This window comes from Mus musculus, chromosome 2 (genome assembly GCF_000001635.26).
Source record: "Mus musculus strain C57BL/6J chromosome 2, GRCm38.p6 C57BL/6J".
NCBI lineage: Eukaryota > Metazoa > Chordata > Mammalia > Rodentia > Muridae > Mus > Mus musculus.
The window spans coordinates 168,170,432-168,312,709 of NC_000068.7; the positions used below are offsets into that span (position 1 = coordinate 168,170,432).

A 142,278-nucleotide genomic window follows, 5' to 3' on the forward strand; every position below is an offset into this window, starting at 1 on the left:
TGTTAGAGAGTTGGGCAAGACCAGCCTGACCAAAAGAAACCGGGATACTATCCCGGAAGCGAAGTGCACACAGACCAGGCCAGCCCTCGGCCGCATCTTCTGCAGGAGGGCTGTCAGGAGAGTGTTAGGGGCTGAAGATGATAGAGCAAAGCCCTCTGGCTGTTCCACGGTGGGTTCTCTAGTCATGTAACATGGAGATAACTCCAGTTATCACACACACATACACACACCCACACCCATACATGCACGAGCCCAAGATGATGCCCAGGACCTTGGTTCTGGTGGAATGAACCTATACCAGCTCTACAGACTTCCCTCCCTCCCTTCTTTCTTTCTTTCTTTCTTTCTTTCTTTCTTTCTTTCTTTCTTTCTTTCTTTCTTTCTTTCTTTCTTTCTTTCTTTCTTTCTTTCTTTCTTTCTCTCTCTCTTTCTTTTCTTTCTTTCTTTCTTTCTTCTCTTTCTTTTTCTTTGTTCTTTTTCTTTCTTTTTCTTTGTTCTTTCTTCCTTCCTTCCTTCCTTCCTTCCTTCCTTCCTTCCTTCCTTTCTTTCTTTCTTTCTTTCTTTCTTTCTTTCTTTCTTTCTTTCTTTCTTTCTTTCTTTCTTTCTTTCTTTCTTTCTTTCTTTCTTTCTTTCTTTCTCGTTTTTTAAGACAGGGTTTCTCTGTGTAGCCCTGGCTGTCCTGGAACTCACTCTGTAGATCAGACTGGCCTCGAACTCAGAAATCCACCTGCCTCTGCTGAGTTAGCTCAGTAGACTTGGAGTTGGATCCTGGCAGAAGCTGCCAGGGCCTCCCAAGTGCTGGGATTAAAGGGGTGCACCACCACACCCGGCCAGATTTCCTTAGGGTCCAGGGTGGGGACACTTTTAGGAAAGAAAAGCCAGCCTGGTTGAAGGGGCTTGTTTCTGGGGAGCCCTTGGAATTCGTAGTTAGATCCCCCTTTCTAAACTCACAAGCTCCAGTGTGTAATATTCCTTGGTGGTAAAGCTTCCCCCACACCCCCAATCCCTCTTTTCCTGGCTACCCGAAGCCAGCAGTAGGATTTCTTCCCATCACCAAGAGAAAGGCCTGGTGCCAGTCTGCTGCTGAGTTAGCTCAGTAGACTTGGAGTTGGATCCTGGCAGAAGCTGCCAGGGCCTCTCATTGCTTCTGGATTCTAGCAGAGTTGGGTTCAACTCTCTTTTCTTTTGGAAATCTGTCTTGGTGTTGGTAGAACCATTCACAAGGGAACAGAGGATGTGGGTGGGGTGTGGTAGTGCTGGCCTTTGGCTAGCACTCAGAAGGTGGAGGCTGGAGGATCAGAATTCAAAGTCAGCTTCTGTTAGGGAGTTCAAGACCAACCCTGGATACATGTGACCCTGTTTCAGTCCTGCCCCAAACCTCCCCTAAAAGTTTTGGGAGGGTCTCTGTGGACCTCATCTGGAGCTAGGATACTGACATTGGCCTGGTCTTGGCACTCATATTCTGTTAGCGTCCACCAACCAGCTAAGTAGAAGTGCCTGATGGGAAATCTCCCTCCCAAAGTTACACTCAGCACAAGCCAGAAACTGGGTGTGTGGGGTTTCCTAAGGGTTTCATGTTTTGAAAAGGAGTATGTAAGTGAGTAGGCCACAGCCTTGAGCACGGGGAGTGGGGGGTGGGGGTGGGGTATTCCAGGGAAGAGATGCCAAAGACAGCACAATGCCTGTCCCAGCACAGCAAAGGTGCCTATTATGTACATGTATGCTAGTGTACGCACACACATACACATACACGCATGTACACATGAATACACACACAATACACTCATACTCACACATTCTCTCTTGCTCTCTCTCTCTCTCGCTCACTCTCTCTCTCTCTCTCTCTCACACACACACACACACACACACACACACACACACACACACCCGCACACACCCCAAAGACTGCAAACAGGAGCACGAGGCTTCTGCTCTCTCCCCAGCTCCTTCTCCATCAGACCCTGGGATTCTGGTTCTGGCCCGTACCCTCGGAATCTCCTGCTGCTGTGGTGTGGTCTGGCCCCCCACCTAGGTAGCTTCAGCTCTGGGCATGTTGGTGATTGGCCTGGTCAGGTAGAGACTCTCCATTGGTGGTGGGTAACTCCTGGCACCGGAGCCCGTGGATCCCTGTTGTGACATGACATCTTGGCTTTTCTCATTCCAGGAGCCAGCAGTGCCAGCACCCATGACAGACGGGCTGCCCAAGCTGTACAGGACGAAGGGCTATCTTCCCATGGGTGCTTGGAGGGGCAAAGCCTGAGAGCCCCTTGACTGTTAGCATGCCAGGGTGCAGAGGGACTGCACAGGAGCTGCTGGGTTGGTTCTCTTGCTCCCTTGAGCTGTGCAAAGCAGCCATGAGATCTCACGAAGGAGCAGTGCCAGAATCAGCCTGCAAGGCACCTTCTGCCAGTCCCTAAGGCCTGCAGGGAGGGGTGTTGCAGGCAGATCTCAGCTTGACCCTGCCATGTTAGTCACCCCAATAAAGGTGTCAAGAGCTCTCTAGTGGTCCAGCTGGGACTCGTGCAGACTAAGTGTCCCTTTTCTCCCGTGTTAGTGTTTCTTGCAGGCCACTCTTCCTGGCCAAGGCAGGCTGGGCCTTCACAGGTCCCTGTCCCTAGGTGTTAGGCCATCTCTTCTGCAGATGGCCTTCTTGTTCTTATCCCTGCCTTCCAGGTCCCCTTACAAAGCTTCCACCTGGGCTAGGCATCTGGAATTCCTTTTAAAGCAAGGATGCTCATGCATATACAGTATTACTTTCATAGAGGGTCTCACTGGGCAGCCCTGGCTGTCCTGGAGCTCACTATGTAGACCAGGCTGGCCTCAAACTCACAAAGCCTGCCTGTCTCTACATCCATAGTGGTGTACTCCACCACACTGACTGCTCCTTTTTTAAGTTTATTTTTGTGAGCACGAGTGTTTTGTCTGCATATAGTTCTGTGTGTCACACATGGAAGACAAAAGGTGCTGCCAGATGCCCCGGGACGAGGGTTACAGGCAGTTATGAGCCTCCATGTGGGTACGGGGAGCTGACCGCAGCTTCTCTGGAGGAGTAGCCAGTGCTCTCACCTGCTCAGCGACCCCTCCAGCCTGTAAGCGAGTTCTTCGTTTCTCTTGTGCATACAGGGCTTTTGTTTGTATGTATGTCTATGTCTGGGCACTGTGTGTTTGTCTGGTACCAGAGGAGGTCAGAAGAGGCCATCAGAACTGGAGTTGCCAGCAGCTATGTGGGTGCTGGAAATCAAAACTGAAACTAGTCCCTCTGAAGAGCAGCTAATGCTCTCATCTGCTCAGTATCTCTTCAGCTCCCCGAATGTGCTTTCTACACACACACACACACACACACACACACACACACACACACACACACACACACACATTGAAGGATAAAATTAAAACTCCAAAATAATGAACCTGTTGGGAGGGCAGTAGAAAGGTGTCTTAATTAAGGGTTGATACAATGAAACACTCGGACAGAAAGCAACTTGGAGAGGAGAGGGTTTATATAATGGCTTACACATCCACACCATTGTTCAGCATTGGAGGAAGTCAGGACAGGAACTCAAGCAGGGCAGGAACCTGGAGGCAGGAGCTGGTGCAGAGGCCACAGAGGAGGGCTGCTTACTGGCTTCCTCCCCATGAAGGTGCTCAGCCTGCTTTCTTATAGAACCCAGGACCACCAGCCAGGAGAGGAGGTAGTACAACCCACAGTGGGCTGGGCCCTTCCCCATCAATCACTAAGGAAATCTACAGGTTTGCCTGTATTGAGCATCTTAAGTTCAGTGCAGGGAAGTCCTGTATGTAGAAGAACTGCCATGTCCAGAGGACATAAGTTTATAGTTCTCTGCCCCAGCTTCCAAGATGTTCTCTGAGCTCTGGGGCTATAATTTGCCTTTAATTGTACTCTTTTTTTTTTTAAATTTATTTATTATATGTAAGCACTCTGTAGCTGTCTTCAGACACTCCGAAAGAGGGCATCAGATCTCATTATGGATGGTTGTGAGCCACCATGTGGTTGCTGGGATTTGAACTCAGGACCTCTGGAAGAGCAGTCAGTGCTCTTAACCGCTGAGCCATCTCTCCAGCCCCTAATTGTACTCTTTTGTTGCCGTTACTATTGTTTTGGCGATAGGTTCTTACTGGCTATGTAAGCCAGGCTGGCCCGGAACTCACAGAGATCCACCTTCTGCTTCCTTGTAAGAGTTGAGATTAAAGACTTGGGCCACCATGCCAGGTCTCAATTGGACTCTTAAAGTAGTAAACACTGGAGGGCTTAGCTATTACTCTTGTGGAGGACCTGGGTTTGATTCCCGGCATACAGATGGTGGCTCACAACCGTTTGCAACTCCAGTTTTGGAAGATCCAACACCCTCTTCTGACGTCCGTGGATACCAGGCACACACATACATGCAGGCAAAACACTCATCTAGATTAAATAATTTAATATAAATTCTAAAGTAGTAAATAATCTTGAACTTGAACTTTGGGTATTAGGAGCCTGGCAAATGGGTCCCTGAGTTTGAAACCAGTTCGGTCTACATGCTGAGTTCTAAGCCACTCAGAGCTACATAGTCTATTAAAACAAACAAACAAACAAACAAAAATAAACACAAAAATCAACCAACCAACCAATCCAACCCGTCCTGAGGGATGGTTCAGCAGTTAGGAATTCCTACTGCTCTTGGATAGGTCATTAGCATGCTCCTCAACACCTATGTCAGGTGGCTCACAACTGTCCGTAGCTCCTGGGTATCCCACACTGTGCTGTGCTACAGACGTTTCCTGGGAAGACACAACACACGTCTACTCACCCCAGAAAGGGAGACTTGATAGACCAAAGTAACAATTGCACCAATGCCCAACTTGATACGGCAATGAGTTTTATTGGGGTTATTTACAAGATTATGGGATAGGGGCTACTTACCCTATCAGAAATGACACCAAGTCACAGCAGCAAGTGTCTACGCCAGCACAGGTGACAGCTCATCAAAGCGGGAACGGGAAGCATGCCACAGGCTGCAGGCATCGCAGCAGGTCAGTGTCCTTTTCCTGGTGCCCTGTTCTGATGATCGTCTAGGCAGCTCAGCTGGTCTCTAAGAGTCATTGTAGCTTGGCTGGTCTGGGATCATCTCTCAGAAGCCTTTATTTTTGTAACAGCTACACACTACACTTTAAAAAGAAATCTTTAACTTGGGAGGCAGAGGCGGTGGATTTCTAAGTTCGAGGCCAGCCCGGTCTACAGAGTGAGTTCCAGGACAGCCAGGGCTACACAGAGAAACCCTGTCTCAAAAAAAAAAAAAAAAAAAAAAAACTTTATGTCTACAATCACACATATTGTATGTGTGTGTGTGGTGCGCCATAGCTTAAGTATGGAAGTCACAAGACTGTGGGAATCAGTGCCCTATTGCTACCATACGGGCCCTGAGGGGATGAACTTAGCTAATCAGCGTTGGTGGCACCTTTCCCTCTGCACTATCTCCCTGACCCCAACAAAATATTAAGCAAATTCAAGACAAATATTACAGTAGAAAAATGCATTCACTAATCATGCTGCAAAGGGATAATATGTAAAAAGCATCTAGAAATAAAACTTGGGAAAACCGGCAAAGGGTACATAAGCAGGCATTCCACAAAAACACTAATTACGGGACTTAGCCACAGGGACTCTGAGAAGCCTCTGCGGTTCCATCCTTTGTTTCTCCGTGCGAGTGTGGGTGTGGCATGGAGCGTGTGCAGAGGTCAGAGGTCAGGTTCCAGTATCAGTCCTTACCTTGCATTTTGTCTGAGAGAGGGGCTTTTTTGTGACTCTCATTTGCCACTGTATATGCTGGCCATGAACTGTATTCTTCTGCTCCCAGTTCCATCTCACCATAGGAGCCCTGGGGCCACGTGGGACTTCAGAGTCCTTGCATCCAAAGGACAAGCTCTCTACCCATTGAGCAACCTTACCGGTTCTCTTTTAAGTTGGGTCTCCTGTGTGGCTCTGGCTAGCCTGAACTCAAAGATCTGCCTGACTGGATTATAGGTGCATACTACTACTTGTGCTGGGTTTTTTGTTTTTGCTTTTTTAAAAAGACAGTCTCCAGTGTAGCCCAGGCTGGCCAAGGATCTGCAGTTCTTCTACCTGGGATTTCAGGCCTGCACTTGGCTAGTATGTGACAATACCGAAACCACTGTGATGAGCCTAGAATGTGGCTCAATGGTTGGGTGCTTGCCTATAATTTCTGTAGATAGTTCAGATGTTTGGCATTTCAGGCTGAAAAGATTAACCATTGATGACACTTAGGAATCACAGGAACCATGCCCCTGTTCCCTGATGATGGATACCATTCTGTGGACAACTGGCAGTATCTGCCAGAATGTGGACTGTGTGGAATTTCACCTCTAGAAATCCAGCCCACCCATATGACAAACAAGGGACAAACACCAGCTGTGCATGGTGGCTCAACACCTGACCCCAGCTACTTGAGAGGCTCAGGTAGGAGTATTGTGAGTTCAAAGCCAGCCTCAACTACCGGGTGATTTCAAAGCCAGCCTCAACTACAGGGTGATTTCAAAGCCAGCTACGTATTAAATTCCGGGCCAATTTTGGCTACATGGTAAGACCTTAAATAAAACTGGAAGAACCAAGCATAGCCTGGGCTACACAGTGCAACTGTCTCAGAAAAACCAAGGGCACTTGCCTAGTCTGTTCAATGCCCTCAATTCAGCTGTGCATCTGTGGAACTGAAATAATATAAGCTTATCCACCATGTGTTGAATAGCAATAGGCAAGACAGGGCCCAAGTGTTTATTATTATATTATTATTATTATTTTGAGACACCCTCATGTAGCCCAGGCTGGCCTCAGATTTAATATATAGCAAAAGATGGCCTTGACTTGGTCCCCACACCTCCTCTCAACTACAAGCATGACAGGTTTGAACCAGCATACCCAGTTCACTTGGTGCTGTGGCTGGAACCTGGGGCTTCCTGCATGCTAGACAAGCACCCTGACAGCCAGTCACATCCCAAGCCCTAGTGTTCTTTGCAGGGGAATGCTCTTGTCCTAGTTGGCCCACAGGATGCTGTGCTATAACGTGGAGATGATGGACCAGGAGTCCCAAGATATAAAAATCAAGCACAGGGAGACACTGAGCATGTGTGTGTGTGGAGAGAGACAGAGACACACTTTGAGGATAAAACTTCGCATAATAGTTCTGTTCCATGAGGAGTCTTTTTCATGGCTACCTCCCTCCTTTCCTTTCTTTTTGATATTTTGGTGTGTTTTACTATTCAAAAACTTCACTCAAAACCAGCTGCCCCCCTCCCCCCAATGGTACCTATGGGGCTGGAGAGATGGCTCAGCGTTTCTTGTGCCTGGGCGGTGGTGGTGCACACACTTAATCCCAGCACTCGGGAGGCAGAGGCCGGCAGATTTCTGAGTTTGAGGCCAGCCTGGTCTACAGAGTGAGTTCCAGGATAGCTGGGGCTACACAGGGAAACTATGCCTTAAAAACAAAACAAACAAAACAAACAAACAAACAAACAAACAAACAAAAAAAAATAAAACCAAAAACAAAAAGGAAGAAAAAAAAAGTGATTGTTGCTCTTCCAGAGGAGCAGAGCCCTTCTCAGCAGCCTCACTAGGCAGCTCACAACTGCCTCTACCTGCAGCTCTAGGGGATGTGAGGCTGCCTTCTGACTTCCTCCTCTCCGTGGGAAGCTGCATGTGTGGAACACACATTCATGTATGTATGTATGTATGTATGTATGTATATATGTATATACACACACACACACACACACACATACATATATATACATATCGGTCATTAGGCAGTTTTTTTCTTAAAGCTTTTATTTCCATGCATATATCTATTGGCTTAAATTTACTTTTAACTTATTCACTTTATATCCTGCTCCCTCCCTCCCACAATCCTTCCCCTCTTTCGTTTCTCCTGAGTGGTGGGCCACTGTGGGTATCCCCCCACCCTCCACCCCTGCATTTAAAAGTCACTGGGAGGCTAAGTGCTTCCTCTCTTTATTGAGGCCAGAAAAGGCATCCCAACTAGAACACATCCTACGTATAGGCAATAGCTGTTAGCTGTTGGTTTTCCTGGAGAGTTCCTATTCCCTTCAGGACCCATAGCAAGCACTCTATGCCATCTCCATAACCCCAGCAACGCACACTTAGGACAACTGTGGAGATCTCTCTTCAGCCTTCCTCCTCCTGCCTGGCCCCTGTGGGTGCTGGTTTCAGCATCCTCAGCCCTGGGACCTTACTTGGGCAGTCTCTGGAGTGGGATCTGAACACATGCTCTCTGCAATTCCAGGTGCTGGCAGTCTGGCTGGTACCTGTCTATTCTGGTCCTTACTGCACCCCACCCAACTCCATAGGCTCTCTGGAAGGGTCCCATAACAGTCATTAGGCTGCCCAGGAGACCTACTTCCAGCAGGCAAGGGATGAAAGACTGCAACTAAAAGTCTTTTCACTTATTTTCTCGGGACTCACAAGGAGCTGGCTCACACTTGTTTCTGATTTGTGTCAATACATTCTCCCTTAGCTTTGAAGAAGCTACCCAGGAGACACAAGCAGTCAGGAGGGTCTGCTACAGGCTCTTGGCTTTAGAGAAACTCATCCTACCAACCCAGAGAATGAGTCAATCTAGGTATTTTTCTCAGTACCCTTCTCAGGCTAGTGAATGAGAGGCACCTTACAAACAGGTGTCTGTCTGTCTGTCTAGAATGACGGTGTCCCTGAGCTGCTGCTGACAGCATCACCTATCAGCCCCTCTGGTACTGCCAACTGATGTTTCCTTGACCATGAGTTACTTGCAGGGAGGCTCCTGGATATCCCTAAGAGATCCAGGGGTTAGGAAGAGGACTCAGTGGATAAAGGCACTTCCGGAGCAAGCCTAGTAACCCGAAGTTGCTCTCTGGCACCCAGGAAAAGGACATCAGTTATCCTCAAGGACCAGCTTTGAACAGTGACGTAAGACCATCAGCAAGTACAACAAACCATGGCTTGACATATTCCTAAGTTCAGTGAACATTAGGAAATTTCTCATGATCTCAGGTTGAGGGCATATTCTGGGCCCCATTTTAAGAGGTCAGCATACAGCAGTGAGGAAGAGGCACAGGCAGGGCTCTCTCGTGGGTGGGAAGAATCACTTCACAAGTAACCATAATACTTCTTGGAATGCTTCAGCTGGTGAGTTCCCTTCTTTAAATACTTGGACACTCACTCTGCCAACAAGCACTGAGATCAAATGGACACTTAGGTAAGCAAAGAAGTTCGACCCTACCTGGATTTGAGAAACATTTGGACTACTCTTCTATGCCCAATGGCAAGGGGAGATGTGCAGAGGAGAGGCAATCAATCAATCATGAAGTAGAATTTTCAGCCACACAAAATCTCAAGTGCAAGAAGACAAGGACCTTTGGGATTAAGACTTTCTTTGAAAACTCTATAGAACCTTTAAGCTTAGAGCTCCAGGTAGGTAGTTTCTGAAGTGCAAGGTGGCAGTGTGCATGGCTCTTAATTGAATGTCTGTTAGATTCAGCCAAAAGCAAATGGGTGCTTCTTTCAAAATGGCTTTTATTGAGAGCTTCAGCATGACTTCCAGGTGGAAACTCAATTTCTACAGTGGCTAAACCCCCTTTAGTGCTGAGGTTTCACACCCATCCGGTTGGCAGGGGAGCACCTAGACTCTGCACAGATGTCCAGGGAGGACCACAACTCACTTTGATTCTACCTGTACCAGTCTCATTAGTGGTCCTTGTAGATCTTAATTCCCATAAATGGGAGGTGGCTTTAAAAAAAAAAATCAGGTGTTTCTGATAGGGTGACTTTAGCATATGGACATGGAGAAAACCCTCCAGGGACCAGAGGTGCTGCACACATTTATAATATATCCTGGCAACTGATTAGAAAAGCTCCAAGCCAGCCCACAACAATAGCAGCTCATGCTAGAATTGTACTTCTCCTTTACTGTTACGCCAGGAATCAGGTCTTTCTTGAAAGAGGCTCAGGAATCCTGAAGGCAGCCACTTCTGACTTCTCTAAGGCAATGTAGCTGAGAAGTGGCTGACCTCCCCCAGCACGGAGAAGCCTCACCCTTGTTCTGCCGCTTCTGTCCCCTTACTGTAGTCTGCATTTAGCCTGTTCTTGTGCCCCAAATGTGCGCTCTTCAGTCTTTCTCTTCAGGGCAAAATAGTTAATGCCTGTTTGGTACAAGTGTTGCCATAGGAGGGAATAAACAGTACACAGGGAAGAAAGACCACCAGGGGCCAACATAGTTCCATCCTTCACCATGTCTACATACAGAGGCAATGCTCCTTATCAAAAGGGGAATTGAAAACCTCAAGGATGTTTACTTTTGCAGCAAAAAGGAAACATATACACAAAATTGTAGCAGGTGCCTGGAGAGAAAGCATGCTTTAAGCAAATGATAGATTGTGATTTCCCACAGTATTCTTTGTGAGTGTGTCTTCCATCTCTTCTCAGGGTGCTGTGGCATCAAACAGCAAAAGATGTAATAGACACAGGACTGTCGTGTGTAATAAAAGCAAATATTTACATTAAGCACAATACAGCAATTTATTTAGATGCTTAAAATGAATACAAAGAGAAATAAAGACCACAAAATCATACAGACTACAACAGTGTGTCATATATTAGATGGTATAAATGAATACACCCAGTGGTGCTCAACTAAAGAGGAAACTAAATATCCCAAACGCAGCACTCAACTGTGCTTGTTGCTCTGATACAACACTCTTACAGGTCTAAAAGGTGTCAAAATTAGTAGCTGTAAAATCAATTCTTGCATGTTATTTTAGCTTAAAAGGTCTCAGAAAGAGATCTGAAATACCATTTTTGACAATTGTAATGTCAAGGATACTCAGAACAAGAAAAAAATTCTATAATACAGGAGAGTCCAGATATATATCTTATGTTGCTGGCCTCTTTTGCAAGATTGTACAAGGTTATGTGCAAAAACTAAGTCTGTCCAAAGGTCCATACTATCGCAGGGTCAAGCTTCTGCTAGGTAAACTAGATATAGCATTTATCACACAGCAAGGGCAACACTAAAAACCAATCTATGACGGGCACACAGTAACAGTGTCATAAGCATCACTTTAGGTCTAAAAGACTGTACAAATATACATTTCAACTATTCAGAAGATACATGAAAAAACGGTCCATGTTCCCAAGTCTACTAGACACATTTGACTGGTAGTGTGTATGCCCGCCCTGCACTACTATGTGAATCAGGATAAGGCTTTCCCAGGACATCCAACCAAACATCTGAGGGGAAGAAATGCTGAGAAGGCAGGTAGGTAAGGAACTACTTCTCCCTGTGTGCATTCATGAGCTACCAGCTTACTGGTTTTTCACACTTCATCACCGAGTCTACCAGAGAAGAGTCTGAACAAAGATCAACCAGTCATCTATCATAGACTTGGAAATAACCACTGAGACTACAGTGGTCACACATCCCCACAGCCTGCTGACTGACCAGTCCTTGCAAGGTAGTGCCAGTTAGAAGACAGCTTTGCAGTCAGACTGGAAGGAGAGCAGAAGTCCAGGATGCAACACGGCCCATATGCATATGCTATGGCACGCCAGGGCCTCAGGCTTGCTGGCTGCTCAGCTTCACTCCAGTTAAGCTGCCATGCATGGGATCAGCAACTCCGTCAGTCATGCTGTCAAACTGCTCCCCGTCCTCACTGTCAATTGTGCTATTCTGCCACTCAATCTGTGGGTTTGGTAAGCGCTCTGCATTCTCAGATGCATTTTCCCACTGTGACTGGTCCTTGGACCAAAACCCTTCAACTTTTCCATAGGAACTATTCTTCCATTTTAACTGCTCTGTGTCATCTTGCACTGTAGCCTTTTTTTTGGCAGCTGGCTTACTGCTCCTTGCATCTTCACTCTGGGAAGACTCATCAGACCAGGTTCCTGGTTTCATTTCACATGTATTATCCTCAAAGTCTGAGATTTGTTGGGAACCAGGCCCACTCTCAGATGGTGAAGCACCATCTTTCCACTCAACTACATCATCTTGGTCTACCTCACTATCAGAGGCATCATGCATTAATTTGGCTGGTTCCTCAGTCAAATGGATAGTTTCATATTTTGAACCATCCTCCTCCTCCTCCTCCTCCTCCTCCTCTTTTTGGTCTAGCTTCTCAGATTCCAAAGCACCTTCCGGAATAACCTTCGGTACAGGCTCCTCTAAATTATCACTGGGAATTTTAGGCTCAACTTCAAAGACAGGGTCAAAAGGACTCCCGCTTCCATTGGATTCTTCTTCCAAATGTTCAAAACTATCTGAGAAGCTATCATCTTCTTTCCCAAGGTTATGCTTTTTGTCAACAGTCTTGCTAGCATTGACTCTTGAGTCTTTCTCATCGTGATTTTCAAACAGCCACTCAGCATCAAAATCCATCTCGTGTTTGACTTTATTTAATTCTTTCATGTTAAAACCTAGCAGCACACCAGGCTTGTACTTTTCACAGTCGCGGACACACTTCTTCCTCTTGTTACTGAAATGGGAGGCAATGTCACTCTTCCATAGCCATAGACTGGCAGCTAACTTCTCAATTTCTCTCCTGGTGGGATAGGGCTGTTTGTTGAAGTACTTTGTGAGAAAGCTTTTCCTAGCCTCATAAGAATCATCTTCATGACCCTTGGGGTCTAAAGCTAAAACAACAGGCTCTTCTGGCTTCTCTTCAAAGCAGCTAGGGGAATCAGCATCCTCCTCCAGCTTCCGCTTTTTTAGCAGTGGAAACTCCATCTGCTCATACGTGCGCTTCACAGGGGCCAGGCCTGGAGACTGATTGAGCCGAGAAGGTGCGTTTGTCTTGTCCTGGCCATTCTGGGTTTTTCCAACACCCCTGCAGTGGACTAGATGCAGAGTGATGGTTGAGGCTGTCATGTTGCTAGTATACACACCAAGGCAATGGATACATTTGTAAGTTAGCTTTTTCTCAACCGGATGAACTGTCTGAATAACTTGGTGTCTTTCTCGTAAATGATGTGCAAGTGCATCAGATATGGGTCCTTTTAGTATTGAAAAGCAAAGAGGGCAAAGGGTCTTCCCAACATCTTTTTTATAGGGCACTGCAGCTTGAGGTGAACTTTTAACCGGGACATCTGCTTTTTCCTGAACTTTTGGTTGTGGCTTTGGAGGAACTGGGGCATTATTTTGGGCATGGTAAGCAACTGATTCAGCCGGGGCATCCCTCAGGTTGTATGTGGTCACCAGGAGATGAATGTTGGTGTGACTGCCCTGTTGCAATGTCAAATCAAAGCTCAAAGTAGAATCCGTTTTAGGCCCCATCTCTTCATCAATATGAACCATTCGCATGTGTGCTGCCATCTTCTCTACATCATTGAAGGTGGAACGGCAATACGGACAAGACAGACCATGAATTAACATATGGTTGAGTAGGGTATCTGTAGGCAAATAGCGATTACAGTAGAGGCATTTGCTAGTAAAATTGTGTATTTTCATAATGTAGTTAGCTACGGCTGGGACTTTCTCAGCTTTATGCTCCTTTTCGAAGTGAACGCTATAGACATTCTCAGGGAAAAGCTCGTTACAGATTGTACAGATTTTCCACTTCTGAGTGGCACAGTGGTTGCTTGGAGGAGGGCCTGTGGCGGCTGGTGGAGGTTTAGAACTGGACTGACCTAATACTCTAGATGCCTGTGACTGAGACACAGAGGGAGACTTCACTTGGCCTGGGGGTAGAGAGGTGTTGGCAGTCTGCAGGGAGTACCTGGCTGCTGCTGGGGGCCTCTGCTCAGCACCTAGCCCAAAAGACCTCCCATTCCCACTTGGAAGTAACTGTTTCACGGACTGAGACTGTTGAGGGATGGAAACTGGAGCATTGCCACCTAGTCCCAGCCTCACTGACTGGCCAACACCATAGCTCTGGCCCACAGATTTGACTCCATAGTTGTTTTGCTGCAGGTGAACATTGGACATCATGTTGACTCCCGTTGAATTTAAGTTGGGCTTTGGTATTGACAATCGGTTTACCATCTGCTGTGATGGCAACGACCGGACATTTCCAGAAGCAAGGGAGCTGATTCGTGGTGGGAGTCCCATGCCCTTTTTGTCTTGAGGTTTGGGAGCTATCAGCATCAAGGGCTTGGCTCGGGGAACTACAACATTTGTGTGTCCGATCATGGCAGTGACCTGATAGCCTATCCGTTCATGGTCCTCAATGACATGCTGTACCAAAGCTTCATAGGACTTGGGCATGAAAAGGCATCGCTTGCAGTGGATGTTACACTCCTCTCGGGCATTTGTGCCCAGGGAGACTGCACCATTGAGTGATTTTTCTCCTGCTTTTGCTATGTAGGGTGCTGCCACGTGTTGAAAATGTTCCCTGTAGATGTGCTTCCTGACGATCTCGTAGAGAGGGTCTCGGTAAGTGCACTTCTTGCAGTAATACACGGCTTGCTCTACATTGTCAGCCTGCTTAGGTTTAAGGCCATCGTTTTTGTTTTTATCTTTGAAAGTGCTGAGGCTGCTACTTGGTGCGCTGGAGTTTGGAGCATGAAATATTTTAATGTGTGTTTCCAAAGTCTTTTTATCTGCATTGAAGGTACAGTAAGGGCAGTTAAGGAGAATCCTATTTTCAAAGTCTTCACTATGGACATTCCGGAAATGACTTTTGTAGGCAGAGAAGAATTTTGAGGAAAACGGACAAGCACTGCAGCAAAAAGGTTTTGTCCGATAGTCCTAAAAAACAAACGAAACAAAACAGAACAGAAACCAGAGTGAGAAGGCCACTCAAGGCAAGCAGTTACAAGTTCCAGGCTCCTCCCCCAGGCATTCCCAGAAACTCTGCAAGGCAATGACTTTTAGAGGTTTCTCCTGCAGGAAAAATTAAAAGAACTCAGATGCATTTTTGAATCAAATATTTTTATTTGTGCTCCTGTAAATGAAAACTCAGTGCAAGTTCTTGCTAAATCTTTAAAAATTGCTAGTTGTACTTGTTGGCTGGTTTCAGAGAGAAGTCAGAGGCAAAAAAACAAAAACAAAAACAAACAAAAAGCCTCTCCATTTTCTTGTTAAAAACACAAACCAACTATGGAAAAGCCTCATTTTGTGGATCTTCTCGGCTTCAGACACAGGAACTCACAGGTGACACTGTTGCAATGCACGCAGACCTTGATGACCAACACGGAAGGCAAACAGCTCTCTTTCTCATCACCCAACAATTTGCATAGAAAAAAGAAAATCTCAAAAGAAGTTTCTTCCTCACTCTAACAGCAGTATTTATTTAGACTTCGCTGTGGATCAAAAGGTTCCGGGGGGAACATTGGTCTCTTTCTGTTTCTTCTCTGGCAAAACAGTTTCACAAAAGGTCAATGAAGGCTGGAGAGATGGCTCAGTAGTTGAGCACTGGTTGTATTTAAAGAGGATCTGGGTTTGGTTCCCAGCAACTGCAAGGCAGCTTATGACTATCCACAGTGCAGTTCCAGGGCATCTTGTGCTTTCTTCTGACCTCAGAGGGCACCAAGCATGCACAGAGCACAAACACCCACTCAAGTAAAACATTCATTATACATCTCCCCCTCCCTCCCCCAAACTGCCAATTAAAAGCCAGGCATGGTGGTGCACATCTTTTCTCTGGGTAGCCAGGACTACATAGAGAAAGTATCTCAAAAAAAAAAAAAAAAAAAAAAAAAATCGACCAACCAACCAACCAACCAACCAACCAGTAAATGGCCTTTGAAGTTGCAGCTGTTTTAATCCAGCTAAGAAGTTAACTATGACTGCCTTATAGACAGAGGGCAAAGTGTTTAGAAGCCACTGTGCACTACTGCACAATGATAATAGAGATCAGCTTTCAGAACTGACCAAGAACAGGTAAATATATACATGATAAACCATCATCTTTTCTCTAGTTTTTCATGAACTATTTGGAACCAAAAGTAGTTTTGGTTGCCTGTGTCCCCTTCAAGCTCCTCAGATGGTATGGTAGTGCACACCTTTAATCTCAGTGCAAGGGAGGCAGAGACAAGTGGATCTCTAAGTTCTAGTACAGCCAAGGTTAGAGACCTTATCTTCAGAACCAAACTTTTCTAGGAAAGCCTTCAGATGTAAGAATGCTGCTTAACACCTCTTCCTAGGACATTAAGTAGAGTTCAAAAATACAAACACAGCATTAGAATAGGAGCTGAGAATCTCTTCTCCCTACGAGAAGAGGTACCACTTACAGTGTAATCTTCACATCTTAATCAGGGAGACTCAACGGCATCCATGCCCATCCTTCTGAACGAAGAGGTGCAAGACATGGTCAGCCATTGCCCTTCTAGAGCTTATCAACCACACCCTCTCACAAACATCACATGTGATGGAAGGTGGTGGGGTGGGGCACACCTTTTAATCCCAGTACTTGGGAGGCAGAGGCAGGTAGATCTCTCTGAGTTCCAGGCTAGTCTGGTCTACTGAGTGAGTTCTAGGACATCCAGGACTACACAGAGAAACCCTGTCTCAAACAACGATGACAACAGTGTGGCTTTTCTCTAGAAAACAAGAGCAGTAACAAAGACAGGACAGTAGGCGGGTAGCCACACACAATTCTGGAGAGCACTCCTTAGAAATAGGAGCAAGACGGCTGAAGATATGGCTTCTCAGTTCAGAGCACTGACTGCTCTTCCAGATCTTGAGTTCAATTCCCAGCAACCACATGGTGGCTCACATGTGTAACAGGATCTGATGCCCTCTTCTGGTGTGTGTCTGAGGATAGTTACAGTGCACTCACTTATAAAGGACACTCCTGGCCTTTTGATCTTGCCTCCACCTCCCAAGCTTTGGAACTGCAGATGTATGTGCAACCATGTCTGGTGTATGTGGTACTGGAGATCAAACCCAGAGCTTTGTGCAAGAGGAGGAGTATTCCAACTACTGAGCTGCAGTCTTAGTTTCAACTTCAGAAATTTTAAGAAACAAAATTTCTGTTTGTTCTGTTAACTTGGAAGTTTCAGTCCAGAACAACCTGGTTTTCCTACCACTGAGGAAAATTGAGACATGTAGTTATATTCTTTCCACATTAGGCCACTGCCCAGACAAGAGTTGTCACTATGCAAGGCTTGCAGGTGTGCTGGGCATTTCTGTGAGACTTACCTGATTTTTCGTAAGAGAAGGGTCCCACAGTCCTACATCCTCCCATGTAGTGTTTTTCAAATAAAAGTCATTAGGTTCAAACTGTTTAAAATCCTAGAAAACAGTGAGAGAAATTTACAAAAACACAGTGACACCAACCCCAGAAGCCCCGGTACACAAATTCTACCTCCTTAGCCAGTATGAAAGGCTCCAAGAGAATCAACCCACCGAGAACTAATGCACTAGTGCTGAGGCTCTCAGCAAATATAAAAGGCACACGGCCAGCTTTCCAAAGTAAGTGCTGCAAGTGCGGATGGGGAAGGCTCCAGGTCCACAGCAGCTCCATTAACCACATAACTCACCAGTCACAACACTGGCTGGAGAAGGGATGTGTGCTAGTAGCTTTGTAGGAGGAAGAGTCTAGTTTGGGTGCATAAACAAACATACAAACAAACAAACAAACAGACAGACGGAAGGAGGGGTGGATCTGGAATAAAACTCAGACTTTTAAACCCATAAAGAAAGTAAGCAACATGCCGTCCAGTTTCTATTCTATGATGTGAAACTGTAATGCTCCCTTCCCAACTGAGAAGAAAGTAGGGTGAATGGTTTACAGCTGTAGGTGGAAAGCTAAATGTGCGACACTTCAGAGTATGTAATGGGTCTGGGGGGGGGAGGAGCAAACCCAGCACAGGCTAGAAAGACACTTGACTATTTGTGTATTTACTTGGTAAGGATCACCCGCCTCCCACACCACCAAGTACAGATCCGTATGAATCTGAGGGTCAGAAGAGTTACCTCCACCCTGTGAACAAACCACCAGAAGTCCACTTCTGAGAAACTTTGGTTTCCAGGGTACATCCCTGACTACTTTGAGTGGGACTCAGAAGAGAACTTGCTCCACGAATAAAATATACATCAATGCCACCCCTGACCTGTGTTCTCAGCATCTGTTTTGTGCCAAGCACTGTGCCAGGTAGGTAGTGGGATAGATAAGTGGCCAACCAAGGCCAATTGTGGCCTGATCAGCAGGAACTTAAAAGTGTGTCAGGGAAGTAGCTGTAAGCACTTCAATGGGAGGTTGTGTCTAACTAACTGTAAGATTGGGAACAAGGAGATCTGGAAAAGGAGGAGACGTCTCTATCTAGCTTATGGGGCTTGAAAGGCTCAGAATAAAAAGGATAGGAAACAGTCTGAAAGGCCAAACTGTTACACAAGGGCAAGATAAGTCTTTGATAGTTCAGAAGGCTGACAAGTGCTCAAATCCTAAGGAAAGAGATGACAAACACTCAGACGACTGTGCCTCAACAGGTCAACAGAAACACCCAGGCCTATCAGAAGGAGAACAGGCCCTACAGTCCTCACTGCCCCTTCCCTAGCTGAGAGCCTGGCATCTCTGCTTTCCCAATTCTTCTTTCATAGACTGGAGACAAGAATTCCTAGAGCCCCTAAAGGTTATTTCAAGGAGAAAGCTCATAGACAGTTTTAAAGCACCATGTGCACTGTCTGACTTGTGTACATTCTCTGTGCTGTAATTAGTTTTGCCTCAGGTTACCAAGATGAACAGGCTTTCAGGGAAAATGAAGTAAGCTATCCTACGTGAGAAGGTTTTGGTGAAGCTGAAGGTCTAGTTAAAATTTACTACCACACCTATTAGTGAACCATCTTTGCCCATGGACACAGTAATGGATCAGGAGCTGAGTCACATTAAAATTTAAAAATGGCATGCTACTTACTTCTATATGTTCTTTACAGTATTCCAACCCAATGTCACTAAGTATTTTTTTCACAGTTTTCCGGGCTTTTCTTAAACTGCCAAGATTGTTGACAGGAAGTTGGAACATAGTTTCTATTGGAAAAAAAAATTTAAGTCAAAGTCAAAACATGTACAACTTGTAAAAGTTACTAATTCCACTGATGATAGGATCCCAAACCCTGGCTCCCTCAGTTGAGAATTCCTCGCCTAGTATGGAACACTTAAGAGTAGCAGGCAAATAGGTGAGTGCTTGTTAGCCTTCCTTCCTTCCCTATTTCAAAAAAGGATATTTTAGACCACAAGTCGAGGCACACAAGTCTCAGCAAGCTGTAAAAATCTGTTCAGAGATGAACCTGAGGTTGGAAAATGAGGGCAACAATATCACCCAGCTATCTCAAAGCCAAATCGAGTGCGCATGTCTCCTCTCGATGAAGCTGGACCTACGAAGCTGGAGCCACTCCGAGCTTCACAGCATCACTCAGCTTTCAGTGCTGAGGGGAGGATTCTGCCATCTGAAATGTCCTGATCAAGGCCATGACACTCACAGAAGCCACATGTCATTCAGTGACTGTTTCGGTCTCCTCCTCAAACCAAAGTCCCAAATGGTGGTGGGACTGGCTCCCTGGGTGGAAACACATCAGGGCAAAGGCCTCACATAGGCCACAGAATAAACACATAGATGGGAAAAAGCATGTTTGTGGCATCAGAACATACAGTGAATCCTGTCTTTCTGGGATCCTTTAAAAAAAAAAAAAACAAAAACCCTGTGAACATTCGTGCACTTGTGCCTAAGGGAATCAAAAAGGCACCTGACTGTGCCAAATGCATTCAAAGTAGAAATGTAGATCAATTTTCCAAGTTTCTTAAAACTCAAGGCACTTTGCTTATTTAAGAAAACTGATTAGTAAAAATTGAGGCGACATTTTTAAGGCTTTGAATGTAACCTTATTTTTTATAATAATGTAAGTCCAACAAAATTCTGGAGAATAAAAATAGCTCTAAGACCAAAGCCACAAAAAAACACCAATCGACTCCAAAGCACCAGCACCTGGGGCCTGACAAACCTCCACTCTCACTGTAACCAACACCTTCACTGACTGCAAGCCTCAATCTGGGCATGTTCCGGTAAGTCACAGGTCTCAGAATAACCCATTAAGAAGTACCAACGTTTGGCTGGGTCTCCCAACATCAAAACATTCACTGAAAACTCAGCACTTCCCAGCCTCATCATTCGCTAGATAAACTCCTATGAGTTAAGACCTCTGGGGAGTGCTTTCTCTCCCCAGAAGAGCAACCATTACCATTTCTCCTTCATACTCCCTGGGCCTTACACCAAACCAAGCAAGAAGGTTTTAATAAAACACCAGTCCATGTCTGAATTACTACACATGACATGAAGAAGGACTCAAAGGCCTCCATGCTTTTCCTCAGGCCGCTACCTGTTAAAGTACTTAATTAAGGGTCAGGCGGGGCTGGGTGGTAACACATTTAGAATCCCAGTGCTTGAGAGGATCATGAGCTGAGCTAAGGGCACCTATACTCTCAATGACAGAAGCCCTGCACAGTGAGTGACACCTTGACCCCAAACTGTAAGTTCAAGTCAGTAACTAGTTCCAGGATTTATTATTGTTACCCATCGGGTTTTTTGCTTAAGTTTTAAGAACCACCCCCACCCCCGAAAGTCTCAAAACCCTTCTGAACTAGAAATCTCAACAGACCTTATTTTGAAAACAAAGAGAGAGAAAACAAAACCGTGTAGAGGTAGGGGCAGGCTGTGTGTTCCTTTCCTCCAATCCATCCTTTGGTCACCAATCTCCTCTGCCCAGCCTCTGCTCCTTACACTAGCAGTTCCTAATGGATTCTTGCCGAGGAGAACCTCCTTTCAGCACTTGGCACAAAAGAGGCCAATTGTCTAACTTAATGGAACTGTCCTCTTGTTCACAATCACTTCCAAACCACCTAAACTTTGCAGGTCATGGTGCTGGGAACATAAAGGAAGCCCTTAGGCAACAGGTTTTACACAAAGCTTTGCTGTCCAGCTTCAGTTGGAAACCACTCCTGCCACAAATGATGGATGTGCTGCCAGTGAGGACTCAGGTGAGCAACAGGTTTCATCTCCGCAGATACTGATCAGTACACAAAATTGTTCATGTGCTCAAAACATGGCTGTCAGGTGTGCTGGAGAGCAGAGAGGGAAAGATGCCTGAGGCAGCACTCTCCTTCCTGTGCCCACATATCTCCCCTCTCCCTCTTTTTCAAGACAGGGTTTCTCTGTATAGCCCTGGCTGTCCTGGAACTCACTCTGTAGACCAGGCTGGCCTCGAATTCAGAGGTCTGCCTGCCTCTGCCTCCCGATTGCTGGGATTAAAGGCGTGCACCACCACGCCCAGCTTGCCCACATCTCTTTCTGACAAGCATGTGCTCAAGCTCTGTTGCAACCACAAGTCTTTGTAGATACAATGGGCAGCAGGACATACGAAAGTGAGTCAAAAGCTAAATTCTAAAATAATTGTGGGGGCAGGCCAATAAGCTCAGTTGGTTAGAAACATGGTGCAAATAAAATAATTTTGGGAACGGCCAATCTAAGTGTCTTATTCACAGCTATGTAATAACTGGAAAAGCTACCTTGTATAAGCCAGTTTGATCTCCAGCTCAAAGAGACCCACCTTTGCCTCTGCTCCTGCCTCCTGAGTGGCAGACTAAAGGCATGTGTCATCAATTCTGGCTCATAATCACCTTTTGAGAATGTCTTAAAAATTCATTTGGAATGAATGAGTCACACCCTTTCTCAAGCTCACTTACACTAAAGAGGAGTTTAACGCAGGCCAAACTCTTACTTTTGTGTTTTATTAGAAAGCAAGAGTCCAATAGCTGCAATGAAAATCAGAGTCACAGATAAATTAAAACTATGTAATATAGTATAGTATGTCAATCCTCTATGCCCTTCAGATCCAAAAGTAATTATTTCAAACACCAAGAGGGTAAACAGAATACAGCCCAGTTGTAGGCCAAAGCCATACAGAGGCAAGGGCCATAATCATTGTCAGGTACCTGGCAATACAGAGCAGAACTCCACCTCAAGTTCTGCATTCACCCAGAGGTGGAGCAGGTTCTCAGGAAGATGAAGGAGGACACAATAATGACAGTGACAGTTTAGCAGCTCACGGAAAGGTCTGCAGGACATGAAGCACCAGCGAGGCTATATCAGTGTCCTTGTAGAGCTACCAAGTCAGGGTGACACCACCGACTCCTACTTTAGAACTACAAAAGATCAATGAAACAGTGGAGAGAGGAGCTGTCGTCTTGTGTCCAGGGAGCCATGGGTTTGAGTCCCTGCATCTCAAACAAATGGAACACAGATATTTCCATCAAGTAAAAGAGACAGAAAGGAAGGACATTTTCAGCCAGCTGGAAACTTTTTGTTCAGGTTACGCTGAAGCCACTCAGAGAAGACAGCTGTATCTTTAAAGGTAAAACCACCTTGCTTCAGTATGCACCATTACCTGACCTTTCTAGACCATTCATGAGTGTCTAGGCTAATTAAACACATTGACAGTACAAGAGTAAATATGATAGCCAGCCAACCACAGGCATCTATCTCTGCCACTTTCCTAAACACTTTGAACATGTCTAAGTTGACAGTTAGTGAAGGAGAGATGTAGTTTCTGAGTTTACAAGACTCTGCATGAAGAGCAAACAAGGACAGTTACTTCTCCATATAACAGAAGCGAGTGGGTCTAAATCAGTGGTTTTTAAACAATTATGTTCTTGAGACAGGGCCACATATACCCAAAGCTGAACTTGAACTTGCTTCTATGTCCGAAGTAGGAGGATCACAGGCCTAAGCCACCCTCCCTCTACTCTCCATCTACTTTTCTTTATGCCACAGTGGTTGGCGATCCTCCTGTATCTGTATTTGCACCTTGGGTTTATTTTATTTTTACTTTTTGCAAATAAGCCTTAAACAAGCCTTTCCTCCATAAGGCACCATATCTAGAGGCTCCCTTCAGGTTAGAAGTCATCACTTACACGCTGCTGCCACCAGGAAATAGGTTCACTCTTTCTTCTCGTCAGTGTGAGAAAGAGTCCTCCATGAGTCCCAACAGAAGAGCTACTCTAACATGTCTCTTCTTTTCTATCTCAAACACCACAACAGCTAATTCTGGCTACCCAGAGACAAAATGTTCTGGATTAGATAAAACTGCAACAAGTCAGAAGAATAAGAGACATGGCTCAGACAGGTTAAGAGCACTGACTGCTTTTCAAGAGGATCCAGCCCAGACTGGCTTCTCAGTACCCACAAGGCAGTTCACAGCGGTCTGTAACTCCAGTTCAAGGGGCTCTGAAACCCTCTTTGGGTCTCTGAGGGCACTAGGTATGGTACAGACAAAACATCCACAGACATAAATTAAAAAGAAAACTGTTGACTTGAGCTCAAAACTTGGGATTCCACATGATGGGGGAAAAAAACAGAACTGATTCCTGTAGTCAATTCTCTGACTTCCACACACATACCAAAGCACCTCCCAGAAAATAAACACATGTATATAAGCAAATGACACAAAACTGTGATCAATTATTTTTGCCATCTCAGCGATTTTCAAGTCATTCCTCAACAGTTAGGCTACAGTTTGTCTTTCTCCCTGGCTGGCCCTGTTTGAATTAGTTATTCTGGATATGAGAAATGCAGGAGACAGAGAGCTGTACTAATTCTGGACACTTTTTAAATTAATACTAAAACGTCCATTGGTTGGTAGAAACCACTTCATACATCAAGAAGAGAGACAATGCCACACTCGAGGTGGTATGCCAGAATGCTACTGCCACAGCTTAATCAGTCAAGCTTGTGGGTGCACACACGGAGATTAACATCTGCACACATCTAAGGTCAGCCAGAGGATCCTAAAACATCCAGAAGAGAAACAAGGATTCAGCAGAGGAAAAGGCATGCTCCCCTATCAGCTAGGATGCTAATGACAATTAACTAACAACACTGACGGGTCTTTCCTTTTTGTTTAAAAAGGAAAGAAAGACAGACAAACAAAAAAGTTAAGCTTGTGTATTTAAGGCACTCATGTAGGTCAGAGAACTTTTAAGATTTAGTTCTCAGGTAGGCATAGTGGCACACACCTTTCATTCTAGCAGATAGATCTGAGTTCTGGGCCAGCTTGCTCTAGAAAGCAAGTTCCAGGACAGGCAAGAAAAAAAAACAAACAAAAGCTGTACCACACCCAGCACAGCTTTTTAAAAACAAAATGTCTTCCATCACCTTCCCATTGTTAACATTTCTGGACATGGTAAGTTCTTGTGTAGCCAACTAAGGCTGACCTCAAACCCACTGGAACAGGTGTGTGAGCCTTCTACCTCTACTTTTCAAGCCTTGGGCTCCCAGGTGTACTTAGTACCACTGCACTTAGTGTGTTTTTCTGAAAGCTACTTGGGGAAAGGCAGAGACTCTGATAGTTTGTGTTTGTGGATTTTTAGTGGAATGTTAGACTGCCCTCATTTTTCCAAAAAAGTACTATACCCGCCCCAGCACAGACGAATTTTTGAAACATGGTAGGTGAATTAAGCCAGTCATAAAAGGCCATTGTTACTTGGCCTTGTTTCTATGAAAAATGTGGAAGTTAATCTCTATGTGGAGAACAGGGGAGCCTGCTGATGGGTGCCAGGCTCCTTCCTGGGGGATGAAGGTGTTCTTCCTATTGTTCTCTCCCACCCCTATTTAATTAAATTAATTAATACTCACCTTACATCCTGATTGCAGCCCCCTCTCACCTGCCTATTATAATAGGCACTAATTCCAACTAAACCACCGAACTGTACACTAAAACTGGGAAAGCTGTTATCAAAATAACAAAAACCCCAAATATAAAGTAAAACTCTTACATCAATCACACGACAGCATCTTTTAGATTTTTACGTGTAATGAATTTGATTCTCCTTTTCGTGGTGTTAGAGACTAGCAAACCCAAGCCAGGCTAGGGCTAAGTAAGCATCATACTAGACCCACACCCCAGCTGTACTTTCCTATTAAACAAACAACCAACCCCCACTGCTTATGTATTCATAGTCCAGGTGGGCCTCCTCTTACTAGAGATTCATCACCTTCTGCCTTCTGAGTGGTGGGATTAGAAGCATGCACAAATTTGTTTAAGACAGGGTTTCTCTGTGTAGCCCAGGCTGTCTTGGAACTCACTCTGTAGAGCAGAGATAATTTTTAAAAGCAGATAAAAACCAGGTGTTCAAAACCAGGAAAATTTATCATGAATAGGTTTTGTCATTTACTGTACGAAATGATGACTACTGTACACTGTTATGGCAAATCTCCAACCCAAAAGGACCCAGTTAAAGAAATCACAACTCAATTAATAGGAATACATGCTACATGACTAGATTGGGCAGATCTACCACTACACTACTCTGTTCCTATCTATAAGTTTCCCATATAACTTGTGGTTTCTCCAAGCCATGTGCTTCTGCTCCATTTTCCTCCTACCTCCTCTGTTGTCCCCTCACTTCTCCCCCCCAGCTTTTCAGCTCCACCTTCCCTCCTACTGCCCAGTCACTGGCTCTAGTCTTTATTTGAAAAGTTAAGGGGGGGTGAAGGTTCACAATGCACCCGTATACTGATGCACTCTTAGTCTGCAGCCTCTCCCAGGAGAGTGGAATTAGCATCAAAATACAAGACCGGAGCTATCCACTGCACTACACCAGTTAAATGTTTTCTAGACTAGAATAAATCTCTAGAGCAAGTACCTGGATGCAATCTACAATGATGATCTTGGCATAGTTCCAGAGCATTCTAGACAGTGAGTTAAGATGTGTAATATAGCAAATGGAACCCGTCTCCATGGTCCCAAAACTTTTAACTACTAAAACAAAACAAAATTCCAAACAACAAAAACAAAACAACAAAAACACACAAACTCACTAGACAGCTTTCTTGACAAATTAGCTCCACTAGTAGAAGCCAAGAACTTTGCCTTTTGTTTCTTTCTACTAGTTTTAAGAGTTTATCTTCAATAGAAGCATCTTAGGAAAAGGGAAATAGGAGTATTTTCAAAGGGAACAGAACCCAACAAGTGCTACACAGTGCTTTAGCTTACCAAGAAACTACCTGTAAACAACAGCCTGTTTCTCGCATCACTGACAAAGACACCCTGATATAGCAGGCTTCTTTCTGAATGCTCACCATGGGGGAGCTAAAAACTTGAGAAAATGGACTTAATGTATTGATGCCTTGCCAGCACAACATACTATCTTTCAGATTTTTATGTTTGGATCCCAACTCCTGGAGTCAACAGAGACCTTAAGATAGTGGTTCTCCACCTTCCCAATGCTGAGACCATTTGATACAGTTTTCATGTTATGATGACCCCCAACCCTAAGCATTTTGTTGCAGCTTCATAACTGTAATTTTGATGTTAAGAATCTTAATGTAAATAACTGATATGAAACCCTCCTAGGGTCGCAACCCACTGGCTGAGAACTGCAGCCTTAAGGTATGTAAGACACCATCTTCTTACTTAAGACAAACATGGTCTATTAAAAAGTACATTCTTGGCTTCCCCATCATCTACATCAGTGGCCACCACAAAGTAGGATATCAAAAAACAGACTGAATGAACAAAGCCTATCCACATAAGGCTATGCCAGGCTATGTCACAAAAACCTTCTGATGTAGCTGTTGGGGCCATGGTGCCAGAAGCAGGGAAGCCAAGTTCTAGCAAGTCCTGCACTGGATCTGAAAGGCCACCCTGCAAAGGCAAAATATGCTGGAAAAATGGGCTGATGATAAAGTAGGAACACAGTCTGTGCTATGACTACTTACAGGTATAGAAAGAGAAGTTGTACACACAGACAAACTAACGTGTGTGTGTGTGTGTCTGTGTGTGATTAAACCTAGACAAGCAAGACAAGGACTAAGGTATATTCCTGAGATTTGAGAAGTGGCATTTTAAAGGTACGTTAGAAGAGTTCTAGTCTGGTTAGTAGTATTTGTTAAAGTCTGAAGACATTTTTTTTAAAAAAAGATTTATTTATTTTATGTATTTGAGTACACACTGTAGCTGTACAGATGGTTGTTGGGAATTGAATTTTGGGACCTCTGCTTGCTCCGGCCCAAAGATTTATTTATTATTATACATAAGTACACTGTAGCTGTCTTCTGACACACCAGAAGAGGGAGTCAGATCTCATTACAGATGGTTGTGAGCCACCATGTGGTTGCTGAGATTTGAACTCGGGACCTTTGGAAGAGCAGTCAGTGTTCTAACCCGCTGAGCCACCTAGCAAGCCCTTCTGAAGACATTTTAATACCAGGAATTAGTCAATGTAAGAACTCAAAGTATCACTAAGACACAATTCTTCTCTAAAGGTCTGTAAAGCCACTAGTGCCTTAGACATGAGGTAAGCTACTGAGGACACAGCAAAGGAAGGGAACAGAGCCATTTCAGGAATACAACTTACAGCCAAAACCAAAACCAAAACCCCCTTTTCTTGATACAGTTTCACTACCCCTGGAGGCCTGGAACTTACTTTGTAGACTAGACTGGCTTCAAACTCTCAGAGATTCACCCAACTCTGCTGAGATTGGAAGCGTATTTGTCTTGAATCAAAACTTTTGTCTTTCAGTTGTGTTCACAGACCAAAACATACCTGATTTGCTATATACACTTCAATGTCAAACTTCTTGAGGTAGGGTTGTCAATAAAGCTGCTATTTGCTAAAAAAGATGGTAAAATGCAGTGAGTGACTGAGAATCTACCCAGAAAAGAAACAGTATGTGTTGAATTCCTTGCTCTGCCTGCCACCTACCAGCTTTGTGACCTACAATGTTACTCAGCCTCTACAAGTCTAGCTCCTTATAGGAAGTGAGGGACCGGGGAGATGGCTCCATCAGTACAGAAGATTGGTTCCCAGCACTTATGGAATCCAAGGCGCTCTTCTAGCTCCACAGGCATCCACATACACGTAAGCATATACTCACACAGATACAAACACATTAAAAATAAGTAACTCTAAAACTTTGCTCTGCTGTGGTAGTGCATACCAGCAGATGGGAGAAAGAAGCAAGTGGATCTCTGAGTTCAAGGCCAGCAGGACTATCCAGTGAGACCATGTACTCCTCTGCTCAAGTGCTCAGGATTAACCAGGCAGCAAATCAATGCCAAAGCAGTCCTCATTATTTCCTCCAGCCAGATCAGATACTCTGAAAAGTCTAATGACCTTGTAGAAAGCTTAGGCTATCTTATTCCTGAAAACCAGCTGTGGTTGCCATAGTAACATCTTTTCTGTACACAGCATAATGAGCATCTGTACTCACACAGACACACTGTAGTGGTTCTGGCAATAATTTGGGTACATGTAACTGAGCAGTTCAAATTAGCACATTCTAGTTTTTATATTCAGTGGTACTTCAAATATTTGTCTACTGGGACTTTTGTACACTTACCACACCTACGCAAGTAACTTTTAAGACTCTATTGCTAACCCCATGTCCAAGGAACAAAGAGAAAGCTGCGATGCAATGCCAGGTCTGGCGTGTTAACCCCCATCAATTTAAGAGCTCATATTTTACTTGAAAAGATGATGTCTCGGTGATGTAATCTTTAAAAAGAAAACAGAGATAAGGACGAGTGAGAAACATGTATCTAGACAATTGCAAAGGCGCTTTGAAGAGCTCCATGGCTTAGAGAACTTCCTGTCAGTATAGTAGAGTGGACAACCTGGTAAGCTGGGGTGTATGCAATTCGAATACCCAGTGGGCCTAAGCACTGCAGATGTGCCCTTTATAATCACAAGAACAAAGTATCCTTGTATCTCAATCTTAGGGTTGTATCTAAGATTGTAACTAAGTTTATGTAAAAACTCTACTCTTTCAAAACCACCCCAGAATAACTTTCCACAGCAATGAGAAATTATTTTCTACACCAGTTTAAAATAACAGAACAATTTATTTAAGCAATGTTATCAAGCTGTTTTTCTACACCCTCTCCCAGGGTCAAGGTTTAACAAAAGGCATGTTTCCCAAACAGGTTAACCTTCAACTTCCCATACAGCTGAGAAAAACAGTTACCTTACCTTTCCTCCTACCCCTACTTCTCGGTGGTGCTGAGATTTCAGGAAAGCCAGGCACTACCACACACAGAGATTCTACAGCACTAGGGATTCACTTGCTGGCTCAACCAGAGGCATTTCATTTGTGCTTTGCGCCTGCTGTTTTTCATGAGTTGGGGCACTTCTGGAATCAGAACAGCCCCAGCTCACCTTTCACAGGAGTAAGAATTCTAACTTAGAACTCACACCTGCAACTTAAAATGTAAAGCTGCCGCAGCACCATATGCAAAGTTCTCACCACACACTGTTCTGAAAGTGAGCAGACAACCACAAAGCTCCGCACAGAGTTCAGAAAGAAGGGACAAGAGCTAGGATTGCTAAGCAGTCACTATCCAGCCAAGTCAGAGCAGGAACCAGACAACCCAAAGCACTGGGGCAGCAACGGGACCTGAGCAAGCAACTACAGATGCACTAATGCAAACTGCACAACTCATATCCATTTCTCATTGGGCTGACCAGAACCCATCCATGCAGGATCACTGGTGTATGCAGACAATAGTGAAGAGCTCACTGAAGCACGAAAAGTGTCCCAAGGAATAGCTGCAAAGATGGTTTAATAGTAAGAGCACGCCGGGTGTGGTGGTGCACACCTTTAATCCCAGCACTCGGGAGGCAGAGGCAGGTGGATTTCTGAGTTCGAGGCCAGCCTGGTCTACAGAGTGAGTTTCAGGACAGCCAGGGCTATACAGAGGAACCCAGTCTCGAAAACCCAAAAAAAAAAAAAAAAAAAAAAAAAAAAAAAAAAAAAAAAAAGAGCACTACTGGTTCTTCCAGAGGACCCAAGTTGAGTTCCTACCACTCACAGCTCACAGCCACCTGAACTCCAGTTCTAGGGGCTCCAACATCCTCTTTTCAATCTCCACAAGCATTATTAGGCACACACACAATGCAGGCATACTTAAAGACACATAAAAAGAATCCAATACATAAACATTCTTAAAAGTGCCCAAGCACAGGCCTGGACATCTGTATTGCTGCTGTACATTGTAGTACCTTGATTTCTTTACTTAAAACACACACCACCACTACCGCCACCACCAGAACAAAACAAACACATTGCTGGAAGAATGGTTTCTGGCTAGAAAGCCAAACTGATAAGGCATTAGTCATCATCCCCCAACACCCAGACAGGGTTTCTCTGTGTAGCCCTGGCTGTCCTGGAACTCGCTCTGAACTCATGAGATTACCAAGCCCTGGGATTAGAGGTATTCTCCATTTGGCTGAGACACTACTCTCTTATTCTTTCTTTAGACTTCTTTTTAATAGTTTATTCCATTGTATCTGTGTGGAGGCCAGAAGAAGATGTTGCTGGACAGTCTGGAGCTGGAGTTACAGGTGGTTTTGAGACACCTGCCATGGGTGCTAGGAATTCTGTCTCTCTGCTGGACTTATCCTTAACCATTGAGCACTCTGAAACCGAGTAATGAGTCCCTATAACTAACAGTTTATCCCTACCAAAGGCTCCCAGCCAAGTCACATTAGAAGTGACACCTAAGTCACCACCGGAAGTCAATTACAAATATAGACTCTAGCGGAAGGATCAAGATGTATAAAGATTCAGCCCTCTCTTCAAAAGCTATCTCCAATATTTTTTTGTAGTCCTCATATCTCCCAAACACATTTCTGGTCCTCTTCCCAAGTCCAAACACTGTTCTAGCAACTGTCTTGGAAGGGAAGGATAAGCAGCACTATGGATAGATGGAGTGCCTCTCAAAAGGCAAAGGGCTGTGATCATTCCCACAGAGATGAAGGGACCTGAGTGGTACAGTCCTCACTTGGCATGTCTCACTGACAAGGACAAGAATGTGCCTCACATTCCGTGACTCCTTCCTGCTCATCCGTCCTCTGTAATCAAGTTGATGTGGCTAGCCCTTTGAGGAAGCAGGCTAATAGAATATGGGAATCTTTCCTTCCATCCTCTGTAATCAAGTTGATGGGGCTAGCCCTTTGAGGAAGCAGGCTAAGAGTATATGGGAATCTTTCCTTCCAATGGGACAGAATATAATCTCACTAAGCTGGAAAAAAGAAAGACAGGTGGGTCATGAAAAGGGCAGGTGTGAAAAGAACTAAGACACCAGAGACAAAGGAGGAAAAAAACCCAACCTTCTATCTGAGCAACAGGATAAGCAAACAAAAGCCCATGGCCACAAGGGCTGGGCAAGACACAAATGGCTTATGTAGTTTTTCACCATCAAGACAGGAAACAGCCAGTTTGCTAACATGTCAAAAACTCTGCTGAAGTACCCATTTGGTTAGTTAGCATTCGTTTATACTAGCTTCATAAACCACATTTCCATACTGACAACATGAAAGAAAGATATAAACTTCAGTAAGGGATGGCACTAGCTGCAGGGACAGCAACTTCCAAATGTCAATGAAAATTAAACTCCTTCTGAGAACTATTTTACCTTCCAAAAAGTACAAGTGGCTTTATGAAAATCATAAAGTTCTTTGACAAGTTGGACAAATAGCTTATTGTAAAACAGCCTATGTTTATATCCAAAAAGTAGTATAGACACTACGGGGAAAGTATTGAACAAGCTTCTAATATTAAAATAAAATACTAAAACACCAAATTTTCTTTAGTATCATGTTAAAAGTTATCATAAACTATATTTCTAATACTTAATAAATATCTTATTTGTATTGAATGTGTATCGTATGTGTATCGATGTGAAATCATTCTCAATTTAAAAGTCCCATTTTTTTTTTTTTTTTTGCCAGATAATAAGGGGCTGGAGAGGTGAACTCTGAGTTCAATTTCCAATGACGACATGGTGGCTCACAACGATCTGTAATGGGATACAATGCCCTCTTCTGGTGTGTCTGAAGACAGTGACAGTGTACTCATACTTAAAATAAACCTATCTTAAAAAAAAAATACATCCATATACATCTAATTAATGAGCTAAAAAATCCCATGGGTTCAACTAAAATAAAGCAACAACAACAAAAAGACAAATGTTTATCCTTTATTTATTCACTGGCATCGGATCCCATCACAGATGGCTGTGAGCCACCACGTGGTTGCTGGGAATTGAACCCATGACCTCTAGAAGAGCAGTAGCCAGTGCTCTTAACTACAGAGCCATCTCTCCAGCCCAATTTTCTTCATTTAAAAAATTTTCCAAATTTACTTTTTCTACTTTTCTCCTTATAATAAACCAGCTATCTCTCTCTCTCTCTTTTTTTTGGGGGGGCTTTTTCGAGACAGGGTTTCTCTATATAGCCCTGGCTGTCCTGGAGCTCACTTTGTAGACCAGGCTGGCCTCGAACTCAGAAATCCGCCTGCCTCTGCCTCCCGAGTGTTGGGATTAAAGGCGTGCGCCACCACGCCCGGCTTCCAGCTATCTCTTAAATTGCAACTTTTCACAATTGAATTTGTAGAACAGACATAAGCCTTAAGCCAGAATAATTCTGAACATTTCTGTTTTTTCCAGATAAGGTTTCTGTGTAGTCTTGCCTGTCCTAGAACTAACTATGTAGACCAGGCTGGCCCAGAACTCACAGAGATCCACCTGCCTCTGCCTCCTTAGTGTTAGGGTTAAAGGCGTGTGTGTGCCACCACTGCTGAGCTTAACGTTTCTGCTTTCTAAAGACTGAATTCTTTTTACTGTACACACACACACATATTTAAAAATTTGCTACAAGGGAACAATCTCATATGCTATATTGTATAGATATCTATACTTTCAGTAATTAAGCTTATTATTGGTCAATTACTTTTGAGCTTTTGTGGAAATAAAACCTGATCAGTATTGTGAAGTTAAAATGCTATTAGATTTTCTTCTGAAGTCTGGTTTAAGAAAAAGAATCTAAGAAAAATCAGTTCATACTCGGTGTTCCCTATATAATGTCTTGAGAGCCAAAATTTAAGATCTGGTTATTTTTAATGTCTAGTAGAGACTATTACAATAGTAAGAAGAAACCCTTTCAGCAAATCAAGATAATAAATTAAACAGAACACTCACTTCCCTACTCAGGTTAACTAAGGCTGGTCAAAGGATTCTAGTTCATATACTGTAAATCTCAGCTTTCATAGGTCTAAGCGATGGCTCAGCTGCTCTTGCAGAGGACCAAGTTCGGTTCCCAGCACTCTTACCATCATAACCATCAGCAACTCCAATGTTAGGAAATCTATTGCTCTCTTTTGGTTTCCTTGGGCACTGCAGGCACACAAAGCACATCTATGTAAAGAAAACACTATTCACATATGATAAAAACAAATTCCCACCTTCCAACCCTCCCCTTTTGTGCCAGACCTAGCTAACCGCTGAAACTGTAAGGACATACACACTCATCCAACGAGGTTCCCTGATGACCAACACCATAAAGAAACTAGCTAACTCTGTCATTTCATTTATAAGAATGAACAAAGGCACATTTGCAAACTTTATCTCACAAACACATATTCTAACAGGAAACTGTTCTCTTCTTATTCACTTTATGTGTTTAACAAATACTAATACCACAGTATTTCGAGATCACAAACAATCTTACTTGTATTTAATATTGGACTGTGTAAATAGTAAAAATGCATAACAAACCATGAATCCAATGTAGTTTTTAGAGCAATACTGATAACAAGGTGCCTCTTTTTCACTCAGCAAAATGCTACCTGACAGCAACCGAAAACAAACAAACCCCTAAAAAACAAAAAACCCTACCCTCTTCAAGCATTAAATAGTTATTTACATATATTTGGTATCCCTTGATTTTTCTTGGCACGTCGATGTAAGATGTCTGTAACAGTAGGATAAAGCATTCACAGATACTAGCATCACTGTCAATATTACCAAACAAGAACAAATCAAATCCAGAGACTCTTACCAGGCCAGTCACATCTCTACCAATGAACTACTTTCCCCAGATCCCTTTAACCAAGTAACTAAGGCTTTCAGATGCTGAGCAAGTCTTGAGATAGACTACTTAAAACTTTATGTCCAAAAGTGCAGAATGCAAATGATTACAACAACATCATCGACTTTAAATTTTTCTCTTAAAAGAGACACATATTTTAAACGTTCAAAACCCATTACTGCAACCAGCTCTAACGAGTTCCTTGAGGAATGTGGCGAGGCTGAAATTTTGAAAGTTCATGTTCTGGTGGTGATCAGGAGGAAGTCTCTAGCTTTCCTGATGCTGCAGTCCCCACCCTCCAAAATGATATACCCACCGGTGTGAATTGACAATGCAGTCCAAAGAGCAAGGCAGGGAACGGAGTCCAGATCCTCAAAATGGCAGTACAGGGAATAACCACTAGGCCACCTATCAGTTCAGTACAAAAAGTGCAACCCTGTGCATCACGATGTAAAAGCTGGGGCCTAGGTTTCGTACTGTGCATCTCACACCTATGGAAATAACAACAGGAGTAAAATCTACAGAAATCCACACACCCTAAAAAGGTGGGTGCGCACCGAACCAAGACTGGTGTCAACACTTGCAAAGGCAGTTGGCTACAGACAGTGTACTGCTGAAAGTGGAAGGCAACACAATTTTGCAGTGAACTCTATTAAGTTTGACAATGAAGAACTCAATAGGGACCTGATGTTTACCAACAAAGCCTTGCAAATCCTGACACCCATCTTTCATGGCTGTCAAAATCACCAACCCATAAAACCTCTCAAGAATGACTTTCCACTCGCAAAAGAGTCGGAGAGATTTGGATTGACCTGATCTCCCAAGCCCGTGACTTTCAGGTTTTAAACAACCCCCTTTACCACCTAGCCTAGGAAAGAGATGTCAACACATCAAACCTTAAGGTGAAGGAATTCTTGAGAAAGGGAACCTATGACCCAAGGATGTGCACCAAGGTGACTGATCAGCAATCAAAGTCTGAGGGTGAACAGGTTTGAAAAAGTAAAAAAAGACAACTTTCCAAACGGAGAAGTGGCTTTCTTAAATAAAATCTCTCTAGCCTCACTTAATCCTTCGCCATGTTGCTGTCAGCTCACCCAGTGCAAGTCTTGCTGGACCCATTTTCCCATGGTCTGTAGAAGGCGCTGTTTAGCACATCCTGTTCTAGTTCTGGGGCCCTTCCCCCCTCTGCAGCCTTACCCAGTGCAGGGAATGCGCCCCCTACTGACTCCCACACTCAGTGCCTTTAACCGACTTGGCTGCAGTGCCTTTTGGGTGGGGGCTGGTATTTTCTCCATGACCATAAACCAGAAGCAACAATGCAGATTTATAAAGAAACTGCACAAAGCTATCCAAGAGACACCCCCCGACACACATCCCATTGTGAAGGTTCAAGATACAGGCACAAGAAGCATCAGGGATGGGAACTGGGCGTTTGGGGCTGGACAGCATTAAAATGGCTAACACAGGAAACAGTTTGGTTCTTTTTCCCTCCTAAGCCTTTGTCTGTGAAATGGGGTTATGACAAGAACTGTCCAGAGGACCTGGTGACTGGAAGAACACTGAGAAGACACTTGGGGTGTGTGGCAGGGAGTGAGACTAAAATGAGTATTAGACTTCTTGGAGAGAAGAAGAGAAGCAATCGCGCCTTTTCTAGCAGACAGGCATCCAGGTTGGGGGTAGGGTGGGGAAGGGAGGAGAAGGACAGGCAGCTCAGAGGAAAGAAGAGGCGAATAAGAGGGTGCTCAAAGAACTACTCCCCATTCATTGCATTCGAAAAAAATTCTTTCCGCGGCTTTCTGGATTTCCATTTTCTGACTGCAAAGTTGATCAGAAAGCTCTAAAGAGGGAGTGCTGACCAGGTAGCCCAGATTGAAAGCAGGGCCGGTGAGGGGCTGTGGTGGTTAGGATGGGAGGGAAACTGGCATGTTGTTGGGGAGGCAAAGACTTTCACCCTCTGCCATGCACGCTCCCCGCCCCCCAGGCCTTTCCCCCCTTTCCAAGCCTAGGGTGGGCAGACCTGGCAGAAGGCTGGTTCCGGGGACTGGGGGAGGGCGGGAGGGGATTAGTTCTGAGGACGAGAGAGCGAGCGGGGTTCGGCTGGGGGCGGGGTGGGTGCGGGAAGATGCCACTAGCCGCAAAAGCCCATGGTGGCCGGCCGGCAGCCCCGCGGGGCGGAGAAGGGGATCGGGCTGCAGGAGGGCTGCGGCCGACTGGGGTTCGAGGCGGTGTGTGCACGCCGAGCACAATGACCGCGCCCGGGATCGGCGGCGGGCAGGGCCGCGGGGCTTACCTTGGCTCGGCCTCGAGGCGTGCGCGGGGCCGGCGTGCTCTAGAGCACGGCGGCGGGTGGACGGCGGCACGGCGATGGCGGCGAGGACGCGCCCGGGGCCTCGTCGCGCTCGGGCTCCGGCTCGAGCCGCGGCCGCGGCTGCTGCCGGGGGGCGCGGCGGGCGCAGCAGAGCGGCGGGCGGCGGCGCGGGCAGTGCAGACAAAGGAGGGGCGGAGGGCGGCGGAGGGCGTGGGGCCGCGGCTTCACCGTCGCGGGCGGGCAGGCGGGCGGCGACGGCCGCGCGGCTCCTCGGCGGCGGAGACCGAGAGAGGGAGCTGTGGCTGAGGCGACGCCAAATCCCCCCCGAGCGAGCGCGGCTGGAGGGGGAGGGGGCCAAGATGGCGGCGGGCGGGCGCTCAGCTCATGGGTCCCGGCGGCGGCGGGTAGACCGGACGGGTGGCGGCGGCGGCGGCGGGCGGGGGAGGGGGCTGGTCCCGCGTCTCCCCTCAGCAGACAATACAAGCGCCTCAGAGCAAGTCCCCGAACCTGCCCTAGCCAAAATGGCGGCCGAGAAAGAGCGGAAGTGACGTAAGCGACTCATTAGCATAAGAGGACTCATTGTCCAGCTGGGGGGGGGCGGGGGCCATGGACCCCCTACTCGGCGACCCCCCCCCAAGGGAGAGCTCTTCGGTCCTCGGCTGCGGCGACACCCACTTTCCTTATGGCAGGGTGGCCCCAGCCCCCCCCAGCCTCTCCTGGGTGAGATTATATAATCCCCACTGAGGGGAGCTCTCGCGAGAACGTGGAGGCTTTGCCATTGCCCCACTAGGAGGCGCCGTGGATAATGGCCGCACTGCGCTCCTGGGTGCCTTCCTCTGACCGCAGCGCCGCCGGCGGAGGCAGAAGTAGCGGGCCGCAGCACGCCTCGACAGTCAGTCAGGTGGCTGCACTGGGGATCCCTGCGCGGGCCCATCTGGGCCTGAACTACATCTGGCAGGAGGGCGCCTGGGGCTGCCCAAGGCCCACGTGCTCAGAGTCAGCTCTCCCAAGCTGGAGGCAAAGCCAAGGGTTGAGCCTGCTGCCTCCTGCCTTTAATGAGGTGTGATGCCCTCGTGTTCCTCCCATTTTTTGAGATGACACAGCTCTGAGGCCATGTCAGCTCTTCTAGTGAACTGGTATGGGATAGACAGGGACTCAGCTTTTCACTTCTGCTGTTCCTTGGACTCAAGTCATTCCTTCAAGTCATCAGATGGCCACTTACCATTGACTCAAGGAAAAAAAAAGTGGGATTTGTAGAGTTGAGGCCATTGGATTGTCAATGGCTAAGGATGAAAACGGTCTGGCACTCACCCACAATTCTGGTATGTGACAGCACCTGCACTGTTGGCTTTGTAACTTTGGATCATCCCCAACCAACATACCATGTCAACATCAACAGCCTCGGTCCACTTTAAAGGAACAGTAGTTACCCTACCGTAGATAAGGATGGCTAAAAGCTCTACAAAGTAGCAAGTGCAGTTGTGAAGGATTGGCCACCCCTCCCCCAACATGAGGTCTCTACAAAGTTGCAAATTTTGAAAGAATCAGACTATATATACAGACAGCTCAGTGTCTAAGGGTTTGGTTGGGAAGTTGAACAAACTTCCACCTAACATTTATTTTTTGCAATTATTAGAACATATATTTAAACCCCTAATCAATAGCTCAACAATGTAAAACAAGGAATAGAAACTATTTAAAAGGAGGTGGGGCTGAGGCTAAGGCCTTTCATCAAGGAGTAGAGATGGGGAAGCACACAATGCAGAAGACAGGCAGGCTGTGTGAATTCATCTCTACTGTTCTCCTCAGACACTGGGTTTCATGCAGTGATAGCACAGGTATGAAGAACATCTGCATTGCAGCAGTGCTTCACTTTGTAGCATAAAAGGTGCTGGATTCTGACGGAGAACTTAAAAAACTGTGCATGCTTATGTCACCAGATTTAGCACAAAAATACAGCATAAAAATTGGGCAACCTTGAGCCGGGCGCAGTGGTGCATGCCTTTAATCCCAGCACTCGGGAGGCAAAGGCAGAGGCAGAGGCAGGAGGATTTCTGAGTTCGAGGCCACGAGGCCAGCCTGGTCTACAAAGTGAGTTCCAGGACAGCCAGGGCTATACAGAGAAACCCTGTCTTGAAAAACAAAAAACAAACAAACAAAAAAAATTGGGCAACCTTCTTCTCTAAATGGCTTCTGAATGCTGGTGTTTACTGCTCAAACACACCCTGTGCGATGGCAGTAGTGACAGAGTAATTCTACACAGGCTAAGTACTGAAAAATGAAAAAGACCAAAGTTCTCTGCCCCAGTGAGGTGTGAGGCAGCAATGCTGTATCTACAGTGACTCCTGCTGAGGTCGCTGCTTAACTTCTGTTCTGTGTACTTGATACTGAAAACCTAATGCCTTGTTTCAAGATAGATTTCTCAGCACTCAAAAAACAATTCGATAACATTATAGTCCTATGACTTTGGCTTAAAACAAAATTTAATTGAACACTAATAAATATTCTAGTTATTAAGGATGAAACAAGTCACTTCCCCATGGATGTGCGACAAGTTTTGGCAAAGGGGAACACAACAACAGTAGTTCTTATTGGAATATGCACTGTGGGCCCAGCTATGTGACTACATGGCAAGGCTTTCATGCTCAAAACAAAGTGAAGGTGTAGCTCACGTTTGTTCTTGTTACAATCAGCTAGAAAAAGGAAGTGAACATTTAAGACTTTCAATTTCTTTAGCAGCCCAAGTAAGGTGGGAAACAAGTATACAGGTTGGGGTGTATGATGATGCACACCACAGTCCTCACACTTGAGAGATGAAGGAAACAGGACCAGTAATTCAAGACTAGCTTTGACTACAGAGTAAGCTGGAAGTCAGCTTGGGCTATGACACTGTTCACTAAATGTGATTATGCAGTAACTTAAGAGACAGATGTCTGTTCTTTTTTTCTTGCAAAGGACATGCAACTAGATCTCATGTATTCACTCAAAACCTAAAACATGCTCTTTGGAGACAGAGGCAGATGGATCTCTGAGTTTGGTCTACAAAGCCAGTTCTAGGACAGCCAGGGCTATTACACAGAGAGACCCTGAAACATACTACATGATCTGAAAGCTATGCTACAGACAGAAGTTCACTGACTGATAAGTGAAGTATCTTCCCTGACAGTATGGAGCAACTTATCCTTCATTTTAACAATAGAACATTTTTCTGGATGAAGAAAAATAGTACAGGTATTTTTCTGTTGTGGTATCAAGTTTTGTTGAGGTATTGAAATAATGTACAAATATTTTGAGATAAAAAGAGATAAAATACTTCTCTTTCCAATAGGAGTTGTTGCTCAAGAAGACAAAGCCAAGAGCACAGCTAATGTGACCCACTGCTTAACTGCTTCCCAGCCCACACTGTACTCTGCACAGGTCTGCTCTGACGGACCAGGCTATGCTCAGTCTGCATGCAGGGAGCACATGCAGGGAGCACTGCTTCATCTAGGTTCAGACATCTGCCATGGACTTCAGGTCAGAGGTTTTACTTCTTTTCTAGTTCATACACTAACTGTATTTCGTAAATGCAATTAAGCTTCCCTTTCTACCATCTAGGGATAAAGAACTAACAATCTAGTTTTATGAAGTATTCCACATTTTTTTCATAAGAAACTTGCACTCACATTATCTAAATGAAAGCAGCAACATTTTATGCAAAACCTATATACATTTATTTATAGGTGTAATGTACATGAAAATTGAGAACATTGCTCACTAAACCAAGAACTTTAAATTTTAATTTGAAATATAAAATGGAGCTTCTCCAGAGAAAAAGATCCACATTAAATGCATCTTACCTTTGGCTCATGTGTTAAGACAACATTGATAAAAATCAGTGACCCGGGCTTCTCTACTTTTAATTGAAATGAACACGGGAAGCATAAGTGAATCATTTCTTTTATGTGGTAGCAAAGAGAGTCAATAACCCTTTCAGGAACGAGACTATTTCATTTCCTCCCAACTTGGATTCACCATAAACTCGATCCACAAATGAAATTGGAACCTGGTTTAGAAAACACAGAATACATTAAAGTCAGTCTTCAACCAACAGCAGCAGCGAGCTCAGGCTATGGCATTCAACACAGAGCAAAGCCTCAACCTGCAGCACCAGGACTCTGCACTGACAATCTCGGTTCTTAGGGTCACTGTCCTCGACACACTCATTACCTACAGTCAGTCATCTGGATGAAACCTGCAGCTGTCTGAGAAGCACTGACCTCAACACTATGCTAGTGCACTCAATTTCAGGGCCTAGTTCCAGTACGATGGTTTTTCAGTTTTTTTTCTCTCTTTCAATTGTTACGTTTAATGTCGCAGAGGAGTTAAATTATAACCCTTCTAATGTTCACAAGACAAGAGGCATTCTGGGAGGGTAGTATTTGGTATTAGATGTGGGGTCATCTCTAATAACTCACCATCCAGACCGAGAGACAAACCCTGCCTCCAGCCTGTATTTTGTAATCCTTGAACATTTACTAAGAAAAGCAGCCAAGTACTAGTCAGAAGCAAGAAGTCTGACGTGCCAGCAAGGTCATTATTTAGAAGGAAGCACTCCTCAGTGGAAATCATAGCAGGTCAAATACACCGATCTAAATGGTCACCTTTTAGGGTGTAACCGTCCCAAATAACTGGAAGTCCAAGACACTGTTAAATCAGCAGTTAGGAAAGCATGCTTTTGTAAACGTTTTCCCTTTCTGGGGAGTAGGACAAGGACTTAGCAACAATCACTCACCTCACCAATAGTGTAATTCATCTGTCTTGCTCGAACAATCATTTCCATCTGAAAGACATAGCCTTTGGAGACACATTTTTCTATTAATTTCTGTAGAACTTCTTTTCGGTATAATCTATAAGAAAACAGGGTATTTATGAATATCTGGACATGTGCCTATCTCCACATATCCTGACCTTTCAGAACTCACTGAGTAAAGACAAGTTCTCAGAGCTTGTGAGCCCCTCCCTTAGCCATGAAGGATATGGTAGGAGCTGGGAACAGTTTTGAAAATGAGTTCTTAATGTCTTCTTGAGATATAACTTATCAAAAGTTATGAAAATATGGTTAATTAGACACCTGATACATACACAAGCACCTGTCCTTTGATTTTGGATTAGACTTTGAACTGGACATGCAGGAATGGCAGGGTGACAGATGAGTGGTGACACTCGCCATGGTAACAAGCAGTCCAGCAGTTAACCAGAGTCTGGTCGCCAATATGGGCTAAGGTCCTGAGGACAGTCAGATTATTCCAGGAATAGCTGTTAAGACTACAGAGGAGCTGAGTTAGAGCAGAACTAGGCACCACAGGATGCAGGCAATCCTTCAGCCTGCTCTGGACAATGGAGATCACAGGCACTTGTGGCAGGCAGTCGACCTTACCAAGTACTCACTAAAGTAAGATGGGGCAGGCTTGTGGGGAATCCAATCCTTGTGCTCAGAAAATCCAAACAGCAGGAGGTCTCATTAGAAGAGGTTTTTATTTATTTTAAGCAGTAGGTAGGTAGGTTACAATTTCTTTTTAAATTTAGTTTACTGGCCTGTGTATATGTGTCTGTTTGTCTCTCCCTCTTGTGTGTGTTTAGGTCAGGAATTGTTCCTCGTCTACCATGGATTCCAGGGATAAACCTCAGGTTGCCAGGCTTTTGTAACATGCATCTTTACTATTATACTGGTCTTCTTTATCATGTATATGTACATTTATAAGCTAGAAATGTGAATTTAGCATAACGACATTCTGAAGACCACTGGGGGAACCTATTACACCAAAGGAGCCATCTGAAACCCAGCTCTCCCTCTAATCTTCCTGAGGCTCCTGTAATGTTGAGCTTTTATGTGTGGGTAAAACTGACAGCAGACTCATCTACAGAGAGAACAAGTTGACTGAAAAGCCAAAACCGTAAGGCTCTAGGCTGTTTCTGCTGAGATGCTGTGGCTGGGATACGCATGTGCTGTTCTTCAGAGTGCACCAGCAGCAGCCATATTCCCAATGGGCAGCCAAGCCCAGCACTGAGGTGAACAAGCATGCCAAAGTCCTACATTCAACTTGGAAAGCAGGAGTCTAGCAATGCTTCACCCTGCTGACCATTAGCGTGGAAGTGTGACTCAGTCACTGTGAAAGCAAAGCAGCTCTTCTGTGGGGTGGGGATCTGTGCAGGCTTACTCTGGCTTACTGCTGTGTACTGTGCAGATCAGGCTGGCCTCACACTTGAGATACTCTTGTTTCAGCCTCCTTTATGCTGGGATTAACATGCCCTGCTGAGAAAGCAGCTCTCAACAGCCTCTTAATGCCAAGCATGCAGGAAAAGTTGCAGCGGTAGAAGCACTGTACCTGAAGCTTCCTGTTAAGTCTGACGCTCCAGGTCTCAGCAGAATTTGAGTTATAAAATTGGCCCCACGGCTGCCAAATTAATCAGATTTCCTCATTAAATATATGTTGAAAAACAAGAGAAACACCCAAGAGCAGAATATTAAAAATATTAGCCATTAATAGATATCAATTCATACACACAAAATAATTCTCTAAGAACAAAGAGACAATGAAATCTCATGCTTTTTAGAAAATTGGCATTATTATTTTTTTAAGATTTATTTATTATTTATATGTAACTACACTGTAGCTACATATAAATAGCTTCAGACACACCAGTAGAGGGCGTCAGATGTCATTACAGATGGTTGTGAGCCACCATGTGGTTGCTGGGATTTGAACTCAGGGTCTTCAGAAGAACAGTCAGTGCTCTTAACCACTGAGTCATCTCTCCAGCCCTTTTTTGGTTTTTTGAGACAGGGTTTCTCTGTGTAACCCTGGCTGTCCTGGAACTCACTTTGTAGACCAGGCTGGCCTAGAACTCAGAATCCACCTGCCTCTGCCTCCCAAGTGCCGGGATTAAAGGTTTGTGCTACCACTGCCTGGAAGGCATTTTTCCCCCTTTGCAAATGAAATAGAGAAGAGACCTGAAAGCAACCATCCTACATATGAGAGAGGGGCACAATTAGGAGAGTATTTGTTTACCCAGCATGTAAAGGCCTGGGCTCTATCCCCAGCACTGTGTGGATTGGGTGTTGACTATGATTGCCTGGGCTGCATGAGACAGTCACACACATTCCCACACTCAAACTGAACTTTTGCTAAGGAGAGAAACCAGTCATTAAAACTTATATGTGCTTTGGCAGAAAGATCAGGAATTCTGTAAGAAGTTTCTTTTTCTGATTCCAGCAAACAGAGATGGACTTCACGCCTAGCACGTTGGTACAAGCCTACTAGGGCAGGCACCTCTCAGAAGGCAGAAGCTGGAGGCTCACACCTGAGCCAGGGAAGCAGAGGGCTGAAGAAAACCAGGAGGAAAGCAGAAGGGTGCCTCTGGTGGCTGGAGCCTGAGTCTGCTCGGCTACTGTAAGGAAACACCAGCACACTGGTGTAAACCGCAAAGGAGTCTTAAAGAAGGTGCAGGACAAGAGAGGGTGGGGGTGGGGTGGTGACTCTCTAATCTCTTAAAAGAATGCTAATCCCAGCAAAGGGTTCATCCCTTACCCTCCAAACTAAGCACCCCCCCAAAGACCTAAAACTCCACAACACCCAGGTTCTCATTTAACAGCAGGGAAACACAAACATTCCGCCCATAACAATGGCTCCAGATGAACAATTCACAATTCACAAGCTATTAAGAGACTGCTGTATTAGCATTTCAAAGGGGGTCAAAAGCCTAAAGCAAAGGACTTGTGTAAACAGGTTCCCAAAGGTTTAAGGTGGAGAGTCACTTTGCAGAATCCAAAGCTAAGGCTTCCTTAATGCAGACATTTGCTTAGGCCAGGTCCAGTCTTAGGCTTGCTCTTCATCAAGATGGAAGCCTGTAGCTAGTGCCTCAGCACTATGCCTACCTGTGTTCCTACTGCTATGCTTCCTGCCAGTCAGGGATTAGCCCTCTGAGGAGGTCAGCTGCTCCCCAGTTCAGTGTCTGCTTTTACGATTTGCTGTGGTCATGGCGTGTCATAGAACCATAGGATAGTAATGAAGACAGAAGTACGTAGGAAATGCGTAAGATCATTTTTGGCTTGAGCTTTGTTTTGAGACAAGGTCTTAGTCACCCCTGACCCTGCTTCCACAGCGCTGCATTCCAGCAGTGGGCTGCTTACTACATCTAGTTGGTGCTGATGTGCTAAGAACAGAACCCAAGGCTTCCTACATATTAGGTGATCATCCCCAGCCCCCAACAATATGTTTATATTCTGTTCTTGGGGATGGCCTTGTGCACTGTGTATTCAGATGCTCATCTCTATGCCCCGGCATCTGTTTGCAGTCCAGACCTTGGCACGTCAAGCATCTGTTATCTAATTGTTTTCCATCATCTCTGATTGGTTAAAAAAGAGCTGATCAGCCTATGGATGAGCATGAGATCTCAGAGGAGGTGGGACATCCAAGCTCAGTGAGGGAGTCTCAAAGAAATCAGAGGGAGAGACCACGAGGTCACGAACATACATGGAGCAGAGCGAGCCAGAGCAAGACTCAGATTGAAGGTAAAGGACCACGTGGTTGGGAAGTGGGCAGCCTTAGAGGGTCACAGTAGCTCAGAACCTTGCCCAGCACAGCGCTTGTTAATAAAAACACCAGGTCTCTGCGCTGTTCATTTAGGAGCTACAGAAGGCTGGAGTGGGTGCAGAGGCACCTTGCAGTTATCTGGGAGTAAAGGGCCACAGCAGGCTGCCCCCCACCCCAATACTTCCAACGTGCTAGGCAGGAAGGCAAGCATAGAGCCTGAGAACAGTTTTGGACACAGGAGCCAGACCAGATAGCTGGGTCTGAGCTGCAGCCTGGAAGGTGGAGAAATGTTTCCTTAACAACAGCAGTTTCTCAAGCAGGCCTGGTGCTCATGGCTCCTTTAACAATCCCTCTCCTCAAATTACTATTACAGGCCGGGCAGTGGTGGCACATGCCTTTAATCCTAGCACTTAGGAGGCAGAGACAGGCGGATTTCTGAGTTCGAGGCCAGCCTGGTCTACAAAGTGAGTTCCAGGACAGCCAAGACTACAGAGAAACACTGTCTCGAAAAACCAAAAAAAAAAAAAAAAAAAAAAAAAAAATTACTATTACAGTTTGTTTCACATTATTTTATTTAAGATGGAATCTTGTTATGTTGCCCAAATTGGTCCTAAAAGCCTATATTTAAGTAATTCCCCTGCTTTATCCTCTTGAATATGGGGGCCAATAGGCATGTACTAGATTGCCTGGTGATGATGGATTTTTAATTGGATGGATGGTGTGGACTTCTTATGTGGTTCAACCTAACCTTGAACTGGAGAATTTTCAATGGGCTGGGGAGGTGGCTCAGCAGATAAGAGCACTGACTGCTCTTCCCAAAGTTTCTGAGTTCAAATTCCAGCAACAACATGGTGTCTTACAACCATCTGTAATGAGATCTGACGCCCTCTTCTGGTGCGTCTGAAGTCAGCTACAGTGTAATTACTTATAATAATAAATAAATCTTTGGGCTGGAGCAAGTAGGGACTGAGCAAGCGGGGGCAACCTGAATGAGCAGGGTTGACCAGAGGGACCAGAGGGACCAGAGGTCCTAAAAAATTCAATTCCCAACAATCACATGAAGGCTCACAACCATCTGTATAGCTACAGCATACTCTTATACATACATACATACATGCATGCATACATACATACATCTTTAGAGTATTTTGATTAAAGTGTGTTAAGAGTCACCAGCTGTGAGTCTGACTTCTAGTTGTGGGCTACACTAATGAGACCTGAGGCCTACAAAATACAGACAGTAACTACTATCACCAGTCAAAACTAAATACAACTAAATGCCACGACTAAAAGGTAGAATGTGCTCCTGTTTGGACTTCCTAGTTTTAATTCATAGGTGAGTGAATGACCAAGTTCAAAATGTCTTTGGAGGTTAATAATTTGTTTTCAGCTCCAGCTGAGTCTGCCTCCAGCCTTTGGAGAATCTCAGTCACATGGTAGGCAACAGGTATGAGAAGGGCAGGAGTTGCTGTGTGTTCTCTCCTTAGGAGAGACTGAAAACCACTATTCATCCAATCTCTTTGTTTTACAGAAAAATGAGATGTTTTAAATGACTATCCCAAGATTTCATACTTGAGGTGATCTCTCTTTTTTTTTAAAGATTTATTTATTATTATATCTAAGTACACTGTAGCTGTCTTCAGATGCACCAGAAGAGGGCATCAGATCTCATTATGGATGGTTGTGAGCCTCCTTCGGAGGAGCAGTCAGTGCTCTTAACCACTGAGTCATCTCTTCAGCCCCCAGTTGAGGTGATCTTAATCTGTGACTGGATGAGGTGAGGACAGAGACATCCCTGGTAGGTGTTGATCCCTCCTTCCCATCACTGTGACACTGAATGGGGTAGACTGGGTCCCAGTTCCTTAAGGGTCTTTCACAAAGTGCCAGACTATTCCCTCACTATGTGTTCTAGAGGTTGGGAAAACAACTCAGACGGTAAAGTGCTTATTTGAATACACGAGATAAGATTGGAGGTGTGTGGGATGGCCAGCCAGACTAGCTTACCCAGCAACATCCAAGCCAGTGAGAAACCCTATCTCAAAATATAGCGGACAGTGCCTGAGAATTAGCACCTCAACAACACTGAGGTGTATACTCACTCATTCTCCCTGCCTCTGTCTATCTAACACACACACACACACACACACACACACACACACACACACACACACACACCCCGACTACTGTATCTGTGTGAGAAGCCATCAGAACTGAGATGCCCAGCCTGGTGTGACCTGCTAGCATGGCCAACTTGTGCTGAAAGCTGCTGGCTGCAGAAGCAAGGCTAGCTCCAGGTGAAGGCAGAGGGGCAGGTACTAGCCAGTCCATGGAACCCTACCCAACGTGCTGGACAGTATCAGAAATCAAGATTGCTGGCTTTAAGAGGAGCAGAGTAAAGCTTTGAACAGGTAAACATATAAGGTAACACAATAATGAGAAGCTCAATTTTAACCAAGCTCTATCTATTTCAAATGATTCTTCCCAAACTGAGTTATATAAACATGCACACATACCTGATTATCTTTCTTTTCAAATCCCATCCATAAACACCCCCATTCCCCTTGTATCGAGTTCCAGAGACAATATCAAAATTACCCTCCTTTTGTTTCCTGTAAAGAGAAAAAGAAAGAGGAAAACCAACCCAAACAAGCTCAGTTAGAAAAAGTCCTTGGGCGTTCAACAGGCATCTTCATAAACCTCACAATCAAGTCTTAAGAGAAGCACAGCTAAAGCATGAGGCCAGATGATCTGACTGTCCAAATGAGTCTGACGTGGATCTTGTGTTTTAGTTACAACTGTAAATATTTGATGTGTCTGGGAGTTCTGCTTACATGCATATCATGTGTAGGCAGTAGCCTCAAAGGCCAGTAGAAGGTGCTGAGTCTGCTGGAACTGGAGTTACCAACTGTAGTGAGATACACCACATGGGTGCTGGGAACTGACCACGGGTCTTCAGGAAGAACAGCCAGTGTTCGTAACCACTGAGCCACCTTTCCAGTCCTTTCATTTACTTTTCTTAAACTGAAGCATGAACCCAGAGATTCTATCTGCCGACTTTACCACATGCTGACCCCAAAGCCTCTCTACTGTCCAGGCCCCTGCTGCAGAAAAGGCTAGGCACCTCCAGACTGCTGGTTCTTACAGACAACAATTAGCTACCCTACTAAGAGTTTTGTTGAATTTATAAACTTAGAATCCCCTAAGCCAATAGAAACGAAACCTTCTCCATTCTTAAACTGGGGCAAACAACACCAACAACAATAATAACAAAAAGCACAGTTTTACTAAATGCTCCAGGCTGGCCTTGCACTTATAACGCTCTTACTTCCTCCGCTTCAGCAGTGTTGAAATTACACGTGCTGCCTGTGCCAGTTCTCACTCCCTTTTTTTGAGACAGGATCTATGTAGCCCTGGGTATCCTGGAACATTCTACATAGACTAGGCTGGCCTTGAACTCAAACATCAGTTTGCCTCTACCTCCTTAGTGCTGGGACTTAAAGGAGCGTGCCACTACCCTTAAAAAGCCCATTTTTTGTTATTGTTTATTTTTCGAGACAGTTTTTCTGTGTAGCCTGGCTGTACTAGAACTGACTCTGTAGACCAGGCTGGCCTCGAACTCAGAAATCTGCCTGCCTCTGCCTCCCTAGTGCTGGGATTAAAGGCGTGTGCCACCACCGCCCGGCTCATTTTTTCTTAAAAGCAGCCGCTGCTGCCTGACAATGTAGTGAGGGATTACACTGTGGAGTTTTATGATGCCTAAACTCCTTGCATCCCTGGACCAAACACTACTGTTATGGTCCTTGATGCTAACAAGTCAAGCACAATTCTAGACAACAAGGGCTTCATTTTTTTCGTGTTCTGAAAGAAAAGAGAATAGAACCATCTATTGCTGATTCCTAAAATAAGCCACTTAGATGAAGACCTATATTTATAAGTCTCAAGTCTCTACATTAGTTAAATTTTGACAGGAAAGTTAAAGTAGTATACATATTTCATGCTAATTATCTGAATTTAAAGTTTTGAATATTATAAATACCACAAACTGTACCTACCTGATAAATTCAGGAATAAATTTGGGCTGAAATTTGGAAAGAATAAACAGTAAGTCAGAAGCATATGACGAGTTTATCATAGACACCTAGTCAGGAAGGGAGGGCATGGTGGTTTATCATAGACACCTAGTCAGGAAGGGAGGGCATGGTGGTTTATCATAGACACCTAGTCAGGAAGGGAGGGCATGGTGGTTTATCATAGACACCTAGTCAGGAAGGGAGGGCATGGTGGTTTATCATAGACACCTAGTCAGGAAGGGAGGGCATGGTGGTTTATCATAGACACCTAGTCAGGAAGGGAGGGCATGGTGGTTTATCATAGACACCTAGTCAGGAAGGGAGGGCATGGTGGTTTATCATAGACACCTAGTCAGGAAGGGAGGGCATGGTGGTTTATCATAGACACCTAGTCAGGAAGGGAGGGCATGGTGGTTTATCATAGACACCTAGTCAGGAAGGGAGGGCATGGTGGTTTATCATAGACACCTAGTCAGGAAGGGAGGGCATGGTGGTTTATCATAGACACCTAGTCAGGAAGGGAGGGCATGGTGGTTTATCATAAACACCTAGTCAGGAAGGGAGGGCATGGTGGTTTATCATAGACACCTAGTCAGGAAGGGAGGGCATGGTGGTTTATCATAAACACCTAGTCAGGAAGGGAGGGCATGGTGGTTTATCATAGACACCTAGTCAAGAAGGGAGGGCATGGTGTGGTGGTGCACAGCGAGGAACCAAAACATTCAAAAAGCTAGATTACATAGTAAAACCATCTTCACATAGAACAGAACACAACACAACAGAGCGGGTGGCCACTTACATGGTGGGAGAGGTCAGCATCCATGATGATCACATAGTTCCCCGTGGCGTGTTTGATTCCATGAATGTAGGCAGTTCCTAAAGACCAAAAGTATTTCGACTCATTAATAATATCAGAAGGGGCTGTAGAGATGGTTCAGTATTTAAGAGCACTGGCTGCTCTTCCAGAGACCCAGGTTCTACTCTCAGCACTAACATGGTAGTTCACAACCATTGTAACTCCAGCTGCCTTGTTCTGGATTCTGCAGGCTTCATATACACATTTCACAGACATACACAAACATTCAAAAGTACAAAGTTTGAAAAACACAACAAAAGGACACCCAAAATGGAAAAGGAACACTTAGCATCCTAGAAGCAAGCATTTGTCCTCTAAAAGTGGCCCTACCCAACTGCTGTCTCTCCATACTCAGTAGCACAGTTCATATGTATTACACCGTTACAAGGTAGCTAGCCATCCATCTTCTATTTTGATGCCAATTAAAAAAAAAAAAAAGCAAACAAAACAAATCTACCCTTATATACAAAATTACCAAAGAGATGTCTAATACCAAAGTGTCTGTATTCTTTTTATTGGTGGGGAGAGACAAGGTTTCACTCTGTAGTCTAGGCTGACCTCAAACCCATAAAGATCCTTCTGCCTCAGCCTCCAGCTGCTAAGGGCCATCATGCTAAGCTTCAAAAGTATTAGATTGGGCTGGAGAGATGGCTCAGTGGTTAAGAGCACTAACTGCTCTTCCAGAGGACCGAGTTCAAGTCCCAGCAACCACATGGTGGCTCACAATCACCGGTAATGAGATCTGATGCCCTCTTGTGTGTCTGAAGACAGCTACAGTGTACTCACATATATACAACAAATAAATCTTAAAAAAAGGTATTAACTTATATAAATATCACTCTATGCTTATGCTCGTTGGTGCTTTAGTGTTTTCCTGAGACAGAGAAGGCCAGGTTTCTCAGAGCTCCATATTTACACATTAGCTTCCTAGCCATTGCCATCCTCACTTATCTGTCTCAGACATCTCAAATTTACCCCCAACTCCTCCCGTTCCTGGCTATCAGGCTAGCTCAGGGAAGGCTTTGAGTCCTGCCCCTGCCTTGGAGTCTCCACTGTGATTACAAAGCACACTAGCTTTCTATGCCAACCATCTTTTAATTTAACCCCTACTCTGTCTCCACCTTCATGGTGCCCCAGGCATTAACTTCTGACCCCAGTTCCATTTCTCCATCACTTCCTCTCCTGCTCTTCCTTGCACTTCAAGTTAGGTTCCCCAGAAGCTGTCAGAAGCTCAACTGCAAAATGCCTGGTACATTAGGCCCTACTAGAATGATGTAGCCAACCAAGTATTCTGGCGTCTGTGTGCATGAAGTCTCCAATGCAGGGCGAGTCCCTGTTCTTTCTATCCCTAGCATTAATTCCCACACTCAGCAGCAGTCAGGTTGCAGTGGCTGACACCAGGAGGCATTTCAAAGTAAGAGACTTTTCCTCAGACCTGGCTACAGGAAGCTTCCCAATGCTCTGACCTCTGAGAAGTGAGGTGTTTGAGGTGGCAGAAACACCAATTCTCCTGATCTGATCCTTGCACATTGTACACAGAAGCTGCCATCCCAGTGTGGACACTTACTATGGATCAGTTAAAGCAGAACCAAGTTTTAAAAACAAGCCATCACTAGCGCTTCATCTGGAGCACAGAGCTTTCCTGACGCCTTCCACTGAGTGGCTCTAATGTTTTCAATGACTGCTCAAACACTGAGGGTTCTGGGTGGTATTTTCCACATTCTCTCTGGCACAACGAATCCTATGGCTTTACAAGTTCAAGCATTTGATGTTGCAAGTTCATTCTTCCAGATAGCAACCTTTTCTTTTTCCATGTGTTCAAAGCACCCACACACACACACACACACACACACACACACACACACACGCTCGCGAGCACGCACATGCATGTTTTCCCTGCGAAGGTATGAGGCATGGAGGTGTGAGCATGTGCAGTTGATACTGAATCCTCTTCGCATTTATTATGGCAGGGTCTCTGAACCAAGCTTAGAGCTTACTGAGATGGCGGCCTCACTCTTGCTCTGGGGCTGGACTCACGGGTGAGCTACACCACACACACAAGGCTGTTTTGGAGATCTGACCACTGGTCCTCGTGCATAAGAGCCATCTCCCCTCAGCAACTTTCATTTGTTAAGAATCATGAGCTGAGGGTCAGACTCACTGGACTCATTTGAAATGCTCCATATCAGCGGTTCTCAGCCTGACACTTGATCCTTTTGGAAGTCAAGTGACCTTTCACAGTGGCCATATTATCAGATATCCTGCATTTTAGATATTCACAGAATGATTTATAGCTAACAAAATGACAGATATGAAGTAGCAATGAAAACAATTTTATAGTTAGGGTCTCCACAGTGCCAGGAAGTGTATAAAAAATCACAACACTAACAAAGCTGAAAACCGCTGCTCGCTTGGGAACGTTCTGTTTAAGGTGGGAAGTTTTTCATTCCTAGAAGCAATCACATTTTAGACTCGCCGTTTAAAGGCTTTGCAAGCTGTCCTCCTCCAGACCCCCTCCCTGCGCTTCCTTTCTCTAGGCTACACTCTAAGGAAGCCCATTTCTCAGGCTCTTTTGCTGCTTGTGTCCCGGCAGCTGTTAGGGGCACAAGTGATGACTGCCATGGGAAGCCAAAAACATCCAGGTACCCCTCTCAGCAAGGCACGCAGCAGCATCAACTGAGCAGCTCCCCGGGAGCCACCTCACCCTCCCAACACCACAGACTCCCTCCTGACCCTACTCCAGCTCTCTGCAGTCACTCCTCTCCTCGTAACTCAGCTGTCCATCAGGCTTCTCAACAAATCATTTCCCTGTCAGCGGGAATCCCTGTATTCACTTTCCCATCTGGATAGAACTACGGCAGTTTCTGTTTTGCTGAGTGGGTTCAGACCGTTATACACGCAACCCAAGTTAACTATTAGGATGTCATGCAGACCATTAAAGGTTATCACAGCTGACTGTCCTTGGGCATTTTTCCAAAAACAGAGTGGCATATATGACATGGGCAGGTAATAGGAGACCCTACTTACCGAGACCCAGCTTTTTCTCTCGTGGTCTTAGGAGCTTCAAGAAAAAGAAACAATATGTCAACACAAAAAGATAAAATTACTTTAAATTTTACTTTACTCCTACAAATGCATACTCATTTTAAAACATTAGTTGAATTTATTAGACCTTGAAGCACAGTATGTTCAATATTTTTGTCCAAAGTTAAAATGGTGTTTGGGGGTTGGAATGTAGCCTAGTATGCATGAAGACCCAGCGCCCCTGCTCAGTGCTATACAAACCCCGGCCCAAAGCCAGCAGTGACAGGATTTGGGAGGCAGGGTCAGGAGTCAGGACCTCAAGCTCATCCAGTCCAGGCCTAAGCGTCAAGATGCCTACTTACACCAACAAAGCAAAGACAGCAGCCAGCACGCCAGCCAGCTCGACAAAGCCTGTTTTGTTTTGTTTTTGTTTTTGAGACAAGATTTCTCCACGTAGCTGTGGCTGTTCTGGAACTCCATCTGTGGACCAGGCTGGCCTTGAACTTGCCAGAGATCTGCCTCCTGAGTGCTGGGATTAAAAGAGTGCACTACCATTACCTGGTACAAAACTTTTTTTATGTTTAGATTTAAAATTTGTATGTGTGTGAGTGTTTTCCTGCATGTGTGTCTGCGTACCATGTGCATGCCTGATGCTTATGGACGGCAAAAAACGTTGGATACCCCGGAAAGAATCAGAGATGGTGTTGTGAGCCATCATGTGAGTGCTAGGAATTGAACCCAGGGCTTCTGAAAGAGGAAAGGCAATTTTCTTTAATCCTAATCCTACAGGTAGGATTCTGGTATGAAGCAGTGTTATCTATCATACTTTTGATGTGTGTGTTGTTTGGACTCAGGGTCTTACTGTGTATCCCTAGTTGGTCTGAAATTTAATATAAATGCTGGGATTAAGAGTATGTACCACCTCACTCGGCCTCATCTTCCAGTTTTAAGAGTGCTTGTTTCCTTTTATGATAAACAATTCTACGGCTTTTCTAAGTAGTGGGTATCACTCTCCACCTTCCCCAACTTCACACACGGTTGACACTGCCTTGGATGCCTGACCCTGCTCTTTACTGCTCAGTAACACATTCCATTTCCTGTTACAAGGGTCTCGTTTGTTCATCTGCCTGCTGCATGAGGGTGGCTCTTCCTGCTTTTCTCCATGGGTCAGAAGAAGAAAACCTCAGTGCAGCTGAGGCTTGGCACTGTGAGACGCCAGGGAAGACATTGGTGAAGGTGCAACCTCAGTGGCAGCTGAGGCTAAGGCTTGGCACCATGAAGAGAACCTAGTTGAAGTGGAAGACCCAGCATATTGGAGATGCCAGTACCATGGGATGACCACCAAGAACAGCAGTAGCAGTGGAGTAGAGTCAGTCAGAGCCTAGAGTGCTAGCGGACAGAGCTTGAAATGTGACCCAAGCCCAGAAGATATATGGATTCCAGACATTGGAACAAGAAGCTGTGAACTTGAAGTTGACTTAGATACTGCAAGATGTTTCCTCAGAGCCGTGGGACATCTGCTGAGGAAAGCTGCTAACAGGGAGTGGAACCAGCTTAAGAGAAAGAAGTTTGTTGCAGTAAACAGAGCTGAGAGGAGTTGGAGATCTGAAGGGTGCTTTGACGTCAGACATGGAGATGCAGAGTTCGGAGTTGGCTCAGCTGGGTTTGGTCTTGCTTTGATCCAGTGTCCCCTCACTGTGCTCTTTCCCCTATGTTCTGGAACTGTAATGTAATATTCTGTACCACACGTTAGAAGTATGTGATTTGCTTTTTGATTTTATAGGGGTTATAGTTAAGTAGTAATCGCATAAATCTCAGAAGAGATGTTGAACTTTTAAAGGGGCACTATTAGGAGGTGTGGCCTTGTTGCAGGAAGTATGTCACCCTGAAGGGGGACTTTGAAGTCTCCTAGTGCTCAAGTTCTGCCCTGTGTGGAACAGTCTTCTGGCTACCTTCAGATCAAGATGTACAACTCTCAGCTCCTTCTCCAGCACCTTGTCTGCCTTCGTGCTGTCATGCTTCCCACCATGGACTAATGGACTAAACTTCTGACACTGTAAGCCAGGCCCACTTAAATGTTTGCCTTTATAAGAGTTGCCCTGGTCATGGTATCTCTTCGTAGCAATGAAACCCTAAGACAATAATCAATATGAACCAGTAGCCTTGGCCTGGGGCTTCTAAGAAAACTTTAAAAACGATAGGCCAAAGCAATGAACCCAGCATCAAAACCTGTCTTAGGCTGAAACGTCAAGCTGTGAGATATGACAGGCTTGGGACTTGGCTGTGTGAGACAGGCAGAATCCTGATATGGGTGGATCTGCCATGCATGAGTGGTATAACTTCCCTATGCCAATCCCATTTGCCAATGTCTGCTACTTGAAACTCTTAGAAACACCATCCAGCCAGTCACCAAACAGTCCTAAGCCTGGCTTGAGGGCAGGTTTATAATCTCAGTTTCTCAAAAGCAGAGTAAAGACGGAAATGTCTAGGCCTGCCTAGGCTACAAAGGAACACCCAGGCCACCTGGACAGCGCAGTGGTTAAGGCCCTGCCTCAAATAATAGCAAGAGAGCTAGAGATGCGGCTCAGCGGTAAGCACTGCCTGGCATGTGCACAGTCTTTGGTTCAACTCCCCTTTCTACAGGGAAAAAAATCATTCCCACAGTTGGGATTGCAAAAATACTAGGTCTTGTTTTCTTATGGTGGTGAATTATCGTTTCTTGAAAGGCAAGAATCCAACAGTCTCCAGAGACTTCTGTTTCTCTGACAATAGTTCTCTATCTAAAGAAGGGACAATGGCTTTTGTTTGCTTATTCAAGATGTATTTATTATATCTACAGTGGTCTGTCTGCATGTATGCCTGGAGGCCAAAAGAGGGCACCTAATGGTTATGAGCCACCATGTGGTTGCTGGGAATTGAACTCAGGACCTCTGGAAGTGTGCAGGGCTTTAACCTCTGAGCCATCTCTCCAGCCCAAGAAGGGACAATGTTATCTATCCCCAAAGGGTCATGGAGTGGCATCAGGTAAGTTTCAGGTTGCCGAAGGAGGGGAGCTGCTACTGGAATCTTGTAGACAGCGGACAGAGATGCCTGAACAGGCCAGGTTCCTACAGCTAATCATCCAGCATTGTGTGCCAGCCGACAGACCCGGAATTACTGCATGGAGGGACGGCAAACACAAACGACATGCATGGCTAGCACCAGTGTGTTTTCTAGTTAAATCTGTATCCAACTGAGTGCTTTCGGTTCCAAAAAATTACCAAAGCAATAATCACAAAACATTTTCAAAGATGTATTTATAAACCCAAACTGGTAATAAAAAAAAATACAACTCATAGCAACTATTATAGAGGCTCACAGCTACTGGCAACATCTTTTTCTTTGCATGTGTTCATGTGTTTGTGTGCTGGGGGTTATTGGCACCCATCAGGTACCTGCTGCGGGTACTGGGATCTGAGTTTGGGGCTTTCACAGAGCATCAAGAGCTCTGTCCTGTCCCGATACCTCTCTCCTACCCTCATGCTTAAAATCTACATTGAGAATATTCTATAATAAGCTCCAACTCTGTTTCAAAAATAATACCAGGTTCATGAAGCCACTATAAAATTGCTTCTGTAGCTGCCCCAAGTCACTCTCATAGGACAATAGATTTCTTGGTGCAGGGAGAAGGTCAAGTTTGGTATTCAGCAAGCAACCTTTCCTGTCTACAAGCTTAGAGCAGCAGGTAGCATTGTATACAAAGTACATGGGGGCCCAGAGAAGGGAGCAAGACAGAAACAAACCCAAAACCTCCCTCCTGATTAGCTCTATAATACGCTGGCTAACCGTGTGTCACATTTTGGTATTTTAAGAAAATTTAGGGCCTGGAGAGACGACTCATCAGTTAAAAGCACTGACTAGTCTTCTGAAGGTCTTGAATTCAAATTCTAGAAACCACATGTCGGCTCACAACCATCCGTAAAGAGATCTGATGTCCTCTTCTGGAGTGTCTGAAAACAGCTACAGTGTACTTACATATAATAAACAAATAAATCTTAAAAAAAAAAAAAGGCTAAACAGAAAAGCCCTTGGGGCGGGGGGGGGGGGGGGGTGTAAAAAAATTTATCTGCAGACTCCATCACAAAGCCAGAGGTCAACCAAGGTGTACTCTTTGGTTGTAAAATTACCACTGGCCCACAGATATGTAATTTCAATCGCAAGGTCTGCTGCCTCGGATCTTCCCAGACTTTGCTCCTTACCACACTCCCTCCCTCCCTAAGAGGACAGGAAAGGGTCTGTGACTTACAATTCTGTCGGGCCCATAGATCTCTGCCAGTTGTTCAGCAACTTCTCTTGTCCCGTCTGGGCTTCCATCATCTATGATTATAATTTCATAGTTGATTGCACTAAAATAAAATTTGAGTTTATATTAATGGTGGGTAACAGTATCTAAATTTTAAAGGAACTTTAAAGTTACAGCCAGGAGTATCAGGATGTTCAAAGTTCCTCTATATAGCTATAGTGACTTCACACAGTCTTCCATTCTAGAGATCTTATCGCAAAATAAAGAGCAAAAGAAAACTTTAAATGGCACCAACAAATTTAAATAAGCTGGCATTTATCTGACGGAGTTTCACTCTTAAACTTGCTCCCCATTATATTCACACACCAGTTCCCACTCTAAACACCATTCAAAGTAACTGTCTGGTGAAAAAAATCCCACCCGCTACCACCATAATGCCCCACCTCCTTATCATAAGGTACATGGGGAAGCAAAAGGAAGCAACGCCTTCCTCCTGACCTTAATGTGGAACCTAGGAAGTCACCCAGGAAACTCGTGCTGAAGGGTAGACTATTGAAAGTGGTATACGTTAGCCCCAGAAAACCTGGCAGGAAGGAAACAAAACCCAGCCTATTCTTCAAGAATAGATACAAGAGGAGTTGGTTCGGTGGTAACAGTGCCTGATATGCAAGCAAGAAAGTGCATTTGGAAACCCAGGAACCAAAAGAATAGGTATGACTAGGCATTCCTGTAATTCCTTCAGTCCTGGAGGTGGGGGTGGAGGTGGGGGTTTGAAACCCCTAAAATAACAGAAACTCAAGAATCCACCAGCCTAAGGGGACACTCTAGGCCGAGAGAGAACAGTTTTAAACAATCCAAAGTGGAGAGTGAATGAGCAAAGCACCAGATGTTCTCAGCCAGCTTTTGTTCCTGCATGCACCTTGTCCCCAAAACACAAGAGTAGCAGGGACAGTGACCAGCTTCCTTCTGACCCGCTAACTATGGGATAGGTACTTAATTTGGCCAAACACAAATTATGTTGATTTTGAAAAAGGTAATTCCATTTTGATTGGAGAACATCCACTGCAGGATGTAGCTCACTGGAGAGTTCCACCCTCCAGTATCCCCAAAATCACTCAATAAAAAGATAGCCCAGAACTTTAGAGGCTGAGGATGGAGGCTGGGGTGTTCCAGACCAGCCTGGTTACAAAGCGTGAGAGGGAGCAAGGAAGTAGAGTGCCAAGGTTAGGGACGGGGGTGTTGGACTCATAAATTAAACAGAGCAGAGACACTAGCATATAAAACTAGAGCTCATTAAAACATCTGGAAAAATCTGGCAGAGCCAATTTAAAGATAAAACCTGGGCTGGAGAGATGGCTCAGAGCACTAACTGCTCTTCTAGAGGTCCTGCGTTCAATTCCCAGCAACCACATGGTGGCTCACAGCCATTTGTAATGGGATCTGGTGTCCTCTTCTGGTGTGTCTGAAGAGAACTACAGTGTGCTCACACAAAATAAATAAATCTTAAAAAAATAAAAATAAAACATAAAGAAAAAGGATGCTCGCACCACACATCACAGGGCCACCATATAGAAACTGATTTTTATTCAGATGCAACCAAAACAGCAATCCTAAACCGGGTGGTGGTGGTGGTGGTGCACGCCTTTAATCTCAGCACCTGGAAGGCAGAGACCAGCATCTGAATTCCAGGCCAGTCAGGGCTACATAGTTTTGACCTTGCCTCAACCAATCAAACCATGCAGACTAAGGCTTTTACAAATCAGTACGGTAAGGTTGTGCTTTCTAGAAAGAGGAACTATGTACCAAGTATTTTGTTTTTCTGAGACAGAGGCTGCTAATATAGCCCTAGCTGCCCTCGGACTTGGTACAACTCGTTTGCAAACGTATCCCTTGTAGTGCATAGCTTGGGATCAAGTATTTTTTTCTTGCTATTAGAAAATATGGGCACAGCGTCCTCATTGTCGTTTGAGAAGCAAAAGCCAACCAACAAACAAAAAGCTCTGGAAACAATCTGTGTTCTTCTGACGCACTGTCTAAAACAGCGCACTGCTACGCCATCCTACTCCTGCAAAATCCCGTTCTGTAGGTTGACAGTAAAAGATCGCCCATGATCATCACAGCATGACACTCATCTGGCCGTAAAGTACTGACTCCGTCCTGCCACTGCCATCAGGAGGCATTTTATTTACTGTTTAGTTCGGAGACCTTTTTTTTTTTTTCTTAAATGCGTAACACTTTCACTATCAAAATTCTTGTTCCTAAGAGCTAGGGCTCTGCCTAACAAAGCGAAAGGCCCCGTGTTTTTCAAAACAACACACAAATAAGCCCGGGTTCCTAATCAAACTCGGCGAAGATGCTCGCTCCCTGCCAGCTCATCAGCAGTTCTCTGACAGCGCAAACAACAAGCTTACGTAAGCGCTCGGCCCCAAGGCGATGGGGAGAACGCTGGCTCGGGACTCCCGGCTCCGGCGGCGGATCCTGACCGCCCAGAGGTATGAGGTCATACCTCCTCGCCCCGAAGTCAAAAAGAAGTTAAGTTAGCCCTTTAGAGAGAACAGGCCGGGGACGCAGGCCAGCGCGATCTGTCAACAGATAGACACCGGACTCGCTAGAGACCTGAGCAGGAAGGAGAAAGACGCGGGGCTGTGCTCCTCGGTTCTCCCCGCTGGGGAAAGCCGCGAGCAGGCTCGGGAGGGAGCGGAGACCGGGCCTCCGGGGGTCTCCTCGCGCAGCCAACCGCCGACCTGCAGCCCGCGGCCGGCTCCCGGCCCCCGCGCGAGAAGCCCCTTCTACCTCTCGGAGAAGCTCTTCACCAGCAGCCACACGATGAGCGGCAGGTTCTCCCGTTCGTTGTAGGTGGGCAACAGCACCGAGTACTTGTCCTGTCGCGAGGAGCGGCCCTGCGGCGGCCGCGGAGACGCAGCAAGACTGCGACTCGCCCCCGTGGAAGCCATGACGGCTCTGCGAGAGGCGCCGGAAGCGGACTTACGTCATCCGACACGGGCCGTACCAAATCTCGGAGCATGGGGGAGGCTCGGCGCTCCGACGTCCCAGTGTGGTCCCCGGGAAACTTCCAGATATGGTGACCGTTTCAAGCCAATCGTGACGGCTTCCCCGGATAAAAACCCATTCGTTTCACTTTCAAGGGCCAGGAAGCGTCTTCGTTTTCCAGTCGCTAAGAGACAGGCAACCGGAAACGGAAGTCCCTTCCCGGCTCTTTCCGGAAGAGGCTGTCATGGCTGCCCCGGAGGACGTAGCTGCCTTACAGGCTGAAATCACCCGGCGGGAGGAAGAGCTAGCTTCGCTCAAGCGGAGGCTGGCCGCGGCCCTGACAGCCGAGCCGGAGCCCGAGCGTCCGCTCCGGGTCCCGCCGCCGCCGCTGGCGCCCCGGGCCGCGCTGTCGCGGGACGAGATCCTCCGCTACAGCCGCCAGCTACTGCTGCCGGAGCTGGGCGTGCGCGGGCAGCTGCGCCTGGCGGCGGCGGCGGTGCTCGTGGTGGGCTGCGGCGGGCTGGGCTGCCCGCTGGCGCAGTACCTGGCGGCGGCCGGCGTAGGCAGGCTGGGGCTGGTGGACCACGACGTGGTGGAGACGAGCAACCTGGCCCGCCAGGTCCTGCACGGGGAGGCGCAGGCCGGCGAGAGCAAGGCTCGCTCGGCGGCCGCGGCGCTGCGCCGTCTCAACTCGGCGGTGGAGTGCGTGGCGTACCCGCGCGCGCTCGCCGAGGACTGGGCGCTCGACCTGGTCCGCGGCTACGACGTGGTGGCAGACTGCTGCGACAACGTGCCCACGCGCTACCTGGTGAACGACGCGTGCGTGCTGGCCGGCCGGCCGCTAGTGTCGGCCAGCGCGCTGCGCTTCGAGGGCCAGATGACCGTCTACCACCACGACGGCGGGCCGTGCTACCGCTGCGTGTTCCCGCGGCCGCCCCCGCCGGAGACAGTGACCAACTGTGCAGACGGCGGCGTGCTCGGAGCGGTGCCCGGCGTGCTAGGCTGCGCGCAGGCCCTCGAGGTGCTCAAGATCGCCGCCGGCCTCGGCTCCTCCTACAGCGGCAGCATGCTGCTCTTCGACGGCCTCGGGGGCCACTTCCGCCGGATCCGGCTGCGGCGCCGCCGGCCTGACTGCGTCGTGTGCGGGCAGCAGCCCACCGTGACCCGCCTGCAGGACTACGAGGCCTTCTGCGGCTCCTCGGCCACCGACAAGTGCCGCGCCCTGAAGCTGCTGTGCCCCGAGGAGCGGATTTCTGTGACCGACTACAAGCGGCTTCTGGATTCCGGGGCGCCCCATGTGTTGCTGGACGTCCGGCCTCAAGTAGAGGTGGACATCTGTCGCCTGCCGCACTCTCTCCACATCCCTTTGAGTCAGTTGGAACGCAGGGATGCGGACAGCCTGAAACTCTTAGGGGCTGCCCTCCGGAAAGGGAAGCAGGAGTCGCAGGAAGGGGTTGCTCTCCCGGTGTATGTGATTTGCAAACTGGGAAACGACTCCCAGAAAGCTGTGAAGGTCCTGCAGTCCTTAACGGCAGTGCCGGAGTTAGACTCTTTAACTGTTCAGGACATCGTGGGGGGACTCATGGCCTGGGCCGCCAAAATTGATGGGACATTTCCACAGTACTGAGAGGACAGCATGTGATTCGTGTGGATGACGGTTGTGATACCTGAAGAATCTATTCGAGCTTTACAAAATAATGTAGGGAAGAGCCTGGATTCACGGTCTCCGAATAAATAAACGGAGACCTCCCCCCCCCCCCCCCCCAAGGAGCTTTTTGAGAAAAGAGGATAGCATTGCCTCTGAGAGCTACTTTTGGGCACTTGTGCAGCACCTTCAACATGTGACTTGGTACGACAGGATTTTTTGTTTCCCACCCGGTCAGATTAAACTGAGATTAAACAGTTAAGATGCAGCTTTTACAACTGAATTAATCACTTACATTCATCCTATTTTTAAATTAAGGTCTTCTTTGTGAGGTTGCAGAGATGGCTTAACTCGGGCTACCCCCCACCCCTACCCCATGGGGGCGGGACATCCTGGTTTGACTCCCAGAATTCATGAGTTGGCTCTGCAACTCCATTTCCATGGACATCATATGCTGTCTCCTCGACTCCTCCAGCTCCGGGCAGGGTCTTGGTGTACAGATATGCATGCAGTCAAAACATAAAGTTTTAAAATATAAGAAAAAACGTTTTTAAAAAGATATTGAGTCTTAATTCTACTTCAAATGATAGGCTATATATACCCCTTAAAAATACTTAACATGGGTAGCATTTTCATTATCTGGAAGTTGATTGTTGTAGAACCGATTGAGAGTTCAGAGTGCAGTCTTGACAGTTTAGCAACATGTGTCCATCAGCTTCCCTCAGAAGTTGCTAGCATTTTTCTTGTACTTAGCTCCAGTCTCTGCCTTCGGCTATACCAGTGGTTCTCAACCTCTTGGTCGAGACCCCATGGGGGTCAGATGGCCCCTTCACAAGGTTGCCTAAGATAATTGGAGAACAGATATTTAAATTATGATTCATAACAATAGTAAAATCACAGTTATGAAATAGCTATAAAAATAACTTTTGTGGTTGGGTGGGGGGTCACCATAACTTGAGGAACTATTAAAGGGCTGCAGCTTTAGGAAGGTTGAGAGCCACTGGCTTGTGCTCTGGCCGATAACACGTGGCATTGGTTTAACTACGTTGTGGGCCTGCTTTGGAATTTTCCAGTCCTAAGTTTCAGCCTTTTGCTCCATCCCTTTGTCTTTCTCTTTGACTCAGTGTACTCTATTGCAGCATTTTGTTTTGTTTTGTTTTTGTTTTTCGAGACAGGGTTTCTCTGTATAGCTCTGGCTGTCCTGGAACTCACTCTGTAGACCAGGCTGGCCTTGAACTCAGAAATCCGCCTGCCTCTGCTGGGATTAAAGGTGCTCTCGAAATCCGCCTGCCTCTGCTGGGATCAAAGGCCACCACGCCCAGCCAGCATTTTTTATGTAGGCATTTTTATGTTTATTTGCATAGTAAACAGTTTGACCAACCCTACTGGTGAAGGTCGGTCTTCCCAGCTATTTAACTGAGGCAGGAGGATCACAAGTTTAGGCCTGTGTGAGCTACAGAGTTAAATCCAAGGTCAGCCTGGCCAACTAAAGGAAACCCATATTAAAATCTAAAAAAGGGAGCTGGGTGTGTTGGTCAGTGGCAGAGCAGTTGCCTAGCAGCAGAAAGGCTTGGAATTCATCTCCAGTACCAGAAAACAGTTTGGTGAGCAGGTGGGCAACCCACCCTGCTTCCTGAAGACAGCAAAGCGCACAGTTGCCGAAAGGGTGTTGAGAATAGAGGCTGATGCATTCCCCTGAAAGAACAGTCAGTGCTAAGCCACCTCTCTGGACACAGGCCTTTGTTTCTTAAGAGAAGCAGAGACCATGGAAGCAGCTCAAGTAGCAGTGTCTGGCAATTTTTTAGAAAAAGCATAAAAACAGCTAGCCCTCTGCAGGCCAGAGTCACCAGTTTGCAAGCATTGAGAGGTAGGTGTGTGTGTGTGTGTGTAAAGCTAGGCCAGACATTACTTTCAGCTGTGAGACACTTTAACTCACTGAACAGGTGCACTGACCAGCATAGCGGGCTGATGAGCAGGGCTCTGGAGCAGGGGTGCTGTGACTATAACCGGGAATACCACACCTGCATGGCCTTGTGTCCTAGTCCTATATTTACTTTTGAAGCAGGGTCTTCTGTGCAGTCCAGGCCGGCTTTGAAATTCAGTGACAATCATTTGCCCCCATGACAGACCTCCCTGCTATTTGGATGAACTGGTGATTGCAAGTAATTTTTTAAAAGCAGTGTCAGAAACTACCTGGTAGACCAAGCAGAATGAAGGTGAAAGAACGGGACAGGAGGGTCACAAAGGTGTCTGGCAGTTTGCACTTGTGCTACTTCAGGTTGGATTCACAGTTAATTTTCTGGCAGCAGCAGGAGAGAAACACCACATGGGTTAGGGTTAAAGCCTGCTGGACATCGGGGTCTGGAGAGATGGCTCAGAAGGCAGAGGACCCAGGTTCAGTTCCCAGCACCCACATGGTGGCTTACAGCTCTCTGAAACTCCAGTTCCAGAGGACCCAACAATTTTCTTCTGGCTTCCATGACCTATATTTTTTTCATGCATACACATACATACAAAATAAAAATTTTTTAAAAACTTTAAAAAATAACAGGAAGAAGGTGGCTTTTCACTGTAGTTGGAACCTGAATGTTGACAGTCCATAACAGATATTTTTAAGGATGGGCAAGTGCTGGTGTGGACACAGGTGACAGGTGGCTCCTTTAGTATGTGCTTCTAGAGACAATCCAGCCAACATCATACTGAAGAGTGTACAGAAAAGCACACCAGTCGCAAATGCTCTGTGAAGGCACACACACAGACACTGGGTATTGAACCCAGGGCCTTATGCATCAAGGCAACACCCTTCCACTGAGCCCCGTTTTAAAATTGTGTCATTTTGAGCTGGTGGTGGGGTATACCTTTAATCCTAGCACTAGGGAGCAAAGGCAGGTGGATCTCTGTAAGTTGGAAGCCAGCCTGGTCTACAGAAAGTTACAGGAAAGCCAGGGTTACACAGAGAAACCTTGTCTTGAAAAGCAGAAAGACAAAGTCATTTTGAGTTGCCCAAGCTTTTCACAAGTTGCAAACACTTGTAACCAGCTCTCTCAGACAAAAATACTGCCAGAGATTCAGGAGTCCCCACTCCCAAACCTCTCCCTTCCCCAAGGAGGTAGCATAGGTTGTGACCTTGCAGGGAGTCCAGACAGGGTCTCGCTGTGTAGCTCTGGCTAGCATGGAATGTAATATGTAGACCAGGCTGGCTGTGAGCTCAAAGAGATCTGCCTGCTTTTGCCTCCCAGTACTGGTATGAAAGGAATATGTCACCATGCCCAGCTAATAGACTCTGTGTACCTCATTTCCCAAGATGAAGCCACACTTCACCAAGGTGCATCAGGCCCTTAAAACTTACTCTGTTGGGTCCCCACTTTACGTGCTCTATGTCAGTGGCCTTTTTCTGGTGCCCTGTGCTGTCCATAGCTCATGACACCCTGAGATTACCACCTCACCCCTGGGGTTTACAGATGGATGAATAGCCCAATGGGTCAGGCTTAATGTGCAGCAAACTGGACAGAAATCAGCTCACTCTGCCAGCCAGGACATCTGGGGACTGCCACTCAATCGAGTTGCCATGGCATAAGGCAGGCCACATGGGAGGCCCACAGACCTGGTCATCCACATGCAAGAGGGCTTTGGTAGAATGCTCTTAAAGCCTGGGCACACTGAGCCAACAGGTATAGCTGCATTTGTCTTTGGACTCTGGCTATTCTTCCTCACAGACATAGCTCATGGCCTTGATGCACCTTCTCTGAAGGTTTCCACTGCCTTCTGTTCCCTAGTAACAGGACACAGAAGCGATTAAGGTGGACACACTTCATGCCCTCCCAGAGCCCCAAGCACTGCAGAAGAGAGAGTCCTTGAAACTCAGGTGTAGGACTGAAACCTGAAGTGGAAACTTAGTTTCTTTGGAAAGTTAAATATGTCAAATAATGTTTTGCTGGGGCACACAGGGGAAAGGATGTCTTACTGAAGCTGTCACAGGTGAAAAGATGTTTGAATATAGCAGACACGTGAAAGGACCCATGATGGAGTATAAATGTGACCCCACAGACAGTGGGAGACGAGCAGTGAGCATCTGTTTAATTTACTCCACTTTGTTATTTTTCGCTAAAGACACACAAGTACTGGTTCGCCTTACATAGGGTTGTTGAGCTCAGCTTATGGTAAAGCAGTCATTGAGAGAAATTGGCCAAAGAACTGTTCCTGGGATTCCTGTAGCAGCTTGCCACTCCCTAGGAACTATTGCTGAACAGATCCTAATAACTGTTCTCTTCTACGACCTCTGCAGGGTGGTGGGCTAGAGGAGAGGCTGGACTCCTATTAAAAGTAGGTGGCCACGCCGGGCAGTGGTGGCACACACCTTTAATCCTAGCACTCGGGAGGCAGAGGCAGGCGGATTTCTGAGTTCAAGGTCAGCCTGGTCTACAAAGTGAGTTGCAGGACAGCCAGGGCTACACAGAAAAATCTTGTCTAGAAAAACAAACAACTGCCGGGCATGGTAGCGCTCGCCTTTAATCCCAGCACTCGGGAGGCAGAGGCAGGCAGATTTCTGAGTTCACGGCCAGCCTGGTCTACAGAGTGAGTTCCAGGACAGCCAGGGCTACACAGAGAAACCGTCTCGAAAAAACCAAAAAAAAAAAAAAAAAAAAAAAGTAGGTGGCCAAAAATTTCTGCCTACAGCAACCAGCAATACAACTGCTAAGTCCTTGCTCAAACACTTAAGAATTTCCAGCTAATAAATGACATAAAAGATGTCCACCTTAGCTCCTCGTTACTAAGCATGACGACCTGAGTTAAGTGTGGGGTTCAATAACCTCAAATTTGCACCAAAGATGTGAAGTACTTCGTGATGTTGTGGCCATGTGCTCAACCCAGCCAGCGCCCTTGTGTGTATAGTACCTGTGACTTCACAAAAATGTACAATGCAAACTGCACACTGTAGACAAATTGATCACAATTGGGGGTGTGTATGTGTCTACTGGCATTGAGTGGGGAGAGGGGAAGGGTTCCGTTGGTGACACCCCACACTCTGCTCCGAAATATTTACTGTGATCGACCTACACAGGTTGACCGTACTGAGATGAGAATTTCTGGTTTTAATCCTTTTCTTTGCAAATATTAGGCAGGGCTGTCAAACCTGTGGACACCCTAAGGGTAAAAGTGACTCAGACTAGCCCTGGTCCTGGCTCCTTGAATCTTGATTCAAGGATCTTGAATCAAGAATCTTGATTATCTGCCAATGTTCCCTCTCTGTCATCATTTTGCTTTGGCTATTTGTTTTGAGTCAGGGTCTCACTATATAGACTAGGCTGGCCTCAAACTCACTTAGAGAGCCCCCTCCCCCCGCCCCCCAGGCTTTGCTTTCCAAGTGCTGGGATTAAAGGCCAGTGCCATCACTCTAGGCTTATCACTTAGAGAGCCCCCTCCCTCCACCCTCCAGGCTTTGCTTTCCAGGTGCTGGGATTAAAGGCCAGTGCCATCACTCTAGGCTTATTTGTGTAGTGCATGGCTGCCTGTGCATATTGTGTGCACGCGTGTTTTCTTCAAGTGTGCATGCAAACGCTGTGCCAGGCGTCCTCCAGCACCCTCCATCTTGTTGAGACAGAATTTCTCTTCCTACCTCGCTCAGCAGCATTGACTGGCCAGTGAGCTCTAGGGATTTGCCTGTCTCTGCCTTCCCAGTGAAGAATGAAAAATTACTGGCCTCTTGTGAGAACATGAATTTTTTACCTCGGAGCCCACCCCCTCCCATCTAGAAAACATTTTTGAGATAAAGGCCTCCTAGAACAACCTCAAAATGAACTGGGTACATTGCCAAATGATAGGACATGACTCCTTAGTTACGTAGATTCCTTGATAGGACATGACTCCTTAGTTACGTAGATTCCTTGATAGGACATGACTCCTTAGTTACGTAGATTCCTTTGGCAGAACCCCTTGTCCCTTGGCAGAACTCCCTAGTGATGTAAACTTGTACTTTCCCTGCCCAGTTCTCCCCCTTTGAGTTTTACTATATAAGCCTGTGAAAAATTTTGGCTGACCGTCGAGACTCCTCTACCCTGTGCAAAGGTGTATGAGTTTCGACCCCAGAGCTCTGGTCTGTGTGCTTTCATGTTGCTGCTTTATTTCGACCCCAGAGCTCTGGTCTGTGTGCTTTCATGTTGCTACTTTATTAAATCTTACCTTCTACATTTTATGTATGGTCTCAGTGTCTTCTTGGGTACGCGGCTGTCCCGGGACTTGAGTGTCTGAGTGAGGGTCTCCCTTCGGGGGTCTTTCACCAGCTCTGGACTTATAGAGAAATGCTGCAATGCCAGCTTTTTACAAGGGAGCTGGGGATCTGAACTGGTGCCCTCTGGCTTGTGCAGCAGGCACTTTATCCACTGAGCCACTTCCCTAGACACTTGGTTTTTTTGGTTTTTTGAAACAATGTCACACTATGTAGCTCAGGCTGGTCTGGAACTCACAATGTAACCCAGACTGGCCTCAAACTTGCCAAATCCGTGCCGTCTCAGGCGCTGCAGCACTGGGATTAACAGGTGTGCCCACCAGGCTTGACCTGGCTGCTGCTGCTGCTGTGGCTCTTGAAGTGACCCCCTTGACCCCCTCAGCCCTGGGCTGGAGAGGCGTGTGCTCATCAGATTGAGACAAAGGCTGTCCAGTTTTCTGTCTTGAAAATGAACTGTTGCCTGTTTTGTTTCCCACCTCAGCCTACTTGAGCTTTGTTGTTACTTGTTCGAGGTCGGGGATGAGATTAAATTTGCATAGGAAAAGCCAACAGTAGATACAGGTTTCACTAGGAAGTCTTTATCATAGTCCCCAGGGCTAGGTCATGCCCAAAGGCTGCCTGTGACTGAAAGTGTGTGTTGAAGTCCAAAAGGATAAAAGGCTGAGCCCAAATGCCCTTGCCCCTGAGAGTTCCAAGGTAAAAGCAACCAGACTCCAGATTTATCTTCTCTAATTGATTATCCTGTTTGGTCCCAGCAATGGGGATCATGGTGTCAGGCAGAGGAAGAAATCTGAAAGCAGCCCAGGCTGGCTCTCCTGAACACCAGCATCAGCATCTTAGAGCCCCTGGGGCCTCTAAAGGGTAAATGGATGGAAACAGAAGGATGGGCCGTGCCAGCTCCCTGCCCGGGACACTATCCAAGGGAGCCTCCTCCAAATTTGAGCGGAAGCCCAAGCAAAACCATGCTCTTTGTAGAACCTAGACCTGCGGTCAGCTTGGTGAAGAAAACAGCAGAAAGACAGGTATGGGGCTCACACCTATGACCCACAAAGGCAGGGGGATGACTGCAAGTCCCAGGCTAGCCTGGGATAAATCGTCAAACTGTCTCAAACCCCCAAAACATGGAGTTGTGGAGATGGCTCGGTTGGTGAAGTGCTTGTCTGATACAAGGACCTGAGTTAGTTCCCAGAATGAAGGTAAAGAAAAAAGGCAGATGTGAAGGTGTGTGTTTGGAATCCAGGCGTCAGGAGATGAGCCCCTTAGAGTCACTGACCAACTGACCTAGTCTACTTGGCAAAACCCAGGCCAGTCAAAGCCTCTGTGTCAAAGAAAGTAAAAATGGGGTGGAAGAGATGGTCCAGCAGTTAAGAGCACCAGAAGTCCTGAGTTCAATACCCAGCAACCATATGGTGGTTCACAGTCATCTGTAATGGGACCCGCGATGTCCTCTTCTGGTGTGTCTGAAGAGAGTGACAGTGTACACATATGCATAAAAGATATAAATCTTAAACAATAAAATGTGGGTGGCTCTTGAGGAACGACACTTGGAGTGACTGTCCTCTGGCTTGTACGTGCACACGGACACGCTGATGCACACATACTCATGAACATGAGAATACACAAAATGGTAACAAAGGGAAAGAACACTGTCCTGTGCCCAGCTTTGCCAGGAAGCAGGCAGCCCGTGTCCAGTATCCATGAACATGGGATGCATGGAAAATCTAAGTCCAGTAGGGACAGAGCCAAGCCTTTGATCTTTTGCCCTTGCTGGGTGACAGTGGTTATAGGAAACTCCTAGCGGAGGGCCACAGCTAATCAAAGATGGAGTGCGGTGTGCTAACAGTCCCCACCAGCAGTCTGCCTTGGACATTCATTTTTGTTCCGGGAGAAAATAAAAATCTATACTTTCATGTATTCCTTCCTCAGAAAGCAGTGACTTAGAAGTTTTGAGTTGGGGGACTGGTGAGATGGCTCAGTGGGTAAGAGCACCCGACTGCTCTTCCGAAGGTCCGGAGTTCAAATCCCAGCAACCACATGGTGGCTCACAACCATCTGTAACAAGATCTGATGCCCTCTTCTGGAGTGTCTGAAGACAGCTACAATGTACTTACATATAATAAATAAATAAATCTTAAAAAAAAAAAAGAAGTTTTGAGTTGGGGCAAAGCTTTAAAATATGAAGGTCTTCCCGGCATGAGGTGCACGCCTTTAATCCCGGCAATCAAAAGGCAGAGGCAGATGGAGCTTTGAAATCAAGGCCAGTCTGGTCTACAGAGTGAGTTCCAGGACAGTCAGGGCTATGTAGGGAGAACCTGTTTTTTTTTTTTTTTTTTAATGTTGAAGGCAGCCTCAACACTACAGGGTAAACTGAGGAGGGCCAAGTGTTTCATTGATCACTCAGCAGATTTTTCTCTGAGGGCATAAAGCTTGATTCACTGGGGCCAGCACTACTTGGGACCCTCTAGAAACTCTCTAAACTCTTTAAATTCTTTGGGGACCTGTGAGAAGGAGAAGAGAAAAAAGGGGGCAATCACTCACACACACACACACACATAGACAGAGGGATGACACAAGACAAGCCCCAACAAGTTCACACATACACATACATACATGCATGCATATATACATACATAATACATACATACATACATGCATGCATATATACATACATACATACATACATACATTCATGCTCATACATTGGTGGATGGAGCAAAGCTCCAACCATTTTACATACATACACATTTTTGTGGATGGAGGGAGCAAAGCTCCAGTTAGCAGGCTCCAACAATATACATATACATATACATGCACATATACATATTCATATACACACAAACACACATATACATATACACACAAATACACATACACATATACACACAAACACACATATACATACACATATACACACACAAGTATATTTGGTGGATGGAGCAAACTTCAACGAGTTGACTGGACAACTTTTTTTTTTAATCTTAGCCTTTATAGTATCTAAAACACAGTTCTCTATGTAAGAAAAAGATTGTTGAATAGCCACAAGGTACACATTCTCTAAAAACAAACATCCACAAAAACATATTCTTCAAAAGCAGGTTAAAATAATTAAGCAAAATGAAATTACAACAGGACTACCGACCATGTATTCTTTTAAAACTCATACCTAACTAAACATTTCTCATCTATCTTTATCTCCACAAGCTCACTGTAGCCCCAAAGCAATAATTCTTTTGTCATTAATGAGCAAAGTTTAAGCAAGCCAAGTCTATAATGGGAAGTTTTTCCTATGCTTAGATGGCAAAAATTTGCGTTTACCGAGAAACAGATCGTCATCTATCTTAGGTCTTACTTTTGAAGTCTCGTTCCGCTAAACTGGCTGATCATCTCTTTTTGCGTTCTTATACTCATAATAGAATCCTTTGCTTTTTATTCAAACCCTGTCTTTTCATGGTGTACACCAAAACCCGTGGCCACGTCCCTAGATCGCAAGGTCCAGGAACTCAGACCCAACCTAGAGTGGATGTTTTCTTTGACCATGAGCTTGTCCCAAGCCTATTTCTCTTTCTAGTGCGATTACATCCTTGCACTGGTGGAAGCTCAGTGTTCCCCTTTCCTGACCTGTGCAGCCCTCACTGTTCTGCAAGGGAGGGGCCACATTCTATTCTTTCCTTTTTTTTTTTTTTTAGTTGGAGTCTGCCGACAACCACTTAGAGGTTTATTGGCAGGAACTTTACAAAATTTATTCTCGGTATCTGATGTTACAAACTCTAGGGTCTTTGAGATATGCAGGATCCTTGTATGTAACTGGCACAAACCCCATTTTCCGAGCTCTCTTAATGGCTCTAGTTATTTCCCTCCCTCTAGTTTCTTTACACAGAGACCTGTTATGAGTCTTCCGTAACTGCATCCGGTAAATGGAGAAATAAACTGGGACCAAAGCTGCACACTCTTGTAATCTACACGTTTCTCGCACAAGACACACTTCCCAAGAGGCTCCTTATAGGGGTTTTCCATTGGGATTGGCAGGTCCTCGTTGCTGGTTACCAGTTCAGACTGTGTAAAACTTCTTCTCCACAGCACAGAAGCCTCGTGAGTTCCGTGAAGCAGCCAGCCGCGGTTGTCAAATTCCTCCTCCCTATACCACTGCACAGAGCAACCAGAGCCGCCATGGTTCTCCCGACACATTCTACTCTTGAGTCTAACTTTATCATATCTTTCTGGAAAAACAACTTAAACCCACCTCCGTAGAATTTTATCAACTGCTCTAACTTCCTAAAACTATTTCAATCAAATCAGGAATTCCATGAAACCATTAATTCATCTAAACAGCATGATCTCATGAAAGTTTATCTTCAGGTTGATCTGCAGGAAACTTGCCCAACAGAGTGGGGAAATCACCCAGGAAGCGATCACACCAGACTATAGTCAGCCCACTCACACCATGCCAGGCATATGAGGAAGACAGCAACGACAAAGGTGAGAAGGCACAGCAGCCACACTGGGACAGTGGGAATCAGAAGAGGACATCGAATTCCCTGGAACTGGAGTGTTACTGATTGTTGCGAGAGAGTACTTTCAACAGCTGAGCTATCTCTCCAGGCCCCTGAAGGGTTTATTTTGGCTGACAGTTCAAAGGGGTGGTGATGGGCAAGGCAAGTAGTATGAGACATCTGGTTGCATTGCATGTGCTGTCAGGAAGCTGAGAGCTGATACAAGGTGGGGCTGGGGTGTAAGACCCAGGGCTGGGGTGCTGAGTCAGCAGCCAAGAGCACTACAGCAATCTGTAACTCCAGGTCCTGGAGCTGCAACACCTTCTTCTGGCCTCTGAGGGCACCAGACATGCATGGATACACACAGTGCACACATATATAAATAGTGCACATATATACATAGTGCACATCTGCACACAATGCACATATGCACATATACATATGTAAATATACATATACATAGTGCACATATATACATACTGGACATCTGGACACAGTGCACATATACACATATATACACAGCACACATCATATATACACAGTGCACATCTATGCACATGTACAGATGCAAGCAAAACACACATGTACTTAACATAAAAATAAACTATCTTAAAATGCAACAACACCAATTCAAGGCCTACCCTTGCCAGGACAAATCTTCCAACCAGGATCCATTTCCTAAAGTTTTTACAACCTTCCAAACAGCGCCCCATCTGGGGACCGCATGTTGATGCACCTTCAGGCAATGGTGACATCGTCCATTCAAACCACAACACTCCCTATGTCACTGCCATGCCTGTACCTGTCCAGATTTGCAGATGCATCTGTCCACAGAGCCCAGTGGCATTCAACACATACCAGGTGGGCTCTTGCTGGAGCCGTCAGTGGTAGCTGGGCAGGATGGATTATGCCTGCAGAGCCCACATGGAGGCAGGATAATTACATGTTCTAAGCTACAGAGTGAAACTTGGTCTTCAAAAAGTTAAAAATGAGGGCTAGAAAGATGGCTCAGCAGTTCAGAGCATTGGCTGTTCTTCCAGAGGACCCAGGTCCGATTCCCAGAACCCCATGGCAGCTTACAACCAGATGTGATTCCAGTTGCCTGGGAATTCAATGCCTTCTTCCAGACGTCATGGAAACCAGACACACGTGTGTTACATATATATATATATATATATATATATATATATATATATATATATATATATATATATATATATGCAGGCAAACACCTATACACATTAAAAATAAAAATAAAAATTAAAAATTAAAAATAAAAGTCAAAGTTAGAAAGCCCATCTATTTAAGAGAGGATTCTGGTGAGGTCTGTACTCATTTGATATATTCTTGTATGTACTGTTTCATCTCACCCTTTCCCTACTTCCTTTTCATTGGATATGCTTGTTGAAGCAAATGGCTGCTGGCCACATAGAGCGTTCCATGGTGGTCTTGTTGCTTGTAGCCCCACGGGGCTATGTAGCATGCACCTATGCCCTTGGTAGTTACATTGATACTAATATCATGGCAGGATTAGATTCGATCTGGATTTTGGGTAAACCCTTTGCATAGGTGGCCTGTCTGGCAGGTTGTCAACTGTCCAGGTGTTTCTCTTTATGAAGTATGCATACAATGGTGGGAACTGCCCACTTCTATGGTTCATGAGGGACAGCTGGGAGTGGGGGGGGGGCCTGGGCTGGCCTTCACTCTCCCATGGACCTGATGGGATGTCAAAAGTGAGGCTCCCATGCTTCAGACACTGCTTCAGACTGTCTACACCTCTCATTTCCCAAGCTCTAGCTTGGGAAGCACGGGCCAGGGGGAATTTGGTCTTGTCCTCTTCTTGGCCTTTCAATTTGCCTGCTTCACAGAGAGGTCCGTATATTACCTAAAAAGGCTTCCCTGTCTCTGCCTCTGCCTCTCTCTCTCTCTCTCTCTCTCTCTCTCTCTCTTTCTCTCTGTCTCTGTCTCTCTGTATCTCTCTCTCTCTCTCTCTCTCTCTCTCTCTCTCTGATTCTTAGTTAACTTATTAGAAAAATCTACCTCCGGCCTGTAAATGACTACATGATATCTAAAGTCTCAGTCATGGTTTATGTAATTAGTATATACAGGAGAGGGGCTGGGGATGTAACTCAGTTGGTGGTGTGCTTGCTTGCTTAGCGTGCACAAGGTCTTGAGTTCCATTCCAGTACCACAGAAAGCTAGGCACAGTGGCACAGGCCTGCAATTCCAGCACTTGGGAGATGGAGGTCAGAGGATCAGAAGTTCAGAATCACTCGTCTATATAGTAAGTTCAAGGTCATCTTGGTTGACATTAGACCCTGTCTCGAGAAAAAAATCTCCAGAGGACACATGGATGGTGATACCTTTATGAACCTAGGAACCCCTATGAGTTCCAGAAATGTCTTCTTTTGGTCCCCAAGGCCATTAATAGAAGAGCATCTCTTTATGAAGTACGCAGACACTGGTGAGAACCACCCACTTCTATGGTTCTGTCAAGCTATGAACATAATTTGTGGGTATCCAGTTAGGCAGAGCACACTTGGGGTTGGTGGTAATTAAAGCCAGATTCATTCAATGCTCCTGAGACAGAGTTGGTGGGGGAGAGGGAGCCCCAGCAATATCTGCAACTTGTTATGGACTGGCCCTGTATCCTCTGCTTTTTAAAGGTCAAGCCACTCTAGGGTCAAAAGACAGTCACTTCTAACCTGACTGTAGACAGGACCCAGAGGTGACCCACATTCAGTACTTTCTCCATCACAATACATTGCAAACATGCCCTGGTGTATTGCCTGTGCCCTGGACCACTCCGAATCTATCCCTACCTGCCCTTGGGGTTTGGAGGTGAGGTGGCGGAGGAGAGTCAAAGACACAGACTCCAGGAGCAGGTAAGAAACGCTGCAGCAAGCTCATCGGAGCACTGCTGCAAGCTCCTTTAATACCCTCCTCCTGCTCCCCATTGGTCCCAAGAAAGCATCTCTTCTAAACAGCAGTTCCCGATTGGCTGGCATTGTCTGCGTCAGCAATCCTCGGTCTCTCAGACGGTCCTCAATTAGGTCCTCCTGCAGGAGATGCTTTTGCAGCTGTGTAGCCCTGGCATTTACATAGAGGTGGTGGTGGCTGTGGTTCCTCCTGCACTGGTGGAGGCTGAGTCTCTAAGATGTGAAAGTGCTTAAGCTTCTGGCCTCTCACCCGCCCTAGCTCTCTCCAAGGCCCTTGGTGGGACTCAAATTTTGTTCTTATAATTTTATAATTCCCACTCCCCCACCTTTTTTTTTTTTCCCCCAAGACAGGGTTTCTCTGTGTAGCCCTGGCTGTCCTGGAACTCACTCAGTAGACCAGGCTGGCCTCGAACTCAGAGAACTCAGAGATCCACCTGCCTCTGCCTCCCAAGTGCTGGGAGTAGTGCCTTGTGCTTTCTTCACAGTCTGTGCCTGATCACAGACTCCACGTGGTGCTTCACCAAGCTCCTGCCGCCTTGGCTGCCCTGCAACTGTGGACGAATTCCTCCACCTGAAAGCCAGCACAAACCCTCCCTCCACTGAGTCGCTTTTGTTGGGTTATGTTATCGTAGCCAGAGGAAAAAGAATTTGATTATGAGGCTACTGCTGAAAGATGGCTGCTAGTACCTCAGCTCTCAGGAGGATAACCTTGTCCTGCCTGGGAGATGCTGCAGGTGATTGCTGAGGCCAGGAGGCTGAGCCAGCAAGTGGAAATCATGGACCTTTAGAACAGCCTCCATGGGGAGGCCCAGAACTGGGTAGTTTGAACAACTTCAGTGGGTTCTGGGTGTAGGCATGGATGCTACCTACCTAGTGGATCTGGGTGGGGGGGGTTGACCCTATCTACCTCGTGGACCTGGGATATAGGGTTGACCCCACCTACCTAGTAGACTTGGGGTGTGGGAGCTGACCTACCCTACCTACATGGTGACTCTGGGGTATGGGGCTCATAGTAGCTGCCTGGTGACTCTGGAGTGACGGTGACTTTAGGGAGATGTATAATGGGGACCCACAAAGATGTGGTTGTTGTGTGGGCTCTAGGGTGGTTTTCCTGGAGAAAAACCAGCTCTCAATGAGTTGATTTCTGTTTGCCCAGCCTGGCTAACACCGCTCTGAGTCTGCAAGGTCCAAAGATGTCAAAGATGAAAAGTATTAAAAATCCACAGTAGAGGCCAAGGCCAAGGCCAAGGCCAAGGCCAAGGGAAGACCACAAGTTCAGAGGCTGCCTGGTCTACCCAGTGGGTTCAAGGCCAGTCTGGTCAAGTAGTGAGACCCTGTCTCAAAAGAAAAATATCTAAAGGGGGCGGCTGAGATGGCTCAGCAGGTAAAGGTGGTGTACTGGCTGCTTTTGGGTGTCAACTTGACACAAGCTAGAGTCATCAGAGAGAAAGGAGCCTCAGTTGAGGGAGGACCTCCATGAGCTCCAGCTGTAAGGCATTTTCTCAATTAGTGATTGCTAGGGAAGGGCCCAGTTCACTGTGGTTGGCTCCATCCCTAGGCTGGTGGTCCTGGGTTCTATAAGAGAGCAGGCTGCGCAAGCCATGGGGAACAAGCCAGTAAACAGCATCCCTCCATGGCCTCTGCATCAGCGCCTGCCTCTAGCTTCCTTCTCTGTGTGCGTTCCTGCCTGACTTCCTTTGGGGATGAACACTGATGTGGAAGTGTGAGCCGAATAACTTGTGTTTGGTCATGGTGTTCTTGCCACAGCAATAGGAACCCTAACTAAGGCAAGGTGCTTGTTTCCAGACCTGGCCCCTTGAGCTCAGTCTCCAGGACACAGGTGACAGAAGGGGAGAACTAACTGTAGAAAGCTGTGTTCCGACTTTAACACAGGTGTAGCATGCACATGCTCACACGTGTGCATACACAGCCAGGTGTGGTGGTGCACGCCTTTGATCTCAGTACTCAGGCAGAGGCCTGAGGATCTACGTAGGCAGCCGGAGCAACATAGTGAGTCCCAGGGTGGCAGGGGCTACACCGTGAAACCCTATCTAAAACAGACAAACAAACAGCCCCCCCCCCCAACAATAGCTGGTTTGCTGTGCCCAATTGTGATTCCAACACCGGGAGGCCCTGGCTGAGGCAGGAGGGTAGAGGGCTCCAGGCCAGCCTAGGCAGGCCTTACTAAAAACCAAACAAAGAAACAAACAAGCAAAGAAACAAATGTTGCCCCTCTCAGTTCTCCAGAGAAGAATGAGACTACAAATGTGAGACACACAGACAAAAGACATCATGGGAGCAGAGTTCCAGCTGCTTCAAGCCCCCAAATTGGGTTTCAATTTACTCCCATTTTTTTTATCCCCAGTCTCTGGGAGCACAATTGTTGTCCTTGGGGTTTCCATACTCCCCAATTCTCCTGGTGATTGCCACTTTTATGCACGGGGTCTCCCCAGGCTCTTGCTTGGGTCACTAGGTCTGAGGGTCTCCACCTGCCACTGCCAGTCACTTCATTCACTGTCAAGGAAAGCTGGCACCCGAGGGTGACAGCAGCGGGTGACAGCAGCTTTTACATCCCTTGGCACCAGCCTCTCTTGTCATCTTAAGACTGCAGAAATGAAGCCTGCTGTCGCCAGGAGCAGAGGGGATGGTGGCAAATGCTTTCTTTAGGCGTCAGAACCACTAAGCCACCCCCAGGCATGGCACGGGACTGGGAAATGTGAGAGACACATGTCTGAGGTGGCTGCCAAGGGGACAATTCCTGCCCAAGAAGATTGGCAGGTTCAGGGTGGCATTGGGCCGTCTAAGGGACTTTGTATCTCCTTTCTCATTTATTGAGGTGGTTTCTGAGGGAACCAGGCAGGCAGCAGCTGTGACCGGAAGTGTAGGAGTGTCCAGAATCAGGGTATCAGGTGGAGAGCTGGCAGGGATCTGCTTACTGTGTCTTCATCTCATGCCAACATGCCCAGGGTATACCCCATCACTTCTCAAGCATCGACTTGTGCCCAGTGGCCCACCCTGCTCATCTTGGCCTGATGCTCTGACTTTCAGCTGGTTCCAGCTGGTCCTTTAAATTAAAGATTGCTTTTTGGCTAGTATGCCAAACAATGGGTTTCATTGAGACTTTTTTTTTTTTTTTTTTTTTTTTTTTTTGAGGCAGGGTCTCATTATATAAGCCCTAGCTGGCCTAGAACTTGCCAGTTAGTCTATGCTGGCCAGAAACCCAGAGCTCCATCTGCCTCTGCCTCTAGGGTGCTGTGATTAAAGAAGTGCACCACCATGCCCAGCGAAAGTGGCTTGTCCTTGTTTTTAGAGGAAGGAGGGGTCCTAGGCCTTGTGATTGACAGGCAGTGGTTGTGGTTAGGTTGGCGGCATGGAAAGTGGAGTCTTGGCTGTGCTTCACCCACCAGCAGGGGGTGCTGGGTCACTAGGAAATTTTTGTCATTAGGTCCCCTCAAATACTGTTTATGTCTCTTTAAAAAAAAAAAAATAAAACAACACACTTTCCACCCTTAATCCCAGCACTTGGAGGGAGAAATTTAACCTAGGCCCTACTATGTGTTAGGCATGTGCTCTACCATTGAACTGTACAACCTATATTCAAGCTCAAAGATATGTTTTATTTATTTCTTATTTATTTTACTTTATGGGCATGAGTGTTTTGCTTGCATGTATATCTGTGTACCATGTTTGTACCCAGTGCCAGCAGAGACCAGAAGAAAGTACTGGGTCTTCTGGAACTAGAGTTACAGATGGTTGTGAGCCACCACGTGGGTACTGGGAACCGAACCCAGGTCCTTTGAAAGAGCAACTGGCGATCATAACTCCTGCACCATGTCTCCAGGCCCCTGTTTTTGTTTTTGTTTTGTTTTGTTTGTTTGTTTGTTTTTTGAGACTGGGTCTTCTGTGTGTAGCCCAGGTTGGCCTTGAATTTGATTTGTAGCTGAAAACAGACTTAAAATCCTCATCTTCTACTTGTCCCATGCTAGGATTGTAGGCCTGTACAGTCATACTTGGCTAGAAAGGGACACTTGATAAACCCTACCCTCAAGTGGGAGAGTGACGGTCAGTAGGTGCAGAGAGGGTGGGGGCTCACGTTCTGCTGTGGTAACAGGTAGGAAAGAGCAAGTAAGGGGAAAGACAATGGGGTTAGGAGGGGCAGGGCGGGCAGGTTGGTAGTGTCTTTTGTAAGGAGGTGAAAATCAGCTTCCAGAGGTGATCATGGAAGAGATGTCTCAGGTCTCTCAGAGCTGGGTAAAGCTCGCACAGGCCCTAGTTTGGGGCGGACTTCTAAATGGAAGTGGGCCCAGCCTGTTAGAAAGAAAGCCAACTGAGGAAGTGGTATGCTTGTGAGTGGTGGCCAGACTTTCCCCAGCCTCCAGCAGGGCACAAAAACAAAGAGCTGCCAAGAGTTGGGTGCGGTGCACACAAGGGAGGTAGAGGCAGGAAGATCGGAAGTCCAAGGTGTTTTTTTTTTTTTTTTTTTTTTGGTTTTTCGAGACAGGGTTTCTCTGTATAGCCCTGGCTGTCCTGGAACTCACTTTGTAGACCAGGCTGGCCTCGAACTCAGAAGTCCGCCTGCCTCTGCCTCCCTTATGTAGTGAGTTTTGGGCCCAACTGGACTACACGAGATGCTCTCTTAAAAACAGAAACAAGCAATAAAACAGCTCCTACTACTTTTAAAGCGGTGTATGGAATCTGGCTATTTACAAGCAGCCTGACCTGTCCCATGTTGTAACTCTGAAAACTACCAGCAGGTGGCAGTAGAGGACAAGGAAAGCCCTTAATGCACTGGCTCCACAGGTGCGCTTCAGACCCATTGGCTGTCCAGGTCCATTAGGATACGGAGCACTGGAGAGGGAGGAGGGGGAACATGCAGATCAGTTACGGATCAAGGAAGACGTCTTAATTTGTGTTTTCATTGCTGCTACGAATGAAACACCATGACCAAGAAACAAATTGGAGCGGAAAGGGTTCATTTGGTTTACACATAGCAGTCCATCATTGAAGGAAGTCAGGGCAAGAATTCAAACAGGGCAGGAACCTGGAGGCAGGAGTCTGATGGAAAGGCCGCGGAGGGGTGCTGCTTACTGGCCTGTTCATCATGGCTTGCTCAGACTGCTTTCTTATAGAACCTAGGACCACCAATGGAGAAGGCACCACCCACAATGGGTGGGGCCCACCCCCATCAATCACTAATTAAGAAAATGCACTACAGGATTACCTACAGTCCTATCATATGGAGGCATTTTTAAAAAATAGGATTTATTTATTTCATGTATATGAATACACCATTGCTCTCTTCAGACACACCAGAAAAGGGCATCAGACCCCATTACAGATGTTTGTCAGCCACCATGGGGTTGCTGGGAATTGAACTCAGGACCTCTGGAAGAGCAGTCAGTGCTCTTAACCGCTCTTAATTGAGGTATCCTACCCTCAGATGACTCTAGCCTGTGGCAAGTTGACATAAAATTTGCAGCACAGAAGCCCATGGTATGTTCACATGCAAACCCCTCCCTCTTCCTGGGTTTATATAAAACCAGGGCAGGCATAGGGAGGTGAAGGAGAGAGGAAGTCTTATAGATGGGGCAAAGCAGCAGGGGCTCTCTCTGGGTGCCATGCACTTCCCTACTTTGGGAAGAGGCAGTGGTAGGAGAGGGGGTTAATTTTCTACTCTAGGGAGGATCAGGTCCCCTAGAAGCTGCAGCAGCCAAGACAGCAGGCAGTGACAGCAATACTGACTGAGCCCAGGGACAGCTGGGGAGACTCAGTTGTACCTGTAGCTGTTGCTGGCAGACACTCAATTTTGTTTTTGTTTTGGACAGATCTCAGACTGGCCAGGAGCTCATTAGGTAGCCCAGGCTGGGCTCGAACTCTCAGTAATTCTCCTGCCTCAGATCATGGGTGCTGGCAATCTAGGCATGTGCTACCACAGGCAGAAATCTCTCCCTGACTGTCTCTACTCTCTCTCCTTTGCTTTCTCCCCACTCTCCCCTGTCCTCTTACCTTGAAGTGAGCAGTCCTGCTCCCCATCTCCCTCACCCCCCAATTCTAGCCATGGCTTTGCAACAGGCTTAAAGCTACGGGCCACATAGTATGGATGAAAACTTCTGAAATCATGAGCAGAGAGAGACCGTCCCTCCTCCAAGCTTGTCCTCTGAGGTGTTTGGTCTGAGTGTGGGATGCTGACTTACATAGTGAGAAGACTGGCCCTGTGTACCGACTTGACCATAAAGGGACCCGCAGGCATTTGGATGCGACCCACCTCAGCCTCAGCAATGGCTTCCAGCCTCCTGCCTCCACACACTCATATGCTGACTACAGACCTGTGCTGGCTTCCTCAGTAAACTAGGGACAGCGACTGTACCTGTAGAGTTAGGTGTAACCAGCCTGCTTCCTGTTGCTATGAGAAAATTCCCTGAAGTTGGCTCTTATATCTTGAAAAGAAATTATTTGGCTTTTAGTTTTGGAGGTTCAAGGGCACGGTGCCATCATGGGCTATGTTCAGAGGAGAGACCCACGTGGCTAGGTCACACCTTGGTGGATGGCATCATGCCAACTGTATGTGGAAGACGGAGAGATCACACGGTAAGGAGGTCAGAGAGGAGGGGTGGGTCAGACCTGCTCTTTATAACGCTTCATTCCTATGGGAATTGAATGGGGTCTCATGAGAGCTGCTATAGCCCTGCTAAGGGAAGACCCCGTGACCTACACACTTCTAGGAGCTACTGCTTCACAAGATGGCGACTTGGAGGACCAAGTTTTCTGCCCATTAGTTCCTTGGAAATAAGTCACACCCAAGCAGCATTCCTTATCCCAGGCAAAGTGACCTTTGAGGATTTTGTAGCTTGAGTACCCTGTTGTGGTTTCTGTTTGGTCTGTGAATCAGGAAGGGAGGCCAAAGATGGGGCTAAAGGCTTGTTCCTGGCTGCAACTACGTGTTTCTCTCTTACTACAGCTTCTGCCAGGCAAGTGTATGATTCAGTAAACGCCATCGTTGTGGTCTAGAACAGAATTCCTCTATACACCTGGCCTTTACACTTAGTCACTTGGTGCAATGTCAACCTCTCTCCACAGAGGGCGATAGAGAGGCATTGTGTGCTTTCAGACCACAGGTACCTCCCACCCCCCATCCCCTGGATATGGGCCGTTGCCACCTCAGGTCCTCATTGATTGGCTCAGGGTTGGTCACATGGTTAAGCCTTTCTGGTCAGAGCAAATCTCAGGGCTTAGGGGTTATCTTAGTTCTTTGTTTTTCCTCTTAGATTTGGTCTTGAGAAGGTGAACGTCTGGGCCTGTGGCAGCCATGCCATCACCATGAGTCTTGAGCTGTCAGTGATCGACGTGAGGAACGCAAGAGTGGATGAACACGGTGGAAATTGTAAAATTGGCGGGATTCCTCACGGCCTGTGGCACCCCGCTGTGTGAGAGGCTGGTGCAGGACCACGGGCGTTTCAATTGTATGAACTTAAAACTGACTCGTTTTCAAGTTAGCTCTCTCATCGCAACCTTTCTCCTTTAAAGCAGTTTTAGGACACTTGGGAACAGAGTGGTCCTTCCCAAACCAGTAGTTTTGGAAACAGTTGCTACTTCCTCTGACAAGCACTTTACAGTGAATCTCACTTTCCTTCATGTCCCCACCTTTTGGTCCTTGGAGAAGAGTCTCCATGGCCCGCCCCCTTTCTTCCTCCTTCCTCCCTCCTCCCTCCTCCCTCCTCTCCCTCTCCCTCTCCCTCTCCCTCTCCCTCTCCCTCTCCCTCTCTCTCTCTCTCTCTCACACACACACACACACACACACATACACATACACACACACACACACACCTTCCCCTCTCAATCGCTAAGAGGACACACACGCTCTAACCACTACATCCTTTACGAGATGCGGGGGCTTGAACCTAGAACGTCATGCGTGCTAGGCAAGAGCTCTGCCAACCGAGCTCCAGATCTAGTCTGTTACCTCTCTTTTCCATATGAGAAAATACTGCTTAGAGAAGTTAAGTAAGCAACTCAAGGCCACCCAGCTCCCGAGGGGCAGAGGTAGGGCCACTCAGCCCCTTCATATACCGCTGTGCTTAGCTTCATAGAGGAGAGACTCCAGGGGTCAAGGAGGGAGGGGGTATGGGTAACGGGTAAGGGGGGGAGAATGGGGGCAGGGGGAGATGGGTAGCGGTGGGGGTATGGGGGAGGGGTTGGAAGAACATAACTGGGAGGCTGAGTAACAGAGAGAGGCCGAGCAGCTTGTCTTCTAAGTGCTAATGAAAAGCTCTCAGGTTGCTTTTGCCAAGTCTGCTATTGAGGTGTGAACATGCATCGGCAATTAGCAGCTGGGGTGCCAGCAGATGGAGCATGCGTGAAAGCCTTCATGGTGCCATGAAAACTCAGCTGAAGCTGACACTGGTGCCCCTCCCGGCCCTCACCCCCGCCTCTCTGCTGTTAGGTGACCAGACCTTCCACTGTGGCTGTCTGCTCCTGGAGCAACAGTTAAGAGTACCCTTGACATCTGCTACCCCTCGGGCATTTCCTGAGGACCACACCCACTGTTGCTTCCTCCAGTTTCATAGACCTATCGCCAATGTCGGCCAATAGAATCTGTTCTTCAGAACTGGACCTTCAACTGAGCAGGGTGGCTCTCCACTGTGATCCTAGCATTTGGGAGGTGGAGGAAGGAGGTTGGGGAGTTCAAGGCTGGCTTCACCAACATAGCAAGCTAAGGCTACGTGAGACCCTGTCTGGAAAACAACACCAACCAACCAACCAACCAGAAAGCCCAAAGCAAAAAACCCCAAACAAACCCCAAAGACCACATGCCAGTAGTGCATCCCTTTGTTAACTCTCTGGTGAAGGGAACTAGCTTCACTGTGCATGCTCCTCTGGTTGCAGGGAGAGATGCCAAACACTCATTCTGGTTTCCTGCCTACTTTTCTGGTGTTAGCCCTGGGAAGCACTGTGGGGACTCTCTGGAGTGGTGGGTCTCCCTCACTGGCGGAAACTGAAGGGACTGATCAATTCCCAGGGGAGCACGGTGGGGGGCTCTGTGTTGTCTTCCTCTTCCTGGCTGTCAGCATGGAAACTCGGAATCCTCCAGACTCAACGCACTTGGCATCCTGTTATAATGTGGTCATACAGCTAGGGTCCTGTGGTCTTCGTCTGACCCCTGTAAGTAGGGTCAAATGGGGTCAGATAGAGTTAATTATCAAGGCTATGTGCGTAGGGAAGACTTGGAGAAGCGACAGGAAGCAGGAAGCAGGTGGTCAGGCCTGGGATTTATCTGCAGCCTCCTTCTGGGAGCACAGAACAGAATAAGGTCTGCCACTAGGCCATGCCTGGGATCCGTGACCATTAGTCATGCCATGGGCTGCCTTGGTGGGATGTGCAGTCACCCCCTGGCATCACTGGTCCCAAAGGTCTCAATGGAGATGGGGGTCGAGGCTCTTGAGAACAGAGTGTTGGAAGCCCTGGGTCCTTCTCTTCATCTTTGGTTCTTTTGCTGTTGTTTTGTTTGAGACAGGGTTTCTCTGTGTAGCCCTGGCTGTCCTAGAACTCACTCTGTTGGCCAGGCTGGCCTTGAACTCAGAGATCTGCCTGCCTCTGCCTCCCGAGTGCTGGGATTAAAGGCGTGCGCCACCAGTGCTTAGCTTCTTCATCTTTGTTTTTAATTGAAGAAAGTTAAGATCTTTTATGAGTGGTTTGGCTGCATGCTTGTACGTGGAGCAGAAGAGTGCCCCTGGACTTGGTTGTGAGGCACCATGTGGGTGCAGGGGACTGAGCTCAGGTCCACTGGAAGAACAAGCGCTTTTGACTCCTGAGCCATCTCTCCATCTCTTTTCATTTTACTTTTGAAGCAGAGTCTCCTTATGTGGCCCTGGCTAGCTTGGAACTCACTATGTAAATCAGGCTAGCCTTGAACTCACGGAGGCCTTGTCCCTAAGCCTAACCAGTGGCCACATCAATCCCTCCTGGGCCTGGGACAGGACAAGGCAGAGAGGAGGCAGAGGGCTTCAGCTTCCCACAGAGTCTCAGAGTGGCCACAGGATCATATGCCCTCCTGGTGACTTGTTGGTGAGGGGAGATGAACTTACCTCAGCTGGTGCCACTGGAGAGCTAAGCCTAGGATGAACCAACCGGTCTGTCAGAAGGAGGAGAGCAGTCTTCAATGGCCAGCAGTGTCAAGGCCACTGCTCTGCCAACACATGTGACATAACTTATCCCCACTCCAGCCTTCTCTTGGTCCTGCTGGGTTGTCATGCAGGGGACATGTAGCAGAGTCACTTCCATCACTGTCCCAGCCTGCATGTCTATGACAAGGTTGCTGTTGTTTTGGGACTGAAGGGCTAGTAGGGCCATTCAGGTCTTCCAGACACGAGCTTCAGGGTGTTGGGGTGTCTGTTTCTGGTGCCGCTGCTGTCTATTTTTCTGTGATACTAAAGCACTCCCTGGGAGCTCTGCAGGGGAGACCATCTGCGGAGGCCAGGGGGTGAAGGGCTGGCTACATCCCATGGGTCTCTGTCCCATAGAATGGCGTCCCCAGGTGCCTCGGCCACCACCCTTAGACTGCTGAAGTGAGGTGCTTTGTACTCTCCCTCCCTTCATGGACAAACTTCAGCCTCTGATCAGCTGGGCTTGCCACCAGGGAGGGTGGCCTTTCCTGGGCCCAGTGTGTTGGGACAGGAGGAGCTGCACCTGTCCTCAGGAACTATTTTCCTACCCCCTTCCCCCCTCCCCGCTCCTCCAACCCCCCCCCCTTAAAGAAAGGCTAGTTGGTGGCTTTATGTCTATTTCAAGCCAAGCCTGAATATTTGCCAGGCCATTTAGATAAACACCATATTTTTGTTTGTTTGTTTGTTTCTGAAAAGCAAGTTAGAAACTTCGGGGAGCTGTTTTATGGTTGGGCCACCAATCCCACGGCACCTGTTTATCCACTTGGTTGGACACAAAAGACAGTTGGTGGACATTGACCCTCACAGGATGGAATTTGTTTCCAAGTAGAATCCCAGGGGGCCCTGGGGGAGGCTGTGAACACAGGTATGCAGGAGCTACAGCTGGGCCAGTGTGGGCCTGGCTCGGGCCCAGACAGGGTGCTCTGGGAAGCTTCTTGGCTTCCAGAGGTGAAGCATCAAGGGTGACAGAAAGGTCACAAATAAATAACTGTGTAATATATCATTGGGTAAGGAGGTGTTTAAAATACAGATTTAAGCTGAGTCTGGTCATGTAGGCCGGTATGGGATACTGGAGGCTGAGGCAGGGGGCTCACAAGTTCAAGGCCCACCTGGACTTCACGAGTCTCAAGACAAAAAGCAAAAAAAGGCTGGAAGGGAAGGAAGCTCGGGGTAGAGGAACTGTCCAGCATGGGCGAGCCCATGGGTTCTATGGCCAGTACCATCCATGAACTAAATAAACAAAGGCTTGACTTTTGCTGAAACATGTGGGGTCAGCATGTCACTTCACTGGAGAGTAGCATGCTCTTCCAGGGGAGGGGCACAGGGAGACAAGGGGGTGGGAGGGGTGAGGACAGGGAGGTCATATTGAGGGGAGGGGCTTTCCCTGTAGCTTCTGTGTGAGGTCCAGGTGAAGAAGAGCAAGCAGGCTTGGTCTCTGGGCCAGAGGGGCTCTGCTTAGTTGCGTGATACCTGGTTCTAATGCGCATGGCACGGGAACTGTGTGCTGGGGTGGCCACCTGACCCAGGAAGTGGTTGGGTGAGGACTCTGGAGATAGGCTTGAAAATGACAGTCTCTAGGGACTGAGACGCAGGAAGTAGCTACTGCTCTTGGTCTCTGGTGTCTAGAGGAGAGGTGGGCATAGCTGAGAAGGGGAAATTCTCAGGCAATGGTGGTGGAGGTGGGGTGGGAGTGGGGGGTATGGGCCTAACACAGGCAAGGGTGGGAGTGCCAGGCAGGATTGGCTCTGAGCAGATGTGAGAGAGATCTGACAGAGTTCCAGGGCTGTGGAACTGAGGGCAGGACCGAGAGGAAACAGGAAGACCAGAGAGGCAGAGCCTGTCACACTTCAGAGCTCCTGAGCAGAGGTGGCACCTAAGGAGAGGTGACACCTAAGGAGAGATGGCACCTAAGGAGAGATGGCACCTAAGGAGAGGTGACACCTGAGGAGAGGTGACACCTGAGGAGAGGTGAGAGAAGGTAGTGGGAGATGAGGCAGCATGGAGAGGGCTGCTGGGAGGAGCCAGGGGCCAGGCCCCAATGCCTGCAAAGATCAGAAACTGGCTTCTGAGGTGGCCTAGCAACATGTCTGCCCTGGGCTCTCTCCAAGGCTGGCGGAATGATCCTTACCTCTGGGCATTTATTTAGGCTGGCCCTTCTTTCTGCTCTCTCTACTTAGCATCATTTCCTATGTGGGTCCTCCTCTGAACAGACATTTTAAAATGTCTTTTGAGGGACGGTGGTAATGCATGTCTTTAATCCCAGCACTCGGGAGGCAGAGGCAGGCAGATCTCTGTGAGTTCAAGGCCTCCCTGGTCTACAGAGTGAGTTCCAGGACAGCCAGGACCACACAGAGAAACCCTGTCTCAACAAAACATAACAAAACACCCATACAAGCCGGGCGTGGTGGCGCACGCCTTTAATCCCAGCACTCGGGAGGCAGAGGCAGGCGGATTTCTGAGTTTGAGGCCAGCCTGGTCTACAAAGTGAGCTCCAGGACAGCCAGGGCTATACAGAGAAACCCTGTCTCGAAAAACCAAAAAAAAAAAAAAAACACCCATACAAAATTATAAATAAATAAAATACTTTTAGAGATTTTAAGGCTAAAAGCCCGGGTCTCCGAAATGTCATGTCTCTGAGACTATTCCCAACCCTCACTGCACTTCTTACTTTGAGACAGAATCTCACCAAGGTGCCCAGGTTGGCTTTGAAGTCCCTCTGGGGCTCATCTGGGCATTGGATTTATAATCCTTCTGTTTCTGTCTCTAGAGTAGCTGGGGTTATAGATGTCACCTGCCTACACATAAGTGACTGTGTTCTGCCTCCCCTGACCCTGTCACCAACATCAGTTTCTTTCCTGTCAAATTGGCATATCCACCATCTCTCTTCCTGTCACCGGGTGGCCCTTGGTCCCCGAGGGTTGGGCTGCTGTGAGGGGTTGCTGATGGCCCCTGATCCTTCTCAAGGGATAAGGATGGATGCCGTGCCCACAGCTGAGATGTTCACAGCCAGCAGCTCCCTCCTGTGTGTCCCCCATCTGGAGCCAGGCTCTGACTGCATGACAGAGTCTCACCTGGGTACATCAGGGCATTGGACAGGATGGTAACAAGAGTGTCAGATGTGTATTTATGTCAAATCCTGACATGTTCATTGTGGTTTTGGCAGTGTTTGCATCTTAGACCTGGAAGCGTTAAAGCACCTGAGTCTTGATGTCTGAGTCCCCTGGTACCCCCCACCCCCACTTCGGTGTCAAAGACAGATGCCCAGTGGCTTTACTTTGGTCTAGGGCCACTCAGAGGCTCTTGTCTGCTGTGACTGTGGAGAAGTGCCTGACAGGTCCCAGAAGAGGACAACCGTGTGACTTAGTGACTGACGCTGATTTGGCGAGCCTGGTGCCAAGTGTCCTAGAGCCAAGGCTTGCACACAAGGCTGTCGGTCAGCACAGAGGCCCGGCTGAGTGAGGCAAGGCATAGGTCACACCGGCCCAGTACATCTCTCATCACAGCTGCCTTGTAGCCTCAGATGGCCCATGGACAGCGAGTCCCTGGTTAAGAGGACAAAATGCTTGGCCTAGAGATTGCCCTCTGTTCCAGAACAGTTTGCTGGGTGTCCGGGGTGCCCTGCTTCTTAGTTCAGGCCTTTGAGTCTACTCTGCTGTTGGTAGAATCTAGCATCCTTGTCCCCAGGTGAGGTCCTGGGTGGTGGCAATTCAGGCTTCAAGACAGAGCTAGACCTACAAAGGAAAGGTTAGAGATCCCAGCCACTGAGACCCCAGCCTCTTCACACACTCCAGGCCCTGTCCTCAGTTTGAGGGTCTCCTCCTTGACAAGTAGCATTCCTTTCCTCACTCTGTCTTCAGAAGACTCCCCGATACACCCTGCCCAGTGCATTCTTAGGCTGTCTTTCACAGCTGCCTTTGAGGGTGAAAAGGGCACCACTACTCTGAGCTGCTACCCTGATGGTGATGCTGAGCTACAACACCCGCTGGGCCAGGGAAAGGGACACTAATTAGTAGTACCTTACTTCATAGCTCCGAGTCACTGGAGCAGGTGTCAGAGGAGCTCTTAAGGAGGTCCTCAGGGGTTTGCATGGTATTTCCACTCTGCCTATTTGTGGGTATACTGCACAGAGATGGCTGTGTCTCTCCATGAGATCAGGAGAAGGTAGAGGTACTTAAGGGACCTCTACAGCCTCCAGTGTTAAAAAATAAACACTGTGACAGATAGATAGCTTTCCATGACTGTGACAAAACACCAGAGGGTAGCAGCTTGAAGGAGGGAAGGTTTATTTTGGTTTCTGGTTTCACCATGGTCACCTGGCTCTATCGCTTCTGGTCCGCTTCAAAGTGCAGCCTCCCAGGTGGGCCAGCATGCTGGAACTCAACTGCTCCCCCCCTCCCCTTCAGCCAGGAAGCAGAGAGGAAGCAAGAGGAAGTTATTTGGGGCAACACACCCTTCCAGGGCATGTCCCTGATAATAGACTTCCTCTAACACAGTCCCACTCCCTTTATGTTCCTGTTTCCAGAGGCCATTGAAGCTGCGAGTTTATCATGGATTGATCCATTGATGGGGTCAGGGCCCTTGTGGTCCCATTACCAGAGGTCCCACCTCTGAACACTGCTGCATGGGAACCAAGTCCTTGACAGGTGAGCTTCTTTCTGGGTGACATTTCAGATGAGATCAGGCACATTTGGGGTGGTATGGCTCTAGACAGGTGAGGACATTTGGATCTAAGCTGTAATGGACATGTCTTCCATCTTTGTTCCTTTTTGTTATTTCCCCTTTTTTCACTTTTAACTAAGTGTTTCCTGAGCCCCTGTTGGGTGCTGATGCTGACCTAGGTGCTGGGAGGCAGCAGGGAGGTTGGAGGGGCTTTGGAGTTCCTGCCAGAATACAGGGCTGGTCCTGCAGGAGACAGAGCAGAGCTCGGAGCTGAGAAATGAATGGCAAGAGCACTTTCACTGGGTGACGGCTCAGCAGGGAATGGAGAAACCCCGTGAAGCTGCAGGTCTGGGTGCTCAGGACAGCGAGGCAGTGAAAAGAACACTCTAACCCTCCAGCCAGGCAGTGTTCTGCAGGGAGGGCGGCCCAGCAGACAGACAGCTCTGCAGGTGTGAAGGCCCACAATGAGGCGGGGTAGGCTGGGTGTGTCTGAAGGGGCTGGTGGGAGGTCTGAACAGGTGTGGAAGTACGAGAGATGCTGAAGACTGGCAGCGGGCAGGGGTTTGGGCTGCGCAGGCGGCAATCAGGCTTAGACATGTCTCAAAGCCCAATTCCTGCTGCTGGAAAGAGAAGGCAGCTGGGGTGTGGGAGGAAGCAGTGGGTAAAGCTGTTGCACCGGTGGGGCTGCGCACAGGCATGTATGTGTGTATATACGCATGTGTGTGTGTGCATGTGCATATCTGTGCATGAGTGCGTGTGTATGTGTGTACTGCACATGTCTGTGCATGAGTGTGTACATGTGTGTATTGCACATGTCTGTGCATGAGTGTGTGCATGTGTGTATGCCACACATCTGTGCATGAATATGTGTGTATGCAATGTCTCCTTAGTGCCTGGTGCCCAGGACTCAGGCTGAGATGGAATCTTCTAGGTTGGCCTGGGGTCCCTCCTGGTGCACAAACTATGTTTCTTAAGGCCAGGGAATGAATGGCTTCTTTTAAGAAGGTTCCCTCACACCCCCCAGACTTCCTGGGGACCACCACCCCTGCCAGAAGCACCCGTCCATTGTGGGTTTAGACTGAGGCTCAGGTAAGGGGTATAAAGTCCCCTCCTTTTTTTTGGTAATAGTAAGATAAATTGGAGTAGGCTAAAATCTCACTAATTTTAAACCACAGAATGAAGCGATTTCACCTTTGAAGTCAGCGGAGATGACCCGCTTGTTGTTGCCCTACCCACCCGAACTGGGATGAATGGAGTCTGACTAGAGAGCCCTCCAGACCGAGGAGGAGTGTGAACAGGAAGAAGGATGAAGGAGGAACTCAGGAGGGAGGAGCCTTAACAGCATCCCTGGTGGGCCCCCTAAAGGTCTGTCTGTCTGCTTCTCTCCCATTCTGCCAGTGTCCCACCAGCCCAGAGACCCTGGCAACGTGGTCCTTTCACTAAGAGACAGAGACAGTTCCTTCCTTGAAAGTCCCAAAGGCAGGCTCTTTCTTCCTTAGGTGGACACACTAAAGTCACGTGTGGCTACCTGCTGTCTGTTTTCCTCCAGGCAGTGCCCCAGCATATGCAGGTTTTGCTGGGAATGTTGTTTACATGGTAGGACTGGGCCAATCGGCTTCTTAGGGAGAAAATCGGCTTTGAGGCCCGGGGTGGGTGAGGCACTGGCTCCAGCTAGCTTCCCTGTTACTTCTGGGCTTAGAGGGAGGACAGGGACTCTGTGATGTGGCACATATCCTTTCCGTGCTGTGGCTCGCTCAGGTCAGTCCCGGGCCAGGGCTGGACTTGAAAGTACTAAGTCCTTTTCCAGGCTCCAATGGCGGTGGTTGCATGAAGCCGCAGCTGGCAGGCAGGGCAGGGTTGTCTTCTCGCCTCAGTTGTTGTCCCTAGTGTCTGAAGAGGCACTTCCAAACAAGATGTCACTGTCCTGGGACATGCCACTGAGCTGTGACTTGGTTTTGATGAGGTACTGAGCCCGGCGGATCAGCACCCGTTCTTGTTCCTGCTTGAGCTCCAGGTAAGAGCGGGAGAAAGTATGGAAGATGGAGGTGACAGGGAAGGCCATGAGGAGGATGCCACTGAGGATGCTGCTCAGAGCCACCACCTGACCCGGTGTGCTCCGGGGTACCATGTCTCCGTAGCCTACGGTTGTCATGGTGATGACAGCCCACCAGTAGCAGGCGGGGATGCTGGTGAATTCGGGGCTGTCTGCCATCTCATTCTCGATGACATAGAGCAGTGGGGCAAAGAGGGCGATGGCCACACACAGGAAAAGCAGCAGAAGCCCGAATTCACGCGTGCAGCGCCGTGCCGTGAGGCCCAGTGTCTGCAGCCCCAGTGAATGCCGGGCCAGACGCATCACGTAGAGGATGCGCAGCGCCCGCAGCACGCGCAGCACTAGCCCAACCTTGTCCAGGTAGCTGTTGCCGGTGCTCGGCTTGCGGCGGCTGGAGGCAGCGCCATCCACCAGCAGTGTGACATAGTAAGGCAGGATGGCCACCAGGTCGATGAGGGTCAGCGGACTCCGCAGGAAGGCGAACTTGCTGGGTGCCTGGATGAAGCGCAGCAGGAACTCTAGGGAGAACCAGCCCACGCACACCGACTCGACGATGAAGACGTTGTGGCACATCTGGGAACACTGGCCCTGGGGAGGCATAGGGTAGGGATCACACCAGCAAGTAGGCAGGGAAGCTCTGGCTTAAATGGGACACCCAGCTCCCGTGCCTCTCCATGCCCGCCAGGCCCTAGGGCTTTTCTCTAGCTGCTGTTGATCCCTAGCTCCACTGACACCCCAAGCTCCTGTTCTCTCAACTTCCGCTTTAACCCAGTTTAGGCAGTCCTACCCTTCCGGCTCCTGGTTGTTCTCCTGTTTGCTGTGTACCACACCCCCGCCTCTCCCCCCCCCCTTTTTTTTTTCTCGAGAAAGGGTTTCTTCTTGTAGCCCTGGCTGTCCTGGAACTCTCTGTAGTCCAGGCTGGCCTCGAACTCACAGAGATACCCTTGTCTCTGTCTTCCAAATTCTGGGATTAAGGGAGTGGGCCACCACCACCCAGCCCCCTTCCTTTCTTTTTTCTTTTTCTCCTGCAGAATATTGATACAGATGCTAGGAAGATACAGTCCATGAAACTCAGGCAGCCTGCACTCCGCGCCGCCCCCCCCCCGCCCCCCCACCCCCCCCAGCTAACATCCTCCCACCACACAGCCCTCAAGAGGTTGGAGCCCTGGAAAACTACTGATGTCCCAACCAAACCATAGACTTCCTAACGCAGTGGTTCTCAAACTGTGGATTGGAACCCCTTTGTGGGATCCCACATCAGATATCCTGTAAGCACACACACACACACACACACACACACACACACACACAATGATTTTTCAAAACAGGGTTTCTCTGTGTAGTCCTGGCTGTCCTGGAACTCACTCTAGCCCAGGCTGGCCTCGAACTCAGAAATCCACTCATCTCCCAAGTGCTGGGATTAAAGGTGTGCGCCAGCACTGCCCAGCGTATATCAAATATTTACATTATGATTCATAACAATATCGAAATTACAGTTACAAAGGAGCAACGAAAACAGTTTTGTGGTTGGGGTCACCACAACATGAGGAACTGTATTAAAAGGGTTGAAGCATTAGGAAGACTCTGGATTGTGATTAGCTTCTCAGAGGACCTCTGTGGTTTTGTCTTTCTGAAAATTCACTCCAGCTTGGTGATGCAATCCTTGACCTGGGGACTCTGATGTTCCCAATCTCTGGGGTGAGAAGCCCTCCTTCTCCAGGAAGCCTTCCTGGAGTGTACCCCACCTGAGTAGCCCCAGGTGTGTTTAGGCCTCTCACACAAGGCCCCTTGTTGTGTGGTTATGAAGTGGGGTACCACCAACCCAGCTAAGCCCAATATACTTGCAAGTCTGAAGACTTGTCCTGGTCACTGTCTCCCCTGCAGTGCCTGTATACAGTAGGCCCTCAAATGTATGCACATGGACCAGGTGCCACGATGAACCCTACTGGTCCCCAAGTAAAACCAAAGATCATTGCCACTGACATAAAGAAAGCCAGGGTCGGGCATGGTGGCACACACCTTTAACCCCAGCACTTGGGAGGCAGAAGCAGGTGGGTCTCTGTGAGTTCAAGGCCAACCTGGTCTATAGAGCAAGTTCCAGGACAGCCAGAGCTACACAGCAACAATATAAATAAATAAATAAATAAATAAATAAATAAGGCTAGGGATCTGTCTTTCTGTCTGTCTGTCTGTCTGTCTCTCTCTCTCTCTCTGGTTCTTTCTTCCGAGTCAGGGTGGTAGAGGGTGACTTAGAACTCCTGACCCTTCTCTCTTCACCTCCCAAGTTCTGGGATCGTAGATTCACACAACCCTCTCCTGCCCTGTTTGTTTATTCATGTATTTATTTTGATTTTTTTTTGAAACAGGGTTTCTCTGCATAGCCCTGGCTGTCCCAGAACTTGCTCTGTAGACCAGGCTGGCCTCAAACTCAGAGATCCAGCTGCCTTTGCCTCCTGAGTGCTGGGATTAAAGGCATGTGACACCACCACCTGGTTTATTTATTTGATTTTTTAAAGACATATCAGGATGTTGTTGGTGACCCAGTGGGTAAAGCCCTTGCTGTGAGGACCAGTGTTTGCATCCCCAGGACCTAGGTAAAATCCAGGCAGGTGTGGCAGCCACTGCAGCCTCTGCTCAGAAGGAAAAGACAGGATCCAGAGGTAAGCTGGGTAGCTAGATTAGCCAGGATTGGCAAACTCTTGTTTTAAGGAAGAGATCCCACCTCAGTGCAAAAAAGCATAGGTCAATTAGGAAAATAAGTGATGCCAACTCTAGGCCTTCACTCACATTCCTGCACACGTGCACTCTTGCACATGCATACACACCACATGTTTGTATACACACACATGCACACACAACACACATATGCATGCACACACACTATATACATGCACAAACATCACACACATGCACACATACCACATACATGCATACACATCACACATACACCACATACATGTCCATACATGAACACACATGCACACACAGCATATACATGGACACACATCACACATGCACACATACCACATACATGCATACACATCACACATACACCACATGCATGCCCATACATGAACACACATGCACACACAGCATATACATGGACACACATCACACATGCACACATACCACATACATGCATACACATCACACATACACAACACACATGCCCATGCATGCACACACCACACACATAATGCACATATGCACACACATGCACACACCACATACATGCACATACATACATGCACACATACATGCACACATGCACACACATTACACACATATACCACATACATGCACACACATCACACACATACACACACACACACACACACACACACACATTTAAAAAGAGTGCTGTCAGATTGGGAGTATATATATAATGATAGGCCACTAGCCTAGCCTGTGGGGGCCTTGGGTTCCACCTCCAGCACCACATGGAGAAACCAAAACAAAACAGTGCCAGAAGTCCCATCAGTGTGGCTTTGATGCTGTTTTCCTGATAAAATTAGGAATAAGGTGGTGGTGGTGGGGGAAGTGGTGGAGAAATGACTCAGGGGTTCAGAGTGCTCACTGCTCCTCAGGAGTTCAGATCCCAGCACCACGTCAGGTGGCCCACAAGAGTCTGTAACCTCGGGGCATCCAACACCCTCTGCTGGAGCAGGAGAGTCCTCGTTGCCCCACCATATACACATAAAATAATAATAGAAATCTCTAAAAAATTAGAACCAAGAATAATGGGTCTGGTGATGATAAAGCTATGACTCAGAAGCTGAGGCAGAAGAGGTGTTGTGAGTTTCAGGCCAACCTGGCGTAGTAAAGCTCTGTCTCACAAAATGATGGAGCTAAAACCAAATCTGTACTCAATAACATGCCAGGCTTGGTGCTGTTCCCCATACATGGACTTCCTCACTTAACTGAATGTTCAGAACAGCATTCATAGTCCCTGGAATGGACAGAGAAACTGAGGCATAGCATGGTCTAGTAACTTCCCCACCGCAGTGCAGCCAGGGTGGGTGAGATGGGACTCAGGTTCCAGCTGTCTGGCTCTAGCCTACCCCCCTTGTCCCCGGTTCCTATGATCATCAACATTAAATTTTCCTTTTTAAAGTTTTATTTAGTGTATATCTCCATGTATACCTGCATACCAGAAGGGGGCATCAGATTTCATTATGAGCCGGTCATGAGCCACCATGTGGTTACTGGGAACTGAACTCAGGTCCTCTGGAAGGGCAGCCAGTGCTCTTAACCTCTGAGCCTTCTCTCTAGCCTGAAATATTTTCTTAAGATCCCTTTAAAAAAAAAAAAAACCTTCAGTGTGTAAGAACACGCTAGCAGTTCTCTCTGAGTTATAAAAGGCAGCCTCGATGACCATATCCGCCATGACATCTGTAGATGGAAGGGCTCCTTCCTCATGAGAACTTCTAAGATTAAGTCAAACAGCACAAAAGGCTTAGCACGTGCAGGCTCTACAGCTGGTCCTCAATTAGTGCTGGTATGTTCACCCCACTCTGTCAGACCGTCTCTCAAATGTCTGCACAGTGAGTGCCTGGTTCGTTCATGTGGTACAGGAATCCCGACCCAAAGGCCCAGGGGACCTCCCCTGTGGACCCAGCATGTCTCTGTCATCGGTATGAAAACTCAAGTGAGCATTTCCATATGGGAAACGCTTCATTTCTGAAGACCTCAAGTCTAGTGTGGGGGAGTTGCGGACAGGTCAGTCATGGACTTCTGTGGGGTATCATGGGTCCCTAGCTGCTGTGTGGGGTATACAGACCATGGATTCCGTGAACCTATGTAAACTGTTCTGTCTGCTTCAGTGTCCTCACTGGCTGGACGGGTGAGAGAACATGCCTCCTATGGAGTTACAGGAGGACCTGCAGGGAAGCTAAGCAGAGCCCCGTCTCCAGGCTCCCATGGCTTCTGATAGCAGTCAGCCTGTGTCAGACTGAGAGTAACTGCCTTACATGGAATACCCTCCCCTACTCCAGACAAGGTTTCTTTGAGTAGCTTTGGCTATCCTGGAACTAGCTCTGTAGACAAGGCTGGCCTCAAACTCACAGAGATCCACCTGCCTCTGCCTCCACCTGCCTCTGGGATTAGAGGTGTGCATCACCACTGCTGCTACATGCAATTTCTTCTTTCTTTCTCTTTCTTTCTTTCTTTCTTTCTTTCTTTCTTTCTTTCTTTCTTTCTTTCTTTCTTTCTTTCTTCCTTCCTTCCTTCCTTCCTTCCTTCCTTTCTTCTTCTTCTTCTTTTTTTTTTTTTTTTCGAGACAGGGTTTTTCTGTGTAGTCCTGGCTGTACTGGAACTCACTCTGTAGACCAGGCTGGCCTCGAACTCAGAAATCCACCTGTCTCTGCCTCCTAAGTGCTGGGATTAAAGGCGTGCGCCACCACTGCCCACCCTAGCCGCAATTTCTTACTGTGCACAGAAACATGCTTATCCTGTGGGGACATGTCCATACACACAGACCTATGGATAAAAAAAAATTGTTTGCATGACTAAGAAAACAAGTTTGGTAGGTTACTAAAGAAGGGAGATGGGAGGTCAGTTTTAATGGCCTCTGGAATGTGCCCAGCTCAGAGGCAGGCGTGTCAGGGTCATATCACCCAAACACTCATGCAATCTGCAGAAGAGGCTCGGGGTCTCTTTGTTGGCCTTTGTTCTAGAGCCCACAGGCTAGGACAGTAGGGGGCGCAGTAGAGACCAGGACCGTCACAGCTGCTGACTTCAGGACACTCACATTATCAGGGAGGGAGGTAGAGAAGATGGATACAAACACGTCCACATAGTAAGACATCAAGCAGCACTAAGGTTGTTCGGCTAGCGCAGAGAGAGAAGACCTCCCAGGGATGGCATAGGAAGTTAGAGCCAGTCTTCAGAGCTGCTGACGGTCTTACCTGTTCCTCCTCCTCACGCAGGCTGGGCAGGGTGCTGACAGACAGGTTGACGGCGGTGACGGTGACAAACAGAACGGACAGGCAGGCAAACACCTTGCCAGGCAGCCCTGAGTGTGGCCGCTCCACCATGTCACGCAGCCTCCTCATGCAGCGGCTCAGGCGGCCCTCGCTGGCGGACGGACCCTCACTCTCTTGATCCTCGCTGTCCAGCGGCTCCTCCTCCTCCTCGCGCTCCATCATCTCAGCAAACTCCTCGATTTTCTGCAGGTACCGGCGCTTGCAGCAGCCGTCCAGGTGGTCCTCCGCGATGCCCCAGTACAGCAGCTCCTCCTGGAAGGACAGGGCGCACATCTCCCGAAGCAGCCTCAGCTTGCCGGCCCGCAGGAAGGTGAGGATGGTGCCAAAAGCTCCGGGGTTGCGGTCGAAGAAGAACTCGTTGCAGGTTACGTCATAGTCATCACACACGCTCAGGATGTCGTCGAAGTTGGTGCAGGCCTTGAGCTGGCCCAGCCGCGTCAGTGGGAACTCATCCAGGGTGGTCCAAGGTAGTGAGTACTTGATGCCACCCACGTTGATGATGATCTGTCGCCTGCGGTCCCCAAGGGAGCAGCTCTGGTGCAGGTCGTCCTGCGGCCGCAATCGTTGGGCCCTGCGGTAGAAGACGCCCTTGATGGCCTGGCGCTGTGGGAAGAAGGCCGGGTGGAAGGAGGTGTCTGAGGCGCAGCTTAGAGCGCTGTAGTCATAGTGCGAGTTGTCTCCCGGTAACAGGGTCATTTTGGGGCTTCACATCCCTCTTGGGCCTGGAAGGAGGAGAAGGAGGAGAGATCCTTGGTGACCCCTGAGTCTTAAGAGAGCCCTTCACTGATTGTGGAGTATGTATTTTTATTTTATTTTTAAAAATAGTACTATGAGTTTTAAATATTTTTATTTATATGCACATGTGTGCGCCTACATGTCTGTATGTGTATCACATATGTGAAAATACCGAAGGAGGCCATGAGGGGGTGGTAGGTTCCTCTGAAATGAAGTTACAGGTGGTTGTGAGTTGCCATGTAGGTGCTGTGGATTGAATCTTGGTCTTCTGCAAGAGAAGCCAGTGCTCTTAAGCACTGTATGTGAGTGTGTGTGAGAGTGTGAGTGCGTATGTGTGAATGTTGTATGTGTATAGTGATGATATGTGTTGTGTGAGTGTGTATGTATGTGTGTGGGTGGGTCTGTGTGTGTGTATAATGGTGCATATGTGTGTGTGCACGAGCATGTGAGTGTGTGTGCGTGCATGTGTGTGTGCATGTGGAAGCCAGAGGACATCTTTGTGAAGCTGACTCTCTCTACCAACTCACATGAGCTCTGGGGACGGAACTCAGTAACGAGGCTTGCTTCACAAGCGCCTTTCCCTGCTGAGCCATTTCACCTGCCTGACTTCTTGGTGTTGAGAACTGGAGGCATGAGGGCCAGAGTGGAGCCCTGGGGTTGGGTTAGAGTTTAGTGTGTGAGGTGCTGGAAATTGAGCCCAGCTAACTTTTAATTAAATGGCATAGCTGAGAGAGACATTTTAGCCTTGGCCAGTGGCTCTCAGGTGGCGCTGACTTAACATGGGACATGCAGCGATGTCTGAGGTAGTTTTGACTGATGCGTTGGAGAGTTCTAGCTTCCAGCAGAAGGGCCTGGGAGCAGCTAACTCAACAGCCACAGTGCCCATTACAGCCCCCACCGAAGTCATCTGGCCCTCAATAGCCCAAATGCTGAGTGGAAAGGCCCTGGTATTGAAGTGATAGCTTTTGGAGCCACACAGTCCAGGTAAGTCACCTACCTATGAAATGAAAGAGCCTGACACGGGCCAGTTGCTCAGTACTGGCTGGTTATTGTCTTAGTTTTTCTCCTAACACCCTTATCACTTCCACAAACAGGAAACAGGTACATAAGAGGCAATGGGCAAAGACATGTCTGGATATCAAAATAGGGCCTGTTTTACTCCCCTGTTGGCAAATATCACCTTGCAGACTCCAGGGGTGGAGAGCACAGAGCCAACTCTGGCTGCTCCAGGTGCTTCAAAATAAATCTGCCCCAGGTTGTGTGTGTGTGTGTGTGAGTGTGTGTGTATGTGTGTGTGTGAGTGTGTGTGTGTATGTGTGTGTGTATGTGTGGGTCTTCACATGTTCCCATTCTTACATGCCTTGAGTCAGGGTCTCACACTGGACCAGAAGCTCGCTGCTTCAGCCTGACTGTCTGATCAGTGAATTCGTGGGATCTGCTTTTCTCTGTCCCCCAGTGCTGGGGCTTCAGGCACATTCTTCTATGCCTGACTCTTTACATGGGAGGCAGGGATTTGAACTCAGGTCCTCATGCTGCAGCAACAAGCACTTTACTCACTGATCCATGCTCTTAGCCCCACTGTGTAGCCAGTTTTACGGTTATTGGTGTGCAAGCTTGGATACTTCTGAGGACTATCTGCTCTCCGGGGAGGGAGCACGCCTGACTCATCTCTGGATCCCTATACCCAGCAGTGTAAACGCTCCACGACCCACTTGCCCACTTGCCGGGGATGAGAGCGTTTACTGTGCATAAACCTGCCACATGTGCAGCTTTAGAAAGCAAAGGTCAGAGTATCAGCAACCACGACCTTCCTTCCTTCCCAGCCTCAGAGTGAGCGGTCTGCACCCAGAGAATGAGGGGGCTGACCTGTCTCCAGCTCCTAGGCTCAGCTTGGTTTACAAATACTTCTGATACTTAAGCAGTTTCATGTAAAAAGATGTACTCGTGGCTCGAATTCCGATTGAGAAATGGCTCTGCCTTTTAGGCCCCGCTCCAGTCTACTGCAGTCTTAACACTCTCCTTCACTCCCACCCTACCTCACTTGCAGGCTTCCTTTACTGTAGGCATTTGAGACCTCGGGTTACTCAAAAGACCTTTCTAGAACTAAATGGATGCATAGGAAAGTAGCAAAAGTTTAATATCCCCCCCCCCCAATCTCACTACATAATGTAGACTAGGCTGTCCTCAGAATTGTGATCCCCCTGCCTCAGTCTAACGATTGCTGGAATTACAGGTCTGTAATTGGCTTTTTAAGATCATCATCCATAGCTGGGCTTGGTAGTGCACCCGGGAGGCTGAGGCAGGAGGATTATCATATTGAAGGCCAGAATGAGATATGCAGTGAGACATTACCCTAAAAATATTTATTTAATGTGATGGGTGTTTTGTCTGCATGCACGTCTACACAGCAAGTGTGCAGTGCCCATGGAGGGGTTGGAAAGACAGTCTGTTTGTGAGCTGCCATCTGGAGCCTAGAAATTGAACCTGGGTCCTCTGGAAGAACAGCCAGAGCTCTTAAAAGCTGAGCCATCTCTCCAGCCCCAGAGACACCATTTGTTTGTTTGAAGACAGGTTTTCTCTGTGTGGCCCTGACTGTCTTGAGACTTGCTTTATAGACCAGGCTAGTCTCGAACTCAGAGATGTACCTGCCTCTGCTTCCCAAGTGCTGGGATTAAAGGCTTGGGCCACCATAAGTGGCTTTTTTGAAAAAAGATAATTATTTTTTTTCTTTTACATGTATGGGTATTTTTCCTGCATGTGTGTACATGACTGCCTGGTACAGCTAGATGTGTCAGTCTCCTGGAACTGGTTGTGAGCTGCCACATGGATACTGGGAATTGAACCCAGGTCCTCTGAAAGAACAGCCAATACTTTTAACAGCTGAGCCACCACCTCTCCAGTCCACAGAGACGCTGTCTTAGTGAACAAAACGAAAGAGCTGGGGATGTAGCTCAGTTGGTGGAGCACCCACTCAGCATGAAGAGAAGCCTGGGTTATGCCCAGCACTGCAGAAACTGGGCATGGTAGTGCACCACCATGACCCCAGCACATGGGTGGTGGAGGCAGGAGAGTTGTTAGTTTGAGATTGTTCTTTGGTAATGTGAAGTGAAATTCCTAGCAGGAGAGAAAAGACAGAAAGAGAGAAACAGAGGGGAAGCTGTAACCTGGGTTAAATATTCTATGATGCCAAATGACTGAACTTGGAGGATTGTGAATCATTAAAGTGTCGCAGACCAGAAACCAAATTATCTTGGGCTATTTTCAGTCCCTTTGAAAGCCATTCATTGCCCACACCTGTGTCTGACCTCAGAATACATCTCATTAAGCCCACTAGATTTACTGACTCACTACCTGTGGCCCCCCACTGCTGTATTCTGTAAATACTTTGATTTATATCTTCCTTTGTTCTGTAATGAATAAGATATAACCACTTTCACAGTGGAACAGGCTTCAATCTGTTTCCCCTGGCCAGGACTACTAAGATTTGCCTCCAGAGTAAATCTTTCTTCTTCTTCCTTTTGGGGGCAAGGGCCGTGCTTTTGCGTTACAAAGCAAAGTGGAGGCCGCTGGGAGTTACAGGAAGACCCATTTCAAAACAAAACAAACAAACAAACAAACAAACAAACATAAAACCTATCTCTCCCTTCAGTTCCTGAAGGAAGCAAACAGTGCGGGTGGAGACCTGTCATTTCCAACATGGGGGGGGGGGGGAGAATCCATTTGGGGTGAGGAATGCACAGCTGATTTTAGGGGAACCCAGCCGGGAGGGTGCTCACTTCAGGGCCTTAGCACCCTGCACAGTGGGGGGGGGGGGGCGGGAAGCTGTAGCTTCACAGACCGAGAGTTGGGGAACTAGCCTACACCTGTTTGAAGTCAATGACTGCATTTTAGAGCGGCTGAGAGAGATTTACACTTCTCCTAAAATTGGAACCCATGTCCTCAGGCTAAGCCTGCCGGGATCCCTCGGAGGCGTGGGAACAATCCCTTTAGGTGCTTCAAGAGTTCCTTGCTTCTCAACTCTGCTGCTTATCCTGCCACCAGAGACAAGAGGAGAGCCGTGCTCTACTTGGCTAGAACAGCCTGGGAACCTCGTTTCCCCAGCCGACGCTAGCTCGCTCACTCACTCACTCACTCGGGAGCCTCTTCTCTCCAGGAGTCTCCCTTGCACCCCCACTCGCCCTCCGGCAGAGGCTCCCCATTAGCCGCTCATTGGGTCTCCTGCACACAGTGGAATCCTTACAAGGGGTTAGCTGTCCCAGCAGGTGGTTAGGACTAGAGGGCGGTGGGTGAGGGCTCCAGATAGCAGTGTCCTCCAAGCCACAGCTCAGGGGAGGTCAAAGAGCTGATCTGCTGAAGGGGGAACTGCTTTCATTTCTCCTCCTGTGGTTCCTAATCTGATGGCTACAGCAGGGCGGCTGACATTTCTAGACTTCAGAGTTAAACACATTCATCAAACGGGACACAGGCAGCTCCTGGACACAAATGCTGCTTTCTGCAGCCTGATCCTTCCCAAGGATTTTATGTCTGTCCGTTCATTGATTAAGTTAGTTATGTCGGCTGCAGGGACTGGGGGCTATAGAGGCTTGGGAGAGGCTGCTGGCTGAGAAAGGGGTTGTGGAAGAGTTAAGCCATTCTTTCGTTCTTCAACGTTCCCACGTATAAGATGCTATGCTGGGTCCGGGGACACACCAGAGAGCAAGCCAGATCCTGCCTCTGTCCTCATGCACCTGGTGATGGTGGACGGAGGGACTGAATTTCCACGTAAGTGCACCAGTGACTTCAGGATACGGCAACTGCTGTGGTAAGTCAGAGCTGGGTGACAGTGGTGTGGCAACATTCTCTGGAGGGCCCAGGAGGGGACATGGGGCAGGGCTTTGTGCATGTGAAGCACCCAGTCTTGTGCTTCTTCAGATCGGTTTACTCCGGATGGAGGGGACAGCTCTGATTGCCCTGTCTTGCAAGTGGGCTTGGCTGATCAAGCTTTGAGGGCAGGCCAGGAGGCAGACAAGGCAGGAAGCAGGAGATGTATTTGAAGGTCAGCAGGTGCAGGTATAGAGGCCTATGTGTCACAGGGTTTTATCTATGTAAGGCAGGGTTTCTCAGGCAGTGTCAGGGGTAGACTTGGAGGCCAAGACAGGACAGTGGGAACAGAGGAGCAAGGCTAGGACAAGTGGAGGGGACTCGGGCTGGCATGGCTTCAACGGGCTTGGAGGAAGAGCCTGCAGAACTTTCTGAGGGGTGGAACCTGAGCGAGGGGACAAGAGAGGAGGGTGATTCCAGAGGCGACCAGTAGGCGGCGCTGAGATAGGCGAGAATGGAAAGGAGCCGCTGACAAAAACTGGTGTGGATGATGGACAGGGGAAGATGCGACCTAAGTGTAGGAAAGAGACAGCAGGGGGGAGAATCTCACAGGCAGGTCAGAGGGTCAGAACCGACCTGACCAGTGTGTGGTCCAGGGAGGACCCAGGCTAGCAGCATTATCTCAAAGTACAGAGGCAGGAGCCTGACTTGAGTACAGAACCCAGACCCTAGGACTCTATTGAAGTCCTCCACATCAGATCTCAGAGGTCAGTGCAGACAGACACCACAGGAGTTATACATCAGGAAGATGTGAGCCACTCAGGGCACATTCATCCGATCCCCAGACCCTGTGAGCACTTTCTGGCAGGAAGGGCCCGAGGCTACAGATGGAGGAAGGTCACTACGGTAGGCTATCAGTGGCTTGGAAAACAGAGGAGGAGCTGGGAGCCAGTGTGAGCAGCCAGCTGAGGTGGACAGGAAGTCAAGGGCTTCCTGAACAATCAGAAAGGGGTGTGGCCTCGCCAGCTCCCAGTTGTAGCCACCAGACCCACTTTAAACCCGTGGTTTACAGAACCACAAGCCCACCAGTGTGGATTAACTTAAACCATTCAGTTTAGGCAATAAGCATACAAAATAGCCGGGTGTCCTGGCAACACGCCCGTAATCCCAGCATTCAGGAAACAGAGGCAGGCGGATCCCTGTGAATTTAAGGCTAGCCTGGTCTACAGAGTGAGTTCCAGGTCAGCCAGGACTACATAGTAAGACCTTGTCAAAGAAGAAGAGGAGATGGGGGAAGAGGAGGAGGCAGTAAATCCAGGGGGTGGCAGAGACTGAGTTGGGCCTCCATCTCTCAGGAGCTAATCAGATGATTCGCCTACTTGGAGGTGGAATGGAGCAGAAGAGCCCATCAGCTTTGAGATGGCCGGTTGCTTTATGACTTTGGACTTCTGCATTTGTAAAATGGAGATGCACTTGAATTATGGTGAAGAGAGGACTTGAGAGATGCGCTTGGCCCAGTGCCTGGACGGCAGACACCTGACAGACACATCTCAGTCTTGGATCTGACAAGTGTCTATCACTCTTCTCCACCCACCAGCCAAGGGTGTCTCCTCTGAGCTGACCTGCCAGGATTTGAACTCAGCACCACCTGACTCCCATAGCCCAGGGCTGGAGAGAGTGCTGTCTGGCCAGCCCTCCAGCGAGGCTGTTCTAGGCTGCTAAGGAAACAAAGAAATGTTGTTCACCTGCTCTGGAGCAGCTCTGGAGCCACAGAGACAGGAGACAGCGCCATGGCAAATCACCCCCCTTTAAACCTTTGGGTGGGGGATCTGCTTCGTGGGATTTTGGTCTCAGGGATGAACAAGAAAGATCCAAGAATGTCACCCCCTTTACTTGAGGCAGTGGGATGTTCCCAACATGTGTCCCCAGGGACGGGTTTGGTGGCTCTTGCTAGAGAAAGACGGGAGATGCAAGGCTGTGGTCTGTGTAGGATCACAGAAACAATTGGGTCTCTAAAGCACAAGCCAAGTGGGAAAAGCGACAGAAGTTTACAGCACGGTGCTATTTATGTAAATGAGCACACTACTCCCGACTAGGACTCAAACATGCAGACGGCTCTGTGTGTAACATGCAGAGTGATGGAGGGAGGTGGGGAGGAGACCATGCCTGGGAACAACGGGAAGGGAGGAGAAAAACCGGGAGACAAGATAACCCGGCTCCGGTGAAGGAGGAAGCGGGTTAGGGGGTGAAAGGTGGGTCACACAACTTGAGGTTGTCTAAGTTAACAACAGATGGACAAAAGCACAAGTGGCCATAAAGCTTTCAGCTTGGGAATTGTCTTAGGCGAGTGCTCAGCTCCTGGTGTCCCTCTGAGATTCCCTCGCCATGGAACCAGCCTGTCTGCTCCTTCAGTAACAACCATCACAGCTAAAGACGCAAAGAGGAGTGGGAGGGAGGGTTCCATACATGCTGGGAGAACCCAGGGCTGCAAGGGGCCTTCTGCTAGACCGACCAACCCGCTCTTCATGGCAATTTTAAGGCTTCACTGCAGAATGGGAGAGTGCCCCTCCCTTGCGCTCTCTGTCAGTCACTCATCTCCCTTGGGGTTGCCTCCATCCCATTCTCCTCCAGGAGTCCAGAGACCCACGGCAACCCTGAGGCTGTTTCTCGTTCTTCCTCCTGGAGAAAAATGGCACTCGGGAGCTGTAACTGAGGCCCAGCAAACATTTCCAAAGATAAATGTTCATTCAGAGAGAGACTTCTAAGTAGCACTGGGTCCACCATGGGCTTAGGGGTCTGGATCTGAGAAGGGAGTAATTGCAATGGACAAGATGTCCATGCCTGATGTGGCTAAGCATGGCCACTGCTCTTATGAAGGATCCTGCACTCAAGCCAGCCATCCACAACCACAGAGCACTGGTCTCAAAGAGCTTTCTCCTGCCCCTTAAAATGAGCAATAGTGTTTTTTTGCGGAGCTGCTCTGAGGGCCAGTGAGTAGAGGTTTCTGTAGCCTTCAGCGACATCATCCAATCTCCGGCCTCGAGGTCCTCACGTGAAAAGGTTCTGGCCCCTAAGATGCCCCTCCACGGGACACTCGGTAAGCACCAAGGTGTGATACTGGGGCCCTAACTTCAGGGGCTTACATTCTTTCCTAAAAGGCAACATGGGGAAACTGAGGCTCAGTGAAACAAACATTCATGGCTGACAGTAGGGGACTGTGATGGTCTGCGGGATCCCTGAATTCTACTGTCACGGTGGGAACCATAGGTCATTCCTGAGAGGGACTGGACCTTATCTGTTTCTGCAGACAAGCTTTTGGGGAGGCCTGGGGGTTGGGAGCAGCAGGTGACGATGCAGGCCGAGAAACAGCACCATCTTTATGTTTGCACTAAGTCAGGGTAGGAAAGCAATAGAGTCCCTGCTTTTGTGGAGTTCTGGGTCATCATTGTGGCCTCCAGAGATATGACCATGGTCACAGGGGTTACGGCAAGGCCGGGCCATAAGCCAAGGCATTCAGGAGGCATTCTAGACACTGGAGAAGGTATGTGGGAGTGGATGCTCACCAGAAGATGTTACCGGGCAAGACAAGATTGGGAGTTCTTATCTCCTCAGACTCTGAGATGTTGATAAACACTTCGTATAGAATTCGGGAGTCTAACACAACACCCTAGGCAGATTCCTAGAGGTTAGAGTAATTTGTTGAGCTTCTGGTGTTGGGGTTTGGCTCCTGGACTACCATCCCTAACTTGAGCAGGGAACCCGAGGCTCCCCTCCTTCTCTTCCCAGGCTCCATGTGGTTCTGGTCTCTCCCGTGAGTCTCATCTGTCAGGATTAGGGTTCCTGGCTGGGCTGACTCAGAGGCTGGCCTCGCTGCATCCACCCCCAATTAAATTGTTAATTATAATAGATCCAGCTATTAGGCTGCCCAGGTCCTCACATGCTGCCCCCTCACCTCAGGATTGCTGCCTGTGGAAGTCTGTCTTTCCCACTTGCCATCTGTCACTCCCACACACCTCAGCTTTGTCTCCGGAGAGTAGGGGTCAAAGTGCCCGGGGAGTTCCATGCTGGGAGGTGGGCTCCTGTCGCCATGCCTCGCCTGAACCAAAATGGGGGAAAGTGAATCAAATAGGCGGGCTGTGTGTTTAGCCACTGGGCTCTGCTGCTGGCAAAATGGCTCCTGGTGCACACTGTTACTCTACCAGGAGCTTTTCAAAATTGTGGCCAGAACATCCTTTGTATTAGCCTCTTCCTTCTCATGTGTGTGTGTGTGTGTGTGTGTGTGTGTGTGTGTGTGTGTTTCAGCTGTTGTTTCTGTCCACTTGTTTTTGAGGCAGGGCCTTTCTCTGGGTTGGCAGACAACTGAGCCCCAGGGGTCACCTGTAATCAAGCCCTGTCTCTTTGGCCAGGATCCTATGCCTGGTTTGTTGTTGTTGTTGTTGTTTTTGGTACTGGGGATTAAATGCCGGCCCTCGGGCTTGCTTACTGACCTAACCCTCTTCCTTCCTTCCTTCCTTCCTTCCTTCCTTCCTTCCTTCCTTCCTTCTTTCCTTCCTCCTTCCTTCCTTCCTTCCTTCCTTCCTTCCTTCCTCCCTCCCTCCCTCCCTCCCTCCCTCCCTTCCTTCCTTCCTTCCTTCCTTCCTTCCTTCCTTCCTTGTGGTCAGAAATTGGGGGACACTGGTTAACACAGAGGAGCAATGGGGACCTGGAGACAGCACCAGCTAGCTGGGCTGCTCACAGGGCTCGGCAGGAAGGAGGGGATGCTATGCCAACTGTCTGTTGGGGCAGGCGCTGGCCTGAAGCAGGGATAACTTAAAGCACAGTTCAGATCCTGTGGCGGATTCATATGTTGACTTTGTTCATTAAGGACAGTCTGCCAGGTAAAAATACCAAGGCTTGGCAGCCTCTTCTATCCCTTCTGGTTTTATTAATTCTATTTAGGTGGTATCACCAGCCGCTATCTCCATGGGTAGGGACAGGGAAGGTGGGCTCTCTTTTTCTGGGTTTAGACAACCAACCCAGAGTAGATTCTCAGAGGGGCAGCCCTGTGAGCTACTGTGTTCAGGAAACATCTTTGTCTTTCTGTCCCTGGGGCAGATGTCTCACCTTTTGCCAGAGTCCCTTGCCAACCCAGTGCACAAAACTCAACTGCCTCCCCCCCCCCCCCCCAGGAGTCTGCCTCATCAGGCTGCAAGACACTCACAGTCCGGGTCCTCCAGCTCTGGGAAGAGGCTCAGGGTGACTTGTTTTCGGTTCATTCGTCCCCTGTGGGTTTGGAGTGTGTCCCACAGCAGACATTTTTCCACTGGAATGGATTGGCTCAGAGCTGGGCTGGTAGGAGCAATCCCTTGGGGCCAAGCCTCCATGCCTAGCCACACTTCCCTCCCCACCCTCTACAGCAGGTGCCTGTGCAAAGCTGCAAAAGCATAAAGACCCACAGGTAGAAAAACCCACCGTGTGCACACCCCACTGCCCTAATCTCCAGGAGTACCACTTAACCTGGTGATGTGTTTATTGATGAGACACCAGGCAGTGACTCTGAGTACCGTCATAGGTGTGTGTGTGTGTGTGTGTGTGTGTGTGTGTGTGTGCACGTTGGTGGAGGGTTGGGGGTGTCAAACAAACCCCAGCGAATATCTACCTAGATTTATAGTCTGGCAGGCCCTCCTTTCTCCAGCGAATCAGACCAATCCCTGCCCCCTCCTCTCACCTTCCTGTGGACTTAGCTCAGATGTCACCGAGGAGGGGTGAGTATGCGTTTGCCTCCCACCTATTATCTACTTGGGGAACTCAGGTGTTTAGCACCCCTTAAGTACCTCTGCATTGCAAGTGTTTAACAAAATGTGTGCCAAAGTGACAGCTTGGCCTCTAAGCCCCATCACTAGGAGGAGGCTGTGCTCACCTAACATTAGATGAACCTTCTCAGCCCTCATCATCACTCCCAGCCCCCACTAAAGAGCTTTTAAAAGCCCACTTCTTCCTCTCCAGGGATCGGACCCCCCACCCACCCAGGAATGAACGCATTAAGCACCAACCTTAAATCTGCTATACACATATGCTGTAGCGCGGGCCACCCTGGCAGGCTGTGCCCTTCTGAGGCAGGGCCTGAGAGTCTCAACCTCCCCCCCGCCCCCCCATCGCCAGAGTCCATTGTCCTGTCGCCACCTCGGCCATTGTTCAATCCAGGCTTGTTGAATAAATGACTGGATGAACACTGAGTGTTTGGCATAGTGAGATGCCCACAGCAGGTGCTCAACCAATTTTTGTACAACCCAGAGAATGAACGAGTTCGTCTCTTTTCCATCCACACCCAAAAACTATGAGCAAAGCCGGGCCACTTATCCCGGGTACACTGAGGTTAAGGAGACCTCTAACTTTCTTACTAGATGCTAAGGCCCGCGACCACTGAATAGTCACTAGGGCCTTGCACACAGTAGGCGGTCCATAAGCCTTCACTGAGTTCGTAATTAATGAATGACTTAAATGAGTCCCGCTGGTGGGGATGCTGCCTTCCGTGCCTATTGACAGTGAAAGACTTCCCCGCATTCCAACTCCTCCCGTGGGACCCCAAAAACCCTGCACGCAAAGTCAGAGCGCACTACGCATTCCGGGGACCCCTGGAAAGGATCCGTGGCCGGACCAAACTGCGGCCGCGTGGGTGCATGCCGCATCGCCCGGGCGGCCTCTCCGGGGCTCCTAGGTATCCGCAGAGGGTACCGGGGCCGCGGCCACGTGCAGAGCCCGGAGCGCCGCTTGCAGGAGCAGGGTCCCGCCAGGCTGCAGCCCGCGAAGTTCCCACCTTAAGTTCCCGTCGCGGCGTCCCCGCCTAGGAGCTAGCCGGGCCGCAGCTCTGTCTCCCGGCGCAGCGATGCCGGGGTGAGGATGCGAGAGGGGGCAGCAAGCGGCACGTGGGACCCGCTTGGCCTGCCGGGGCTGCCCGCAAACTTTGGCCCCAGGGCCGCTGTCCTGCGCGCTGGACCCCTGACCGTCCCGCCTCCGCCTCCTGGTGCCCGCCGGGCTGCAAGTGCGCCGGCAACGCGGCGCGGCAGCAGCTGAGGGAGGTGGCCGGGCAGGAGGCGGGACGGAGGGAGGGGACTGCGCGCGGGGCGGGGAGAGGGGCGGGCGGGGGGCGGGAGGATGGAGCCACCGCGGGACCCGCCACTGCGATGCCACGCACCCTGACCCGACCCAGAGTCCAGGTCCTAGCGGAACGCAGTGCTGCACTCTCCCCATCCTGCCCATAACCATCTCCTCCCATAATCATCTCCTGCGCCCTGCAGGCCCCTGCCTTCCGGTGGCGACCTTTTAAGTCCCAGCGCTGCTCCTCCCAGGGCTCCTGGCCTGAGGCGCATCCACTTCTCCAGTTTTCTCAGTGGTCGTGGGACGCTCTTCCACCCTAGGCTCAGCGAGTACCAGGACCCGAGCCTCATTCCCCACGTGAGTCGCTATCGTGGGAACGCCACCGAACCAGTCTTCTGTCCTTAGGTCCAACCTCACGCTGAACTGTCACGGACACTGCAGATGTCACGTCGGGGGTGGGGTGGGGTGGCCGCATTTTATGTGTGGCAGTCCGGGAGCCCCACACGCTCTCCACCTTACCATACCAGCCATACATGTGCCTTCTCCATTGGCGGCCTTGGGCTTTTCCTGCCCCTGCGGTCCAGGGCCTGCGCCACCTTTGCAGTGTCACCAAAGCCAAAGAATGAGCGCTCTGGGCCCCAGAATGACTCCTATGCTGTAGTTCCTCACTGTCCCGGGTGGGTCCCGGTCTGGCAGTCTCTGGGTCCTGTACTCAGTCAACAGCCTGGAGAGGACAGGGTGGATTCTGGAGGCCTCTGAGTTGGCAGAAGTTGCAGCAGGATTTGGGATTAGGTGGGAAAGCTGTCTGAGAAGAGAGGGAGTAACCTGCTTGGGGAAATTGATTGGTACTGTCCTTTCTCCTCCATCAGGGAAGCAGGAGAGACTCAGGAACCAAGCTCAGCGAGTGTGCCTCCTATGCCTGGGGCTTCTTTAACGAGTTGCTTAGGCTTGGCCCCGGGGGATGTAAGCTTTGGGTTCACTCAGCACGTGGGTGGAGACAGATGGCAGAGTCAGAGAGTCAGCTGAGGACCTGTCCCAAGAACTCTCAAGCTTCTGCAGCGTCTACACCAGGAGAAAGGGGGGCGGGAAGTGCAAGTAGAAGGGGAGGTGGGGGAGGGGCTCTTCAGATGGAACAAAGTCGACTCCAGATCAGGGCCAGGAACTGAGAGGACCTCATCTTTGGGAGATTTGCAAAGAGATCCCACTAAGGGGCAAACAAAGGCTTCTGAGATGCTGAGAGACACGGGGAGGCAGTGTGCCGGAGGGACATAAATAACAGAGGCCAACATAAAGGTTCTCGGTGGACTCTGGAGGCCAGTGCTCCCACGTCCCATGTTGAAAACATGGCTGGTCCTTGGTGCTCTGTTAGCATGAACAGAAGGACCCATACATCCATCTTTCTTGCTTTCTTCTGAGCCTCGGGTTCCAGAGCAAGGGCTGTGCTGTCTTCCTCTGGCCGGCAGCTTCCACATGGGAAAACTTAAGAGTAGCCTCTTCAGTGATTGTTGGAGGAAGCCAGCACTGTCCTATGACAGCAAGCCTACTACTGCTGTCCCCATGGAGGACGGCAGGACCAGGATGTGAGCAGAAGTTCTCAAAACCTTACTGTGGTCTGAGTCCTCTGGAGAATTCTTCAAACCCACTGGATCATACTTGTGACCCTTCCAGCAAGTTCCCTGGTCTGGGCTTTTTGAAGACTTCAGTTTATCCCAGCTCCATCTGGCCTCAGAGAGATACTTAGATGGGTTGTGAAGCCCAAGCTAGCCTAACTACTTTATCCTTGGGTCTGGGCCTATCGGAACTCGGGGCACCTGAGTCTGGTGTTGGGGTGACTTGAAGACAGAAAGCCCAGCACAACAGAGGCAAAGACTCCACCCTCCCCTGCCCTCTACCCCCGACCTCCACACAGTCTCAGACCCAGGCTGTTCTCAAGGGTGAATTTATGATCTTATCCCCTGCTGTGCTTCACCAAGTACAATAAAATCCTTCTAAATCCTTTTAAGGATTCCCTCTGCAGCTCTCTCTTGTGCCTCCTGCCAGATCTCCAGTTCTTATCTTCATTTTCCTCCCGAGAAGCATCCCTGGCCAAGTTGTCCTGTGGAGAAGGATGCTGAGGGTGCTGGGGTCGGCTTTCTGAAAAGATGAGGACCATCAGGCTTGCTGACACATGGGGTAGCCTGTGGGTAACAGGCTCGCACTTGATCTGTAGGCGGGCTATGGCACGGAGCCCTGCTTTATTTGTCTCTACTGGGTTAAGTTTTAAGAAGTTTGAAATTGATTGCTAACATTTAAAAATCACATTTCATATGACATTATTATTTTTTTTGAAAAGCTGGCAGATCTGGCTAGTATTTTTTTTTTTTTTTTTTGAGAAAGGGTTTCTTGTAACCCAAGCTAGCCTTGAACTTGCTATGTAGCTAAGGATGACCTTGAATTTCACACACTTCTATCACCCCCCTTCTAAGAGCTGGGATTATAGCTGTCCACCACTAAACTTTGTTTTTAATTTAATTAAAAACTTAATTTGTTTTAATTTTATAAAGATTATTGATCAGGATTTCCTGACCTTGAACTTGATACATCTGAGGATGCACTTGAACTCTTGACCCTCCTGCCTCCCTGGCCAGCAGTGCTAGTGAGGACCACGGTTTGTTTCTCAGCCTGCATCCCATCATGTAAGTCATTTAAGTTACTGCCAGATCCCCAGGAGCCAGAGCTGGTGCAGATCATCTTAGCAAACCTCCTAGATTCACATGGTAGATGGCAAAGCCGGATCTGAAGCCATGCCAGTCCGACCCCAAAGCCTAAACTCACCCTGAAACCAAACGCCATTCCCCTAGGGGCCGGAGGAGACTCATTAGAGCTGCCTCAGGACTTGCCTTAAAAGGGAGTTGCTGTCAGCGGGTCAAGTATGTTCTCCATCTTATCCACTACCCACTGTCAGCGAGTCACCAAGTCCCTGGTTGCTTTCCCGAGGCAGCTAGGGTTATCCACAGCTGTCTGAAGCTCTTACCTATCACCAGAGATAAAAACGTTTAGATTAGATTATAGCTGGGGAGTCTGAAGAGGTTAGCTAGGGAACTGGGCCATATCCCGGGACTTGAGGAGTGCAGCTTGTTATAGGGAAAGGACTGGAGTCAGGTCAGGGAGGAGAGCCAGGTACCTTTCTCTCTCAGGAGACCCCATCTTCTGGCCACTCTGTCCCCTTTCTGGGCCTCTGATTCTTGCCTGCCCTGCTCCTCTACCCAGAGTCTTCACCCCATGGATTTTCTTTGTCACCTTGAGACTCCTCATCCAGGAGTGGGGGTGAGCAGTGTGTGAGAATGGGCCACTCAAGGACAGGCCTGGATGTTTAGCACAACACTGATCATTTTGCATTAATTTTGATATTTTAAGATATTGTATCAAGATGTTATTAGTTCTCCTTAGTGACTTCTTTGGAAGAGCCTACAAGGTCACTCTTTCACCCCAGCTCCAGCCTGGGGCCCTTTTCTTCCTTCCTTCCTTTCTTTCTTTCTTTCTTTCTTTCTTTCTTTCTTTCTTTCTTTCTTTCTTTCTTCCTTCCTTCCTTCCTTCCTTCCTTCCTTCCTCTCTCTCTCTCTCTCTCTCTCTCTCTCTCTCTCTCTCTCTCTCTCTCTTTCTTTCTTTTTTTCTTGCGCCCTGGCTGTCCTGGAGCTTCCTGTGTAGACCAGTCTGGTTGGGAATACACAGAAGTCTGTCTGCATCAGCCTCCTGAGTGCTGGGATTAAAGGTGTGAACCACCATGCCCAGATACATATATGGAGAGAGAGAGAGAGAGAGAGAGAGAGAGAGAGAGAGAGAGAGAGAGAGAGAAGAAGAGAAAGAAGAGAAGAGAAGAGAAGAGAAGAGAAGAGAAGAGAAGAGAAGAAGAGATTGAAGTCATGGCTGTGGGTTTAGTTCTTTCAAAGCCTACCTTTAATAACGATTCTTAAATGCTTTAACCTCACTTCTAGCCCACCACTTAGCAGAGATAGTGGAAAAGAAAGGTTATTAGGATTCCGGGGGAGGTGAACCTGTTTAGAAATTGTTCTTTGAAGCAAATCCAATCTGTGTTGTCAGGAAATCAGCAGTTCAGTTCACAGGAATTAGCAGCGACAGCTTGATCCACTCACAAACACTTCAGGAATACACCAGCAGTTTAGAAGTGTCAGGACAGCAAACACGAATCAGCAGTGGTGGTGCAATCTAGCAGAGACAGCCAGGCTGACACAAGTCTGCAAGGGTGACCAGGACCATCAGGGACACCAGGAGAAGTTCTCTGCTACGCCTCTCTCAACAAAGTGAAGATCAGCGAAGACAAGAGACCAATGAAGAATTGCAAAGCTAGCCTTACAAGCATGCTGTCACTGTCCGTTGAGTCCTATTTATACTCCTTCCAAATATCACGTGTCCTCTCATGGGCTCCGCCTCATCAAAACACCGTGTGAGTCTGTCTTAGCAAAAGTCCACATGAGGCTGTCCAGAAACTTCCACTTCACTTTGCCAATCGGCCCAAGTCTGCGGAAGTGACAAGAAGTCACAGGATCCCCATGAGAAGTTCTTTGGCGAGTTTCTGTCTATGGCATCACCACAAGCGGAGCTCAGCAATGCAATGTAAGACAAACCAATGCATGCGTGTCGTTAGTGAAGAATCCTTCATCACGTGTCCTTTCACGCGCTTGCTTTAGCAGAACATCCTTTTGCCTTTGTCTGCTTCAGTGAAATGTTCCTTCACATGTCTGCTTTAGCAAAGCATCCTTTTACCTGAGTCTGCTTCAGTAAAACATCATTGGCTATAACTGACTTTCCAAAGGAACCACAAGTTTCCACTTCAGATGGCTCATTGGTTGAGAGCACTGGCTATGCTGGCAGAGGACCTGGGCTCAGTTGCCAGCACCCAGCACCCCCAGGGCAGCTCACAACCATCTGTATTCCCAGTTTCTGGAAAGCTGACGCCCTCTTCAGGCTTCTGAAAGAGCTGCATACACATGGGCACATATTATCATGTAACAGTAAGTCTTTAAAAATATTTACTTTCCTTTTTTATTTATGTGTATGTATACATGTACATGTGAGTACAGGTACCCATGGAGACCAGAAGAGGGCGTCAGATCCCCTGGAGCTGGAGTCGCAGGCAGCAAGAGCAGCCAGTGCTCTCAACCCCAGCCATCTCTCTAGTCCCTGCCTGGGTTGCACCTCTCAGCTCATTATTCTAGGGAGGCTCAACCTCTGACTCTGGTTCTAGAATGATCTAAGAGGCCCACTAGAGCTCTGACAGATACACTGATATCTCTTGTGGCCTTGCAGACCCCAGCCATTTAGGGATGTCACTTGTATTTTTTTCTCCTGCTGCCCCCCACAAAATGTCACCCCATGCAGACAGGATCTCTACGTGATTAATCCCCTCTCCTGGCAGCATGCAGTTTGGGAGGTGTGAGGTGGCTCTACTCTTCAATGTTCTGCTCTGTGTGCCTCGGTTTCATTCATGAGGTCACCTGACAGACATCCCTTAAGGATCACTATCACGGCAAGAACTGAGCTATTGCTTGGCCACATCTATAGCCTGAGAGCTCTGACACATGACTGTGGAGCCCAGATGGCCCCCAAGGGACGGCGTGATGAGTGAGGTATGTGCAGTTCATGGCTTGCAGGTGAGATGTGATGTCCCCAAGCCCCAAGCCAGGCAGGCCTTTCCAGCACTGTCTCCAGATACCTTCAGCCACGCAGCAGCCTTCCTGGCAGCACCCTCCTCCAGAGAGTGCTGTCGTGCTTGGGAGCACCCTCTCAGGACCCAGCTGGGAGCTCTTCACTTCCCTCAGTCCCTCTGAGGATGGTAACTTCTCTCTAGTCCTGACAACCCCACTCCTGAAGCCCCACTTCCTCCTGCCTGCAGCTCTCCCTCCCCAGCTCCAGCCTCAGGGCAGCCTCTGCCAAGCCCAAGCCCACAACCTTGTTCCAGGATTCTTTGGTTCAATCTGCCCAGGGTTTCTGCAGCTTTAACTCAGCTGGGAGGTGTGGCTCTTGCACACAGAGGATTCCTGCCTGGGCCTCAGCAACACATTCGGGGGTGGGGGTGGGGTGGGGTGGGGGGTGGGGCTCACGGAGGTTGGACTTTAGACACGTAGCCTTTGGAGGGTACTGCTTCAGAAAAGTTCCTGATAGTGATTGGACACTTATAAGATAGGGAGACAATAGACACTCTTGAACAAGTGGCATCCTATGCAGCTTCAGAGGGTGAAGGAGGGTGCCTGATGGGAGACGGGAGAGACAGACGTGAGGGTATTTGCTTTGAACCTACTCCATACATATAGTCTCAGGGTCTTATTCTGGCTGATATGTGTTCTTGCCTTTACATGCAGCGATAACCCTAAGTAACTGGAACACAAAGTGGTTCTTTACTGAAGAACCATCTAAGCCTAAGGACCATCTATCTACCCCTGAGGCTGAGGAAGGAGGATCGCTTGAGTCCAGGTGTTCCAGGTCAGCCTGGGTTACATAATGAAACATTGTTTCAAAAACCAACGGGGGGGGGGGGGGGTGTGGCCGCTGGTGAGATGGCTCAGTGGGTAAGAGCACCTGACTGCTCTTCTGAAGGTCCGGAGTTCAAATCCCAGCAACCATATGGTGGCTCACAACCATCTGTAACAAGATCTGACACCCTCTTCTGGAATGTCTGAAGACGGCTACAGTGTACGTACATATAATAAATAAATAAATCTTAAAAAAAAACCAACAGGGATGGAGAAATGCTCAGAGGTTGCAAGCACTGGTTGCTCTTACAGAGGACCTGGGTTCAAATTCCCAACATCCATGTGGTAGTGCGCAACCATCTTTAACTCCAGCTCCAGGGGATCTGACGCCATCTTCTGGCCTCCATGTACACTGCATGTACATTGTGCACAAAAACACCTATATGCATAAAATAAAAAGTTAAGAAATCTTACAAACAAACAAAACCAACAAAATCACAAACAAACAAAAAACAAAACAGAAACTAAGAGAGCAGCGGCGAAGGCACAGATACTCATCTTTGTCCTAAGATGTACACATTTTTTAAAAATTATATTTACTTATTTGGATTATAATTACTTATATTCCTGTGGGCGCGTGGATATGTGTGTGTCACAGCGTGCATGTGAGGTCATAGGGACAACTTCAAGAGTCAGTTCTCTCCTTTCACAATGTGGGTCTCAAGGATCAAACACATAGGTTGTCAGACTTGGCAGCAAGCCACTACCCATTGAGCCATCTCACCGACCCTCTCCTAAGATTTTAAAATCTACGACCCCACAGGGTAGATTTCATTCTTCTTGTTTTCTGGACAGGGTAGAGCACTCAGGTTATTGTCAGGATCACAAACCAGCTGTGGTTGCCAGGAGGACAAAAGGACCTGGGTGTACTTATACCTTCTCCTGTTCCTATCGAGCCCTCACCCCGAATTAAGAGAGAGCTGCTCCCCGTTGTCTCCTCTCCTCCCCATTAGAGGAGAGGACCAAGGCTTTGCTTCCTCAAGCCAGCCAGTAGACAGGGGCAGGCATACAGGGGGGGGGGGGCGGGGGAGGGGGAGGGGGAGCACAGGAAGGGGAAAGTTCCTTCCCACAGGGGTGGGTCAGATGGTGGACATACAGTCCCCCGCTCCTCTTCCGGCCCTGGCACCAGCTCTGCGCCTAGGTCCCGGCATTCAAGGGCAGTGCCTCACGTACCATCCTGAACATCGGCTTTGCTGCAGTGGAAGATTTTGATCCCCACGTTCCTTTGCGTTGTTTCTGGGCTCCATTCCCTTTTATTTCATTTCCATCTCAAAACCCGAGTTCACCTCCTTAGTGGCTGACGGGACCATTTATTTCTGAGGCCGCCGTGGCTGAGGGCGGCTGACAGCAGAGTGAGCGAGCACCCTGGGCGATTGCCACCTTGCTTTGTTCCTGCAGACCTGAGGGAGACACAGAACATCTTCATTTGGCAGCAGCAAGACCGTCAGAGCTCAGAGCCTCTGTTCTCATCCCCTTGGCTGGATATGCATTTTGTTGCCTAAATTCTCCCTCTCGGTTCTCCCCACCCCCACTCCCAGGACTGCCTAGTGGACTCCTCCTTTCGGATTTGTCCTTTAAGCCTCAAAACCTTGAAAGTGTGTGTGTGGCACGGCCAAGTCTCCCGCTCCTGGATGCCATCATTGGACCAGCCTCTCGATTGTGGCTTCAAACTTATTCCTCAGTTTTCAAATGATGAGATGAAGTGCAGAGAGAGCTAGACACTTGTAGGGTTTGCACAGCAGGTGACTGGCAGAGGCAGGACTGATATCTCCCAGATATTAGAAAGCCAAACATCAAGGACCTGCTCTGTCTACTCTGACATCTGGAATCTTCTGCCACTGCTACTCCAGGGTCCTCTTTCTTCTCTTTCTGGGGTCTCAGTTGGAATGCTCCCCTTTAGTGATCTCACTCCAGGGCTGGAGAGATGGTTCAGTGGTTAAGAGCACTGGCTGCTCTTCCAGAGGTCCTGAGTTCAATTCCCAGCAACCACATGGTGGCTCACAACCATCTGTAGTGGGATCTGATGCCCTCTTCTGGTGTGTCATTGAAGACAATGACAGTGTACTCATATAAATAAGATAACTATATCTTTTTTTTTGAAAGATGTCACTCCAGATCTCTCTGTGCCCATCCCCCCCACCCAGACACACTGTTCACTGTGTTTGACAGCCTTTGCTGAGCTCTGTCTGACTGTGCCTGGTACACAGAGATGACAAGCTGGGCTGACTTTTGCTTCTTCTGACTTGCCACTCTAGCTTACCTGGCTGAAAATCCTAGAGGCTCATGTTTCCTCTGACTGCAGAGCCTACAAATGGACCATTCTTCCTGTTGTTTGTCAGCCTGGTCACACCCATGCCTGCGTAGCTCATAGCATCCTATTCAGGCTCACAGTTTTACATCATTCCAGAAGTTCCCCTTGTGGGTGGGACCATCTCTGGGCTTGGTTCTATAAGAGAGCAGGCTGAGCAAGCCAGGGGAAACAAGCCAGTAAAGAACATCCCTGCATGGCCTCTGCATCATCTCCTGCTTCCTGACCTGCTTGAGTTCCAGTCCCGACTTCCTTGGTGATGAACAGCAGTTTGGAAGTGTAAGCCGAATAAACCCTTTCCTCCCCAACTTGCTTCTTGGTCCTGATGTTTGTGCAGGAGTAGAAACCCTGACTAAGACAGCCTCCTTTATTATCTAACTTTGAGTTTTCTGTATTTTTTTCCCTCTCCCCCCAAATTAAGTTCTGTTTGTGTTGCCCAGTGTGGTGATTTGAATATGCTTGGCCCAAGGAGTAGCACTATTAGGGGGTGTGGCCTTGTTGGAGTAGGTGTGGCCTCGTTGAAGAAAGTATGTTTCTGTAGGCATGAGCTTTGAGAATCTCGTCCTAGCTGCCTGAGGATTCAGAGTCTTTTGATGGCCTTCAGATGAAGATGTAGAACTCTCAGCTCCTCCAATCCCATGCCTGCCTGGATGCTGCCATGCTCTTGCCTTGATGATAATGGACTGAGCCTCTGAACCTGTAACTCAGCCCCAATTAAATGTTGTCCTTATAAGAGTTGCCTTGGTCATGGTATCTGTTCACAGCAGTAAACCCTAACTAAAACAGGCAGCTGCATACGCTTGGGGCCTGGTGTGTGGTTGACCTGCTAGGTTGTATGGTTAAAGAAAATGGACTCTCCTTTCTCGGCAGCTGTTAAATGCCAATAGCTCCTCAGGGAGGTGTGGGATGTCGTGCCCACCTCCGAACTCCCCGACTGGATTTTGTCTGTCTGTCTTGAGCTTGGGTGGATCCTGTGGGTGCTGTCAGTCTCTGGGAGTTCTGGTGTGTGGCTGCTCTGTTGCGTTATCCTCCACCTTGGACTCTTACAGTCTTCCCGTTGCTTCTTCCTTGAAGACTCCCGAGCCTCGGAGGAAGCCAGCTTGCCAGTTTGCACATAGGCTGATCTCAGCCTCTTCGTAGATCCCAGCAATGATTACCTGGATTCTCTGTCTGGTGCAGCGCTGAGAAAGTAAATGCCCAGTCAGTGTTGGCAGAATGGCACTGAGCCTGGTAGCACAGGCCCGTCTGTAGTCCTAAGCTACTTGGGAGGCTGGGGCAGGTGGGATCGCAAGTTTAAGGTCAACCTGGGCAACATCTTGAGACCGTCTGAAGTGAAAGAAATACCAGAGGAAAACAGGCCGAAGCTTTAGATACTTTCCAGTTGCTGCAATAAAATATTATAGCCAAAAGGAACTTGGGGGAAAGTGGTTTGTTTCTGTGCACAGCTCCACATTGATACAGCCCATCATGGTGGGCAGCGGGAGGGTGAGGCAGCTTGGCAGTAAGAAGGGGAAGTCAGGGAGGGGCTATAAAACCTCCAACCCACCCCACGTGATGCACTTTCTTCAGCAAGGCTCCACCTCCTAAGGGCTCCATAACCTCCCCAAACAGTGTCACCAGCTGGGGACTGAATATTCAAACACATAAGCTTATGGGGACACTTTCTATATAAACCACTGGAACAGGGGTCATATCTCAGTGGTCAAGTACTTGCCTAGGGTGCAAGATGCCCTGGGCTCCACCAGCAAAAATAACAATAACGATAGTGCTGTAGAATGAATGAGTGAATGAATGAATGATTGCTCACTGTCCTGATCCCACCATCTATGAATGAGTGAATGAGCGATTGCCTGCTATCCTGACTCCACCATCTATGAATGAGTGATTCCCCCGCTATCCTGATCCCACCGTCTCTTCCTTAAGATCTCACCTCTAGAGCCGACAGCCTGGCCTGCTGTCCCAGTGGTCCATCACAGTGGTTTAGAGGACAGCTCTGGTCCCTCTCTTCCTCAGTGATTTCCCCTGCGAAAGGATCACAGTGGCTCGGGCTTTACAGAACAGGGCTGGACTGGGTCACTGGCTGAGCAGTCCTCGATGGACCCCAAGCTGTGGCTTCTGCCCCTGGCAGCCAGGAGGGTTGAACTTGGATGGATTTCCTGTTGTTGACAAGAGGCTACGTGGTGGTTCATTACATGCTCTGAGCAGCTCTGGTGTTAAGTGATTGTCACCCAGTGTGTGACCCTTGGAGACCTGCAGCAGCTGGCTGCAAAAAGCCTTGCAGAGTGGTTTGTGGCGGGCAGGCTCTTTCATGCCTGGCCCCTTCTGGCTCCCGTGTACCGGACCTCCGACCTCCCCCTCCCCCAGGTCGGGTCTCGCAATTTCTACACTGCTTTTCATCCCTTCTGCTGCTTCCAACTGCATGCTTTGCTGCCCCCGGGTCCTCCCATTTATTGCCAAGCACTTCCTTTTGAAGTAAGAAAAAAAAACCATGAAGGCAGGAATCTTATCAGCTTCGCCTTTCATTTCTGCAGAGACAAATTTAGTTCTTTTCCACAGAGTGGGGAGCCCGCTGACTTCGTGGGGAAGAGTCTTACTGTGGGAAAGACAGGGAGCCAGACACCCTGAATCCAGGACGCTGGAACCTCACCTCCCTGGCCTTGCCTATGTCAGGCTACACTTGTAGCCACTTCTGCTGCTTATCCTGTTAGACCTATGCGAGCGGCTTACTGACTCACAGCCTGACTGACAAGCTTTGTCCTCAATGGTCAAGCTTGTGGCTTTCTCTTCCTCCCTGGGGAGGGGAAAGCACACTGTTTGGAAGGAAAGAAAGCTGCTAGCTGCCTGCCCTGGTAGTGGTTTGTGAGTTTGTTGGTCTTTCCACACACACACCTTTTAAGCGTTCATTGAGCACTTACTGTGATTTTGGGGATGTAGCCTGAATGGCAGTTTTGTAACTCTGTAGTACACAGGAGTCGGTTCTTGCTGGGGTAGGACCTGGACTCCAGCATATTAGAGGTCTCCCATGGCGATGACTCTTCACCACCTCTCTTCCCTCAGGGGCAGGGGAGAGGGAGGCATCGATGGTGTGTGGAGCAGGCAGGGAGGTAGGATTCCGAGTGTGGGAAAACCCACCCACTCCTGGAGGGAAGAAGTGGGCCCAGGGGGATCTGACTGGAGCGCCACAAAGGCCTTTTTCTTTTTGAAAACCACATTTGATTTGTTTAGTGTGTGAGTGTGTGTGCCGCAGTGCACAGGTAGAAGTCAGAGGCGAACCTGCTGAAGTTGGATCTTTCCTTCCATCATGTGGGTCCTGGGGATTTAACTCAGTCAGTCAGGGTTGACAGCAAGCCCTTTCACCTGCTGAGCCATATTGGCAGCCTAGTGATTCTTGCCTCTGTTCTCTCAACAGCTGGAGGGGATCTTTTGAAAGCTCTGGCCACATCAGGTGATGCTTCATGCCTCTTAGAAAAGAAAATTCAGATTCCTTGTTAGGTGGCTAGTTGTCCCTGTCACCTGCTAGCCCTGTCTCTCCGCATTAGTTCTGGCTTCTTTCTTCACAGCAGGCTTCCAGTCTCACCCCCACCGCCTTTATTATCATCCATCTCATAGCTGCGTCTTTCCTATGTCACTTCTCAAAAGCATGGCCCCTGAAGAGCTGCCCCTGGTGGCAGTCCTTGGTGAAAGCTGTCTTGGTCTCAGACTCTCAAGTCCCTTCCACATCTCAGACCTGGAACCAAAGTTTCCTTTGTGCCTGTGACATCCAGTAATCTTGGTACCAGGGCCTCAAGGCTTCAAGGCAGCCATTCTTTCCAGATCTTTCCTGAGGACTTAGGCATATCTATGTATGAATGAGGCAGGGTCCCACTGTGTAACTCTGGATGGCTTGGAACTCATAATGTGGACCAGGCTGGCTTCGAACTCACAGAGATCCACCTGCCTTTCCTTCCCTTGTTCTGGGATTAAAAGTGTGAACCACTAGACCTGACAGAAGTACATCTTTTTAATAAATGCATACAATTAATCATGATTTTATACCGTAATTTCAGAGCCATGAGGTGATATATGGTCCCATTCCTTCTATGCTCTCCCCACCACCCCCGCTGTTTCATTAACAAACACTTAATTGCTAAGCTTCTGTGTGTGTGTCACACACACACACACACACACACACACACACACACACACGTGTTCTCGAACTCATCTGGAAGAGTCCAGAGCAGAGAGGGAAAGAAGATAACTGACCACTGCCAGCAGACTAGGGCTGGCTAGGGCTGTCTGTGAGAGAGGAGGGAACAGCAGGGGACAGAGAATAGAGAAACCAGTGGGAGAAGCAGGAGTAGGGCGGGGTTGGGGAGGATGGGGTGGAGGGAAGGGAATGTGGGGGGTGGAAGAAGGAAGAGCAGGGTTCTAAGAAGGGATGAACAGAGAGATAGAAGGGAGCCAGAGCTGGAGAGAATTAAGGCAGAGAAGAGGTGAGAAGAATCAGGAGGCTAGCCTGGAATGTGTAATAGGTTCTTGTGACACTTGAGGGAGTCTGGAGGCCAGCATGAACTTTGCTGTGTCTACAGGCACCACAGGTAGCCATATGTCCCTTCTGCCAGAGGTAAGGGAAATGGCTCCTTTAGGTGTGGGAGCCAGTTTCACAGGCTCCCGAGGATGCTGTCTTATCTAACTGCCTTTAGAGTTTGGGGAAATGGAGTTTCCTTTGGACCTGGGAGTGGCCGGGCCCCATTGTCCTGTGAATACCTGTTCGTGTTTTTCATTGTTTCCACCCCTCTGCCTCACCTTCCCAAGTAGCTGGGATGACAGACCTGACCCAGGCCCAGGCTGAGACATTGCTCTTAATCATTTAACTTCAGTCACACTGACCTGAGGTGTTCCCATGGCTCCTGCATGTCTGAAGAACACCCTTCATCAGCCAGAGGCCCTCGCTGATTCACCGCAGCCAGGGGTCTTGGTCTTTATCAAACAGAAGCTGGGATCTCAAGGCCCAGGCCATGCTTACCCCCTACCTCACCCAGAACTGCTTCTCTAACCTTGAGTGGCCAGACCTACTCCATCTTGGGACCAGCCTCCATTTTAACAGAAAAAGAATCTGAGAACTTGACCTGCAGATGAGGCCAAGCTGGTCCCAAGTTCCAGGAAGAGGCACATAGCTCGCCACCAGCCCACACCCGAGAATTACTCCCTAGCAACAGCCAATCAGGATTAGTCTGATAGTTCCAGATGAACTTCCAGACCGTTTGTGATTATTGTTCGTGGTTTTGCTTCAGAGCACCCATCTTAAAGGACAGCAGATGTCATAAAAGCCATCCAGTTCCAGGCTGGAACCCCCCTTGCTTGCTCGCCGTTTCCCCGTAAAACATTGTCCTACTGAGGGCTCAGGGCTTCACCCTCCTGTTGTCCTGCTGCATCAGTGACAGTGGGGGTGGGGTGGGGGTGGGGGCCCAAGATGGAGCTTGAATAAAGACCCTAGTGCGATTACATCGGAATCGGCTCCTTGGTGGTCTTTTGGGGTTCATGACGACCTCGGTAAGGTTTTGCTTGCCTTTGTCACTTGTCATATTTTCTGATCCCGTAACATGAACCTGGGAGCCACTGGCCCAGAGTGACTTGAGTGCCATTGTATTCTAGGGCCCTAGTTCTCCGACTTAAGCCCCACCCACTCAAACACCCCCCCCCCCCTTGCAACAATACCACCATAGGGAGTCTGGAAGGCCAGAGCCAGAGAGAAATGTGACTGTAGACCCTGGGTTGAGGCAGGAGAGGATAGCATACAGTTGTCAACCTACAGTGCGCCCACTGGTGACTTTCCTACTTCACTATGGTGTTGAAGTGACACCACACTGCATGCTGTGAACTCAATGGCCTATTATAGAACAGGATTTGTAATGGGTGACTTTGCCCAGCATCTGCTAATGTGGTCTTAGCCTGCATAAGGTGGTCTCAGCCAGCTTAAGGTGGTCTAGCAGATTCTTTTCCCATCACAATGGCAAAATCTGTGATAGAAGCAACTTAAGAGAAGTGTTGAGCCGGGTGTGGTGGTGCACGCCTTTAATCCCAGCACTTGGGAGGCAGAGGCAGGCAGATTTCTGAGTTCGAGACCAGCCTGGTCTACAGAGTGAGTTCCAGGACAGCCAGGGCTATACAGAGGAACCCTGTATCGAAAAATCAAGGAGAGAGAGAGAGAGAGAGAGAGAGAGAGAGAGGGAGAGAGAGAGAGAGAGAGAGAGGTAGATGTTTTTGTTGCTCTGAACTGGATTAATTAGAGAGGAGATGGCAGGTCTTACTGTAAGCGCCTTCTATTGATTGATTATTTCCTCAATTATCCAGCAAATATGTATTAATGCATTCCGTGATGAGATACTGGAAATGTAAATGGGTTTCACAGGAATTTGATTAAAGGAAAATTAGCCAAGGCAGTTTGCACTAAGTTCCATCAAAATTCTCTTAGGACAATTTGCAAAATTCAGCTTTCTTTCTGCGTTTTGGCTTTGCTCTGATTTATCTGTCCCCATGACTGAGTAGCAACGTGAAGGTTCCTTAAAGCCAGCTTGCTTTGTTTTAAATAGATTTACTTCAAGAAGAAATCTTCGCAGGTCAGAGAGATGGTGCAGCGGTTGAGAGCATTTGTGGCTCCTGCAGGGGATATGGGTTCGGTTCCCAGCATCCTTGTCGGTCAACCATGTTATGCCAGCTTCACACCCAATGAAGAGGGGCACGATGCCCTCTCGTGGCCTCTAAGGGCAACTGCACTCATGTGTGTGTACTGTCACACCTGTGCACGTAGTTAAAAATAAAATCTTTTTTGGGGGGCGGGGGGCGGGTACAAGGCCTCGCTATGTATCTCTGATCTCTGGTGTCCTAGAGCTTGATAGATGACTAGGCTGTCCTTGAACTCACAGAGACCTACCTGCCTGACTACTGGGATTGAAGGCATGTGCCACCATACCTAACAAAAGATACAAATAAATATTGTTGATTGTTTGTTTTTCGGAGATGGGGTTTCTCTGTGTAGCCCTGGCTGTCCTGGAACTCGCTCTGTAGACCAGGCTGGCCTTGAACTCATAGAGATCTGCCTGTCCCTGCCTCCCGATTGCTAGGATTAAAGGTATGCATTACTACCACCTAGTCAATAAAATAAATCTTTTTTAAAAAGTTTGATGTGATTATGGTAAATGAAAAATTGGTCAGAATGTATCCAGTTTTTAAAAAAAGATATTTATTTATTATTATATGTAAGTACACTGTAGCTGTCTTCAGACACACCAGAAGAGGGCATCAGATCTCATTATAGATGGTTGTGAGCCACCATGTGGTTGATGGGATTTGAACTCAGGACCTTCTGAAGAGTAGTCAGTGCTCTCAGCTGCTGAGCTATCTCTCTAGCCCGTGTATCCGGTTTTTGTGGCAATTACCGGAGGGGAACAGTTTAGAGGGGAAAGGTTTATTTTGGCCCACGGTTCCCGGTCTATGGGGGGCTGACTCCATGGCTTATAGGCTCTTGGGGCAAAGGAGAATCTCACAGCAGGCAGGTGAGAGGTGACAGAGCAAAGATACCACCTCATGGCAGCTGGCAAGGAGCAGGTTCATGGGCTGGACAGGCGCTAGCTCACAAGAGCACACTCTTCAGTCACCTGCTTCCTTGACAGAGGCCCCACTTCCCAGTCAGACCATCGGAATCAGAGCACCAAAGACTGAATCCACAGATTGGGTTAGAGCCTCATGGCTGGAGGAAAAACCATTTGGGATACACATTGTATCAGGCCATCACACTTGGTCTAAACTAAGTAGCCAAGCCAGAGGTGACACCTGAGATTCTGCAGAGTCCTGGAAAGGAGCCAGCCCTTCCTCTGAATGGAAACACAGCTCTCTGTGGAGCTCAGAGAGAAACTTCCATACCGGCTCACCCAGCCAGATGTGGGCAGAGTGGTTTTTGCTCATCTGTTGCTGGTGCCATTGTGAACTTCTGTCTTAGTCACAGTTCCACAGCTGTGAAGAGACCCTTGTGACCAAGGCAACCATTATAAAGAAAGCATTTAATTGGGAATTTGCTTACTGTTTCAGAGGGTGGGTCCATGATCATCATGGCAGGAGTGGACAGGGACGGTGCTGGAGCATCACCTGAGAGCAGCAGGCAGAGAGAGGCTGGGTTTGGCACACATCCTCCAAGTTCCACTAACTGGAGACAAACCACTCTAACACAGGAGCCTATGGGGACCAGTCGGATTTAAATCGCCACAACATCCCAAGCTGCATCTAATCCCTGAAGCTAGCAATGGTGTCCTTGCGAGTTTTGTTGTCAAACTGGCATACCTGGGAAGAGGGAAACTGTGAGAGACCAAACCGTGGGAAACCTAACTGAAGAACTGCTTCAGTCAGATTGGCCTATGGCCATTTCCATAAGGCTTTTTCTCAATTGCTAGTTGATGTAGGAGGGCTCAGCCCACTGTGGGTGGCGCCATCTCCAGACAGGTGAACCCAGGCTATATAAGAAATGTAGGTGAGTAAGCCAGGCAAAGCAAGCCAGTAAACAGTATTCCTCTCTCATCTGTTTCAGTTCCTGACTCAAGCCAAGGTTCCTGCCTTGGCTTCCTCTCAGTGATGACCTGTAAGATGAAATTAACCCTTTCCTTCCCTAGTCACTTTTGGTGGTCTCCTCCTCCTCCTCCTCCACTGCCACCACAGCAACAGAAAGCAAACTAGAACAAACTGGAATGATGACATTCCTAGAAACCCTCATGTTTAAAAGTCCCTTTAGAGCCATCTGTGAAACACTGAGTCTGGACAGAGAAGTTAGACATAAATACTGATTATTATTCCCAGTCACCCTCCAGCCACTCATCGTACTTACTGGAAAATTCATTTGAAATGTAGTGTGGGCTTCTGCTTTGCAACTTCCCCCTCTTTATTACTTCTCTGTCATAATCTCCACGATGCTTCTTTGTGGCTCTCAGTACCAATCATGCCTTTCAATGCTAATTCGCTCTGCACTCTGAATTTCTATTTACTGAACTTGTAGGCTATGGACTTCCTGAGAAAGAAACGCTACTAACTCAACTTGATTAAGCCCAAAATTATAGAAGTAAACCACTTTTCCAGTGTGTGTGTATGTGTGGGTGTGTGAGTGTGTGTGTGTGTGTGTGTGTGTGTGTGTGTGTGTATGCCCGTGTGTGAAGGACAGAAGACAACCTCAGTTGTCATTCCTCAGGAGCCATCTACCTTGTGTTTGGGGACAGGGTCTCTTGCTGTCCTGGAACACGCTATCAGACTAGCTCACTGGCTGTTCAGTGAGCCCAGGGCTCTGCATGTTTCCATTTCCCCAGCACAACTCTGGGTTTCTTCTCCTTCTCTAAAAATTAAGGTGCGTGTGCGTGTGTGTGTGCATGTGCATGTGTGTACATGTGTGCAGGTGCCCTCAGGGATCCAATCCCCAGGAGCTGGAGTTATAGATGGCTGTGAGCCACCCAGTGTGGGTACTGGGAACTGAACCAGGGTCTTCTGGAGCAGGTGGCACTCTTAACCACCAAGCCAGATCCCCTGGGCTTCTTTTTACGTAGGTTCTTGGGATTGAACCCAGGTCCCCATGCTTGCATGGCAAGGCATGCCTGAGACTTCTTTTCAGCTCTAAACTGTTTTTCCTGTTCTAGACATTCTTTATGCTGAAGTTTCCTGCAGAATGCGTACCAAGACTCCAACACTTTTCAAACCGTTGACAAAAAGATCACCCTCCCACCCGTGTCCAACACACATACGATTTGGGGAACGCATGTATAATGAAGTGCCCCGGAATAAACCTGAGCCCAAATTGCTCAGGTTTTTGGAGGATATCAGCCTTGCATGGTTTTGTGATAGGCAGGAGAAGCAGTGGTAGGAGGGAAGAGCTGTTGAAAGGAACCCACCCACACCCTCAGTGCCAGCGTCCAGGGACAACAGTTTGCCAATGAGACAGAGCTGGGTCCAGACTGGGGCTGTTCAGTTCAGAGAAGAACAGCTGGAGACAAAGAGGGTTTCAGTGTCTGCATGAATCATACGGCAAGATGGTCCTTATGTATGTGAAGGGTCAGGCAAGCTATGAAAGGGAGGAGAGTCCTACAAATCAGTATCTATTAGGAATCCACTGTCTGACTACGTGAAGCCCTTCCATCATTCCCCAAAACAAGACGTGATTTAAAACCAGCCAAGAGGAGCTGGAGCCCTGACTCAGTGGCTAAGAGCTCTGTGGCACACTGCTCTTGCAGAGGCCTGAGTTCAGTCCTCAGCACCTACATTAACCAGCTCACCACTGCCTATAACTCTGAATCCAGAGAATCCCAGGGTGCCTAATGCCTCCGGCCTCCACAGGCATCCACACTCACGTGTGCATATGCACACATGAGCATGAACAAGAAAATATAAGTAAACTATGTTAAATAATGATTTAAACATCTCAGCAAAGCCAGGGCTGCAGAGTTGGCTCATTGAGGCCTTGAGTTAAATCTCCAGCAAGGGCAGGAACACTCACCAGTGTTTTCCAGAAAAGGGGGGGGGGTGCAGCCTTTCCTGTGGATAGAATCCTTGTCTTCTGCCCATTCTCAGCCTCCAGGGTTGAGAACAAGTGTGAAGTCATCTTCTACCCAGACCTGTACAAGGCCAGGGGGTTTGCATCTTTTATCTTTGTTGTGACAAAATATTTAATTCAAGAGCAATTTGAAGAAAAAGGAGGAGGAGGAGGAGGAGGAGAAGAAGAAAGGAGAAGGAGGAGGAGAAGGAGGAGGAGGAAGAGGAGGAGAAGGAGAAGGAGGAAGAGGAGGAGAAGGAGGAGAAGGAGAAGAAGAAAGAAGAAGGAGAAGGAGGAGGAGAAGGAGAAGAAGAAAGAAGAAGGAGAAGGAGGAGGAGAAGGAGAAGGAGGAGGAGGAGGAGGAGGAGAAGGAGGAGGAGGAGGAGGAGAAGAAGAAGGAGAAGGAGAAGAAGGAGGAGAAGAAGAAGGAGAAGGAGGAGGAGGAGAGGAGAAGGAGAAGGGGGAGGAGGAGGAGGAGGAAGAAGAAGAAGGAGAAGAAGAAGAAGAAGAAGAAGAAGAAGAAGAAGAAGAAGAAGAAGAAGAAGAAGAAGAAGAAGAAGAAGAAGAAGAAGAAGAAGAAGAAGAAGGTGGTAGTTTGAGAGTGCTGTCAGTCATGGTAGGAAAGCCACGGTGGCAGGAGTGTGAGGCAGAGTAAGGAGGCAGGTACTTGATGGGCTTTTCCGTCTGATTCAGTCTGGAACGCCAGTGTATGGGATGGCGTGGGTCACATGCAGGGTTGTTCTTCCCTCCTCCATCAGTCTCTCTGGAAATCCCCTCACAGACACACCCAGAGGTACATTGCCATGGTAATTCTAAATCTTGCAGAGTAGACAACGGAGATTACCAGCTCAGCCTTCCAGACATAGACTGGGGGTTGGGGTTTCAGACTGCCCTGGTGCCAGCTCCCATCTTTACCTTTTTAGCTGTGTTAGCCTAGGTGGGTTGCTAGGTTTGCTGAGCCTTGGCTTCTTGATTCCATTGAGCATATCACCTGTGTTTCCAGCACATCCTTGGAGTTGGGATGACAGGGGAGTCAAGCCGAGTGGTTAGTGTAGAGACCTACATGGGTGCGATGGTTATTCCTGGTTTTCAACCTGATGGTGTCTGGAATCAAGTAAGATATACAACTCTGGGCAGGAAAGTGTGTGTGGGGGGGGCATTTTCAGAAAGGGTTTTCTAAGTGGGGGAACACCTTCCACACAGTAGGCGGCACCTTCTGGTGGGCCCAGAAACCAAGATCCAGGGAGAAGGCAGCTTGCCTGCTTCCCTGCCTTGCTGGGACTGTCTACTCGGTTGTCACCCTGGCCATGGCCATCGTGCTTGCTGCTATCAGTGTCTTCAGCTTCCATCATGGACTGAAGGCCAGTGACGCTCCAGGGACCCTCCAGGCACCCATTGCCAGACTGGAACTGCTGAGGGGTCTGGCTTAGTGGATTGAGCAGCTGCTGGGCAGTCAGGCTCTGTAGCAGGCAGGTGGCCATTGTCAGAAGCCAGTCCGGTGAGTTCCTTCTTATATATTCATTCTAAGGTCTCTGTCCCCCTACAGAAGATCTGCCCTATCATATCAAGGCTCTCCAAACTCACTGAGCTATGGATGCTAGCAGAGGGGGTGGGGAGGGAACAAGCAAGTGTTAAGACCAGAAAGGTCACCCCAGACTCTACCCTACCTGTCCCAGAAGCTGTAAGTTTCCCAGGAAGTCAGATCCCTCAGCATTGCTCATTTCCCAGGAGGACAATGGTAATTATGCTAATCAATGGAAATGAGGTGCCACCGTGATTAATCCTGTCAGCCCGATTGGATTGGCAGGTGCCTAGGAGGTTTGTAAAGAGCACGCCTGGCTTGATCCTTGAGGATGCTCAGGGGAGACCAGGAGGGCTTTGACCTAATCAGTGCCTTTTGCTGATTATGAATTCAAATCTGAATTCCACGTATTTTTCTTGAGACAGAGTCTCTTGTAGCCCAGGCTGGCCTCAGACTTGCTATGGAGTTGAGGATGGCCTTGAACTTCCGATCCTCCGGCCTCCACCTCCCGAATGATGGGATTACAACTGTGAACCACCAACTCTGGCTTCTCCCAACTTTTGAGAACACAGACCTCCAAAGCCTAGCCGTCCATCCAGGTAGATTCTCCATTGTCTGTCCGTCATTGGGCAGTGAGGAGCCACTGGAGCGAGGCTGCCGATGTGATATGCTGTGAATGTAACGCATGCCCAGGAGTGTGAGGAGTTAGGCTGGGACCCGGCTTTGAACCTGCTATGTAACTGAGAACGACCTTGACCTCCTATCCTTCTGCCCCACCTTCTGAGTGCTGGGACTTCCGGTGCGCACTACCACACCTGGTTTGTGTGGTGCTGGGGATGGAGTCCAGGCCTCCTGCATGCTAGGTGAGCAACCCGCTAACGGAGCTACTTCTCAGTAGGCTGGAATGATAAATCTTTGGGAAGGGATGGGTCAGCGGAAGGCTGGGCCTGCCCGGAGGAATGGACCACTGGGCTGTCCTACCCTCATTCTTTCCTGGATTCCTTCTTCCCTTCCTGTTTCCTTTCCTCGTCCTCCCTTCCCTCCTTTCTCCCTTTTGAAATAGGGTCTTGACCTCTCACTCACTGTGTGTGGGAGGGAAGGTGACCTGGGCCTCCTCTTCACTGGTGCTGAGGGACAGTAGGTGAGTGCCACCGTGTCTGGTTTCATTCTGAGGAGTTTATTTTATGCTGAGGATCAACCCCAGGACCTTGTGCAAGGCAAGCACTCTGCCACTTAAGCTATACTCCCCGCCCCTTTTCTGTATCTTGGCCCGCCATCATGTGAGCTGCCACGCCCTTTCTGCCATGTTGGACCCACAGCTCTTAAATCATGAACTAAACAAACCTTTCTTTTCTTAAGCTGTTTCTGTCAGGTGCTGTGCTCACAGGGATGGGAAAACCAGCCAATGTAGGTGCTGAGGGCCTCCACACCTGTTCTTCTGTCCTGAGAAAGTTGGGTTTCCTCACTGAACGCTCTTTCTCTCCCAACCTCTCTGTTTTTTCTATTCTGCTTCCTTCCTCCCTCCTTCTTTTCTCCCTCCCTCCCTCCCTTCCTCCCTTCCTTCCTTTCTCCCTCCGTCCCTTCCTTCTTTTCTTTCTTTCTTCCTCCTCCTTCCCTCCCTTTCTTTCTTTTGTGCATGTTTGCATGTATTGTTGTGCGCATGTGTGAATGTGGGTGTCTGGGTGCATGTGTGTGTGTCTATCCACCATTTGTGTGTGCACATGTGTGTGCGCTCCTGTGGAGCCTAGAGGTCAAGTTCGGAGTTTTCCCTGATTGATCTTCACCTTATTCACTGGGGCAAGGTCTCTCAATTCAATCGAAAGCTCACTGATAGGATGAGTCTGGCTGGCTAGCTTGCCCCATTGGGAATCACTTCTCTCTCTCTCCCAAAGTCTGGAATTATAGGTTGGCCACATCTACCTGGTATTGATGTGGGCTCTAGGGATCTGAAATCTGGTCTTCACACTTGTACCATGAATTTTAAGCTCCTGAGCCATCTCCCCAACCCTCCTTGATGTTGCTTCTCTGCACTCTTTCATGGGATGTGGTTCATGCCAGGGTTCCTGAAGCAGTGTACCTCTGCGGACTCCAGTTTTCCAGCTCTGGTGAGGCCAAGCAATGGGAGAGAGAGGCCTTGACCCTCTGCACCCTGCTCCCTGCCTTCTGCAGGAATTACAGTTCCGAGCACATTGCCTGTGCCACAGCCAGAGAGATGAAGTCCTTGGGGCTGTGACGTGAGAGAAACTGCTGTACAGAGCCCATTACCACAGGGATGCCGAGGGTTTGTCAGCTGGCAGTCCCCAGGGAATTGTAAGACCTTGGCAGCTCCTCAGAAGACGTCCCAGGGGCGGGAACCACCCATCTGTTCACCCACTCATTCATTCATCCTTCCATCCAACAGCCCACCCATCCATTCATCTGTTTATCTATCTATCTATCTATCTATCTATCTATCTATCTATCTATCTATCTATCTACCTATCTATCTATCTATCCACCCATCCATCTGTCCATCCACACATCCATCTGTCCATCCCCATCTACCCATCCATCTGTTCATCTGTCTATTAATCCATCTACCCATCCATCTGTCCATCCTCTATCTATCTATCTATCTATCTATCTATCTATCTATCTATCTATCTATCCACTACCCACCCATCTGTCCATCAATCCATCCACCCACCCATTCATTTATCTATCTTCTCACCCATCTGTCTTAACATCTATGTATCTACCCACCCATCCATCTGCCCATCTGTCTATCTACCAATCCATCCATCCATCCATCCATCCACCCACCCACCCACCAACCTACCCACCTACCCACTTCTACCAATACATCCATTTGTCCATCCATCTACCCACTCACCGACTCATCCATTCACCTACCATACTACTATTTAGGAAACACATTTTATACAGTTAACATATTCCAATGGAAGAATTCAAAATAGAACAAAAAGGATGCAAGGTAAGTCCAATATTGATTTTCCTTCCTAGAAAAAGCATCGGTTTCTCTAATCCTTTCCAGCAAAGTGTACAGGGAAACACCCATGTGCACAGGCTGTGTGCATCCTCCGGCTGTGCCTGGGCTACTTAGCACATCTTAAAGGCACATGCTCTCTATGTATCACCTGGCACCCGGGCAGTGGTGGTGTTTGACACAGACTTTGAAAAAGTTCTGCCAAGTGGCTTCCTGGGAGTCAGAATGGGCTGGGGTTTCCCAAATGGGCATTGCTTGTTCATGGGTTGTCTTCTGTGTCTTCAAACCTGGTTTAAATGGGATTAAATGAGTGTGGTGCTTCCACTGGCGCTGTGAGGAGCCTCACTTCCACAGCAGAACCGTGAATGGTACATGGCACATGGTGGGCTCGAGCCAATCACCCCCCCCCCACACACACATCCCGAGGCCCCGGAGCCGTGTCTGCAATTGGCTTTGCACACTTGGCTCATTATCCCCCGAGGCTTATTCTGACACGTTTCAAATGTGTTGAAAAGGTCAGAAGATAGCCTAATGACCTCCCCGTGTCTTCTTCTGGGCTCACCATTTGGCATTTGACATTTTGCACTTTTCCAAAGTGTTTGAAAGCAGCACGAAGACACTGTGTCCTTATACCTATAAATACCTCAGTCTTGGGGCTTCTAAAAGCAAGAACATTATTACATAACACACACAATTATCATACTCAAAAACTAATTCTGATGCAGTGATTCTGTTGAAGCTAAAGTCCACATTGGCAGCTGGGCTGGGCAGACTCAATTCACCTTCAGGCTTGGGGAAGGCCTTCCCCCTCCTCTTATTTAATTTATACAGTTCAACCCCAAAACTGTATAGGACAAAACTGTATAGGACAAAACTGTATAGGACAAAACTGTATAGGAAGGTGGCCTTCGAGGCCCTTCCACTCCCCTCCATCTTCCTCTTTCTTCACACACTCCCACAAAACCTTTCCACTAGTTTCTGGTTTATTCTTCCTGTGCATCATGCTATAAGTAGCCATCACACACATACGTGCACTGACCCCCGCACATACATGGCTACACATGTACACATCCATAGATGCACACACTTATACATACATATGCACAGAGCACACATACACACACCATATTGTAATGCAGGCTATCCTCCTAGCCAGACTATTACCACCTTCAGGAATTTGGCTGGGGCTGCTTACAAAAGGTCCTCATGGCTGTGCCTATTGACTAGTGACCTTCCCTCAGGGAAGGAGTAGAGTGGCAGGGTCCTGATACCCTCATCTATGTACCCAGCCACCCTTCCAAAACTGCCATTTGCAATTATGCACTGATTGGGTGCTATGAAGGGCTAGATTATGAATGTATATGTATATGTATATGTATATGTATATGTATATGTGAAGAATTAGGGGATTCCCATCTACACAGTCCTGGGTAAGCCACCAACCCTCAGGGTACAGACCTTCCAGTGTGGTTGTTTTAAGCTGCCTGTAAGGGAGCCTGATAAACCCGCTGGTTCCTCATGGTGGAATCATACCTTATATTTTTGTTGGGGCCTTAGGATGTAGGGTAGATGCTGTTTCCATCTCCCTCAGGGGAGGAATTTTAGCAACACATACACACATGCACACAGACACATATATCTGCACACAGGGGCACATGCACACTCACGGACACCTGTGTAAGTGGCAGGCACACACTCACACGCACTACGCTTGCTTGCACTGTACTCCGCCCATGAGTCCTGGGCCTCCCTCTGATGACCCCATGCTCGTGGGTATGGGTGCTTAGGGGCCTCTGTGCTTTGTGTTCACTGAGGCTGCTACTGCAGCAAACATTCCTGCACACACACCCTTTCTGCTGCCCCTGGAACAGCCTGTGCTCCTAAAGGCAGGATTGTTGAGTCAGAGGGACTGCATGGGGCTGTGAGCTGTGCGTACAGCCTCCACTGGGCTGTGTTATTAGCTCTCTAGCAAGGTCAGGAGGGTCTGTTTCTCCTCAGCAGCAGTGGTGGGCAGCACACCCCCATGATGTCCATCTGATGGAAGGGTGTGTGTGTTATCTTGGCGTAGTATGTATGTATGTATGTATGTATGTATGTATGTATGTATGTATGTATTTTTTAAAGTCTTAATTAATTTTTAAGAGATAGGAACTCACTATGTAGCCCTGCCTGAACTGAAACTCACTGTGTAGGCAGGCTGGCTCCAATTCATATTACCAGGAAGCAAGCCTAGTCTATGTAGTGAGTTTCAAGGCCAGACAGGGTGAGACCCTGACCAAAAAAAAAAAAAAAAAAAAAAAAAAAAAAAAAAGGCGGGGGGGAAATAGGGGGAGGCTGTGATCAGATTGTAAAGTGAACTAAAAATAAATTTAAAAAATTGTAAGGGCTGGCGAGATGGCTCACTGGGTAAGAGCACTGACTGCTCCTCTGAAAGTCCTGAGTTCAAATCCCAGCAACCACATGGTGGCTCACTACCACCCATAATGAGATCTGACGCCCTCTTCTGGTGTGTCTGAAGACAGCTACAATGTACTTATTTATAATAATAAATAAATCTTTGGGCTAGAGCAGGCAGGGACTGACTGGAGCAAGCGGGGTTGACCAAAGTGAGCAGAGGTCCTAAAATTCAATTCCCAACAACCACATGAAGGCTCACAACCATCTGTACAGCTACAGTGTACTCACATACATAAAATAAATAAATCTTTAAAAAAATTTAAGGAGAAAAATCTAAGAAATTAAATAAGCATTATAAAAATACAAAAAAAGAAAAAAGAAACAAAGAGAAAGGAAGAAAAGATGGAGAACAATTGAAGCAGATTTGGCTAACTTGACCCCCAGAAATACACACAAATGTGTTCTCACACCTATTACACAAACACACACACATTATACACACAAACACATACACACATACTACACATACATTATATACACATACCACACACAGACAGACAGACACACACAGACACAAAAAGACACACACACAGACACACACACACACACACACACGCACACACACACAGACAGACACACACAGACACACACACACAGACACAGACACACACAGACACAGACACACACAGACACAGACACACACAGACACACACACACAGACACATACACACATAGACACACACAGACACACACAGACACAGACACACACATACACACACACACACACACACACACACACACACACACACACACGGCATGTTCTTTCCCTCTCCATCAAGAACTGGCTCCTGTTTCACTTGTCATAGTCAGTGCAAGCCTGGAACTTTTTTTTTTTGTTGTTTGTTTGTTTGTTTGTTTGAGACAGAGTTTCTCTGTGTAGCCCTGGCTGTCCTGGAACTCACTCTGTAGACCAGGCTGGCCTCGAACTCAGAAATCCGCCTGCCTCTGCCTCCCAAGTGCTGGGATTAAAGGCATGTGCCACCATGCCCGGCTTGGAACTTATAATTTAGGTGACTATCTCCTGTCCTGTGGGCAGAAATCAGACCCAACAACAGTGCCTGTGTGCGTGCGTGCATGCGTGCATGCGTGCATGCGTGCATGCGTGAGTGTGTGTGTGTGTGTGTGTGTATGCATGAGTGTGCACACATGCTCAGGTGTCAGGGATGGCACCCAGAACCTTGGTGGTTTTAGGCGAGCACTCTACATCTCTAGCCGTGTTTAGAAATCCTCACTGACTTGCCCAGGCTGGCTTTCAGCCTTTGTTTAATTCTCCTGCCTCAGCTTCCCAAGTAGCTGAGATGATAGCCCTGTCTTTCTGTAATCATGGACAAGGAGACTCTCCAGGCACTGTTGCAGAATAAACACAGCATCAGGATACAGAGCGGCGTGGGAAACTCTCCGTATCGATTAGTGTTTAGACTCCACGTAGGATGGAGTTCAGCCCTCGGTCTAAGACACAGACTCTTGAGGATTTTATCATTACTTTGCTTGCCTTCCCCTTCCACCCGAACTGCTGAAGTGAATTCCCCTTTCCTACCTGTGCCCTAGCTTCAGGTCTGTGCTTCAGTCTCCTAGCAACTGGGCTAATGATTGCAGTAAAATTTCCTCTTTTTGGTATTCTGGTATACCGTGCTATTTTTAAGCACCAAAATACTGTTTTTTTTTCCTTTAAAAAAATATCGTACTGTTATTTTAGCATCTTCCAGAGTCTGAGAGCTGAGTCATTTCCATCTTGAGGTACCCGGAGATTGCTTCAAATTGCGTACAAATTCAAACTGAACAAAAGATCACTTGTTTGGAAAACACCTTTCTCACCTTCATCGTCTTAAGGAGAAGGGAGGGGGTGTTGTGTGTGTTCACACAAAGCTTGTGCTTCACTCATGGGCCCAGTAAAAGGTCTCTGTGAGTGGCTCTGGCTGAGGCAGGGGTGGGGCGAAGGGGGGGAGATCAACAGAGGTATCTTGTCGAGAAATCAGTAGCAGAGTGACAGAATTCTAGCGCTGACTGATGTAGGCACTGGGAACCTACCTGGGGCTCTCTTTGAGAAAGTATTGAGGTTGTGGGTGTGTGGGGTGTGTGGGTAAAGGGGTGTGTCGGGGCATGGGTATGTGTTTGTTCTGGTTGTCTCTTTTAAGACAGGGTCTCTCGATGTTGACTATGTTATCCTCAGAGATCCACCAGCCTCTGCCTTCTCAGTGCTGAGATTAAGGACACACACCCCACACACCCCGGCAAAGGCAGTATTTGCTGTCCAGTGTGAACTGGGAGTCCGTTCTCTCCTACTGCATGGATCCTTGGGACTGAATTCAGGTTATCAGGCTTGGAGGCCAGCTTCTCTCTCTCTCTCTCTCTCTCTCTCTCTCTCTCTCTCTCTCTCTCTCTCTGATGAACTCTCTCAAATGGTCCACAGTTGCTGCTATGTTTTGTATGAGGCAGGGCCTTACTCTGTAGCTCTGGCTGTGGAGGAACTTGCTATGTAGATCAGGCTAGGCTAGAACTCACAGAGATCTGTCTGCTACTCCTCCCTGAGTGTTGGGACCAAAGATATGCCCCACCACACCTGGCCATGGCCCATCGTTTTTTGTTTTGTTTTGTTTTGTTTTAAGAGTTGAAAAAAATTGCACCAGAAGATACTTGGAACTCATCTATGGCATAATTAGTACAACTTTTAAAAATCAATTAACTTCTCTAAGTTGACATGCAAAAATCTGGGTTCTGTCACAGCTTTATATAAGAGTGTACGTGTATATTTATATACATGTTGTTTTTCTTTGCTCGCACTTGCCTCCCCATTAACGCACACTTTTCTCTGAGAACCAAGTATTATTTTGGGACTGGGGACGTGGCTCGGAATGTAAAGTGCTCATTGGGCTTACAGGATGCCCTGGCTTCCATCCGCAGCGCTGGATAAACTGATCCTGTGCACACCTGGGATCTCAGGGCCGAGGACATGCAGGCAGGAGAATCAGGAGCACCCCCAAAACACACACACACACAGCCCCACCTTACAGTGTCTCTTTAAAGAAAACTTCTTGCTACTTAAACAAACAAAACTCCAAGTCAAAGAACAGTTTAGGGTTATCCTTGCCTATATAGTGAATTCGAGGTCAGCCTGTGCTACAAAAAAACCCGTCACAAACAACTCCCTTTCCTCAGACCTTGAAATCCTTAGTCGTCAAGGCCCCTCAGGCATTGTTTATTTACCCCATCTCCACGAAAAACTATTAATCAGCCGGTCGTGGTGGCGCACGCCTTTAATCCCAGCACTTGGGAGGCAGAGGCAGGCGGATTTCTGAGTTTGAGGCCAGCCTGGTCTACAGAGCGAGTTCCAGGACAGCCAGGACTACACAGAGAAACCCTGTCTCAAAAAAAAAATCTATTAAAAGTTTTTTTATTAGATATTTTATTTATTACATTATTTATTTACACCATTTATTTACATCATTTACATTTCAAATGTTCCTCCTCCCCACCTCCCCTGTTCACCAACCCACCCACTCAAGCTTCCCTGTCCTGGAATTCCCTACATCGGGGCATCGAGACTTCTGTCCTGGAACTCACTCTGTAGGCCAGGCTGGCCTCGAACTCAGAAGTCCACCTGCCTCTAAACTCCCCAGTGCTAGGATTAAAGACGTGCGCCACCACTGCCCGGCTGGTTTTTTCTTATTTAAGAATTTAAATCTGTCCTAGGCCAATGTGCGCCTCCGTACCCCTGACTCCACCCACCTCTTGCCTGTCTTCTCACGAGACTTTCGAAATCACGTGGTTTCTGGCCGGAAGTTGAGCCAGAGCAGAACTGTCTATCTATTCCCGGAAAGGATCCAGAGGAAAAAAAGGTCACAAGGTTTCAGGTACAGTGACTCTGAGACCCCGCCGGAGAACAAAGCTGGTCTGGAAGGGTTCGCACCATGGCGTGACGTAGGGTTTACGTTGAATTGTGGTAATCAGTCCTACCTGATGGGGCTGAATGTTTTATAACTGCTGGAGACTTGGTTGTGTTTCAGTTGATTGGATATTATTATCCATTTCATATGAGCTAGTTGGTTTGTTCGTAATAAAATGTAGAAACTTGCCGGGCGTGGTGGCGCTTGCCTTTAATCCCAGCATTCGGGAGGCAGAGGCAGGTGGATTTCTGAGTTCGAGGCCAGCTTGGTCTACAGGGTGAGTTCCCGGACAGCCAGGGCTACACAGAGAAACCCTGTCTCGAAAAACCAAAAAAAAAAAAAAAAAAAAAAAAAAAAAAAAATCTTTCAAGAAGGATTTATTTAGTTTTGTGTTTGTTCCTTGTTTCTTTTTCTCTTCCTTTCCCTTTCTTTCTTTCTTTCTTTCTTTCTTTCTTTCTCTTTCTTTTCTCCTTCTCTTTCTCTTCTTCTCCTCCTCCTTCTTCTTCCTCCTCCTTCTCTTCCTCCTCCTTTTTTAAAGACGGGGTTTCTCTATGTAGCCCTGGTTGTCCCAGAACTTGCTGTGTAGAGCGGGCTGGCCTCGAACTCATGGAGATCTGCTTGCCTCTGTCTCCTAAGTGCTGGGATTAAACATGTGCTCCACCATCACCCAGCTTAAATTTGTTCTTCTATATATATATATACATATATATATATATACATATATATATGTATATGTATATGTATATACATATATATATATACACACACACACATATACATATATATACACACACATATATACATATATATATATACACACAAATATATCTTAATTCATAGTAAACATATTTTATTTATTACTTACAGTTTTTATATTCATTGTGCTACTTAATATCTCGTAATGTTTATAAATTTATGCATTCAAAATATATTGCATGCGGTCACCAAGAGGGCTCAGTGGATAAGCATTCTTGCAGGTTGCCCTCCGACCCCCACAGCAGTGCGGTAGCATGCATATAACCACACACAAAAGAATTAAATAAGTGTAGTTTAAAATACTTTCTTGCACAATTACTGTTGGTGATTTGAACACGGTTTTGTTAAATCGGGATACTTTCTGGTCATGGTGGAATTAAATACCAAAATGCTGACAGGGTCGTTTTCCATTTGTAGCACTTTGGATGGTTTCTTTCCCTTTGTCAGTGTGAAGCTCTTAATAGAAGATTCTAATCTGTGTTCTCCAATCCCTGAAGACGTTTGGAGGGCAAAGCTCTCAGGTTGTTGTCCTCAGAGGCAGCTGGTGTGGGGGTGGAGTCAGAGCATC

General features: G+C 47.9%; 4 protein-coding genes, 1 long non-coding RNA gene and 1 pseudogene across 9 annotated transcripts; 1 reads left to right on the forward strand and 5 right to left on the reverse strand.

Moving 5' to 3' along the window:
* Positions 1-10,533: 10,533 nt before the first annotated feature.
* Adnp (activity-dependent neuroprotective protein) lies at positions 10,534-36,681 on the reverse strand. Of its 3 annotated transcripts, NM_001310086.1 has the most exons (5): positions 36,143-36,681; positions 34,169-34,343; positions 18,851-18,963; positions 17,136-17,228; positions 10,534-14,741 (listed from the first exon to the last, which is right to left on the reverse strand). In NM_001310086.1, the coding sequence occupies exons 3-5, from the start codon at positions 18,956-18,958 to the stop codon at positions 11,616-11,618; spliced, it is 3,327 nt and encodes a 1,108-aa protein (NP_001297015.1). In that variant the 5' UTR covers positions 18,959-18,963; positions 34,169-34,343; positions 36,143-36,681; the 3' UTR covers positions 10,534-11,615. The 3 variants fall into 3 exon arrangements, with proteins under 3 accessions (NP_001297015.1, NP_033758.2, NP_001297017.1); NM_009628.3 differs by lacking the exon at positions 34,169-34,343; NM_001310088.1 differs by lacking the exons at positions 18,851-18,963; positions 34,169-34,343.
* Gm20716 (predicted gene 20716) lies at positions 10,534-59,948 on the reverse strand. The gene is made up of 12 exons (NR_132310.1): positions 59,762-59,948; positions 56,972-57,071; positions 52,690-52,723; positions 49,606-49,682; positions 48,789-48,814; positions 47,250-47,345; positions 42,529-42,597; positions 40,935-41,049; positions 40,000-40,205; positions 18,851-18,963; positions 17,136-17,228; positions 10,534-14,741 (listed from the first exon to the last, which is right to left on the reverse strand). It is a non-coding gene; the product is annotated as a predicted gene 20716 (long non-coding RNA).
* Positions 38,617-59,948, reverse strand: Dpm1 (dolichol-phosphate (beta-D) mannosyltransferase 1). 2 transcript variants are annotated; one of them, NM_010072.4, is made up of 9 exons: positions 59,762-59,948; positions 56,972-57,071; positions 52,690-52,723; positions 49,606-49,682; positions 48,789-48,814; positions 47,250-47,345; positions 42,529-42,597; positions 40,935-41,049; positions 38,617-40,205 (listed from the first exon to the last, which is right to left on the reverse strand). In NM_010072.4, exons 1-9 carry the CDS (start codon positions 59,920-59,922, stop codon positions 40,101-40,103), a joined length of 783 nt encoding a protein of 260 aa, NP_034202.1. In that variant the 5' UTR covers positions 59,923-59,948; the 3' UTR covers positions 38,617-40,100. The 2 variants fall into 2 exon arrangements, with proteins under 2 accessions (NP_034202.1, NP_001297013.1); NM_001310084.1 differs by lacking the exon at positions 42,529-42,597.
* Positions 59,949-60,190: 242 nt separating this feature from the next.
* Mocs3 (molybdenum cofactor synthesis 3) lies at positions 60,191-61,872 on the forward strand. Its single transcript, NM_001160330.1, has one exon. The coding sequence runs from the start codon at positions 60,204-60,206 to the stop codon at positions 61,584-61,586; it is 1,383 nt and encodes a 460-aa protein (NP_001153802.1). The 5' UTR covers positions 60,191-60,203; the 3' UTR covers positions 61,587-61,872.
* Positions 61,873-71,561: 9,689 nt separating this feature from the next.
* Positions 71,562-71,999, reverse strand: Gm14237 (annotated as a pseudogene).
* Positions 72,000-89,685: 17,686 nt separating this feature from the next.
* On the reverse strand, positions 89,686-111,102 carry Kcng1 (potassium voltage-gated channel, subfamily G, member 1). Of its 2 annotated transcripts, none has more exons than NM_001379458.1 (3): positions 110,950-111,102; positions 98,038-98,837; positions 89,686-92,719 (listed from the first exon to the last, which is right to left on the reverse strand). In NM_001379458.1, the coding sequence occupies exons 2-3, from the start codon at positions 98,809-98,811 to the stop codon at positions 91,949-91,951; spliced, it is 1,545 nt and encodes a 514-aa protein (NP_001366387.1). In that variant the 5' UTR covers positions 98,812-98,837; positions 110,950-111,102; the 3' UTR covers positions 89,686-91,948. The 2 variants fall into 2 exon arrangements, with proteins under 2 accessions (NP_001366387.1, NP_001074603.1); NM_001081134.2 differs by lacking the exon at positions 110,950-111,102 and adding an exon at positions 110,447-110,675.
* Between the last annotated feature and the right edge of the window lie 31,176 nt (positions 111,103-142,278).

What these genes read in the sequence shown, in the direction of transcription:
- Kcng1 (NM_001379458.1), bottom strand. Translation starts at nt 98,811, where the DNA reads ATGACCCTGTTACCGGGAGACAACTCGCACTATGACTACAGCGCTCTA. An exon ending in TGCGTGAGGAGGAGGAACAG is followed by an intron (nt 92,720 to 98,037) that starts GTAAGACCGTCA and finishes ATGCCTCCCCAG; the next exon opens with GGCCAGTGTTCCCAGATGTG.
- Adnp (NM_009628.3), bottom strand. Translation starts at nt 18,958, where the DNA reads ATGTTCCAACTTCCTGTCAACAATCTTGGCAGTTTAAGAAAAGCCCGG. An exon ending in ACTGTAAAGAACATATAGAA is followed by an intron (nt 17,229 to 18,850) that starts GTAAGTAGCATG and finishes ACTGTTTTCTAG; the next exon opens with GATTTTAAACAGTTTGAACC. An exon ending in CTTCTCTTACGAAAAATCAG is followed by an intron (nt 14,742 to 17,135) that starts GTAAGTCTCACA and finishes TTTGTTTTTTAG; the next exon opens with GACTATCGGACAAAACCTTT.
- Dpm1 (NM_010072.4), bottom strand. Translation starts at nt 59,922, where the DNA reads ATGGCTTCCACGGGGGCGAGTCGCAGTCTTGCTGCGTCTCCGCGGCCG. An exon ending in GTGAAGAGCTTCTCCGAGAG is followed by an intron (nt 57,072 to 59,761) that starts GTAGAAGGGGCT and finishes ATTTTATTTTAG; the next exon opens with TGCAATCAACTATGAAATTA. An exon ending in TCTATGGGCCCGACAGAATT is followed by an intron (nt 52,724 to 56,971) that starts GTAAGTCACAGA and finishes TTTTTCTTGAAG; the next exon opens with CTCCTAAGACCACGAGAGAA.
- Mocs3 (NM_001160330.1), top strand. Translation starts at nt 60,204, where the DNA reads ATGGCTGCCCCGGAGGACGTAGCTGCCTTACAGGCTGAAATCACCCGG.